The 144,179-nt window shown below is 36.3% G+C and overlaps 2 protein-coding genes and 3 long non-coding RNA genes across 6 annotated transcripts; all 5 read right to left on the reverse strand.

The window, feature by feature from the left end:
- Positions 1–24,774: 24,774 nt before the first annotated feature.
- On the reverse strand, positions 24,775–25,122 carry LOC109147372 (uncharacterized transcriptional regulatory protein TBS1-like). Its single transcript, XM_019295031.1, has one exon. It carries the CDS (start codon positions 25,120–25,122, stop codon positions 24,775–24,777), a length of 348 nt encoding a protein of 115 aa, XP_019150576.1.
- A 29,366-nt stretch (positions 25,123–54,488) lies between these two features.
- Positions 54,489–75,445, reverse strand: LOC109147398. 2 transcript variants are annotated; one of them, XR_002048642.1, is made up of 3 exons: positions 75,419–75,445; positions 75,084–75,331; positions 54,489–54,507 (listed from the first exon to the last, which is right to left on the reverse strand). It is a non-coding gene; the product is annotated as an uncharacterized LOC109147398 (long non-coding RNA). The 2 variants fall into 2 exon arrangements; XR_002048641.1 differs by lacking the exon at positions 54,489–54,507 and adding an exon at positions 74,720–74,963.
- A 12,574-nt stretch (positions 75,446–88,019) lies between these two features.
- Positions 88,020–108,286, reverse strand: LOC109147407. The gene is made up of 3 exons (XR_002048649.1): positions 108,273–108,286; positions 88,308–88,313; positions 88,020–88,097 (listed from the first exon to the last, which is right to left on the reverse strand). It is a non-coding gene; the product is annotated as an uncharacterized LOC109147407 (long non-coding RNA).
- An 8,703-nt stretch (positions 108,287–116,989) lies between these two features.
- LOC109147373 (B3 domain-containing protein REM20-like) lies at positions 116,990–117,655 on the reverse strand. The gene is made up of 2 exons (XM_019295032.1): positions 117,266–117,655; positions 116,990–117,142 (listed from the first exon to the last, which is right to left on the reverse strand). The coding sequence occupies exons 1-2, from the start codon at positions 117,653–117,655 to the stop codon at positions 116,990–116,992; spliced, it is 543 nt and encodes a 180-aa protein (XP_019150577.1).
- Positions 117,656–131,399: 13,744 nt separating this feature from the next.
- LOC109147401 lies at positions 131,400–132,032 on the reverse strand. Its single transcript, XR_002048644.1, has 3 exons — positions 131,972–132,032; positions 131,637–131,887; positions 131,400–131,512 (listed from the first exon to the last, which is right to left on the reverse strand). It is a non-coding gene; the product is annotated as an uncharacterized LOC109147401 (long non-coding RNA).
- Between the last annotated feature and the right edge of the window lie 12,147 nt (positions 132,033–144,179).

Raw genomic sequence — 144,179 nt, forward strand, 5'->3', positions numbered from 1 at the left:
ATTTAAAAAAATCTTTTCTGAGGGTCATTTATACTCCATTAAAAACTTTATTGTTGCAACAAATGACATGAGATACGTTTATTATTTTACTTCCATTTATCATGAAGGGTAATGCAAATGAACTTCCACCTGAGATGCAAATGATTGTGGATTAGGAAGTCCTATTTAAAGTACAAGTGAAGTCTGAGCACCAGAATAATTACCGTGGCCCTTTCACAGTAATGAAACTCAACCATGATGCAACGCTTATCTCAAAGGTCCGCATGTCTTTGATGCGAGAGAATTAGATTATTAATAATATTTAATTATTGACATATTTGAAACTCCAATTTCACTTTTTTTTTTTATAAAAAAATACACATTGAGAATTTCAATCATAATTAATTACACAGGATCAGATATTTTTTCAAAATTACACAACATGTAAGACAACCACATAGAGGTAATATTCCCCATGTTTAATTTAGTAATCACTATATTTCGTTTTCAATTTCCGACTATACAAATAATTGGCTTCTTAAATTTCATTCCAATTATGCAATATATGTTTCTGTGTAATTTTACAGTTTCATTTTAGTTACACAGAAAGTAATAATTATTAAACAAAATAATGATTGCATTATATCTCTAATTTGATTTCAAAATTAAACAAAATACTTTTTACACTTATAGAAATATTCTAAAATTTAGTTCGGTAAATTTAGTTCATTTATCAAACTAAAATGATAGTACCTTGCATTCTATATATGTATTTATTCAACCTCATGTAAAAGGTCAAAAGAATTTTTTTTTATAACCATAAGCTTTTGATTTAATATATATATATATATATATATATATATATATATATATATATATATATATATATATATATATATATATATATATATATATATATAATTAATCCGTGAGACGGGTCGGACCTTATATATTCATATTCAACGTATAATTAATTAAGTAATTAATTGATACCAAGAATGTCATTAACTCCTTCAGATTTGAGACTACCTTTTAAATTTCAAAGAAGACAATTCCCTCTAATCGTCTCTTACGCAATGACGATTAACAAGAGTCAATGTCAATCACTTTCTCACGTACGCCTCTTTTTGAAAAGACCAGTATTTAGTCATGGACAATTATATGTTGCTATTTCAAGAGTCACCAACCCAAAAGGTTTGAAGATTTTGATTTGTGATAAAGAAAACACCCAAAGTAATTCTACAGCAAACATTGTATACAAAGATGTTTTCCAAATTTTGTAACACTTTATTATAATACTTAATCATGATTTCTTTCATACACTTCTACAATGATTTTACATTTTTTTTTTAAAAATTTCTCCCTTAATTCATCATATCATAATCGTGCCGTACATCGCACGGGTAAGACACTAGTTGGTTCCATCTTAGTTGTCTTTTTCTTAAAGGTAGGATCTTTATGATCTTTTGGTTTGATCTTGAAGTGGGTTTGGCTAGTGAGCTTAGTGGAGAGCTTGTTGTGGTGTAAGAGAAGTCTTTTGGTCTTCAAGAGGTAACCCATGCTCTACAAAACCTATTTTGCTTACCTATATATGATTCTTGGATTCTAATTGTGTTTTGCTATGAAATGTGAGTGTTTATGCATTTATCTTGTGATATTGCATATCTAGAGCTTGTGTTTAGGGTTCCTTTGTGCCATTGCTTGGCATGTTCCTTGGTTCAAGTCATTTTGTTGTGTTTGGCGAGATTTGATGTGTTTTGGACTTGAATTTGTGTTTGGAGGAGAAAATCCCCGAAGAGATCTGTTGTGTTACCGGGACGTTCCCGCGGGCGGAACGGCGGGCGGGGCACCACCCGCCGGCCTACCCGCGGGTACAGCCTCGTGGGATATTGTTCCCGCGGGCAGGACCACGGGTGGGGCGCTACCCGTGGGTCCACCCACGGGTACATAGTTGTGGCGATGTTGGGATTTGTTCCCCGTGTTTTGGTTGTCGTGGTGTTTGATCTTTTGAATTTCCGTTGTTCTTTTGTGGAACTATTTGAGCGTCTTCTTGATGTTTCATAGGTCTAGAACTATATGGTAGGTATCCATATAGGATCTTTGGTGTCTTGATTCGTGCTAAGTGTTCAACATTGTGCTTCGTTGAACCAAGAGGTGTCTTGTGTGTTCCTCGGAACTATCTTGAGTTTCCGCGTTGATAAGCATGCTAGTTTGTTGTCTTAATGCTAGCGTGTGTGTTGTTTGTACCATCCGTTTGGTTGATGATAACTTGTGTTATCCATCGTTGTTGTCGTTGGGTTGTGACCCGTTCCTTGATTGAGTGTGTTTCATACCTTCTTTGCAATCCGTTGATTGATTCGTGTGAGTGGTGGTGCGTGTGTGGCTCTACCTGGATTGCACGATTAGTGGTATGGGACGCTAGGCTCTCGTGACATCACCCATCACGAGTTGATATGCCTTCCTTATGCCCTGTTCCAACCTTATGGCTACCCCCAACCTTGTACCTTCAAGCCAACCATTACCTCCAGAATCCCCTGTACAGCCAAGTCCAACCTTATTCCTCCGGGACCGTCGTCCCCCACCAACAGACCACCAACGAACCACCACCAATCACGGCAACACATGCCCGGATAACACAATGTTATCCCCCAATCACGTGAACCGTTCTCGAAGGGACACAACTCCATAATCACGTAACGGCCACCACGAGGACCGCTGCAATACCTTGGTGACTAGCGTCCCATACCACTAATCGTGCAATCCAGGTAGAGTCACACACGCACCACCACTCACACGAATCAATCAACGGATTGCAAAGTAGGTATGAAACACACTCAATCAAGGAACGGGTCACAACCCAACGACAACAACGATGGATAACACAAGTTATCATCAACCAAACGGAAGGTACAAACAGCACACACACTAGCATTAAGACAACAAACTAGCATGCTTATCAACGCGGAAACTCAAGATAGTTCCGAGGAACACACAAGACACCTCTTGGTTCAACGAAGCACAATGTTGAACACTTAGCACGAATCAAGACACCAAAGATCCTATATGGATACCTACCATATAGTTCTAGACCTACGAAACATCAAGAAGACGCTCAAATAGTTCCACAAAAGAACAACGAAAAGTCAAAAGATCAAACACCACGACAACCAAAACACGGGGAACAAATCCAACCATCGCCACAACTATGTACCCGCGGGTGGACCAACGGGTAGCGCCCCACCCGTGGTCCCGCCCGCGGGAACAATATCCCACGAGGCTGTACCCGCGGGTGGTGCCCCGCCCGCCGTTCCGCCCGCGGGAACGTCCCGGTAACACAACAAATCCCTTCGGGGATTTTCTCCTCCAAACACAAATTCAAGTCCAAAACACACCAAATCTCACCAAACACAACAAAATGACTTGAACCAAGGAACATGCCAAGCAATGACACAAATGAACCCTAAACACAAGCTCTAGATATGCAATATCACAAGATAAATGCATAAACACTCACATTTCATAGCAAAACACAAGTAGAATCCAAGAATCATATATAGGTAAGCAAAATAGGTTTTGTAGAGCATGGGTTACCTCTTGAAGACCAAAAGACTTCTCCTACACCACAACAAGCTCTCCACTAAGCTCACTAGCCAAACCCACTTCAAGATCAAACCAAAAGATCATAAAGATCCTACCTTTAAGAAAAAGACAACTAAGATGGAACCAAAAAGACTAGACAAGCTTTGATCTTACCCTTCTAGATGCCCAAATAGGTGAAAGATTGAATCTTGGAAGCAAAACTTGGAATCTTGACAAAGGTCTCACTTGGCTTGAAGAACAAGCTACTCTTCTTTTCTAGAGAGAATGTAGAGATATTTTTCTAGGAATTGTAAGGAATGAAATGAAGAAGTCTTCTAGGTTTAGATTACAACACTAGCTCTTGCTGAAAAGACAAGGATACCCTTACTAACTCTTAGAAAGTGTAAGGAACAAGGGAACTCCTCTCAAAGCACAAGGTACAACACAACTTTTAGATTGACTAGTCAAATACTAGTCCTTAAGTATTAAAAATCAGGATTTTAGGAATCAATTCCTCAAGAGAAATAGAATTAATTACTCAATTAATTCATGGATTGGAGTGTGGATTTTCGGGGTGTCACAAACATCCATTTTCTTTGCCCTAGCATCCTTTTTCGCAAGGCCAACATTCCATTTTTTAGGACTAGCATCCCTTTTTTTCAGGCTAGCAGCTTTCTTAAATCCACCTAAATTAAGAAAACTCTGTGAATACTATATGAAACATATGACAAAATGAAAATTAAAGAGAAAATCAAGAGAAACTAATAACTTACGTTCAGTAATGCATCTTTTTCTCTTGGAACGTGACGTATGGTATACAGTTGACAAATGTTGAATAATAATTATATAGGGATTAGATCAGGTGCGAAGATAACATCCCATGCGGAAGTGCAGATAACACAAAAGGACGCACCTAACATTAAGCATTAAAATGGGACACCTTAAGTGCACAAACCACGCACCTTAAGCACACAAACAAAGCACCATATGAACACAAACCATGCATCTAAAATTTTAAAATGACTCGCCTTACGTTACAACAAATGACGCACTAAAATCATATACACACACCTTATGGAGTAAAACCACACACTTAAATCTTTAGACAGACGCACCTTAAGTTTCAACAATTGACGCACCTTAAGAAGGCAAACAACACATCTTAAGAGAAAAAATCGAAACTGAAAAAAAATTAAACTCAAAATTTCGAAACACCCACTCCTAAAATTTAAATTTTCCCAAGAATAATTTATCTGAATTTCAAAATGATATCGAACCTATTTCTGGTAACATATATTCTTAGGATTGCAATTTTACTCAATAAAAAACAAATTCACGTGATTCTTCTCGCTTCCATTGAGTAAGAATAATTGATTATAGATTAGAACTCCTTCTTCTCGCTTCAATTGAGTAAGAATAATTAATTTGGATTTCTAAATGATACTGAGCCTATTTATCGTAACGGATACTGTAGATTATAGTAATCTCATTCAATAAAGAGTAAATTCACTTGATTCCGGATAAAAGTAAAAGCTAAGTAATAATTATACAATTGAAAAATGTTGAACAATAATTATATAGTGATAAGATCATATGCGAAGATAACTTCCCATAGGGAAGTGCAGATAACACAAAAGGACGCACCTAACATTAAGAATTAAAATGGCTCACCAAAAGTGCACAAACCACGCACCTTAAGCACACAAACAAAGCACCATAAGAACACGAACCATGCGATAAAATTCTAAATCACACACCTTCAGAAGTTTCAACAAATGACACACTTTAATCTTACAAATCACACACCTTCAGAAGTAAAACCACACACCATGCGACTAATGGTGTGCTGCCTTTGCCATGGCTCCTTTCGCTGTGGAAGTCGACTCTCTCTCCCTCGCCAACTTGATCTCTGCGCAGGATACAAGGATTCCTTGGAGAATTGAGCCAGCAGTTTCTTACGTTCGGTCCACTCTTAGTTTATGGGGTTCCAGTATTCGACATATTTACAGGGAAGCCAATCACGTTGCGGATGCTCTTGCAACAGCTGGCCTCGGCTTTAACACTGCAAAATTTTTTCATACTTTACACTCGCTGCCTTCTGCGGCTAAGCTGGCCTTATTGTTTGATGTAAGGGGTTTTTCCACGTGTTACACCACCCCCCTCCCCCAAACAAGCTATAGAAAAGCCTTAACGCATGCAGATAACAAAACAAAACACTAGCACATCGGAAGAAAAGATAACTGGATAATAAAGAATCCAACGGGGGTGTTATGCCACGCTTATCAACACGATAAACGCTACGACCAAAAATCTGCATGGTCAACATCTATCCAAGAGTACATAAGTCTAAAAACAACCAAACCGGCTCACAGGCCATACAACAAGGGAAAGGTACTACTCTATCGGCACTAGACATCGCGCTCGACTAGACATCACCTGTAGAAACACAAAGATAAACATGGGACGACGCCCGGTCAGCGAATAATGCTTGTAACCCACCAATACCGTTAAATATCATACATAGATATGGTATATATACAAAAACCATTTGCGAAACAGAATACATATATTTATAAGTTCAAAACCGAGAGAAGTAGTCAACACAAGACTCAACACTCTCAACGGACAACACGGGAACACATCCCGAGACGACAAGCACAACACGACTCACAAAAGAGTCAAGGCACGATCTATCATCACTCAATAGACCGCAAGCTGACAAGTACAACGCGAAAGAACAAGACACACTCAATCGGCAACACATGCCAAGGCCACACCTGCCTTTGTGATTACACACGTCACAAGAGAAGATCACACAACACTGGCTACAATAGCCCTCGCGACATCACCCATCACGAGTTGGTATGCCTACCTTATGCCCTGTTCCAACCTTATGGCTACCCCCAACCTTGTATCTTCTTTCCAACCATTACCTCCAGGACCCCTGTACTTTTTAGTCCAACCTTTTACCTCCGGGACCGTTGTCCCCAACCAACGACCACCAACGAGACCATAAATTTCCTAGTACACAAGGTACCGTACACACACACGGCGACACACGTCTTCCCAAGAAAATACGTGAACCTGACACACAGGTCACAACTCCATAATCACGTCATGGCCACCACGAGGATCGCTGCAATACCTTGGTGACTAGTGTCCCATACCACTAATCGTGCAATCTAGGTAAAGCCACACACGCATCACACCTCAACAAGAGTCAATCAATGGATCACAACGAATGTATGAAACATACTCAATCAAGGAATGGGTCACAACCCAACAACAACAACGATGAATAACACAAGTTATCATCAACCAATCGGAAGGTACAAACAACACACATGCTAGCATTTAGACACCGAACTAGCATGCTTATCAATGGGGAAACCAAGGATAGTTCCGAGGAACACACAAGACACTTCACGGTCCAACGAAACACAATGTTGAACACTTAGCATGATTCAAGACACCAAATACCTACATGGCTTCCTACCATATAGTTCTAGACATACGAAACATCAAGAAGACACTCAAATAGTTCCACAAAAGAACAACGGGAAGTCAAAAGACCAAAAACCGAGTCAAAAGAATCACGGGGAACAAATCCCATCACAATGCCACTGTGTTCCCCGCGGGTAGACCCACGGGTAGGCTCCCACCCGTGGTTCTGCCCGCGGGGTACACATCCACCGGCTTACGTTCCCTGCGGGTGGGTGGCGGGTGGAGCTCGACCCGTCGTTCTGCCCGCGGGTACATGCACCTGTGCAAAATAATCCCTTCGGGGATTTTTATCTCCAAACTCAAATTCAAGTCCAAAACATGCCAAATCTCACCCAATACAACAAAATGACTTTAATCAAAGGAAATGCCAAGCAATGGCACAAAGGAACCCTAAACACAAGCTCTAGATATGCATTTTCACAAGATCATGCATCAACACTCACATTTCATAGCAAAATCACATGTAGAATCCAATAAGTCACATATAGGTAAGCAAAATAGGTTTTGTAGAGCATGGGTTACCTCTTGTAGACCAAAAGACTTCACTTTACACCACCACAAGCTCCCCACAAGGCTTACTTTCCAAACCCACTTCAAGATCAAACCAAAAGATCATAAAGATCCTACATTTAAGAAAAAGACAACTAGGATGGAACCAAAAAGACAAGATGGACTTAGATCTTACCCTCCTAGATGCCCAAATAGGTGAAAGGTTGAATCTTGGAAGCAAAACTTGGAATCTTGACAAGGGTTTCAACTTAGCTTGGAGAATAAGCTACACTTCTTTCTAGAGAGAAGGTAGAGCTAATTTCTAGGAAATGTAAGGAATGAAATGAAGAAGTCTTCTAGGTTAGGTTACAATACTAACTCTTGGTGAAAAGTCAAGAATTCCCTTACTAACCTTTAGAAAGTGTAAGGAACAAGGGGACTCCCCTCAAAGCTCAAGGTACAACACAACTTTAAGATTGACTAGTCAAATACTAGTCCTTGAGTATTAAAAATCAGGATTTTAGGAATTAATTCCTCAAATGAAATAGGATTAATTACTCAATTAATCCATGGATTGAATGTGGATTTTCGGGGTGTCACACCACGCGTCGGGATATTCGTCGCCAATAAAACCTGTTTTTCGTTGAAAAAAAAAGAAGTAAAACCACACACCTAAAGCTTTAGACAGACGCACCTTAAGTTTAAACAATTGATGAACCTTAAGCACACAAATCACGCACCTTAAGTAGGCAAACAACACATCTTAAGAAGTAAAAATCGAAAAAAAAAATTGAATTGAAAATCGAAACATTCACTCCTAAAATTTAAATTTCGCAAGAATAATTTATCTGAAATTCTAAATGATATCGAACCTATTTATGGTAACGTATATTCTAATGATAGCAATTTTATTCAATAAAAAACAAATTCACGTGATTCTTGTCTAGAACTTATCTATACTATTATTAAAAATAAAATGCTCCTTTGTGTTTTCCGGCCGAAACTCTCGACCCAAACAATTTATAATTAATAATTAATAATTAATAATTTATTAATTAAGGAATAATAATAATAATAATAATAATAATAATAATAATAATAATAATAATAATAATAATAATAATATGGAAAAGGGGATGCAGTGGGAAGGTATCTACACGCCAAAGGAAGCAGAGGCCCTCAGTATTCGCGACGTGTTGAGTTTAATGAAAGGATTATGTCTTGATCATCTTGATGTTGAAACCGATACTCAGCAAGATTATTATTCTTTTAAAAACTACCTCTTTTGTGTTATAAATGTCCTTCAAAACATTAAGATTTAACATTAAATTGGTAGGGCTTCCAAGTCCTTTCTTCGAATAATGGTGACCTGCAAGACGAATTCTTGCCCCAATGAAGAAGGCATAAACTCACAGATGCACTTGTCATTTTCTTGAACAAGGTTCCATTTACATAACCTTCGCCATCCTCCATACAACCATGTTCGCCCATCATTCCATGTCTTTACATATGTGTTCCATTTTTTACCTTTCTTATCACACATGATCACATTTGCAGGGAATTCAATATTGTGATCCCTAATGACTTCAATCGGTATATACTGCAAATGAAATTAAAATTACGTAATTGAGATCGAAACAAGATCGGCATGCCAACAAAATATGTGCACAAACCACGCACCTTAAGCACACAAACAAAGCACCATAAGAACACAAACCATGCACCAAAAATTTTGAAATGACTCGGCTTACGTTTCAACAAATGACACACTAAAATAATACACACACGCCTTATGAAGTAAAACCACACACTTAAAGCTTTAGACAGACGCACCTGAATAAGGCAAACAACACATCTTAAGAAGAAAAAATCGAAATTGAAAAAAAATTAAAACTCCAAATTTCGAAACACCCACTCCTAAAATTTAAATTTCCCAAGAATAATTTATCTTAATTTCTAAATGATATCGAACCTATTTCTGGTAACGTATATTCTAATGATAGCAATTTTACTCAATAAAAAACAAATTCACGTGATTCTTCTCGCTTCCATTGAGTAAGAATAATTGATTATAGATCAGAACTCCTTCTTCTCGCTTTAATTGAGTAAGAATAATTGATTTGGATTTCTAAATGATACTGAACCTATTTATCATAACGGAGACTGTAGATTATAGTAATCTCATTCAATAAAAAGTAAATTCACTTGATTCCAGATAAAAGTAAAAGCTAAGTATAATAATTATACAGTTGAAAAATGTTGAACAATAATTATATAGTGATAATATCATATGCGAAGATAACTTCCCATGGGGAAGTGTAGATAACACAAAAGGGCGCACCTAACATTAAGAATAAAAATTGCGCACCAAAAGTACACAAACCACACACCTTAACCACACAAACAAAGCACTATAAGATCACAAACCATTCGCCTAAAATTTTAAAATGACTCACCTTTAAGTATCAACAAATGACGCACTTTAATCATACAAATCACACACCATAAGAAGTAAAACTACACACCTAGAGCTTTAGACAGATGCACCTTAAGTTTCAACAATTGACGCACCTTAAGGACACAAACCACGCACCTTAAGAAGGTAAACAACACATATTAAGAACTAAAAATCGAAATCGAAAAAAAATTGAACGGAAAATAGAAACACCCACTCTTAAAATTTCAATTTCCCAATGAAATTGCACCGTGACACTTGAAAAAATAAAAGCAATGTGTTTTTACTCGTTAATTAAGTTATGCACCAGTTTCGTTAATTAATTAGACTCGTTTAAGCAAGTGTAAATAATGAAACCAGAAAGCATAAAAGAATGTAAAAACACAAAGGAATTGTTACGCAGTTCGGAGCTCCTTCTCCTACGTCTGCGGGGCAACCCACGTCTGCCCAATCCACTATAGATGTTCACCAAAAGGAGTATTACAAGAGCTAAATACAGATGGCCTCCAGCCTTTACCACTACCACTCTTTATAACACCTATCCAGGATTGACACACGAATACCCGAACAATCTTCACCAGATGCTTCAGTAGTACCACGTATTGATCATGTAGTACAGATTAAATATTCTTAAGAATTAAATAATAAAACACATTAAAATGGGAAGCTTTGTAAATCAGATGTGAGCTCTTGAATTGTTAATCCCAAAGTTGGCAACTTTCCTCTTTGGTGTAGCTTCCTTTTTATAGCTAATATTCAAACCTCATTCCGATCCTTAATATTAGCTCCCTTTTATTCAAATAAATCTCAGCCACATGCTTTTGTTTGAAAGCTTCTTGTGCGCTGTTGCTGACTTTCTTCTCATTTACGAATGCATACCATCCACACATTTAGATATCACATGGTCCAAAATAGAATTAATTCTAACAACTCTAATTAATTCTAATAACAACACTAATTAATTCTAATAACAACACTACTAAATAAAATAGCCAATAAGGTTTAACGTGTAGAATAATTTTACACTTACAATCTCCCCCTTTGGCATTTTATTTGGTAAAACTCAAGTATCAGATACCTTGGACAAAAGATTGAGAATCAATTTAATTTTTATTAATAGCCCTTAGTATAAGTACTGAACATGACAAGATCAAACAAAAAATAGACTTAATTTCTTTTTGGACCATTTGTGAATAGTGTACCTGATTAAACAGAACTTCAAGCCGTGGATTGCACACAGTGGGATCGAATTCACCAAGCTTCCAATATGGGATAAAAACTTCCAATAATATATCACTTTATAATGATCCAAAATATACCACTCCATAATAATCCCAATTATTTCCAAAAATAATCCCAAAGATAACACGAAAACTTTCAAAGGAACCATTAACAAAAAAGTCGAATATACTCCCCCTTACTCCAAAAACTCCCCCTTTTTGCCAAATAAATGACAAAGGAAGGTTAACATCATAATAGTGGATTAGATTTACCGTGCAGACGGGGTGCCCGGAACTGAGCCGTCGTCAGTATCATCAGTTTCATTGGTAGTAGCGCCAGTATCAGCCTTCATATTTACTTGCTGGGTTATACCCATGTATAATTTTTTTCATATCCAATCTTGCATCATATTGATCAGTATCAAATATCATACACCAAGAAGATAAAGCCTTATAAGCAATCCCATCCAAAATATTCCTCATAAATAATCTCATCAAGTAGATAATCCAAGAAGAATCCAAATAAGGTGATGATTATAGAATGAGACCCCAGAGATTATGATGAGCCAAATAAAGCGATAACCCAACGAGATAATCCAAAAACTGATAGAGTCCAGAAAGAGAATCCATATATACCCAAGAAAACCAATATAACCGAAAATACCCAATAAATACCCAAATGGAATTTGTTCATAAGAGATTAAGAAGAACTCCCCCTCAAAATGTACATCATGATTGTTTCCTTTGCCCAAAAAATTCATATTAGCTTGAAGCTGTAATTGGGACTCCATAATAAGTTATTTGCTTTGTTTGAACTTGCAGAAGATTTTAAAAAAATAAATAAAAATGAAAGGCCTAGAGCCATGCACACGCAACTTGCAAACAACTCAGCAAAACACATAAGAAAGAAAAAATTCAGGAATTTTCAATTTTCAATTCGAGTCAAACAGATTAGCAAATAAAACAGTAAGCACATTCATGTAAAGCAAGCCAAAGATTCAAAATAAATCAAATTCAGACATAGACACATATAAACCAAATTTAGGCACAGATTCATACCCGATATCACGGAAAACACACAATAAACAATTTAGGCACAGATAGCGCAGGAAACACATAGATAAACACAAATATGGTCATGTAAATCATATTCAGCCAGAGATTCAACTAAAGCAACATTAGGCACAAATTCATATAAATCACTTTCAGGCAAGAATTCATAACAGTTAGCACTATAAGTACACAAGAAAACACAGATACGGTCATGACCGGACCAGCAAAACACATTCACATATTGTGCAAATATTAAACAAAATGCATCAAATTTTCATTCAAATAACCATAGAGAATTCAAAAGATGCAACACAAGAAACACCAATAAAGTAACCTCAGAAAAAATAGGTTTAAAAGCACTCACAACAACACAAGTAGAACATTTAGTAACACATAGAAAATAGTCAAGAACAACACACAAAGAATCAATTTGCAATTTTTAGTAGTAGGTAATGAAAAGAACTAATTGCGAGAAAAAAATGGAATAGAGGACAAATCAATCATAGAGAGACACACCCACAAAAAAAATGACATAGATGCAATGTAAGAGAATGTAGGAACAGACCCATTAATTCAAAAGATAAATTCCCTTATCCTGAAACAGATTATATCACAGATGCAGAATATTACACTGGCAAAGATGAAGAATTTCAAGATTTTGATGAATGCAAGGATATTGAAGTAGAGGGCACCAAATTAGGTAAAAGAACACATAAAACTCAGCTTTAGATATAGGAAAATTTGCAGGTAATTCACAAGACACATTAGACAAATACACCCAAAAAAACATTCAAGGAATTAACAAAAGGAATTAGAGAGTGATGAACCTGTAAACTTTATCACCAACGATGATGGCAAAATTAATTTTGAAGATGGGTGATCTATTGTGGATGCGTGTTGGAATGTCAATGTCATCTCGATCGTTGTCTGATTCTGACTCTGGTTCAGGTTCTGGTTGATTATATATGGGCGATGAGGTAGATGACTCAGGATCTGGTTCCGGAGTACCAGCGTCAGGGGATTTAGGGCGGTTAGGTTCAGGATCTGTCACTGAGTTAGGTTGAGTAACTTCGATAATCTCATGTGGTTGATCATCGATTACGACATTTGTGGACACCATGGTGGTTTTGATTACCTTATTGTATACTCTGTAGGCTCTGCTATTTGTTGAATAGCCGAGAAAGATTCCTTCGTCGCTTTTTGGTTCAAATTTTGAGACTGGATTCCTATCTTTCAATATAAAACATCATGAGCCGAAAATGTGAAAATATGTAATGTTCGGCTTTTTACCTTTCCATAATTCGTATGGTGTTTGTGTTGTGCCTGGACAAAGGTAGACTCGGTTGATGATGTGACATGCTGTGTTTACAGCCTCTGCCCAGAACTTCTGTGGTAATCCTTTGGCGTTTAATAAAACCCTTCCCATATGCTGAGGAGTCTTTGGAGCTGAATACTCATGAGTGATTCCTGATTGGTTATAGAAGACATCGAACAACTTTTTTTCGAAATCTCTGCCGTGATCACTTCGGATTCGAACAATGGATTCATTTCTTTCCTTTTGGAGTTTTAATCCCAGTGTTTTGAATGCTTCAGGTGCTTCGGATTTTTCCCTGAGAAAGATTACCCACGAAAAGCGTGAAAAGTCATCGACACATACCAGTATGTATTTCTTACCTCCGAAGCTTTCTGTTTGAGTTGGACCAACGAGATCCATGTGGATCAATTCTAGGCACTGACTTGTGTTTATGGTATGTTGAGCTGGATGAGATTATTTGGTTTGCTTCCCATCTTGACAGGCACCGCAGATAGTGTACTCGACTTTCATCTTGGGTAAACCACGAACACCTTCTACTTTTACAAGTTTATCAAGGAGTCTATAACTTAGATGAGCCTTTTTTTTTTTTTTTTTTTTTTTTGATGCCATAGCTCGGCTGCATTCATGCTGGTCCTGCAACAGAAGATATGTTAGTTAGAATATAGCAATTGTCAGTTGGCCTTTTACCTTCCATAACGCATTGATTTGTTTTGCCCATCACACTGCAGCTATTTTTAGTGAAGCATATGTTCCAGTTTTGGTCGCATAATTGACTTATGCTGATAAGATTAGCGTGAAGACCACGGACAAGCAACACTTTGTCCAGTTTTGGTAAACCAGCAACATTCAGAGTGCCTACGCCAGTCACCTGACCTTTGACACCGTCACCAAAGGTAACTTCACCTTTACTAGTATTTACGTTGTTAAGGAATTTGACATTTCCTGTCATGTGACGGGAACATCCGCTGTCAAAGTACCATTTCTCTTCTCTTCCTGCACTTTTAGAGTGAAACGAAACAAACGAAATATAATAAGTCTTTTTAACCCAAATTTGTTTTGTGAACGGTTGTATGTTCTTGTGCCTGAACTTCTCGATCCTTTGATCCTTGTAGAAATAGTAGCATTCAGGTCTGGTATGACCGCGTAACCTGCAATAGTGGCAAACGGGATTATATGGTTTATAATGTATCTTATTTGCGCTTACTGTACCATAGGAGTGTTTCATTGTGCTGGACTCAGGGATGTCTTCTAGATCAGGTCCAGATGCTTTGACAAATACTGTCTTATCTTTAGAGTTACTTCCAGTGAAGCCCAAACCAAATTTTGCAGAAGATTTCCTGCCGGAATCAAGAATCTTATCAAGTGTTGAAGTGGTATCCATCATTTGGATTTGTCGTTTGTAGGTGCTGAGCTCCTGTTTCAATGTCTGTACTTCTTGCTGGAGTTTTTCTTCTCGGTCGGCTGCCTCCTTCAGTAGTACATTGCCAGTTTGTACTTTGTTTTGTAGTTTTTCTTCTCGATCAGCTGCTTCTTTAAGTAAGACATTCCTATCATCTACTTGAGTTTGATATACTTTATTGGCATTGGTTACAATCTCTATCTCACTAGCTAGTTTGCAGTTCATTTTTCGTAAGGCTTCCCATTTGGGATACAACTTATTAAACTCAGCTTCAAAAGAGAAAGTATTTAGTTCCACATCTTCTGCAGTGACATATTCACCACCTTCTGAGTCTTCAATGGGTTCTGAACAGCCAGTGACTCGTGCCGTAAATACAACAAAGTTACCCGAGATTTCTTCGACATCCGATCCAGTTGTATCAACGTCAGGCTCGTCATCACTCCAGGTAATGGCTGACATAGATTTTTTTGCGTCGAAGATAGGTAGCACACTCAGCTTGTACATGTCCAAAGCCCTCGCACTCATAACACTTGATTCCTTTATTGTTGGGTCTTTCTTTGGACTGTCCTGGACGTGAGACAGACTGTTTGAAGTTTGATGCCCCTGTCCTAGGCGCAGTTTTGGACGACGTTGCTCCCCTTTGTGAATTTATGTTGTGTGTGTTTTTGGATACCTGTTTCAAAATTTTGGAAAATTGTTTAGTCAGGAATACAACTGTATCATCACTAGTTTCATCTGAATCGGATACAACATTATTTTCTTCAGCGGCAAATGCAACATTTTTTTGTTTTTTCGTATGATCAGTTAAGATTTCCATTTCATATGTTTTAAGATTTCCCATTAACTGAGTGACCGATTTATTCTCCCAGCCATCATGCTCTTGGATGGCTGTGACTTTCATTCGAAACCTGGGAGGTAGAGATCTCAGTATTTTCTTAACAATCTTTGCTTGCGAGAATGGTTCACCAAGGACCATTGCGCGATTTGCCAGATCCTGTACGCGTGTGTGAAAGTCGATGATTGACTCATCCTCATTCATGCGAAGCTCTTCGAATTCTGACTGGACCAGTTGCAGTTTTGACTGTTTTACCGATGTCGTTCCTTCGTAAGTAGACTCAAGAGCCTCCCAAGCACCTTTAGCTGAAGGAATACCTGCAACAATTGAGAACTGGCTTTCATGCGCAACAATTGAGAACTGGCTTTCATGCATAAGAGAATAAATTGTGTCTAAAGCCTTATCATTGTTTCCAGCGTTGGTTGTTTCAGTTTGAGTCCACTCAGTCTCAGGCTTAGCTATTTCTGTTTCGTCAGTGCTGGAACTGGGTTTGGTGGGATGTGTCCAACCTGCCACCACAGACCGCCACACAGCTTCACCTTGACCTTTTAGATGCGTACGGGTGCGAGCCTTCCAATATGCGTAGTTGTCGCCGGCCAACTGGGGAATGACTTTAGTACGATCCATTCTGTAACACTTAACACCCCGTGAGATCAAACAAATAAGCAATAAACAGATAAATAAAAATAGCCGCTGAAGAAATAAGTTCAAGATGCACGGATTCGCCAGATCGATAGACTAATAGATTAAGTCTACAGGCTCTGATACCAATTAAAATTGCACGGTGACACTTGAAAAAATAAAAGCAATGTGTTTTTACTCGTTAATTAAGTTATGCACCAGTTTCGTTAATTAATTAGACTCGTTTAAGAAAGTGTAAATAATGAAAGCAGAAAGCATAAAAGAATGTAAAAACACAAAGGAATTGTTACGCAGTTCGGAGCTCCTTCTCCTACGTCTGCGGGGCAACCCACGTCTGCCCAATCCACTATAGATGTTCACCAAAAGGAGTATTACAAGAGCTAAATACAGATGGCTCCAGCCTTTACCACTACCACTCTTTATAACACCTATCCAAGATTGACACACGAATACCCGAACAATCTTCACCAGATGCTTCAGCAGTACCACGTACTGATCATGTAGTACAGATTAAATATTCTTAAGAATTAAATAATAAAACACATTAAAATGGGAAGCTTTGTAAATCAGATGTGAGCTCTTGAATTGTTAATCTCAAAGTTGGCAACTTTCCTCTTTGGTGTAGCTTCCTTTTTATAGCTAATATTCAAACCTCATTCTGATCCTTAATTGTGACACCCCAGATTTTCAAGACATTTAAAACTTATAAAATAAAGGTGAAATCTCATTAATTCCCAAAAACGTAACATAAAGAGTACGGGGTGCTATGCCACACCTGAGCTAGAGAACTCAGGTGCACAGGCCAACTAACTAATATCCTTAATAAAGTAAATGCATAACATGGCACGCAGGCCGAAAGGGAAACTATCTACTTCTACGCTCCAAGATCTAGCGCGCTCCAGTGCCTTATTCTTCTGTGCCTGAAAGCCAAATATATCTGTTCAGCGAGAGATGCTGGTAACCCACTCCAACGCGTTGAAATACAATACATATAAATATATACATAGATATACGAAAAGTCATTTCGAAGCATGAAGATATATCCTAAGAGACTCTAGCTTTCAAATCAGGGAACCGACTCGACAAATAGGGGTACACACAATCCACAGTCATAACCAAGTATATACGATTCTCGACATAGGGCACAGTTATAGATAAACACAACCAATAATTAAACATGTATAGTTTACTAACAAGAATCCTATGGTCACGTTTCCATAACAGTCACAACATCAATCCTTCTTATCTCATCATATAGCACACTCTGTTGGCGCCACAGGACCAATCGCATGCCCATACATGAGGGTCAGCGCATATAGCTCTGACACGGCCCCGCAGCACCCTGCCCCGTCTCACAATACGGAGGGGCCGATCGCAACCGACCGATGAACCGCAGCTCTATATAATATTTATATACCTGACCGGTCTTTACCAGCCTGGTTAACAGTTGGGATGGTTCTCAACCCATTCAACTGCCCGTATAGTGGACCTTTGTCCTATATAATATTTATATACCTGACTGGTCTCTACCAGCCTGGTTAACAGTTGGGATGGTTCTCAACCCATTCAACTGCCCATATAGTGGACCTTTGTCCTATATAATATTTATATACCTGACCGGTCTCTACCAGCCTGGTTAACAGCCGGTATGGTTCTCAGCCCATCCGACTGCCCGTATAGCCCGATTGATCTCAACCAAATCGGGGTAACATGAACACATAACACATAGCAAGCACATACAACCCATATTAACACATTGGGAAGGGGGAAACGTATAACGAAACCTATGCGTGATCCTTCACATGCTAAGAATAAGCCTAAGGGGTTCATACCTCTTTCACCTATGTCAACGGGATACCAATTCAACTAACATGCAATATACAAGACTCATACAACCTACGAACGGTACCCGAAATACCAAACTAGACATAGGCACGATAGACGGAGTCCGTTGGGACACCACGGGGGTCGGGGGACATAAAACGGGGAAGCCAAAATCCCAAGGTGGGGTACAAACCAGTGGGTAGCCGGTGGGTGAGGGGTCACCCGCCGGCTGCCCGCCGGCGGCACTGTTCCGGGCAGCCGCCCGCCCGCCGGCTGCCGGCTGCCGGCGAGGCCTCCTTTGGCCGTGGGTAGGTGGCGGGTCCCGTACCCCCACCTACCCCCCACTGACTCTTTTTCACCAAAAACGCCCCGGGAACCTTTGTGGAACCCGACACCATGCTTAGACACTTTCAAATGCAATTGATAACACACGTAGGCAATTAACGGATCAAAATCAAGAAACGTACGGCACATAACCTATCATGCTTTTCTAAATGTAATCAACACCCGATCATGCGAATTCCCACCCAATATACCATGAATAATACCCTACGAATTCCATGATAGAACCTAGGGTTCTAATTATTTTTAATTCAACAAGAACACAATTCATCTTCTAAAATCAAGATTCGGTAGGAATGTCATATAATATCAAGATCATCATATAATCATTAAGAACATCAAGATCACCATATAATCATCAAGAACGTTATATAATCATCAAGAACACCATCAAGAACCTTTCATCATCAAGATCACCCATGGAATCATCTCACCAATAATAATATCACAAATCATCAATACACAATAATATGGGGAAATCCTAAGAGGGGAATCATAGCTATGAAAATAGGTTTTGTTGAGACATGGGTTACCTCTTAGCCTTAATTAATTCCTTGGCTATGAAGGGTCTTTTAAGCTTTCTTGCTTTCTTGATTTCTTCTAAGGGAATTCTTGGAACTCTTTGGGTGGTGAGAGATTATTGTGGTGGGGGTTCTAGGTGTCTCCTTATGTTCCCTATTTATATATTTAAGAGTCTTACTTAGGGCCTAATTACTATAGGTTTGCTAACTCTATTCCTTTTAGGACTAAGGATTGGGTTTAAAGATGAGGGCCCACGGACTATGGTGGGCCTTTATCCTAATTAGTTTCTGTAATTTAATTCTTTCTTTTGGGTTATTGATTAAATGATTTAATTGTCTTTAGGGATCGTAACACGGGGTGTTACATTAATATTAGCTCCCTTTTATTCAAATAAATCTCAGCCACATGCTTTTGTTTGAAAGCTTCCTTTGTGCGTTGTTGCTGACTTTCTTCTCATTTACCAATGCATACCATCCACACATTTAGATATCACATGGTCCAAAATAGAATTAATTCTAACAACTCTAATTAATTCTAATAACAACACTAATTAATTCTAATAACAACACTACTAAATAAAATAGCCAATAAGGTTTAACGTGTAGAATAATTTTACACTTACACCCAAGAATAATTTATCTGAATTTCTAAATGATATCGAACCTATTTATGGTAACGTATGTTCTAATGATAGCAATTTTACTCAATAAAAAACAAATTCCCGTGATTTTTTCGCTTCAGTTGAGTAAGAATAATTGATTATAGATCAAAACTCCTTCTTCTCGCTTCAATTGAGTAAGAATAATTGATTTGGATTTCTAAATGATATTGAGCTTGTTTATAGTAACGGATATTGTAGATTATAGTAATCTCATTCAGTAAAAAGTAAATTCACGTGATTCTGGATAAAAGTAAAAGCAAAGTAATAATTATACAGTTGACAAATGTTGAATAGTAATTATATAGGGATTAGATCAGGTGCGAAGATAACATCCTATGCGGAAGTGCAAATAACACAAAAGGACGCACCTAACGTTAAACATTAAAATGGCGCACCTTAACTGCCTAAACCACGCACTTTAAGCTCACAGACAACGCACCATAAGAACACAAACCATGCACCTAAAATTTTAAAATGACTCACCTTAAGTTTCAACAAATGACGCACATTAATCATATAAATCACACACCTTAAGAAGTAAACCACACACCTAAAGCTGTAGACAGATGCACCTTAAGTTTCAACAACTGACGCACCTTAAGCACACACTCCATGCACCTTAAGAAGGAAAACAACACATCTTAAGAAGTAAAAATCGAACTCGAAAAAAAATTGAACTGAAAATCGAAACAACACATTTAAATTTCCCAAGAATAAGTTATCTAAATTTCTAAATGATATCGAACCTATTTATGGTAACGTATATTCTAATGATAGCAATTTTACTCAATAAAAAAACAAATTCACATGATTCTTGTCTAGAACTTATCTATACTATAATTAAAAATAAAATGTTTCTTTGTGTTTTCCCGCCCAAACTCTTCGACCCAAACAATTAGTAATTAATAATAAATAATTTTTTAATTAAGGAATAATAATAATAATAATAATAATAATAATAATAATAATAATAATAATAATAATAATAACAATAATAATATGGAAAAGGGGATGCACTGGGAAGGTATCTAAACGCCAAAGGAAGCGGAGGCCCTTAGTATTCGCGAAGTGTAGAGTTGAATGAAAGGATTATGTCTTGATCATCTTGATGTTGAAACCAATACTTAGCAAGATTATTATTCTTTTAAAAACTACCTCTTTTTTGTTATAAATGTCTTCAAAACATTCAGATTTATCATTAAATTGGTAGGGCTTCCAAGTCCTTTCTTCGGATAATGGTGACCTGCAAGACGAATTCTTGCCCCAATGAAGAAGGCATAAACTCACAGATGCACTTGTCATTTTCTTGAACAAAGTTCCATTTACATAACCTTCGCCATCCTCCATACAACCATGTTCGCCCATCATTCCATGTCTTTACATATGTGTTCCATTTTTTACCTTTCTTATCACACATGATCACATTTGCAGGCAATTCAATATTGTGATCCATAATGACTTCAATCGGTATATACTGCAAATTAAATTAAAATTACGTAATTGAGATCGAAACAAGATCAAAATGCCAACAAAATAAGTGCACAAACCACGCACATTAAGCACACAACCAAAGCACCATAAGAACACAAATCATGCACCTAAAATTTTAAAATGACTCGCCTTAAGTTTCAACAAATGACGCACTTTAATCATACAAATCACACACCTTATGAAGTAAAACCACAAACTTAAATCTTTAGACAAACGCAACTTAAATTTCAACAACCGATGCACCTTAAACACACAGACCACGCACCTTAAGAATGAAAACAACACATCTTAAGAAGTAAAAATCGAAATAAAAATAAAATTGAATTGAAAATCGAAACATTCACTCCTAAAATTTAAATTTCGAAATAATAATTTATCTGAAATTCTAAATGATATCGAACCTACTTATGGTAACGTATATTCTAGTGATAGCGATGTTGGTCCCGATAGAGTGTAGTGAGAGTCTAGAGGGGGGGGGGGGTGAATAGATTCTTTTCGTGTTTTGCCCTAAAAACCACCTTTCGGTGTTTTGGCGCAGCGGAAATGTCAAATTCGATTATTTGCTTTGCACGAGTTTATGTTGTAAAGAAAACTTTCGGTAACAGTAATGAGGTCAATATGATGCAGAAATGAAAAGCGTAGGTAAAAAGATAGAGAGACGAGAGATTTTATAGTGGTTCGGCTAACGTTGCCTACTCCACTCTTCTTCCACAACTTATGGAAGGATTGCACTATCACTTGTTAGTACAATTACACAAAGACTTCCTTGATCACTAAGCTAGACAGCCTTCGTAGGTTTTTCAACTCCTCGAGTTTACTCCGCCTCTATCAACTTCTTCTCCAGAGTTGAGGTTGGTAGAAAATGATTTCTGATTTCTCCAACTTGATGAAGTCTTGACTGTGTGAGATGATTGCTTCGTACAAATGACAAGACTTCTTTAAGGTGTAAGATGATGATCAAAGAACTTTTTCAAATATCTTAGCACCTTAACACTGGTTCACAAAAGCTTGAGAGAGCTGAGAGTGTTTTAAGAGCTTTTGCATATATTGGTCGAGTGAATGGAACCAGCACCTTCTTAGTTGATGAAGGTGGGTTTATATAGGTGATGAAAATTCATCCGTTGGAGGGAGATGAAATTTTCGAACCTTTTAACCAGTGGATAAGGACCGGGGAGCTTCATGCATTAAATGCTCCATTAATGAGGTTGTACCATGTAGCCGTTGAAGGTATGGAAGGCATTAGGGTTTAGTCCTTTAGCTCCAGGAGATGGTACATCTTCATTTAATGCTCCTTGGTAAACGTGTCCCACAAGTTGAGGTCCTTATTTTCCTAGGATGTTGTCAAATCAGACAGACAAAACATTCTTCTCGTTGTTGAGGAGAAGGAATGCTTGGTGAGATATGACTTTAATAAATCTGTCCTTTCGAGGTAGTTGACAACTCCTTATTGAATCTCGTTGTTGTCTATCATGCCTTGTGTCTTCTTTCGTCTTGGAGACCCTATCAACTAGACATAACTCATTTTCGTGTGTTTGTCTAGCTTAACACGAATTACAGGAGAGTTATGGCAACTCTCGTCTAGGACGAAAGCAGAGATCTAAAAAGCTAATAGTTAGGGGTCTACTTTCTACATTACATTGGTATCATCAAAATCTTAATACAAGGTTCCTAACAATTTCCCCCTTTTTGATGATGCCAAAACCTATACTCTTCTTATAAGGCTGATAAAGATTCCATAAAGAATTTTTCTATTATAAAAGCAGCCATACTTGAGAGTGTACAAGTCTTTTCTAGGATGAAAGCATTACTAAATAAGACAAGGACAGATAACTCAGACAAGTGACACGAGATGTGTGACAATGAGAGTTTCATATTAAGATGGTGAGTATTACAAAAACTTTATAATGAAAGCAGAGCGAAAGAATATCTTACATTTCCAAAAGTTTTGACTTCTGTTGTTCAGCTTCCTTATGTTCGAGGTCATCCCTTTCCTTTTGTTGTTTGAGCATTCTAGTGAAGTCGATTTCCTCATTAATCCTTTTTCTGAAGATCTTTATCGGATTTGTTTTGACAAGATCTTCATGTCTTCCTTTGATGTTCAAACTTGTGTAGTTATTGTAGGCTTCACGAATGTTTCTTCCTTCGACTATTCCAGCTTTCCACCACGAGATCATTTAAAACGAGTTCATTCCTTCTTGATAACTTTTTCCCGACTCAGTGTGCACTTTGAAAGCTGCATTGTGAATGACACCTTGTGGAGAGTCTTTGGTTACATTTGAAAGGTCTTCAATCAGCTTCTTTATTCTTTCTCTTTCCTTTGATTCATCCTCTCTTCTTTTGAGTTCTTCTTCATGTTTCTTCCATAGCTCTCTGTTTTCTCTTTTGATCCTTTCGTTTTGGGTGCTTATGTGATCTTGCCTTGTATGATTGTCCTTTGTCTTGAGCCAGACAGGAACATTGCAACCCTCAAAACGTTTACCACTTCCTTCTTCATAGGGTACAAAGTCCACAAAGTTTCCTATGCCATCCATAGTTACTTTGTTGTTATTCATGAGTCTCTGCCTTAGGTTCGTCTGTTCTCTCTTGGAGAGACCTGTGAAGATGTACTTGGCTTCAGAACCAAAAGATAGGCGAGGCTTGATTGATCTGGATTGATATCGACCATGGTATCTTGGCTTTGAGGAATGGTGACCACGGGACCTGGATGGTGGTTGGGACGGATTTGTGTTTCTTCGGCCAGAGTCTCTTGGTGTCCGAGAAGGAGAATGTCGTGCTTTTGGAGATTCCCTTGGAGACCGATCTTTCGTGTTATCTCTCAGATGATCATCATCATTATCCTTGTCGTCGTTGTTTCACTTTTCCCCCTTTTTGGCATCATCGGCACAGGTGGTAGAAGGAACAATCGAAAGCTTATTCACTGCAACCAAGATGTCCTGGGTACATCCGAGAATCTGAAGAGCATATTCTCCCAGTTGGTAGGAATTATCTTGTGAAGTGTCTATCTTCATGCAGGCCAAGTCAACACGCTCTTTGAGACTGAAATGAGGATGTTTGAGTTCGTGTTGCTGCCGTGCAACTGTGTTGACGGAGGTATGAAGCTCATGAAGCTTCTTTGCAATACGCTCAAGGAACTTGTGATCTGATTGAGTTTGTTGAGGCGGTTGAGGCTGTTCTGGAGGTGAAGGCCGAGATTGAGATTGGGCAGCCATTAGATGATCTACCTTCTTGCATAAGTCTTCTAACACTTTTGTGTCCTTTTGCCGAAGAACTAAATATTGCAGATGAATGTTCTCGGCTGTATGAACAGTTTCTCTCATGTGGTTCATGATAGTCCGTGGGGACTCTGGAGTTGATTCTTCTTCAATGTTAGTTTGCGATGTGTCCATTTGTTCATCTTGAGGTGGTGCTTCCCTTTTGCCACCACTTGCTGAGCTGAGGAGAATAGGTGAGGCTTCCATTTTTCCCTAAGTTGCTTCTTCACGTTTGATTGGAGTCTCGTCCATGGGTAGAATATGCGGTACAATTGCACGAGACATATCTTCGGGATGTTCATTTGAAATCTGTTGAGCTTGGTGTGATGCTTCCTTCGTGTCATCACTGTCAGAGGGCAACTTTCTAAGTGGAGATCTTTGAGGAAAGGTATCATAATCAGGACCGATCAATATTGGATCACTGTCATAAGCCGGATCAGCTCCTTGGACTCCTACATTACCCAAATCATCATCGTTGTCATTGTCATCATCATTATCATCATGCTCATCATCTGCATCTTCGACATCATCATCATCATTATCTTCATCTTCCTCATTCATGTCACTTTCGTCTTCCTCAATTTATCGTCCATGCTCATCTTTTGAGCCACTGACATTGCAGTGTGGATCATTCTGATGGTCTTTCTCTAGAGTGGTTTTGATTTTTGATAGCAACAAAGCATAGCGGAGTTGCTTCAGTTCTTCTTCAACTGCCGGATCCAACGGTGGCTTGTTGAGTTCAATGCAGAGTGGGGCTTTGTCTTTTCCAAGAGTGCGATTGGTCATCTTGTAGGAGAACACTCGTCTTATTTCTTCAAGACGGAGTGCTTTGGAGACATCATCTGTCCCGATCCATTTCAGGGCAAATTGTTCTTCGTCTAGCATGGCTTCAAAGGTTTCAATGAATGCACTTAATGGGGCTGTGCACCACTTTTGCCACTGCAAAACTCGTTGATAATCACTTTCAATGGACTCTCGGAGCACTTGATCTCGTGATGGTGGTGGAACTGTTGCTTTGGGAATTGGTGCTGATACTTTTGGAATAGTTGGAGTAGCTACCGGCACTACAGCTGTCTCGTCTACCAATGCAGGTTCTTGTGTCAGAATTACCTGCTCTGCATTAGTAGGTTCTTGTGGCAGAGACGGAACTTCAATCAACGCATCAGTCACTTCTTTCGTCTTTTCTGGTGAACCAGGTTCTTGTGGAAGACTTAAGCGACTGACCTTCATTTCCACATCAGCAAGTTCTTGTGGATGAGGGACTGGAGAGGAAATATGACCAATATCTGGTACTTGATGATTAGAAAGTCTGTCTGGAGAAACAACTTTCGGTTGATCTTCCCCCTGGAGAGGTGCTTTTTCCGTGCTTTCTTCCCCCTGAGGAGGTGCTTCTCTCGCGTCTATTACTTTCGGTGTAGTATCTTTCTTTGGGAAATGCTTTGATTTGATAGGAGAACGAAAGTGACCCTTTTTGTCAAGTCTTGATAGAGTCAGATTGTCTTCTTCGGAAGAGTCTTTCACAACTATTGTTTCTGGTGGTGGAGATTTTGGAGGTGGGGTTGTACTCTTCTTCTTTTGATGAGATTTTGGAGGTGTTGGCGATGGTTGATCATCATCATTTCTCTTTATCTTATCCCGAGAGGAGCGTTTTTCTTTCTTTTGTCGTTTTGGCTTAGGTTGATCATGTTCGGATGCCTTTGGCGTTCTTGACTTCCGTTTGGCTTTAACCAACTCAACGGGAATCCCCAGTTCCAGTGCTTTCTGCTTGTCATAACCAGATGGTTTCTGCTTCATATGGCAAGCTTTCGGTCCTGGCCAAATGCCTGGTCGCATTAAAACTCCTTTAGTGACAAGAAGATGGCTTACCATAAAACCATACCCTAGTTTCTTGGCGATGTCTCCTGGACTCTTCCTGTGGTAGGTGATGGTATGAACAAGATTGTTGAAAATGATCTTCGACCAGTCAACCTTAAGTTCATTAAGAAAGGCATGCAGCATCTTTAGTTTCTCCTTTGTCACATCATCGGTGCCTGAAGTCTTATGATCAACAACCTTGTTGAAGATGTCAACGGTAAATTCATAATTCAGCCGAAACCACTTCTTCTTTAATGGCCACGTGATTTCTGTCTTCGAAGGAGCTTGGTTGTTCTTGATGGAATCATAGAAATCTTCTGGATCGTAGTGGTAATAAGTAAGATTGGACTTGTAAGAATCATCTCTTTGTGGAAACCCGTACGTGGCTCGAATGTCTTCCGAAGTGAGGACCACTTGATGATTGTGGACTCTGGAAGTGATGGTCAGAGAGTCGAAAGATATGGATGCATTCATGTAGAACTGTGTTACATCGATGGGATACCATATTGTGTAGAGATGTGTACAATCCGGATTCCATGAGCAATCGTATGATATCTTCGCCAAATCTTCGATCTAACACATACTCGAGAAATCCATGGGCATCCCACATGCTGCCTCCCACAATAAATGGCACTCTGGATTCAATAAATCGCATGTCTTCGGTTGGAAAGCTTGGGATTTCCAGGGTAGAAGGGATTTCTGGTTCTTTTTCAGAAGATGTAGCTTGTGTATTTTCTGCCATTGTAGAGTGTCTGAGAGAGTAAGTTTGATAGCTTCGTCTGGGAGGAAATGAAAAAGGTGAGGTATGATGTGTAGAGAGTTCAAGTAGGGTTTTATTTGGTTCCAGGTAACTGAATATGGGTAACCCATATGGGGGAGTGATAAGATCGTGTGCAGATCAATTTTGATCATTCCATATTTAATGTGGAGAGAGAAAAATACTCGAGTATCTGTGGGTGCATTTAATGCACGTCAATTCATGTGTCAGTCATGGTGGGGTAGTGGACCATATTTCTCGGCCACAGGATCCCCATGATGAATTATCTGACGGTTCAGATGAGACATAAGCAGATGAGGCTTATCAAGCACGGTTCGAACCCGAAGGAGGATGAATTTGTCATAATGTAAGATCTGTAAGACAAATAAAGTCAAACAAATCTCTTATCATACTAAGGAAATGCTTTTCCCGAGAGATTTAATACTAAGAAAATGCCAGTCCTCTCCTTTCTAGATAGATGTGAACGAGACAAGTAAAGTTTCGTTCACTTCTTTTAAGAAAAATAGAAACACGGAGATTTTATTATTCAAAATAACGAGAGATAGAAATACATAAGATAAGATACATAATCCGAAGGATTAGTTTTTCTTTCTCTCGATTTTCTTGACCTCAGATGGCTCAGCTTTTGCCTTTTTCAGATCTCCCCACATACGCTTGTACCATTTTCCGGTACGTGGATAGTTAGAGCCCGAAGATGATTCAGGTTCTTCCCCCTTAGCCTTTGCCTCATTTTCGAACTCTTTCTTCAGATAAGTCATGTAGTCCGAATCGTGGTACTTGCTGAGATCCTTAGGGGATTTTGGGAGGGATGAAATAGATTCTCTCTGAGGCTCTTCAACAATGAACCCAGCCATATCATCATACAGAGATGATTCTTCAGTATCAGACGAGATTTCCAACGGTGCGTGAAGGCTATTGCCTGGGTACATGTCTCCTTGCTCTTCTCTTATTTGCCTGGCGAGTTCACGGAGCTTACTGGAATCTCCCCTTGTGAAGGGCTTTTTAGGAGCCATTTGTGAGGATGAGAATGGTAGAGAAAAGCAAGATATAGTCCCCTTTTATAGGCAGATTCAGAAGAGATAACGTTGTGAAACTGCTTTCAGCATTCAATGCTGCAATCAATGACCATGTATTTCTTCAACCGACCATTAATGGTGTAGAAGACTTTGAATGGACATTTTCAAGAATGTCATAATTTTAAGGTCAGAGATATGATTTCAAGATGTGTGAATTAGTAATAAACTTATGTATGATGCTCTAAGACATAATTCCATCTTTGACCTGAGAGAGATAATCTGACATAAAAGTAACAAGGTCAAGAGAGTAATTTAGTAAAGGCACAATTAAACTGGAAACTTCATTAAAGAGATTCATGCAGATGTACTTCAAACCATACAAAGAAGACAAACAATATTCAGATAAAGCGGTAAGGCGTGTGAAGTTCCAGACGGGAAAACTCATCAGTCACATCGGGCAGATTAGCCCTGTTTGAATATTCGTCTAGTTCCTCAAGTGTGAGGGTAGGCGTGTTTGGGTTGTTGGGTGACTGAGAGTGAGCCAAAGTGAAGTCTTCGTAGGTTTCATCACTTTGTGGAACTTCAGGAATGGGGTACCAACGAAAGTTAGGTGGATTTGTTGAGTGCTTGTTAGCGCTCTTCAACATCATTATCCTTTCGTTGGCAAGTCGTTTTGCTTGTTCCAAGTAATATGCCTTCTTCGCCAGAGATTCATTGACAATATTGTCCAGTGCCTCCTTTTCCTTAAGATTTGCTGTGTTGGGCATGGAGTATGTCACATTGACCCTTTCACCGTCTTCCTCCAGCTTGATAATGGTAGCATCGGGCAAACTTGCTTTCTGGAGATGATGGTTTAAACGAATGGCCCTTCTTTCGGCTTCATCTTATGGAGTGGCCGAGTTTGGCATAGTGAACGTGACGTGGACCTTATCACCATCTTCTACTATCTTTGTTATTGTAGCACTTGTCAATTTGCCTGCTTCTTGAAGATGATGGATAGCTCGAATCTCGGCTTCATCCATTTTCTCTTTACCCTTATCCATACCTGCAAGTTTTTTTTTTTTTATTTTTTTTTTAGGGGCTGAGTGTGAGTGAAACTTATGTGGAGAGAAATCAATTTATAGACATAATGTTGGCGTGTAGAACTTGTTAAAATATTTTAGATACTGATTCACGTTTCGTGTTAGTCACGCTATCAGAAATATATGGAAAGATAACGTTGTTTATTAGAGAAGCGCATCATTTTGAAGATAACAACACCACAACTTATCACTGTGTCCTAATAGTGTCGTTTAGGCCTTCCTTTTCTTGCTGCTTGCGGTGGATTTGAGAGGAGATGGTATCTTAGGAGGAGTGCTCGAGGGTGAGTAGTCAAGACTATCACTTCGTTCCAGCACGCTGTCTTCCTTGACATACCCTATAGGATTGCCAACAGAGTGGAATGACTCCCTTGACTCATTTTCCGTTGGGTCACGGAGAATGCTCTGTATGTATTGTGAATGTTCAAGAAATTTGTTTAACTCTTGCTTGGTCACAAGTGGGTCATTGAAGATTTCGCTTTTCTCCTCTTGTGCCTCAGTGATTGTTCTCTCGCTTCCCGTACTCATATCTGCACACACAAAGACAAACACTAGAATTTTTGTTAGTTATGAAGGCTTAATTACGTTATGTACCTCATTTTATAGAGATCTTTGCGTGTGAGGATGGATCGAATCTTTTGAATATCGAGAATGAGAATCTTTGCAGATTTGATTCTCGCTGCTTTATGTCATTTCAATCATTCCTATTTCATGCCTTAGAGAGGAGAATCTTGCTTCACTTAAAGGTTTCGTGAGTATGTCCGCAAGCTGATCATCAGTGTTAACATACTCAAGAGATATGTCTTTCCTCTTGACATGATCACGAATAAAATGATATTTGATATCAATATGCTTAGTTCGTGAGTGTAAGACGGGATTATGTGTAATGGCAATTGCACTCGTGTTATCGCATTTGATGCTCACTTCTCGTGCATTAATACCATAATCTTTCAATTGATGTATCATCCATAAGATTTGAGCACAGCAGCTCCCAGCCGCTATGTATTCGGCTTCAGCCGTACTAGTAGCAATAGAATGTTGTTTCTTGCTAAACCATGACACGAGTCTTCCCCCTAGGAACTGGCACGTTCCTGAGGTGCTTTTTCTATCAATTCGGCATCCTACAAAGTCGGCATCTGAATAGCCAATAAGATCGAAAGATCCTTCTTTCGGGTACCAAAGTCCAACACTTTGTGTCCCTTTAAGGTATCTTAAGATCTTTTTAGTGGCACTTAAGTGACTTTCTTTTGGTTTCGCTTGAAATCGTGCACATACACCAACAGCAAACGAAATGTCAGGTCTGCTTGCTGTTAGATATAGAAGTGAACCGATAATGCCACGAAAGTTTTTCTGATCCACATCTTTCCCTTCGTTGTCAATATCCATTCTAAGAGATGTGCTCATTGGAATCTTGACAGATGATTTTCCATCAATGCCAAGTTTTCGAATTAGATCCTTAGTGTATTTGGCTTGGCTGATAAAAATTCCATCTGAGCATTGCTTTACTTGCAAACCTAGAAAGTAGTTGAGTTCTCCCATCATGCTCATTTCAAACTTGTCTTGCATGAGAGTTGAGAACTTTTCACATAACGCAGGATTTGTGCTTCCGAAAATAATGTCATCAACATAGATTTGTACTAGAAGAATGTGATCATTGTCTTTGATACGAAAGAGTGTTTTGTCTACAACTCCTTTCGTAAACCCACAATTGATAAGAAAGTGTGAGAGAGTATCATACCAAACGCGTGGAGCTTGTTTTAAACCATAAAGGGCCTTTTTGAGATGATAGACCTTTTCATGCTCATTATTAATTGTGAAACCAGGCGGTTGCTCAACATACACTTCTTCTTTATGGAGTCCATTTAAGAAGGCACTATTTATGTCCATTTGATAGACTTTGAAGTTCTTGTAAGCTGCAAAGGCCAGAAATATTCATATGGCTTCAAGTGTCGCCACAGGGGCAAAGGTTTCATCAAAATCGATTCCTTCTTCTTGGAAATACCCCTTAGCAACAAGACGAGCTTTGTTCCTAACAATGAGCCCATCTTCACTCATTTTGTTCCTGAAGACCCATTTTGTTCCTATGACATTCTGATGGGTTGGTCTCGACACAAGTTCCCATACTTCATTTCGTTCAAACTGATGGAGTTCTTCCTGCATTGCTATTACCCAGTCGGGGTCATTTAAGGCTTCTTCTATGGATTTAGGTTCCATTTGAGATAGAAAACATGTCATCATGTTTTCGTGCAAAGAGGCTCTTGTTCTCACACCTTCTTGTATATTTCCAATTACTTGATCTGGTGGGTGATCTCTTAACCACCTAAGATCAGGTTCAAATGAATTTTGTTGATTTTGAACATCCATTTCAGGAATGTATGGTAGATCAATATAGATCATTGGTTCAGATGTTGTGGTACTGACAGGATCATTTTGTTGAGGTGTGACCTTTTCTTGAGTTGTAGGTTCGGGTTCTGAAACCTTTAGCTGATATTTCGTGTAGGACGATAGTATATCTTCTTCGTCTGAAATTTCTTCATCAACACATTGCTGAGGATTTTGACTCGAATTATTTGACGTTTTGATGTCGGATGGATTTTTCTCAGATTGCTCATCAAATTTAACATGAATGGATTCCTCAATTACCATCGTTCGTTTATTTAGAACTCTAAATGCTTTGCTTACTGAGGAGTATCCCAAGAACAATCCTTCATCAGCACTTTCGTCAAAGGTCCTTAAATGATTCTTTCCGTTGTTGTGTATGAAACACCTGCAACCAAAGACATGAAATTAACCTATACTAGGTATTTTACCTTTCCATAGTTCATATGGTGTTTTGTTGTGAGATTTGTTGATCAGGGATCTGTTTTGTGTGTAGCATGTCGTATTTATAGCTTCGGCCCAAAATCTCTTTGGTAGCCCTGAATACGAGATCATTGTATGTGCAGCTTCTTTCAAGGTTCGGTTTCTCCTTTCGGCCACTCCGTTTTGCTGAGGAGTTCGTGCTGCCGAGAGTTGATGAAAGATTCCATTTTGCGCACAAAAATCTTTTATGACCTTATTGACAACTTCAGTTCCCTGGTCTGATCTTATTCGAATGATTTTGACCTCCTTTTCTGTTTGAAGTTGTCTTAAGAGATTTGGAAGAACTGTTTCTGTCTCATTCTTCTTCTTCTTCAAGAAAGTCACCCAAGTATATCTTGTGTAGTCATCTACTATAACGAGAGTATACTTTCTTCCACTCAAACTTGCTGGATCAACTGGTCCAAAGAGATCCATATGTAGAAGACTTAGAGATCGACAGTTTGCCTCCACATCTTTCGACTTAAAGGATGACTTGAATTGTTTTCCCTTTTGACATGCCTCACATATTTTATCTTTCGTGTATGATGCTTCGGGCAGACCTCTCACGAGATTTCTTTCGGCGAGCTTGCTGATTGTCTTTAGGTTTAGATGGCTAAGTTTATTGTGCCATTCTTGATTAAGATCTGCATTACTTTTGGCCACAAAACAAACGTTAGCGTTAGAAGAAATCAAAGATATTACGTACATGTTCTTCTTTCGTTGACCAGTTAAAGCTGTCTTGCCATCCTTCGTGTTCACGATTTTACACTCGTTCTTGGAAAATTCAACTTTATATCCTTTGTCACAGAATTGACTCGTGCTTAGAAGATTGAACTTCAGTCCTTCAACATAAGACACATCTTGTATTGTTATTCCCTTTTTGATAATATCTCCCTTTCCACGAGTTTTGCCACTGTTTTCTCCTCCAAAGATGACTTTAGGTCCATCTACTTCTATGAAGTTGCTCAGCATTGTTTTATCACCAGTCATATATCTTGAGCATCCACTATCAACATACCATATGACTTGTTTTCCCTGCATCAAAGATTATATGTTTTTAGGTACCCCTTGAATTTCGGGTCCTTGAGGGTTAGCTGTCAACTTTGGAACCCACATCAACCTAGAGTGTCCACGACTCATCCTTGGTCCTCTATACCTATTAGATGTGCGATAATCATAATGTATGCTGGCAAAGACTTTAGCATTATATCTTTTACGAAGATATTCCTGAGGAGGATTTTCATAATGCTTGAGATGATTGGTTTGTTTACGCAGATGAATCCTTTTGTAGTTCTGCTTTAGACAGAGGTTCTGGGTAATCATACCAATCTTCTTCCGATGGCCCAGTCCATCCTTTGCCATACCCAGATCTTATGAAGGATCTTTCGGGTTGTCTGATTCGTCCAATTTTCGGGTTTCCTTGATCTGGATTCTCTCGTGTTGTTTTAGGACGATATTGCCTCTCGTCAACATTCGACCCTTTCCTTGATTGAATATTCTTAGCAGGCTGACCTTTCTTATGGTGTAGATTCTGTCTATTTCCATTTGGTCCACTCCTTTTGACATATTTTTGTCTAGGATTGCCTTTGTAAGATTTTTCATTTCGAGGATCCACAATTCGTTGGACAGCCTTTCCTTTCGGTAAGCTTGTTGATTGTGGTATGACATCGTTGTTACCTTTTGTCATTGGCTCAGACATCTGGGTTGGACCTTGAACAAATGCAGCTTGAAAGCCTTCGTGTGAATACGCATTCGTGGATTTGTTTAAGCAGGTTTGTGAAGAGGAGCTGGGGTCAAAACCAATTCCTGTTTTTTCCCCGGGCAGTCTGGAGTCATTCATCATTCGATCCATTAGATTGGATGAGTTATTGAATTTGTCCAAGACTTCAAGCAGTTCTTGCTCTCTCTTTTCTCTTGCTGTGCACTGCTCCTTCAGAGCGAGAACATTTTTCTCAAGTTGCTCCTTAGCAATGGCTAGCATAATGTTCTCAATTCGAACTTGCCTTAGCGCATTGTAGCTAATCATGAGCCGAGAGTTCTCCTCCTTAAGTTTGGAGTATGTTCTATTGATCACTTTGAACCTCCTCATCATTTCGGTAACTGATTCATTGGAGGTTTGACTCCCTACAGAACTTGACTCAGCTGAATAACAAGAAGATGAATGAGAGTTTACCTTATCTTCGTCAACCATAAGACATAGATCTTCTGATTCCTGGCTGAACAGGCATAGTAGTCCTTTTTCTTCTTCAGTACTTTCATCGTCTGAACTCGAGCTTGAGGAGCTACTTTCGGCCACAACTGTGTCAGAGGTTTTGTTCACTACCATTGCCTTCCATCTTCTCTCGTTTCTGGAGCCTGATGATTCTGGCTTGTCATTTCTTTTGTATCTTTCTCCAGTCTCCTTGGATGGGCTTTTGGTAGTGTTGCTATCTTGATGCTTGCTCACTATTGGATGAGGACAATTGGCCTTGAAATGCCCTGGTTTTCGACAATTGTAGCACAACAATTACGAGTCCGAGATTTCTGCCTTTGAGGTTTGGAGAGAACTTTCGTGTTGCTTTCGGTGACCCGAACGGTGAGAATCTTGGAAGTTGTTTTTCCTCATGAACCTTTTCATTTTCCTGACAAATAGTGCATATTGTTCATCAAATAAAAAATCACAAGAGTTAGATTTTGACCTATTAGATGATGTTGTCTGTTGGCTGGCCACGAGAGCTACATTTCTGGTTTCTGATTCTTCGACATCCTTCGGTTCATGCTCAAACTCGTTTGCCTTAGGATCACTGAAAATTTTTGCTGTGCTCGTTGTTTTCATGTCTCGGTTGTCTCTCATTGCGATGACTTTCATTTCCCAAGATTTTGGCAGACCACGAAGTATTTTCAGATTCTTTTCCTTTTCAGATAGTTCCTTCCCTAGATCTGTCAGATCTCCCATGAGTCTGGTGAATCTTAGCTCCATGTCCATGATTGTCTCATTTGGAAGCATTTTGAAGCCTTCAAAATTTTTCAAGGCTACAGTCAATTTGTTGTCTTTCTCCTGTTCATCCCCTTCTCCTAGTTCCATCAGAACTTTCCATATTTCCATGGCATTCTTGCACTTTCGGACTCTTGGGAACAAAGAGTCGTCAAGAGAGTTGTAGAGGATATTTCGTGCTACGTTGTCCAGGTTTGCTCTTGTTCTTTCTTCTGAGGTGTATGAATCTTTTGGCTTCGGTATCATTTGCTCAGCACCGGCCCCTTGAGCTGCCGCTTGTGTGTTCGCCATCATAACTGTAATTGGTCAGTTGTTATGACGTCCTACATTTCGTCATGTATGGAGCAGAGGAGTGCCTGCATTCTTGTCTTCCAGTCATCAAATTTAGCAAGACTGAAAACAAGCTGCTTAGAGCGGTTAGCATGATCCTTTTCCATTTTGCAAAAGTTCGTGCAGAGCTAAAAGATATGCAGTTTTTCAGAATTTTGATAGGGGATCTACCAGGCAGTAAATGCAAAGCCTTTACCGTTCAAGGTATTTGGCTCTGATACCACTTGTTGGTCCCAATAGAGTGTAGTGAGAGTCTAGAGGGGGGGGGGGGGGGGGGTGAATAGACTCTTTTCGTGTTTTGCCCTAAAAACCACCTTTCGGTGTTTTGGCGCAGCGGAAATGTCAAATTCGATTATTTGCTTTGCACGAGTTTATGTTGTAAAGAAAACTTTCGGTAATAGTAATGAGGTCAATATGATGCAGAAATGAAAAGCGTAGGTAAAAAGAAGGGTGGAGTAGGCAACATTAGCCGAACCACTATAAAATCTCTCGGGGGTGAATAGACTCTTTTCGTGTTTTGCCCTAAAAACCACCTTTCGGTGTTTTGGCGCAGCGGAAATGTCAAATTCGATTATTTGCTTTGCACGAGTTTATGTTGTAAAGAAAACTTTCGGTAACAGTAATGAGGTCAATATGATGCAGAAATGAAAAGCGTAGGTAAAAAGATAGAGAGACGAGAGATTTTATAGTGGTTCGGCTAATGTTGCCTACTCCACCCTTCTTCCACAACTTATGGAAGGATTGCACTATCACTCGTTAGTACAATTACACAAAGACTTCCTTGATCACTAAGCCGGACAGCCTTCGTAGGTTTTTCAACTCCTCGAGTTTACTCTGCCTCTATCAACTTCTTCTCCAGAGTTGAGGTTGGTAGAAAATGATTTCTGATTTCTCCAACTTGATGAAGTCTTGACTGTGTGAGATGATTGCTTCGTACAAACGACAAGACTTCTTTAAGGTGTAAGATGATGATCAAAAAACTTTTTCAAATATCTTAGCACCTTAACACTGGTTCACAAAAGCTTGAGAGAGCTGAGAGCGTTTTAAGAGCTTTTGCATATATTGATCGAGTGAATGGAACCAACACCTTCTTAGTTGATGAAGGTGGGTTTATATAGGTGATGAAAATTCATCCGTTGGAGGGAGATGAAATTTTCGAACCTTTTAACCAGTGGATAAGGACCGGGGAGCTTCATGCATTAAATGCTCCATTAATGAGGTTGTACCATGTAGCCGTTGAAGGTATGGAAGGCATTAGGGTTTAGTCCTTTAGCTCCAGGAGATGGTACATCTTCATTTAATGCTCCTTGGTAAACGTGTCCCACAAGTTGAGGTCCTTATTTTCCTAGGATGTTGTCAAATCAGACAGACAAAACATTCTTCTCGTTGTTGAGGAGAAGGAATGCTTGGTGAGATATGACTTTAATAAATCTGTCCTTTCGAGGTAGTTGACAACTCCTTATTGAATCTCGTTGTTGTCTATCATGCAAGTGTCTTCTTTCGTCTTGGAAAACCCTATCAACTAGACATAACTCATTTTCGTGTGTTTGTCTAGCTTAACACGAATTACAGGAGAGTTATGGCAACTCTCGTCTAGGACGAAAGCAGCGATCTAAAAAGCTAATAGTTAGGGGTCTACTTTCTACATTACATTGGTATCATCAAAATCTTAATACAAGGTTCCTAACAAGCGATTTTACTCAATAAAAAACAAATTCACGTGATTTTCTCTCTTCAATTGAGTAAGAATAATAGATTATAGATCAGAACTCCTCGCTTCAACTGAGTAAGAATAATTGATTTGGATTTCTAAATGATAGTGCGCCTGTTTATAGTAACGGATACGGTAGATTATAGTAATCTCATTCAATAAAAAGTAAATTCACGTGATTCTGGATAAAAATAAAAGCTAAGTAATAATTATACAGTTGACAAATGTTGAATTGTAATTATAAAGGGATTAGATTAGGTGCGAAGATAACATCCTATGCGGAAGTGCAAATAACACAAAAGGACGCACCTAACTTTAAACATTAAAATGGGGCACCTTAAGTGCCTAAACCACGCACCTTAAGCACACAAACAACGCACCATAAGAACACAAACCATGCACCTAAAATTTTTCAAATGACTCACCTTAAGTTAAAACAAATGACGCACATTAATCATACAACTCACACACCTTAAGAAGTAAACCACACACCTAAAGCTGTAGACAGACGCACCTTAAGTTTCAACAACTGACGCACCTTAAGCACACAAACCATGCACCTTAAGAAGGAAAAAACCACATCTTAAGAAGTAAAAATCGAACTCGAAAAAAAATTGAACTGAAAATCGAAACACCCACTCCTAAAATTTAAATTACCCAAGAATATTTTATCTGAATTTCTAAATGATATCGAACCTATTTATGGTAATGTATATTCTAATGATAGCAATTTTACTCAATAAAAAAACAAATTCACGTGATTCTTGTCTATAACTTATCTATACTATTATAAAAAATAAAATGCTCCTTTGTGTTTTCCCGCCCAAACTCTTCGACCCAAACAATTCATAATTAATAATTAATGATTTATTAATTAAGGAATAATAATAATAATAATAATAATAATAATAATAATAATAATAATATGGAAAAGGGGATGCATTGGGAAGGTATCTACACGCCAAAGGAAGCGGAGGCCCTCAGTATACGCGAAGTGTTGAGTTGAATGAAAGGATTATGTCTTGATCATCTTGATGTTGAAACCAATATTCAGCAAGATTATTATTCTTTTAAAAACTACCTCTTTTGTGTTATAAATGTCTTTAAAACATTAAGATTTAGCATTAACTTGGTAGGGCTTCCAAGTCCTTTCTTCGAATAATAGTGACTTGCAAGACCATGTTCGCAAGACCAAATTCTTGCCCCCAATGAAGAAGGCATAAACTCATAGATGCACTTGGGGAATTGTCATTTTCTTGAACAAGGTTCCATTTACCTAACCTTCGCCATCCTCCATACAACCATGTTCGCCCATCATTCCATGTGTTTACATATGTGTTCCATTTTTTACTTTTCTTATCACACATGATCACATTTGCAGGCAATTCAATATTGTGATCCCTAATGACTTCAATCCGTATATACTGCAAATGAAATTAAAATTTCATAATTGAGATCGAAACAAGATCGAAATGCCAATAAAATAAGTGCACAAACCACGCACCTTATGCACACAAACAAAGCACCATAAGAACACAAACAATTCACCTAAAATTTTATAATGACTCGCCATACGTTTCAACAAATGACACACTAAAATAATAAACACACGCCTTATGAAGTAAAACCACACACTTAAAGCTTCAGACAGACGCACCTTAAGATTCAACAACCGACGCACCTTTAGAAGGAAAACAACACATCTTAAGAAGAAAAAATCGAAACTGAAAAAAAATTTAACTCAAAATTTCGAAACACCCACTCTTAAAATTTAAATTTCCCGAGAATAATTTTATCTGAATTTCTAAATGATATCGAACGTATTTCTGGTAACATATGTTCTAATTATAGCAATTTTATTCAATAAAAAACAAATTCACATGATTCTTCTCGCTTCAATTGAGTAAGAATAATTGATTATAGATCAGAATTCCTTCTTCTCGCTTCAATTGAGTAAGAATAATTGATTTTGATTTCTAAATGTTACCGAGCCAATTTATCGCAACGGATATTGTAGATTATAGTAATGTCATTCAATAAAAAGTAAATTCACTTGATTCTGGATAAAAGTAAAAGCAAAGTAATAATTATACAGTTGACAAATGTTGAACAATAATTATATAGTGATTAGATCATATGCGAAGATAACTTCCCTTGGGGAAGTGCAGATAACACAAAAGGACGCACCTAAAATTAATAATAAAAATTGCGCACCAAAAAATACACAGACCACGCACCTTAACCACACAAACAAAGCACCATAAGAACACAAACCATTCGCCTAAAATTTTAAAATGACTCACCTTTAAGTATGAACAATTGACGCACTTTAATCATACAAATCACACACCATAAGAAGTAAAACTACACACCTAGAGCTTTAGACAGACGCACCTTAAGTTTCAACGACTGACGCACCTTAAGGACACAAACCACGCAACTAAAGAAGGTAAACAACACATCTTAAAAAGTAAAAATCGAAATCGAAAAAAAATTGAACTGAAAATAGAAACACCCACTCTTAAAATTTCAATTTCCCAAGAATAATTTATTACCTGAATTTCTAAATGAAATCGAACCTGGTAACGTATGTTCTAATGATAGCAATTTTACTCAATAAAAAAATTTCCAGTGATTTTCTCGCTTCAATTGAGTAAGAATAATTGATTATAGATCAGAACTCCATCTTGTCGCTTCAATTGAGTAAGAATAATTGATTTGGATTTCTAAATGATATTGAGCCTGTTTATAGTAACGGATACTGTGGATTATAGTAATCTCATTCAGTAAAAAGTAAATTCACATGATTCTGGATAAAAGTAAAAGCAAAGTAATAATTATACAGTTAACAAATGTTGAATAGTAATTATATAGGGATTAGATCAGGTGCGAAGATAACTTCCTATGCGGAAGTGCAAAAAACACAAAAGGACGCACCTAATGTTAAACATTAAAATGGCGCACCTTAACTGCCTAAACCACGCACTTTAAGCTCACAGAGAGCGCACCATAAGAACACAAACCATTCACCTAAAATTTTTAAATGACTCACTTTAAGTTTCAACAAATGACGCACATTAATCATATAAATCACACGCCTTAAGAAGTAAACCACACACCTAAAGCTGTAGACAGACGCACCTTAAGTTTCAACAACTGACGCACCTTAAGCACACACTCCATGCACCTTAAGAAGGAAAACAACACATCTTAAGAAGTAAAAATCGAACTCGAAAAAAAATTGAACTGAAAATCGAAACACCCACACCTAAAATTTAAATTTCCCAAGAATAAGTTATCTGAATTTCTAAATGATATCGAACCTATTTATAGTAACATATATTCTAATGATAGCAATTTTACTCAATAAAAAAACAAATTCACATGATTCTTGTCTAGAACTTATCTATACTATAATTAAAAATAAAATGCTCCTTTGTGTTTTCCCGCCCAAACTCTTCGACCCAAACAATTAGTAATTAATAATAAATAATTTTTTAATTATGGAATAATAATAATAATAACAATAATAATAATAATAATAATAATAATATGGAAAAGGGGATGCATTGGGAAGGTATCTACACGCCAATGGAAGCGGAGGCCCTCAGTATTCGCGAAGTGTTGAGTTGAATGAAAGGATTATGTCTTGATCAACTTGATGTTGAAACCAATATTCAGCAAGATTATTATTCTTTTAAAAACTACCTCTTTTGTGTTATAAATGTCTTCAAAACATTAAGATTTAGCATTAACTTGGTAGGGCTTCCAAGTCCTTTCTTCGAATAATGGTGACCTGCAAGACGAATTCTTGCCAAAAATGAAGAAGGCATAAACTCACAGATGCACTTGTCATTTTCTTGAACAAGGTTCCATTTACATAACCTTCGCCATCCTCCATACAACCATGTTCGCCCATCATTCCATGTCTTTACATATGTGTTCCATTTTTTACTTTTCTTATCACACATGATCACATTTGCAGGCAATTCAATATTGTGATCCATAATGACTTCAATCGGTATATACTGCAAATTAAATTAAAATTACGTAATTGAGATCGAAATAAGATCAAAATGCCAAAAAAATAAGTGCACAAACCACGCACATTAAGCACACAAACAAAGCACCATAAGAACACAATTCATGCACCTAAAATTTTAAAATGACTAGCCTTAAGTTTCAACAAATGACGCACTTTAATCATATAAATCACACACCTTATGAAGTAAAACTACACACTAAAATCTTTAGACAAACGCAACTTAAATTTCAACAACCGATGCACCTTAAGCACACAAACCACGCACCTTAAGAATGCAAACAACACATCTTAAGAAGTAAAAATCGAAATAAAAATAAAATTGAATTGAAAATCGAAACATTCACACCTAAAATTTAAATTTCGAAAGAATAATTTATCTGAAATTCTAAATGATATCGAACCTACTTACACTACTGGAAATTATTGAATTTCCGACCACCTGAAAGTAATCTTAAATGAATTCGAAAGCAAAAAGTGGTCGGAAATAGCAATCAAGGTTTTTCCGGATGCCAAAAGTGGTCGTAACAAGGCTTTTGACTTGATTTAAGATCACTTTCAGGTGGTCGGAGATTTCAAAATTTCTAGTAGTGTTATGGTAACGTATATTCTAATGATAGCGATTTTACTCAATAAAAAACAAATTCACATGATTCTTGTCTAGAACTTATCTATACTATAATTAAAAATAAAATGCTCCTTTGTGTTTTCCCCCCAAACTCTTCGACTCAAACAATTAGTAATTAATAATAAATAATTTTTTAATTAAGGAATAATAATAATAATAACAATTACAATAATAATAACAACAATAATAATAATAATAATAATAATAATAATAATAATAATAATAATAATAATAATAATAATAATAATAATAATAATATGGAAAAGGGGATGCATTGGGAAGGTATCTAAACGCCAAAGGAAGCGGAGGCCCTCAGAATTCGCGAATTGTTGAGTTGAATGAAAGGATTATGTCTTGATCATCTTGATGTTGAAACCAATACTCAGCAAGATTATTATTCTTTTAAAAATTACCTCTTTTTTGTTATAAATGTCTTCAAAACATTCATATTTATCATTAAATTGGTAGGGCTTCCAAGTCCTTTCTTCGAATAATGGTGACCTGCAAGACGAATTCTTGCCCCAATGAAGAAGGCATAAACTCACAGATGCACTTGTCATTTTCTTGAACAAGGTTCCATTTGCATAACCTTCGCCATCCTCCATACAACCATGTTCGCCCATCATTCCATGTCTTTACATATGTGTTCCACTTTTTACCTTTCTTATCACACATGATCACATTTGCAGGCAATTCAATATTGTGATCCATAATGACTTCAATCGGTATATACTGCAAATTAAATTAAAATTACGTAATTGAGATCGAAATAAGATCAAAATGCTAAAAAAATAAGTGCACAAACCACGCACATTAAGCACACAAACAAAACACCATAAGAACACAAATCATGCACCTAAAATTTTAAAATGACTCGCCTTAAGTTTCAACAAATGACGCAATTTAATCATACAAATCACACACCTTATGAAGTAAAACCACACACTTATATCTTTAGACAAACGCAACTTAAATTTCAACAACCGATTCACCTTAAGCACACAAACCACGCACCTTAAGAATGCAAACAACACATCTTAAGAAATAAAAATCAAAATAAAAATAAAATTGAATTGAAAATCGAAACAATCACTCCCAAAATTTAAATTTCGAAAGAATAATTTATCTGAAATTCTAAATGATATCGAACCTACTTATGGTAACGTATATTCTAATGATAGCGATTTTACTCAATAAAAAACAAATTCACGTGATTTTCTCTCTTCAATTGCGTAAGAATAATTGAATATAGATCAGAACTCCTTCTTCTCGCTTCAACTGAGTAAGAATAATTGATTTGGATTTCTAATTCATAGTGCGCCTGTTTGTAGTAACGGATACGGTAGATTATAGTAATCTCATTCAATAAAAAGTAAATTCACGTGATTCTGGATAAAAGTAAAAGCTAAGTAATAATTATACAGTTGACAAATGTTGAATTGTAATTATAAAGGGGTTAGATTAGGTGCGAAGATAACTTCCTATGCGGAAGTGCAAATAATACAAAAGGACGCACCTAACGTTAAACATTAAAATGGCGCACTTTAACTGCCTAAACCACGCACCTTAAGCACACAAACAACGCACCATAAGAACACAAACCATGCACCTAAAATTTTTCAAATGACCCACCTTAAGTTAAAACAAATGACGCACATTAATCATACAAATCACACACCTTAAGAAGTAAACCACACACCCAAAGCTGTAGACAGACGCACCTTAAGTTTCAACAACTGACGCACCTTAAGCACACAAACCATGCACCTTAAGAAGGAAAAAACCACATGTTAAGAAGTAAAAATCGAACTCGAAAAAAAATTGAACTGAAAATCGAAACACCCACTCCTAAAATTTAAATTACCCAAGAATAATTTATCTGAATTTCTAAATGATATGGAACCTAATTATGGTAACGTATATTCTAATGATTATAATTTTACTCAATAAAAAAACAAATTCACGTGATTCTTTTCTAGAACTTATCTATACTATTATTAAAAATAAAATGCCCCTTTGTGTTTTCCCGCCCAAACTCTTCGACCCAAACAATTACTAATTAATAACTAATAATTTATTAATTAAGGAATAATAATAATAATAATAATAATAATAAAAACAACAACAACAACAACAACAACAACAACAACAACAATAATAATAATAATAATAATAATAATAATAATAATATGGAAAAGGGGATGCATTGGGAAAGTATCTACACGCCAATGGAAGCAGAGGCCCTCAGTATTCGCGAAGTGTTGAGTTGAATGAAAGGATTATGTCTTGATCATCTTGATGTTGAAACCAATATTCAACAAGATTATTATTCTTTTAAAAACTACCTCTTTTGTGTTATAAATGTCTTCAAAACATTAAGATTTAGCATTAACTTGGTAGGGCTTCCAAGTCCTTTCTTCGAATAATGGTGACCTGCAAGACGAATTCTTGCCCCAATGAAGAAGGTATAAACTCACAGATGCACTTGTCATTTTCTTGAACAAGGTTCCATTTACATAACCTTCGCCATCCTCCATACAACCATGTTCGCCCATCATTCCATTTCTTTACATATGTGTTCCACTGTTTACCTTTCTTATCACACATGATCACATTTGCAGGCAATTCAATATATATTGTGATCCATAATGACTTCAATCGGTATATACTGCAAATTAAATTAAAATTACGTAATTGAGATCGAAATAAGATCAAAATGCCAACTAAATAAGTGCACAAACCACGCACATTAAGCACACAAACAAAGCACCATAAGAACACAAATCATGCACCTAAAATTTTAAAATGACTTGCCTTAAGTTTCATCAAATGACGCACTTTAATCATACAAATCACACACCTTATGAAGTAAAACCACACACATATATCTTTAGACAAACGCAACTTAAATTTCAATAACCGATTCACCTTAAGCACACAAACCACGAACCTTAAGAATGCAAACAACACATCTTAAGAAGTAAAAATCAAAATAAAAATAAAATTAAATTGAAAATCGAAACATTCACTCCCAAAATTTAAATTTCGAAAGAATAATTTATCTGAAATTCTAAATGATATCGAACCTACTTATGGTAACGTATATTCTAATGATAGCGATTTTACTCAATAAAAAACAAATTCACGTGATTTTCCCTCTTCAATTGCGTACGAATAATTGAATATAGATCAGAACTCCTTCTTCTCGCTTCAACTGAGTAAGAATAATTGATTTGGATTTCTAATTCATAGTGCGCCTGTTTATAGTAACGGATACGGTAGATTATAGTAATCTCATTCAATAAAAAGTAAATTCACGTGATTCTGGATAAAAGTAAAAGCTAAGTAATAATTATACAGTTGACAAATGTTGAATTGTAATTATAAAGGGGTTAGATTAGGTGCGAAGATAACTTCCTATGCGGAAGTGCAAATAATACAAAAGGACGCACCTAACGTTAAACATTAAAATGGCGCACCTTAACTGCCTAAACCACGCACCTTAAGCACACAAACAACGCACCATAAGAACACAAACCATGCACCTAAAATTTTTCAAATGACTCACCAAGTTAAAACAAATGGCGCACATTAATCATACAAATCACACACCTTAAGAAGTAAACCACACACCTAAAGCTGTACACAGACACACCTTAAGTTTCAACAACTGACGGACCTTAAGCACACAAACCATGCACCTTAAGAAGGAAAAAACCACATGTTAAGAAGTAAAAATCGAACTCGAAAAAAAATTGAACTGAAAACCGAAACACCCACTCCTAAAATTTAAATTACCCAAGAAAAATTTATCTGAATTTCTAAATGATATGGAACCTAATTATGGTAACGTATATTCTAATGATAGCAATTTTACTCAATAAAAAAACAAATTCACGTGATTCTTGTCTAGAACTTATCTATACTATTATTAAAAATAAAATGCCCCTTTGTGTTTTCGGGCCCAAACTCTTCGACCCAAACAATTACTAATTAATAATTAATAAATTATTAATTAAGGAATAATAATAATAATAATAATAATAACAATAATAATAATATTAATAATAATAATAATAATAATAATAATAATAATAATAATAATAATAGTAATAATAATAATATGGAAAAGGGGATGCATTGGGAAGGTATCTACACGCCAATGGAAGCGGAGGCCCTCAGTATTCGCGAAGTGTTGAGTTGAATGAAAGGATTATGTCTTGATCATCTTGATGTTGAAACCAATATTCAGCAAGATTATTATTCTTTTAAAAACTACCTCTTTTGTGTTATAAATGTCTTCAAAACATTAAGATTTAGCATTAACTTGGTAGGGCTTCCAAGTCCTTTCTTCGAATAATGGTGACCTGCAAGACGAATTCTTGCCCCAATGAAGAAGGTATAAACTCACAGATGAACTTGTCATTTTCTTGAACAAGGTTTCATTTACATAACCTTCGCCATTCTCCATACAACCATGTTCGCCCATCATTCCATGTCTTTACATATGTGTTCCACTTTTTACCTTTCTTATCACACATGATCACATTTGCAGGCAATTCAATATTGTGATCCATAATGACTTCAATCGGTATATACTGCAAATTAAATTAAAATTACGTAATTGAGATCGAAATAAGATCAAAATGCCAACAAAATAAGTGCACAAACCACGCACATTAAGCACACAAACAAAGCACCATAAGAACACAAATCATGCACCTAAAATTTTAAAATGACTCGCCTTAAGTTTCAACAAATGACGCAATTTAATCATACAAATCACACACCTTATGAAGTAAAACCACACACTTATATCTTTAGACAAACGCAACTTAAATTTCAACAACCGATTCACCTTAAGCACACAAACCACGCACCTTAAGAATGCAAACAACACATCTTAAGAAATAAAAATAAAAATAAAATTGAATTGAAAATCGAAACAATCACTCCCAAAATTTAAATTTCGAAAGAATAATTTATCTGAAATTCTAAATGATATCGAACCTACTTATGGTAACGTATATTCTAATGATAGCGATTTTACTCAATAAAAAACAAATTCACGTGATTTTCTCTCTTCAATTGCGTAAGAATAATTGAATATAGATCAGAACTCCTTCTTCTCGCTTCAACTGAGTAAGAATAATTGATTTGGATTTCTAATTCATAGTGCGCCTGTTTGTAGTAACGGATACGGTAGATTATAGTAATCTCATTCAATAAAAAGTAAATTCACGTGATTCTGGATAAAAGTAAAAGCTAAGTAATAATTATACAGTTGACAAATGTTGAATTGTAATTATAAAGGGGTTAGATTAGGTGCGAAGATAACTTCCTATGCGGAAGTGCAAATAATACAAAAGGACGCACCTAACGTTAAACATTAAAATGGCGCACTTTAACTGCCTAAACCACGCACCTTAAGCACACAAACAACGCACCATAAGAACACAAACCATGCACCTAAAATTTTTCAAATGACCTACATTAAGTTAAAACAAATGACGCACATTAATCATACAAATCACACACCTTAAGAAGTAAACCACACACCCAAAGCTGTAGACAGACGCACCTTAAGTTTCAACAACTGACGCACCTTAAGCACACAAACCATGCACCTTAAGAAGGAAAAAACCACATGTTAAGAAGTAAAAATCGAACTCGAAAAAAAATTGAACTGAAAATCGAAACACCCACTCCTAAAATTTAAATTACCCAAGAATAATTTATCTGAATTTCTAAATGATATGGAACCTAATTATGGTAACGTATATTCTAATGATAATAATTTTACTCAATAAAAAAACAAATTCACGTGATTCTTTTCTAGAACTTATCTATACTATTATTAAAAATAAAATGCCCCTTTGTGTTTTCGGGCCCAAACTCTTCGACCCAAACAATTACTAATTAATAATTAATAAATTATTAATTAAGGAATAATAATAATAATAATAATAATAACAACAACAACAATAATAATAATAATAATAATAATAATAATAATATGGAAAAGGGGATGCATTGGGAAGGTATCTACACGCCAATGGAAGCGGAGGCCCTCAGTATTCGCGAAGTGTTGAGTTGAATGAAAGGATTATGTCTTGATCAACTTGATGTTGAAACCAATATTCAGCAAGATTATTATTCTTTTAAAAACTACCTCTTTTGTGTTATAAATGTCTTCAAAACATTAAGATTTAGCATTAACTTGGTAGGGCTTCCAAGTCCTTTCTTCGAATAATGGTGACCTGCAAGACGAATTCTTGCCAAAAATGAAGAAGGCATAAACTCACAGATGCACTTGTCATTTTCTTGAACAAGGTTCCATTTACATAACCTTCGCCATCCTCCATACAACCATGTTCGCCCATCATTCCATGTCTTTACATATGTGTTCCATTTTTTACCTTTCTTATCACACATGATCACATTTGCAGGCAATTCAATATTGTGATCCCTAATGACTTCAATCCGTATATACTGCAAATTAAATTAAAATTACACAATTGAGATCGAAACAAGATCGAAATGCCAATAAAATAAGTGCACAAACCACGCACCTTATGCACACAAACAAAGCACCATAAGAACATAAACCATTCACCTAAAATTTTAGAATGACTCGCCGTACGTTTCAACAAATGACACACTAAAATAATACACACACGCCTTATGAAGTAAAACCACACACTTAAAGCTTCATACAGACGCACCTTAAGTTTCAACAACTGACGCACCTTAAGAAGGCAAACAACACATCTTAAGAAGAAAAAATCGAAACTGAAAAAAAAAAAATTAACTCAAAATTTCGAAACACCCACTCCTAAAATTTAAATTTCCCGAGAATAATTTATCTGAATTTCTAAATGATATCGAACGTATTTCTGGTAACATATGTTCTAATGATAGCAATTTTATTCAATAAAAAACAAATTCACGTGATTCTTCTCGCTTCAATTGAGTAAGAATAATTGATTATAGATCAGAATTCCTTCTTCTCGCTTCAATTGAGTAAGAATAATTGATTTTGATTTGTAAATGTTACCGAGCCAATTTATCGCAATTGTAGATTATAGTAATCTCATTCAATAAAAAGTAAATTCGCTTGATTCTGGATAAAAGTAAAAGCAAAGTAATAATTATACAGTTGACAAATGTTGAACAATAATTATATAGTGATTAGATCATATGTGAAGATAACTTCCCATGGGGAAGTGCAGATAACACAAAAGGACGCACCTAACATTAAGAATAAAAATTGCGCACCAAAAGTACACAAACTACGCACCTTAAGCACACAAACAATGCACCATAATAACACAAACCATTCGCCTAAAATTTTAAAATGACTCACCTTTAAGTATGAACAAATGACGCACTTTAATCATACAAATCACACACCATAAGAAGTAAAACTACACACCTAGAGCTTTAGACAGACGCACCTTAAGGACACAAACCACGCACCTTAAGAAGGTAAACAACACATCTTAAAAAGTAAAAATCGAAATCGAAAAAAAATTGAACTGAAAATAGAAACACCCACTCTTAAAATTTCAATTTCCCAAGAATAATTTATCTGAATTTCTAAATGATATCGAACCTATTTATGGTAACGTATGTTCTAATGATAGCAATTTTTCTCAATAAAAAACAAATTCCCGTGATTTTCTCGCTTCAGTTGAGTAAGAATAATTGATTATAGATCAGAACTCCATCTTCTCGCATAATTTGAGTAAGAATAATTTATTTAGATTTCTAAATGATATTGAGCCTGTTTATAGTAACGGATACTGTAGATTATAGTAATCTCATTCAGTAAAAAGTAAATTCACGTGATTCTGGATAAAAGTAAAAGCAAAGTAATAATTATACAGTTGACAAATGTTGAATAGTAATTATATAGGGATTAGATCAGGTGCGAAGATAACTTCCTATGCGGAAGTGCAAATAATACAAAAGGACGCACCTAACGTTAAACATTAATATGGCGCACCTTAACTGCCTAAACCACGCACTTTAAGCTCACAGACAACGCACCATAAGAACACAAACCGTGCACCTAAAATTTTAAAATGACCCACCTTAAGTTTCAACAAATGACGCACATTAATCATATAAATCACACACCTTAAGAAGTAAACCACACACCTAAAGCTGTAGACAGAACCAGCTTAAGTTTCAACAACTGACGCACCTTAAGAAGGAAAACAACACATCTTAAGAAGTAAAAATCGAACTCGAAAAAAAATTGAACTGAAAATCGAAACACCCACACCTAAAATTTAAATTTCCCAAGAATAAGTTATCTGAATTTCTAAATGATATCGAACCTATATATGGTAACGTATATTCTAATGATAGCAATTTTACTCAATAAAAAAACAAATTCACATGATTCTTGTCTAGAACTTATCTATACTATAATTAAAAATAAAATGCTCATTTGTGTTTTCCCGCCCAAACTCTTCGACCCAAACAATTAGTAATTAATAATAAATAATTTTTTAATTAACGAATAATAATAATAATAATAATAATAATAATAATAATAATAATAATAATAATAATAATAATAATAATAATAATAATAATAATAATAATAATAATAATAATAATAATAATAATAATATGGAAAAGGGAATGCATTGGGAAGGTATCTAAACGCCAAAGGAAGCGGAGGCCCTCAGTATTCGCGAAAAGTGTTGAGTTGAATGAAAGGATTATGTCTTGATCATCTTGACGTTGAAACCAATACTCAGCAAGATTATAATTCTTTTAAAAACTACCTCTTTTTTGTTATAAATGTCTTCAAAACATTCAGATTTATCATTAAATTGGTAGGGCTTCCAAGTCCTTTCTTCGAATAATGGTGACCTGCAAGACGAATTCTTGCCCCAATGAAGAAGGCATAAACTCACAGATGCACTTGTCATTTTCTTGAACAAGGTTCCATTTACATAACCTTCGCCATCCTCCATACAACCATGTTCGCCCATCATTCCATGTCTTTACATATGTGTTCCATTTTTTACCTTTCTTATCACACATGATCACATTTGCGGGCAATTCAATATTGTGATCCATAATGACTTCAATCGGTATATACTGCAAATTAAATTAAAATTACGTAATTGAGATCGAAACAAGATCAAAATGCCAACAAAATAAGTGCACAAACCACGCACATTAAGCACACAAACAAAGCACCATAAGAACACAAATCATGCACCTAAAATTTTTAAATGACTCGCTTAAGTTTCAACAAATGACGCACTTTAATCATACAAATCACACACCTTATGAAGTAAAACCACACACTTAAATCTTTAGACAAACGCAACTTAAATTTCAACAACCGATGCACCTTAAGCACACAAACCACGCACCTTAAGAATGCAAACAACACATCTTAAGAAGTAAAAATCAAAATAAAAATAAAATAAAATTGAAAATCGAAACATTCACTCCTAAAATTTAAATTTCGAAAGAATAATTTATCTGAAATTCTAAATAATACACACACGCCATATGAAGTAAAACCACACACTTAAAGCTTCAGACAGACGCACCTTAAGATTCAACAACTGACACACCTTAAGAAGGCAAACAACACATCTTAAGAATAAAAAAATCGAAACTGAAAAAAAATTTAACTCAAAATTTAGAAACACCCACTCCTAAAATTTAAATTTCCCGAGAATAATTTATCTGAATTTCTAAATGATATCGAACGTATTTCTGGTAACATTTGTTCTAATGATAGCAATTTTATTCAATAAAAAACAAATTCACGTTATTCTTCTCGCTTCAATTGAGTAAGAATAATTGATTATAGATCAGAATTCCTTCTTCTCGCTTCAATTGAGTAAGAATAATTGATTTTGATTTCTAAATGTTACCGAGCCAATTTATCGCTACAGATATTGTATATTATAGTAATCTCATTCAATAAAAAGTAAATTCAGTTGATTCTGGATAAAAGTAAAAGCAAAGTAATAATTATACAGTTGACAAATGTTGAACAATAATTATATAGTGATTAGATCATATGTGAAGATAACTTCCCATGGGGAAGTGCAGATAACACAAAAGGACGCACCTAACATTAAGAATAAAAATTGCGCACCAAAAGTACACAAACTACGCACCTTAAGCACACAAACAATGCACCATAATAACACAAACCATTCGCCTAAAATTTTAAAATGACTCACCTTTAAGTATGAACAAATGACGCACTTTAATCATACAAATCACACACCATAAGAAGTAAAACTACACACCTAGAGCTTTAGACAGACGCACCTTAAGGACACAAACCACGCACCTTAAGAAGGTAAACAACACATCTTAAAAAGTAAAAATCGAAATCGAAAAAAAATTGAACTGAAAATAGAAACACCCACTCTTAAAATTTCAATTTCCCAAGAATAATTTATCTGAATTTCTAAATGATATCGAACCTATTTATGGTAACGTATGTTCTAATGATAGCAATTTTTCTCAATAAAAAACAAATTCCCGTGATTTTCTCGCTTCAGTTGAGTAAGAATAATTGATTATAGATCAGAACTCCATCTTCTCGCATAATTTGAGTAAGAATAATTTATTTAGATTTCTAAATGATATTGAGCCTGTTTATAGTAACGGATACTGTAGATCATATGTGAAGATAACTTCCCAAGCGGAAGTGCAGATAACACAAAAGGATGCACCTAACGTTAAGAATTAAAATGGCGCACCATCAGTGCACAAACCACGCATCTTAAACACACAAATAAAGCATCGTAAGAACACAAACCATGCGCCTAAAATTTTAAAATGACTCACCTTAAGTTTCAACAAATGACGCACTTTAATCATACAAATCACACACCTTCAGAAGTAAAACCACACACCTAAAGCTTTAGACAGACGCACCTTAAGTTTCAACAACTAATGCACCTTAAGCACACAAACCACGCACCTTAAGAAGGCAAACAACACATCTTAAGAAGTAAAAATTGAAATAAAAATAAAATTGAATTGAAAATTGAAACATTCACTCCTAAAATTTAAATTTCCCAAGAATAATTTATCTGAAATTCTAAATGATATCGAACCTATTTATGGTAACATATATTCTAATGATAGCGATTTTACTCAATAAAAAACAAATTCACGTGATTTTCTCGCTTCAATTGAGTAAGAATAATTGATTATAGATCAGAACTCCTTCTTCTCGCTTCAACTGAGTAAGAATAATTGATTTGGATTTCTAAATGATAGTGCGCCTATTTATAGTAACGGATACGGTAGATTATAGTAATCTCATTCAATAAAAAGTAAATTCACGTGATTCTGGATAAAAGTAAAAGCAAAGTAATAATTATACAGTTGACAAATGTTGAATTGTAATTATAAAGGGATTAGATTAGGTGCGAAGATAACTTCCTATGCGGAAGTGCAAATAACACAAAAGGACGCACTTAACGTTAAACATTAAAATGGCGCACCTTAAGTGCCTAAACCACGCACCTTAAGCACACAAACAACGCACCATAATAACACAAACCATGCACCTAAAATTTTTCAAATGACTCACCTTAAGTTAAAACAAATGACGCACATTAATCATACAAATCACACACCTTAAGAAGTAAACCATACACCTAAAGCTGTAGACAGACGCACCTTAAGTTTCAACAACTGACGAACCTTAAGCACCCAAACCATGCACCTTAAGAAGGAAAACAACACATCTTAAGAAGAAAAAATCGTACTCGAAAAAAAATCGAACTGAAAATCGAGACACCCACTCTTAAAATTTAAATTTCCCAAGAATAATTTATCTGAATTTCTAAATGATATCGAACCTATTTATGGTAACGTATATTCTAATGATAGCAATTTTACTGAATAAAAAAAAAATTCACGTGATTCTTGTCTACAACTTATCTATACTAATATTAAAAATAAAATGCTCCTTTGTGTTTTCCCGCCCAAACTCTTCGACCCAAACAATTAATAATTACTAATAAATAATTTATTAATTACGGAATAATAATAATAATAATAATAATAATAATAATAATAATAATAACAACAATAATAATAATAATAATAATAATAATAATACTAATAATAATAATAATAATAATAATAATAATAATAATAATAATAATAATAATAATAATAATAATAATAATAATAATAATAATAATATGGAAAAGGGGATGCATTGGGAAGGTATCTACACGCCAAAGGAAGCGGAGGCCCTCAGTATTCGCGAAGTGTTGAGTTGAATTAAAGGATTATGTCTTGATCATCTTGATGTTCAAACCAATACTCAGCAAGATTATTATTCTTTTAAAAACTACATCTTTTGTGTTATAAATGTCTTCAAAACATTAAGATTTAGCATTAAATTGGTGGGGCTTCCAAGTCCTTTCTTCGAATAATGGTGACCTGCAAGACGAATTCTTACCCCAATGAAGAAGGCTTAAACTCAAAGATGCAATTGTCATTTTCTTGAACAAGGTTCCATTTACATAACCATCGCCATCCTCCATAAAACCATGTTCGCCCATCATTCCATGTCTTTACATATGTGTTCCATTTTTTACCTTTCTTATCACACATGATCACATTTGCCGGCAATTCAATATTGTGATCCCTAATGACTTCAATCGGTATATACTGCAAATTAAATTCAAATTACGTAATTGAGATCGAAAGAAGATCGACATGCCAACAAAATAAGTGCACAAACCACGCACCTTAAGCACACAAACAAAGCACCATAAGAACACAAACCATGCACCTAAAATTTTAAAATGACTCGCCTTACGTTTCAACAATAAAACGCACTAAAATCATACACACACACCTTATGAAGTAAAACCACACACTTAAAGCTTTAGACAAACGCAACTTAAGTTTCAACAACCGATGCACCTTAAGCACACAAACCACGCACCTTAAGAAGAAAAAATCAAAACGGAAAAAAATTAAACTCAAAATTTCGCAACACCCACTCCAAAAATTTAAATTTCCCAAGAATAATTTATCTGAATTTCTAAATGATATTGAACCTATTTCTGGTAACGTATATTCTAATGATAGAAATTTTAATCAATAAAAAACAAATTCACGTCATTCTTCTCGCTTCAATTGAGTAAGAATAATTGATTATAGTTCAGAATTCCTTCTTCTCGCTTCAATTGAGTAAGAACAATTGATTTGGATTTCTAAATTTTAATGAGCCAATTTATCGTAACGGATATTGTAGATTATAGTAATCTCATTCAATAAAAAGTAAATTCACTGGATTCTAGATAAAAGTAAAAGCTAAGTAATAATTATACAGTTGACAAATGTTGAACAATAATTATATAGTGATTAGATCATATGCAAAGAAAACCACCCAAGCGGAAGTGCAGATAACACAAAAGGACGCACGTAACATTACGAATTAAAATGGCGCACCATAAGGCACAAACCACGCATATTAAGCACACAAGCAAAGCACCATAAGAACACAAACCATGTGCCTAAAATTTTAAAATGACTCACCTTTTAAGTTTCAACAAATGACGCACCTTAATCATACAATTCACACACCTTCAGAAGTAAAACCACACACCTAAAGCTTTAGACAGACGTACCTTAAGTTTCAACAACTGATGCACCTTAAGCACATAAACCAGGCACCTTAAGAAGGAAAACAACACATCTTCAGAAGAAAAAGTCGAAACAGAAAAATAATTAAACTCAAAATTTCGAAACACCCACTCCTAAAATTTAAATTTCCCAAGAATAATTTATCTGAATTTCTAAATGATATCGAACCTATTTCTGGTAACGTATATTCTGATAGCAATTTTACTCCATAAAAAACAAATTCACGCGATAATTCTCGCTTCAATTGAGTAAGTATAATTGATTATTGATCATAATTCCTTCTTCTCGCTTCAATTGAGTAAGAATAATTGATTTTGATTTCTAAATGTTACCGAGCCTATTTATCGTAACGGATATTGTAGATTATAGTAATCTCATTCAATAAAAAGTAAATTCACTTGATTCTGGATAAAAGTAAAAGCAAAGTAATAATTATACAGTTGACAAATGTTGAACAATAATTATATAGTGATTAGATCATATGTGAAGATAACTTCCCAAGCGGAAGTGCAGATAACACAAAAGGACGCACCTAACGTTAAGAACTAAAATGGCGCACCATAAGTGCACAAACCACACATCTTAAACACACAAAAAAAGAACCATAAGAACACAAACCAATCGCCTAAAATTTTAAAATGACTCACCTTAAGTGTCAACAAATGACGCACTTTAATCATACAAATCACACACCTTCAGAAGTAAAACCACACACATAAAGCTTTAGATAAACGCACCTTAAGTTTCAACAACTTATTTTGGCATCTTTAATTTTGCCTTATAAAATTGTAGAGAATGAGTTTCAAATCTGAGACCTTGGGGGTTTATTCATCAATCTTTCATCCATCTCACTTATACAGATTATTAGTCATTGTAGCACTCTCTTTGATGTACTTCTTTATTTTCACAGATGCTTGATCTCCAAGATAACTTAATGAAATTGCACCGTGACACTTGAAAAATAAAAGCTATGTGTTTTTACTTGTTAATTTAGTTATGCACCAGTTTCGTTAATTAATTAGACTTGTTTAAGCAAGTGTAAATAATAACTGCAGAAAGCATAAAGTAAATTAAAAACACAAAGAAATTGTTACGCAGTTCGGAGCTCCTTCTCCTACATCTGCGGGGTAACCCACGTCTGCCCAATCCACTATAGATGTTCACCAAAAGAAGTATTACAAGAGGTAAATGAAGACGGCCTCCAGCCTTTACCACTACCACTCTTTCTAACACCTATCCAGGACTGACACACGAATACCCGAACAATCTTCACAAGATGCTTCAGCAGTACCACGTACTGATCATGTAGTACAAATTAAATATTCTTAAGAATTAAATAATAAACCACATTAAAATGAATAGCTTTGTAAATCAGAATATCTCTCGTAGATTATATTATCAAAGTTGGCAGTGTCTTCATTCGAGCAACACTCTTTTATAGCACTTCATGAGCTCCCTTTGAGATCCCTAAATGTATCCCTTTTTTCTAGCTCTTCCTTGTTCGAATTAGCCACAGCCACACATTTTATTTCTTTGAAATCTTCACCCGTAGACTTTATTCACCAAGGGACACCATCCACTTATTTTGTAATCACATGGTCCAAAAGTGAAATAATTCTAACAACAATAATTTAATTAAAACTAATTTAATTTAATCTCCCCCTTTGGCATTTTATTTGGGAAAACTTGAGTATCAAATACTTTGGGCAAGAATCAATTTAATTTTATTTATAGCCCTTAGTATAGGTACTTAACAAGGCACAAAGATATAAAATCAAAAAATAACAACTTAAGTTCTTTTTGGACCATTTGTGAATAAAGTACCTGATTAGAAATCTTCAAATCTCGGATCAACCACAGAAGTATTGAATTCATAGCATACCACATCATAAATTAACTTGTTCATGTGAGAGTAGCATAACCCGAAACATCCATTCAACTTGTTAGGCGCACCAAACACAACTACTACTCCCCCTAACTAATATAGTTCTATTATTTCCATAATGAATAACATAAAGACTTCCAAAAAATTATAACCACTGCCAAATAATTCCATAAGCATCCAATACTTAAAAAAAAATCCAAAACTGTCTAAAATACTCCAAAGTTACCATAATACTCCCCCTTTCCAAAATGTTCCAAAACTCCCCCTTTTGCCAAATAAATGACAAAGGAAGGTGAACATCATAATAGTGGATTGAATTTACCGTGCAGACGGGGTGCCCGAGTCGGAATCATCATCTTGATCTTCAGAGTCTGAGCCAGAGGAAGCGCCACCAGTATCAGCCAAAATTTGAGAGTGAATGGCCTCCATTCGAGCAACCTCTTTGAGCTGGGCATCACGTAGATTTGCAAGTTCGGAAATAGTGGCTTGTTGAGAATCAACGGACTGTTGAAGCTGAGCAATTGAGGCCTCAAGAGTGATAATAATTTGTCGACGATCAACCAATGTTTGAGGCTCTTTGGAAATTGGCCTGGAAGCAGGACGAGAGCCAGACGCTGTGTCAGCAGACGAAACTGGAGCGGAAACTAGTGGAGGCGACGGTGGAACGTCAGGAATGGAATTGAGAGATGCTCGATCATCAAAGTGGCCCCTTTGCGTGAGCCGGTCATCATACTGATAAAAATTATCATGAGCAGTAATAACCTCCTCTTTGTACGACCGAAACCCATGCTTTTGAAGCACGCCATAAATTAAACTTGGATATGGAAGATGGACTTTAGCTTCTTTTTTATGCAAAAAAGACATCAAATGAGAGAAAATAATCACCCCGAGATTGAAAGGGAGACGATTTCTAATTTTGTAGAGTAGCCCAGCTAGTTGTTTCGAGACACCGTGACGACGCACTGCCGGGATCCAGTTTGCCGAGGCAAGCCGAAGAAGCATGGAGTAGACAGTAGTAAGCTTCAAATGAAATAGGATTAATTACTCAATTAATCCATTGATTGAATGTGGATTTTCGGGGTGTCACATCCTCTCCCCCTTCAAAGAAGCTTCGTCCCCGAAGCTTGGGTACGACGAATTAGAAACAAACGGTGATAGGAAACAACATTGTGACAAGAGGTTCAAGAATTGATCCTTTGGTCAAACTCAAAAGGTTCTACAAGGATTTTAAACCAAAAGAAAGGCATAACAATTCAAGAATTGTCAAGAACAAAACAAAGGAGTAGATTGAGCATCACAAACTCTATTCTCAACACCCACATCTACTTCTACCCAACACTAAGAGCAAGACAACCAACACGAAACACTACTACCACAACAAAGCTAACTAAGCCACAAGGCTACAAACAAAACAAGCACAAAAGCAACACAAGCAACCAAACAACGGCGTCAACGCCCAAAGAAAAGCAACTACAAGGAAGAAGGCAAATAAGGAAACCACGACTACTAGAAAGACACGTTCTCCGACTCCTCGGACTCTTTGTCGTCTTCTCCTCTACGACTCGAGCTACCTTCAATCTGATCCAACCGATGATGCACAGCAACAAACTGAGTCCTCATGAAGCAAAGCCCTCCTCTAACATGCGGTTCTGCTGACGAAGCAAAGCAACAACACGCTCTTCATGCGACGTGGGGTCGTGCTCCCTCTTGGTGCGAGCTTCCCTTCTTCGTCGGTTCTCTTCACTCTCCGAGTCGCTTTCTTCAGCTTCAACAGCTTCTGGCGCACCCATCTCTTCTTCATGATCGGCTTCATCCTTGGCTTCTTCGTCACCTCCCAAGCTCTGAACAGTGAGGCTCAACTTTCCGGCATCGATTCCAAGCTCAGCTGCTAACTCCGCCCATTCATCAGGTGCTTTCCTCGCCACTTCTTCAAGCGTGATGTACTCGCCATCATCCAACTGAAATAGGTGACAACTCCGAAGGTTGGTGGCATCCAACACTAGCTTTCCCACAGCTTTAGGAAGACAACCATCCACACGGATGCCCTTCCTAACAAAAATCCAGCTCAACACCATCCCATAAGGAAAACTCTTCCGATTGTGATCCCGGCAGAACACCATGTGTTGCAAAATCAAAGCAGGCAAGTTGAACTTAACCATGTTCTTCAGACAAAAAGCAAAAGTGCACTCCAGCTTACCCAACAACTTGCTCTTGTTATTGTTCAGCAACAGACAGTCCGACACCAACATCACCAAGATCCTTTGCTCCGCAGACAACCACTTCTTCTCCGGCCTAGAGGCTTGAGTGAAACCACTCGTACGGCCTAACAAGTAGCTCAAGTTGTCACGGTACCCCATGGTATCCGTACTAATCCAAGAATGACCACTGTACTGAGCCCACTCCGGTAGCAGACAAACTCAACAACTGAGCCAACCTCTTCTCAGAAAGCACAACCTATAAACCTCTCACCTTAGAGGTGATTTCAAGCCTTTCACCTTCCTTCGTCACAACCATGTGACGGTAAAACTCTTTCACCAAACTCGGGTATGTCTCAGCCCTTATGGCGAGAAACCCATCCAACAAACCTTGATACCTAAGCAAATCCAACAAGGAACTAGAAAAAGATTCCGGATCAAAAGCTTTACCTTCAAGCACGAGGTAGTGGGTATCCACCCATTCCACTTTCCTAGCCAAACTTGACCTTCTAGGCATGGAAGGAGATGATCCAAAGCTCAATAAACAAAGCCCACAACTTCTTCTTCACACCCACGCTACCTCTCTCTCTCGAGCTCTCTCTCTCTCTCTCTCTCTCGCTGCTCTCGGCGACGCGGCAACAGCAGATCGGCGACGGCGATGGCGGCTCCGGCTGTGGCGTCGGCGGTGTGGCGGTGGTCCGGCGGTGGTGGGGCGACGGGTTGGTGGTGGTGAAGCTACGGGTTGGGGATGGGGTTTAGGGTGTTCACGAGTAGGAAGGAAGGAAAAAGAAGGAGAGAAAATTTTGGGAATTTAGGGATTTGGGAGAAATTGGGGAAAAGATGATTAAATTTGGGGATTTTGAACAAAGTGAGAATTTATGATTTAGATGGAATTAAAATTGGATAAATTCTAAGAAAAACAATTAGCTCAAGTGGTTTAGAAGTTGTGTTGGAAAGAAATAGGCTTGGCTTTAAAACTCAAAGGCTACAATTTAACTTTAGGCTTGATTTTTAGAATGCACAAGAAAGAATTTTTGCAAGAATTTTGCTATTTCCAAATTCAAAGAATACTTGGAAAATTTAGGAAGTTCACAATGAATTGTTGTAAGAACAACCAAGTGTAGGGATTGTAGAATTGGTCTAAGCATAAGATATCCCAAAGATAAATGGCTACTTCACAACAAGATTTAGATGCCAACTAAAGAAGTCACTTAGTAAGAAGAGAGTCTACACTAAACATCCAACGAATTACTAACAAGAAAAGCATGCCAAGGATTGCCAAGCAAAAGACAAGTACGAAACACAAGGTAACACTCAAGGCAACAAAGAACACCACACTCTTGGGAAAACAAGGATAGACTCGAAGACAAGGGTTACCTGCTAACTCTCCTTCCACCAAACCCTCCGACTCCGCCTGCGAACGCGCCATCACCAAGACTCTTCCGGGTGGCCTTGCTTCAACTGCTCCACGGCCTGAACCAGCTCCCGATGCTCCTCCGACTCCTGGGGGTGGCAGTAACGCTCTCTGACCAGCTAACAGAGGACACTCCGCGATCTTGTGGCCACGATCTCCGCAACGAAAACACCTGAATGCAGAACCGTTGCAACCTTGACCCACATGCATCTTCCCACAACGCTGACAAAGGGATGCCTTGGCTTGGTTCCCGTGCTCCGTCCTGGTTGGTCCTTGAGAAGAAGATGACACATCCCTGGCCGGGAAACTCGGTTTTGACTTCTTGAAGGTAGAAGAACTTTCGCCCTCAGATCTCTTCCTAGCTTGCTCAAACGAACCCCTCTGAAGCTGCTGCACGCGATAAAGATCAGCGGCACACACGTAAGCGTCCTTAAGAGTACTTGGCCTACTCACAGTCAAAGCTTTTCGCGCCTCATAATTCAGACCAGCCACGAATTTCTCGACTTTAGCGAGCTCTGAAGGCACAAGAATTCTCGCAAAATGTGCTAGCTCCAAGAACCTCTTGTGGTACCCAACCACAGACATGGAGCCTTGCTGCAGGTGAAGGAACTCTTCGAACATGACCGCGCGCACATGTGCAGGATAGAACCTTTCATGCATCCGGTCCTTGAGAGCTGTCCAACCGAACTCTGGTTCTTCAAGAAGAGCCGGGCCTTCGTGGACCCACCACAAGTCCGCTTCTTGGCAGAAGTATAACGTTGCCAGTTCTACTCTCCTTTCTTCGGGGCAGCCCACCACGGTGAAGATCTTATCAAACACCCGTAGCCACTCTTTTAGGACTACAGGGTCTTCCTCGCCAGCGAAGGTTGGCGGCCGATGACCCGACACTAAACGTCCTACGTCACGGTGCCCAGCAGGAGGAGGAGGCGGCACAACATGATTGTTGTTCAACAGAGCTTCTCTGAGCGTCTGCATGGTCTGAGTCAGCTGATGATGGTTATGAGCTAGCTGCTCGTTGGTCGGGGTCTCCGGGGTGCGTGCGCGAGGACGAGGAGGCATCGCACTTCTACAACAACAATACGATAAGAGAAGCAACAAACAAGGAACAGAAAACAACACACAGCTCACCGTGCAACCTAGCGTCCTAAACCTAGCACTTAGCTTCTTAAGGTCGCTTAGAGATCTCAAAACACACTTAACCACTTAAAAAGTCTAGACTTAACTCTTCCTAGGCTCAAAACCTAGGCTCTGATACCAACTGTAACACCCCCCCAAACACGACCTATATAAAAAGGCCTTAACACTTGCAGATCAACCACAAAACTAGCACAGCGGAAGATAAAATGAAAACTGGATAAAAGAAATCCGAACGGGGTGTTATGCCACGTCTACCAAACACGGTAAACGCTACGGCGAACAATCTGCAAGTGTATACATCTATCCCAAAAAGTAACAGTCTAACACTACAACGGCACACAGGCCACAAAACAAAGATAAATGTACTAGACTACCGGCTTCTAAACATCGCGCTCGTCTAGACATCACCTGAAAGATACAAAGATAAACATTGGGACGACGCCCGATCAGCGATAATGCTGGTAACCCACCAATACCTATTAAGTATCATACTGATGTTATCACATCTTTGCTTGTTATTATAGTTATTTTGAATCATCTCAGTATTTAAGTTCTTTAATTTTGCTTATTTAATACATATTTTCCTTGCTATTATCATTTAATTATGGTTCACACTTGTTTTGAATGTTTTACGGTGTTTGTTAGTGTTTTTGAACCATTTTAGGTCAAAGATATGAGCAAGGGAAGTTCAAGGATGAGTTTTGAGCAATTTTGGACGAGTTCGGGGCCCAGTGGACTCGACGCGTCAAAATTTTCCAGTAGCTAACTAATTCGCGCATAGGAAGTCTCGACGCGTGGAGAAAATTCTCGACGCGTCGAGAGAATAGGCGTCTATTTCTGGGATAAAAACAGACGCCTAAAGTGGCGCAGCTGGGCAAAATTTAATACAAGCGCGAGATTTCTTTTCCTAATATCAATTGCACGGATTTCAAGGCTCATATCTCCATATTAAAAGTTAGCAATTCAAGGAATCTTCCAAATTCTAAATATCATTAAAGACGGCAATTTCTTTATTTAAATATAGGAATTAGAATTTGAGTCCAATTTGGTACAAGATTCCTATTTCATCTCAACTTTGTACCCACTATAAAATCCCTCCTTCCTCAACCCTAACCAGAGACCGAGAGATTTTGAGAGTTCTTTGTAGACAAGAAAGAGAGAAATCGAGAGGCTCAAGTCGTCTTTGGAAGCAAGGAGGAAGCCAGGGAGATTTGGGAGAATCGCTTGGTTAATTCTTGTACTCTTCTGATGATTTGTAATCCTTTATTTATATTTGCTATGTATAATTTAGCCATGCTCGGCTAAATTCCTTAGGGATTTTTGGGTGAATTTGTTTATGAACCTATGTGCCTAGTTCGTTAATTTCTTAATATATTTATGTTTGGTTTTATGATTTGTGTTGCAATCTTGTTTTAATCTGTTGTTGTTGGTAGTTAAAGGCCTAAATTACTAGCTTCACAGTTATGTTTGTGTCACCAATGGGAGTTGGGGCATAAATTAGGGCACACACGATTGCACCTAATGGTTGGTCCTTGGGAAAGGGGAACTTATTAGGGGAAGTTTATTCTAGATTGTTGCCAATCGGGAGATGGTAGTAATTAGGAATAATTGAATGCTGATCTTTGATATTATTGGGTGTTTAAGCCATGGGAGTGGAAATTCACTAGGAATAGAGATTACGGGAGTAATTCGATTCCACTTTGCATTCCCATACAAATCTTAATTCCAAACCAAATATTACAAACGTTAATTGGCACTAGGTGATTAAACATTGTGATCTCAAGAATCCTATTTTGCTCTATTGTCTACAAAACCTTGCTACTTATTTTATTCTGCTTGTTATTTTATGCAATCAATCAACCTTCAAGTTTTGTTCGGACTAGTTTCATATGAGTAACCTAGTAGCTAGTGATTAGTACACCACCTCTCTGTGGTTCGACAACCCGAATACTCCGGGTATTATTTGTTTGCCCCAAATTACAGCAATCACATACATAGGTAGGATATATACGAAAATCATTTTGAAACGGAATACGTATATATAAGTGTAAAACCAGGAGTAAACACCAACTCAAGACTCAACACTCATCAACAAACACTACGGGAACACATCCCAAGACCACAACGGATAACGACACCACAAGAATAAAGACACGACAACCAGCAACACAAGCCTAGGCAACACATGCCTTTGTGACTACACACGTCACAAGAGAGAACACACAACCACGGCTACACAAGCCCTCGTGACATCACCCGCCACGAGTTGATATGCCTTCCTTATGCCCAGTTCCAACGTTATGGCTACCCCTAACCTTATATCTAGTTCCAACCTTTACCTCCAGGACCCCGGTACTTCTTAGTCCAACCTTATCCTCCTGGGAATCGTCATTCCTCCACCAACAAGCCTCCAACAAGCCTCCAACAAGACCACCAATTCATAGTACCCGCGGCACTATCACGCACATGGCACACATGCCTAGATAACACCTGTTATCCCCCAAAAACGTGAACCTTACACAAAGGCCACAGCTCCATAATCACGCCACGACCACCACGAGGACCGCTGCAATACCTTGGTGACTAGTGTCCCATACCACTAATCTTGCAATCCAGGTAAAGCCACACACGCACCACAACTCAACAAGAGTCAAACAACGGATCACAATGAAGGTATGAAACATACTCGATCAACGAACGGGTCACAGCCCAACAACAACAACGATGAATAACGCAAGTTATCATCAACCAAACGGAAGGTACGAACCACACACACGCTAGTATTAAGACAACAAACTAGCATGCTTATCAACGGAGAAACTCAAGATAGTTCCGAGGAACACACAAGACACCTCACGGTCCAATGAAACACAATGTTGAACACTTAGCACGATTCAAGACACCAAAGTCCTACATGGATTCCTACCATATAGTTCTAGACATACGAAACATCAAGAAGACACTCAAAAAGTTCCACAAAAGAACATTGGGAAGTCAAAAGACCAAATACCGAGACAAACGAATCACGGGGACCCTAAACACAAGTCAAAATCCCTTCGCAACAACAACCATGTACCCGCTGGTGGACCCACGGGTAGTGCCCCACCCGTGGTTCCGCCCGCGGGAACACTTTCCCACGAGGCTTTGTACCCGCGGGTAGGCCGGCGGTTGGTGCCCCGCCCGCCGTTCCGCCCGCGGGAACACTCCAGCTCCACAACAAATCCCCTCAGGATTTTCTTCTCCAAACACAAATTCAAGTCCAAATCATGCCATATCTCACCCAACACAACAAAATGACTTGAACCATGGAAAATGCCAAGCAATGACACAAAGGAACCCTAAACACAAGCTCTAGATATGCAATATCACAAGACAAATGCATAAACTCTCACATTTCATAGCAAAGCACAAGTAGAATCCAAGAAATCACATATAGGTAAGCAAAATAGGTTTTAGTAGAGCATGGGTTACCTCTTGTAGAACAAAAGACTTCACTTTACCCTCATCAAGCTTCTTACAAGGCTTACTTTCCAAACCACTTCAAGATCAAACCAAAAGATCATAAAGATCCTATCTTTAAGAAAAATACAACTAAGATGGAACCAAAAAGACAAGATAAACTTAGATCTTACCCTCCTAGATGCCCAAATAGGTGAAAGGTTGAATCTTGGAAGCAGAACTTGAAATCTTTTCAAGGGTCTCAACTTAGCTTGAAGAATAAGCTACACCTCTTTTCTAGAGAGAAGATAGAGAAATTTTCTAGGAATTGTAAGGAATGAAATGAAGAAGTCTTCTAGGTTAGGTTAAAATACTAACTCTTGGTGAAAAGTCAAGAATACCCTTACTAAGCTTTAGAAAGTGTACGGAACAAGGGAACTCTCCTCAAAGCACAAGGTACAACACAACTTAAAGGTTGACTAGTCAAATACTAGTCCTTGAGTATTAAAAATCAGGATTTTAGGAATTAATTCCTCAAATGAAATAGGATTAATTACTCAATTAATACATGGATTGAATGTGGATTTTCGGGGTGTCACAAATTTTTCGAGAAGTAGACAAAGCATGTTCAAGAGGAGAGAGAGACAAGAGAGATACCACATGGTTTGATGGAGATAGAGAGACTGTCGCTGGTAGTGGCTCCGGTACGGCAGACGCGGCTGATGTCTCGGCTGGAATAGGGAATGGAGCGACGGAGATGTGGCTGGCGAGTGCAAGCAGCTGTCGTTTTTCCTTGTCCATGAGTCCTTCTAGAAGAGAAGATTGTTGCTTGATGGTGGAAAGAACTCGATCGGTGACTTCGGTTGAAAACGGAGATTCGGCATCTATAATTTGATGAAATAACGTGAGCCTTTCAGAAGGTGAAACAAGGATGAGAAAAGGATTTTCCATTTGAGGAGTGTTTCAAGAATTAACAATGGTGGAATCAGATGGAGTGAGATAGATGGAGAGGATGAAGATCTCGGCTTTAGGCGTAGTGGAGGCAAGGGAAGAGACAAAACATTAAATGTGAGATGATGGCTTCTAAAAAGCCGTGTAGTGAAAGGATGGGTAGAAGACTTAGGTTATTATGTAGGCTATTGAGTAGGAGTAGGATAGAGAATAGGTGTTAGGCTTGAATTAGTCTTCTAGATGCAACATGAGATACCTGAAATTGATAGAAAAACAAATCTCATTAGAAATACACGTATAGGTAATTAAGTTCGAAAAGAGAAGTGAAAAAGATTTGTCCCTGAAAAAAAATGCGTACGTAACAAAAAAAAAAATAAACTGTTAGATCAAAGAAAACAAAAAAAAAAAAAAAAAACAAACAAAAATAAACAAAAATAAACAAATACCTGCTAGAGGGAATTAGACATTAATCTTACAAACTCTGAGAGCTGGGCGAAGTAATTCAAACCTGGATTTGTCTAATGGCTTTGTGAATAAATCTGCAAGATTTTTGTCAGTAGAAATATAGTCTAACGTAATTTCTTTGTCTTCGACTAGTTCACGGATGAAATGATGACGTATGTTAATGTGCTTTGTCCGGGAATGTTGGACCGGGTTTTTAGATATGTTGATCGCACTAGTGTTGTCACAGAAGAGGGTCATATTTTTCTGATCAAACCCGTAGTTTGAAAGCATTTGACGCATCCAAAGCAGTTGAGTACAACAACTACCTGCAGCTATGTACTCAGCTTCTGCAGTGCTGAGCGATATTGAATTCTACTTTTTACTCAACCAGGCAACTAGATTTTTCCCAATAAAGAAGCATGCTCCTGACGTGCTTTTTCTATCATCGGCATTACCAGCCGAGTCAGCATCACTAAAACCTGTAAGACTAAGGTTAGTTTCAGCGGAATACCAAATACCATAGTTGATTGTACCTTTAACGTATTTTATAATACGTTTGACTGCCTTCAAGTGCGATTCCTTTGGATCTGTTTGATAGCGTGCACACATTCCAACACTTACCATGATGTCAGGTCTACTAGCAGTTAGGTACAGTAGACTGCCAATCATACTCCTGTACAATGTGGAGTCAACGGAAGTTCCTTGATTGTCTTTAGATAATTTTGTAGTTTTGAGACGGGTGTCCGGGCATCTTTCGCAGATTCAAGACCGAATTTCGATATGAGATTTTTCGCATATTTCGCTTTAGAGATAAATATCCCTTCTTTTGACTGATTGATTTGTAATCCTAGAAAGTAAGTCAGCTCTCCGATCATACTCATTTCAAACTCTTGTTGCATAACTTTGACCAGTTTGTCCGTTTCACCTGTCTGTGTGGACCCAAACACAATATCATCAACATAAACTTGTGCAATGGTTATGTTTTTACCTGATCTTTTTATGAACAAGGTTTTGTCTGATCCCCCTCATTTGTAATTATTCTGAAGTAAATATTGGGCAAGTCTTTCGTACCAGGCTCTTGGGGCTTGTTTTAGCCCGTATAGAGCTTTTTGAAGCTTGTATACATATTCTGGATGTTGCGGGTCTTCAAACCCTTTTGGTTGCTCAACATATATATCTTTAGTGAGATAGCCATTTAGAAAGGCTGTTTTAACATCCATCTGAAAGAGCTTGATTTTTAGAGCACAGGCAATGGAGAGACGCAATCGGATTGATTCCAGGCGGGCTACTGGAGCAAACGTTTCGTCGTAATCGATTCCCTCGATTTGGGAATACCCTTGAGCTACTTAGTCTTGCTTTATTTCGAGCGATATTGCCGGCTGCGTCAGTTTTGTTACGAAAAATCCAGTTGGTACCTACAATATTGAAGTTATTCGGTTTAGGAATTAGAGTCCATACCTTGTTCCTTTCGAATTGCCCCAATTCTTCTTGCATGGCCTTGATCCAGTGTTCATCGGTTAAGGCTTCTTTGATATTCTTTGGTTCAATCTGCAACGTATAGAAAGAGTATCCAGCTAGTTCAAGATAGTCGCGCTTTGGTTTACCTCTAGTTTTCACACCTGAACTGGGATCTCCAATCACATTTTGGATCGGATGATTTTTTTGAATCCGAGTTGGAATATCAATATCATCATGATCATTTTCTGATTCTGTCTCAGGTTCAGATTCAGGTTGATTATATATGGGCGATGAGGTAGGTGACTCATGGTCTGGTTCTGGAGTACTAGCGTCAGGAGTTTTAGGTCGGTCAGTTTCAGGTTCTGTCACTGGGTCAGATTGGATAACTTCAGTAATCTCACTGGGTTGATCATCAATGACGACATTTGTGGATTCCATGATGGTTTTGGTCACTTTATTATATACTCGATAGGCTCTGCTGTTGGTGGAATATCCGAGAAAAATTCCTTCATCGCTTTTTGGTTCAAATTTAGAAATAGGATTCCTATCCTTCAAAATAAAACAACTTGAGCCGAAAATGTGAAAATAAGTGATGTTTGGTTTCTTACCTTTCCATAGTTCGTACGGAGTTTGTGTTGTGCCTGGACGTAGGTAAACTCTGTTGATGATGTTACATGCGGTGTTTACAGCCTCAGCCCAGAACTTTGGTGGTAATCCTTTGGCGTTGAGCAACACTCTTCCCATTTCCTGAATGGTGCGATTTTTCCTTTCCACAACTCCGTTTTGTTGAGGTGTTTTTGGGCTGAATACTCATGTGTAATCCCTAAAGCTGTAGACAGACGCACCTTAAGTTTCAACAACTGACACACCTTAAGCACGCAAACCATGCACCTTAAGAAGGCAAACAACACATCTTAAGAAATAAAAATCGAACTCGAAAAAAAATTGAATTGAAAATCGAAACACCCACTCCTAAAATTTAAATTTCCCAAGAATAATTTATCTGAATTTCTAAATGATGTCGAACATATTTATGGTAACGTATATTCTAATGATTGCAATTTTACTAAATAAAAAAAAAATCACGTGATTCTTGTCTAGAACTTATCTATACTATTATTAAAAACAAAATGCTCCTTTGTGTTTTTCCGCCCAAACTCTTCGACCCAAACAATTAATAATTAATAATTAATAATTTATTAATTAAGGAATAATAATAATAATAATAATAATAATAATAATAATAATAATAATAATATTATTATTATTATTATTATTATTATTATTATTATTATTATTATTATTATTATTATTATTATTATTATTATTATTATTATTATTATTATTATTATTATTATTATTATTATTATTATTATTATTATTATCATCATCATTATCATCATTATCATTATTATCATTATTATCATTAATATTGAAAAGGGGATGCAGTGGGAAGGTATCTACACGCGAAAGGAAGCGGAGGCCCCCAGTATTCGCGAAGTGTTGAGTTGAATAAAAGGATTATGTCTTGATCAACTTGATGTTGAAACCGATACTCAGCAAGACTATTAATTATTCTTTTAAAAAACTACCTCTTTTGTGTTATAAATATCTTCAAAACATTAAGATTTAACATTAAATTGGTAGTGCTTCCAAGTCCTTTCTTCGAATAATGGTGACTTGCAAGACGAATTCTTGCCCCAATGAATAAGGCATAAACTCACAGATGAACTTGTCATTTTCTTGAACAAGGTTCCATTTACATAACCTTCACCATCCTCCATACAACCATGTTCGCCCATCATTCCATGTCTTTACATATGTGTTCCATTTTCTACCTTTCTTATCACACAGGATCACATTTGCAGGCAATTCAATATTTGATCTCTAATGACTTCAATCAGAATATACTGCAAATTAAATTAAAATTACGTAATTGAGATCGAAACAAGATCGACATGCCAACAAACATAGCTTCCACTCATGCATTAACTTAAGAATAAATATAATGCAATGTGTAGAATAATTACCAGATCGCCGGATCTTTTTGACCTGATTTTGGTCACGAAATAAGGATTTTAAGGTTGAGCGAAACGTCCTGAGCTGAAAAGCTCGACTCCAAAATGATCATGAACATCCTTCTTTTTTATCACTGACATTTTTTATCTTTTCACTAGCATCCCTTTTCTTTGCCCTAGTATCGTTTTTCGAAAAACCAACATTCCATTTTTTAGGACTAGCATCCCTTTTTTTCAGGCTAGCAGCTTTCTTAAATCCACCTAAATTAAGAAAACTCTGTGAATACTATATGAAACATATGACAAAATGAAAATTAAAGAGAAAATCAGGAGAAACTAATAACTTACGTTCAGTAATGCATCTTTTTCTCTTGGAACGCGACGTATGATATACAGTTGACAAATGTTGAATAATAATTATATAGGGATTAGATCAGGTGCGAAGATAACATCCCATGCGGAAGTGCAGATAACACAAAAGGATGCACCTAACATTAAACATTAAAATGGGACACCTTAAGTGCACAAACCACGCACCTTAAGCACACAAACAAAGCACCATATGAACACAAACCATGCACCTAAAATTTTAAAATGACTCGCCTTACGTTACAACAAATGACGCACTAAAATCATACACACACACCTTATGGAGTAAAACCACACACTTAAAGCTTTAGACAGACGCACCTTAAGAAGGCAAACAACACATCTTAAGAAGAAAAAATCGAAACTGAAAAAAAATTAAACTCAAAATTTCAAAACACCCACTCCTAAAATTTAAATTTTCCCAAGAATAATTTATCTGAATTTCTAAATGATATCGAACCTATTTCTGGTAATGTATATTCTTAGGATAGCAATTTTACGGAATAAAAAACAAATTCACGTTATTCGATCTTCTCGCATACATTGAGTAAGAATAATTGATTATTGATTAGAACTCCTTCTTCTCGCTTCAATAGAGTAAGAATAATTGATTTGGATTTCTAAATGATACTGAGCCTATTTATCGTAACGGATATTGTAGATTATAGTAATCTCAATTAATAAAAAGTAAATTCACTTGATTTCGGATAAAAGTAAAAGCTAAGTAATAATTATACAGTTGAAAAATGTTGAACAATAATTATATAGTGATAAGATTATATGCGAAGATAACTTCGCATGGGGAAGTGCATATAACACAAAAGGACGCACCTAACATTAAGAATCAAAATGGCTCACCAAAAGTGCACAAACCACGCACCTTAAGCACACAAACAAAGCACCATAAGAACACAAACCATTCGCCTAAAATTTTAAAATGACTCACCTTTAAGTATCAACAAATGACGCACGTTAATCATACAAATCACACACCATAAGAAGTAAAACCACACACCTAGAGCTTTAGATAGACACGCCTTAAGTTTCAACAACTGACGCACCTTAAGGACACAAACCACGCACCTTAAGAAGGTAAACAACACTTCTTAAGAAGTAAAAATCGAAATCCAAAAAAAAAAATTGAACTGAAAATCGAAACCCCTACTCTTAAAATTTCAATTTCCAAAGAATAATTTATCTGAATTTCTAAATGATATCGAACCTATTTATGGTAACATATGTTCTAATGATAGCAATTTTACTCAATAAAAAACAAATTCACGTGATTTTCTCGCTTCAGTTGAGTAAGAATAATAATTGATTATAGATCAGAACTCCTTCTTCTCGCTTCAATTGTGTAATAATAATTGATTTGGATTTCTAAATGATATTGAGCCTATTTATTCTTCCACATAGTGAGCCTATTTATCGTAATGGATACAGTAGATTATAGTAATCTCATTCAATAAAAAGTAAATTCATGTGATTCTGGATAAAAGCAAAAGCTATGTTATAATTATACAGTTGACAAATGTTGAGTAATAATTATATAGGGATTAGATCAGGTGCGAAGATAACTTCCCATGCGGAAGTGCAGATAACACAAAAGGACGCACCTATCATTAAGCATTAAAATGGTGCACCTTAAATGCAGAAACCACGCACCTTAAGCACACAAACAATGCACCATAAGAACACAAACCATGAACCTAAAATATAAGAATGACTCAGCTTAAGTTTCAACAAATGACACACTTTAATCATACAAATCACACACGCACCTTAAATTTCAACAATTGAAGCACCTTAAGCACACAGACCACGCACCTTAAGAAGGCAAACAACACATCTTATGAAGTAAAAATTGAAATCGAAAAATATTGAACTGAGAATCGAAACACCCACTCCAAAAATTTAAATTTCCTAAGAATAATTTATCAGAATTTCTAAATGATATCGAACCTATTTATGGTAACGTATATTCTAATGATAGCAATTTTACTCAATAAAAAACAAATTCACGTGATTCTTCTCGATTCAATGAGTAAGAATAATTGATTATAGATCAGAACTCCTTCTTCTCGCTTCAATTGAGTAAGAATAATTGATTTGGATTTCAAAATGATATTGAGCCTATTTATTCTTCCACATAGTGAGCCTATTTATCGTAATGGATACAGTAGATTATAGTAATCTCATTCAATAAAAAGTAAATTCATGTGATTCTGGATAAAAGCAAAAGCTACGTTATAATTACACAGTTGACAAATGTTGAGTAATAATTATATAGGGATTCGATCAGGTGCGAAGATAACTTCCCATGCGGAAGTGCAGATAACACAAAAGGACGCACCTATCATTAAGCATTAAAATGGTGCACCTTAAATGCACAAACCACGCCCCTTAAGCACACAAACAAAGCACCATATGAACACAAACCATGAACCTAAAATATAAAAATGACTGAGCTTAAGTTTCAACAAATGACACACTTTAATCAAACAAATCACACACGCACCTTAAATTTCAACAATTGAAGCACCTTAAGCACACAGACCATGCACCTTAAGAAGGCAAGCAACACATCTTATGAAGTAAAAATTGAAATCGAAAAAAGTTGAACTGAAAATCGAAACACCCACTCCAAAAATTTAAATTTCCTAAGAATAATTTATCAGAATTTCTAAATGATATCGAACCTATTTATGGTAACGTATATTCTAATGATAGCAATTTTACTCAATATAAAACAAATTCACGTGATTCATCTCGATTCAATGAGTAAGAATAATTGATTATAGATCAGAACTCCTTCTTCTCGCTTCAATTGAGTAAGAATAATTGATTTGGATTTCAAAATGATATTGAGCCTATTATCGTAACGGATACTATAGATTATAGTAATCTCATTCAATAAAAAGTAAATTCAAATGATACTGGATAAAAGTAAAAGCTAAGTAATAATGATATAGTTGACAAATGTTAAATAATAATTATATAGGGATTAGATCAGGTGCAAGGATAACTTCCACTACGGAATTGCAGATAACACAAAAGGACGCACCTAACATTAAGCATTAAAATGGCGCACCTTAAGTGCACAAACCACACACCTTGAACACACAAACAAAGCCTTATAAGAACACAAACCATGCACCTAAAATTTTAAAATGACTCACCTTAAGTTTCAACATATGACGCACTTTAATCATACAAATCACATACCGTAAAGAAGTAAAACCACACATCTAAAGCTGTAGACATGCGCGCCTTATGTTTCAACAACTGACGCACCTTAATCACACAAACCATGCACCTTAAGAAGGCAAACAACACATCTTAAGAAGTAAAAATCGAACTCGAAAAAAAATTGAACTGAAAATCGAAACACCCACTTCTAAAATTTAAATTTCCCAAGAATAATTTATCTGAATTTCCAAATTATATCGAACCTATTTATGGTAACGTACGTTCTAATGATACCAATTTTACTCAATAAAAAAACAAATTCACGTGATTCTTGTCTAGAACTTATCTTTGCTATTATTAAAAATAAAATGCTCCACTGTGTTTTCCCGCCCAAACTCTTCGACCCAAACAATTAATAATTAATAATTTATAATTTATTAATAAAGGAATAATAATAATAATAATAATAATAATAATAATGATAATATTATTATTATTGAAAAGGGGATGCAGTGGGAGGGTATCTACATGCCAAAGGAAGCGGAGGCCCTCAGTATTTGCGAAGTGTTGAGTTGAATGAAAGGATTATGTCTTGATCAACTTGATGTTGAAACCGATACTCAGCAAGACTATTAATTATTCTTTTAAAAAACTACCTCTTTTGTGTTATAAATGTCTTCAAACATTAAGATTTAACATTAAATTGGTAGTGCTTCCAAGTCGTTTCTTCGAATAATGGTGACCTGCAAGACGAATTCTTGCCCCAATGAAGAAGGCATAAACTCACAGATGCACTTGTCATTTTCTTGAACAAGGTTCCATTTACATAACCTTCGCCATCCTCCATACAACCATGTTCGCCCATCATTCCATGTCTTTACATATGTGTTCCATTTTTTACCTTTCTTATCACACAGGATCACATTTGCAGGCAATTCAATATTGTGATCTCTAATGACTTCAATCGGAATATACTGCAAATTAAATTAAAATTACGTAATTGAGATCGAAACAAGATCGACATGCCAACAAACATAGCTTCCACTCATGCATTAACTTAAGAATAAATATAATGCAATGTGTTGAATAATTACCAGATCGCCGGATCTTTTTGACCTGATTTTGGTCACGAAATAAGGATTTTTAGGTTGAGCGAAACGTCCTGAGCTGAAAAGCTCGACTCCAAAATGATCATGAACATCCTTCTTTTTTATCACTGACATTTTTTATCTTTTCACTAGCATCCCTTTTCTTTGCCCTAGCATCCTTTTTCGCAAGACCAACATTCCATTTTTCGGACTAGCATCCCTTTTTTTCAGGCTAGCAGCTTTCTTAAATCCACCTAAATTAAGAAAACTCTGTGAATACTATATGAAACATATGACAAAATGAAAATTAAAGAGAAAATCAAGAGAAACTAATAACTTACGTTCAGTAATGCATCTTTTTCTCTTGGAACGTGACGTATGATATACAGTTAACAAATGTTGAATAATAATTATATAGGGATTAGATCAGGTGCGAAGATAACATCCCATGCGGAAGTGCAGATAACACAAAAGGATGCACCTAACATTAAACATTAAACATTAAAATGGGACACCTTAAGTGCACAAACCACGCACCTTAAGCACACAAACAAAGCACCATATGAACACAAACCATGCACCTAAAATTTTAAAATGACTCGCCTTACGTTACAACAAATGACGCACTGAAATCATACACACACACCTTATGGAGTAAAACCACACACTTAAAGCTTTAGACAGACGCACCTCAAGTTTAAAAAACTGACGCACCTTAAGAAGGCAAACAACACATTTTAAGAAGAAAAAATCGAAACTGAAAAAAAATTAAACTCAAAATTTCAAAACACCCACTCCTAAAATTTAAATTTTCCCAAGAATAATTTATCTGAATTTCTAAATGATATCGAACCTATTTCTGGTAATGTATATTCTTAGGATAGCAATTTTACTCAATAAAAAACAAATTCACGTTATTCGATCTTCTCGCATACAATGAGTAAGAATAATTGATTATAGATTAGAACTCCTTCTTCTCGCTTCAATTGAGTAAGAATAATTGATTTGGATTTCTAAATGATACTGAGCCTATTTATCGTAACGGATATTGTAGATTATAGTAATCTCATTCAATAAAAAGTAAATTCACTTGATTTCGGATAAAAGTAAAAGCTAAGTAATAATTATACAGTTGAAAAATGTTGAAAAATAATTATATAGTGATAAGATCATATGCGAAGATAACTTCCCATGGGGAAGTGCAGATAACACAAAAGGACGCACCTAACATTAAGAATCAAAATGGCTCACCAAAAGTGCACAAACCACGCACCTTAAGCACACAAACAAAGCACCATAAGAACACAAACCATTCGCTTAAAATTTTAAAATGACTCACCTTTAAGTATCAACAAATGACGCACGTTAATCATACAAATCACACACCATAAAAAGTAAAACCACACACCTAGAGCTTTAGACAGACACGCCTTAAGTTTCAACAACTGACGCACCTTAAGGATACAAACCACGCACCTTAAGAAGGTAAACAACACTTCTTAAGAAGTAAAAATCGAAATCGAAAAAAAATTGAACTGAAAATCGAAACGCCTACTCTTAAAATTTCAATTTCCAAAGAATAATTTATCTGAATTTCTAAATGATATCGAACCTATTTATGGTAACATATGTTCTAATGATAGCAATTTTACTCAATAAAAAACAAATTCACGTGATTTTCTCGCTTCAGTTGAGTAAGAATAATTAATTATAGATCAGAACTCCTTCTTCTCGCTTCAATTGAGTAATAATAATTGATTTGGATTTCTAAATGATATTGAGCCTATTTATTCTTCCACATAGTGAGCCTATTTATCGTAATGGATACAGTAGATTATAGTAATCTCATTCAATAAAAAGTAAATTCATGTGATTCTGGATAAAAGCAAAAGCTATGTTATAATTATACAGTTGACAAATGTTGAGTAATAATTATATAGGGATTAGATCATGTGCGAAGATAACTTCCCATGCGGAAGTGCAAATAACACAAAAGGACGCACCTATCATTAAGCATTAAAATGGTGCACCTTAAATGCACAAACCACGCCCCTTAAGCACACAAACAAAGCACCATAAGAACACAAACCATGAACCTAAAATATAACCATGAACACAAACAAAGCCTAAGTCTGACAGCATCTTGAGTGACTCCATTTATCTTGAAAGCAAATCAAGTAAGGGAACTGAAACTTTCAAACTCTCAACAATCTCCAAAAACTTTTTCCACCTACTTTCTTTTGTTGTTTCAAGATTTTGAGGAAAAGCCAATGGGGGTACATACCTTCTCACAGGTTTCTCTACTTCCTTTTGAACTTGTGGATTATTTTGCACAGCAATTGGCTCATCTTCTATACCACCAAGTATCTCTTCAATCTTCTCCTCAACTGTCTTTTTAGGAATTGATTCTTTGATTGGAAGAGGTGGCTCTTCAAGTACTTTGCCACTCCTTGTAACAATTGCATTTACATGCTCCCTTGGATTTTCAGGCATAGCTGGCAACTTCCCTGTGACTTTAGTACTTGATATAAAAGGTTGATTTGCTAATTGCCTTTCAACCATATTTTGGCAAGCATCCATTTTATCCATCCTTTCTGTAATCTCTAACTGACCTTTAATCAATTTTTCCAACAATACTTCCGTATTCGATTGTGGTGGGGCCTCTGAAACGGGAAATTTAGATTGAACTTGAGTACCTTGAAAACCCAGAGGACCTCTATTAACAAAGTGTTGAGGGTTGGCAGCACCCATTGGGTTGCTCCATGAAAAGCCGGGATGGTTCCTTGAATTATTAGGGTGATAGGTCCCTTGAGGTTGGAAAGACTGTTGATGAGGCCTATTATATCCCAACATATTAACTTGCTCCATAGAGGTTTGGGAATTTAACTCGTCGATACAATCCCCTGACTTGTGTCCACCACTACAAAGTTCACACATCAAAACTCGTCCAAGAGTAGGAGGGTTAGAAACATGACTTACATTGTGATTTTGGATGGTGATTTGGGCAAGTTTTTGAACCATGGAGACCACATTATCCAACTTTGTTGACAAATCGGCTAATTGCCCCGCATCATGAATTCCTCCTACAAGCTTTTGTGGAGACCTCTCCGTGTACCAAGTAGATCCATTCATAGCAATTTTCTCCAATAGTTCCTCGGCTTGTGTTGGCTCTAGAATCGTGAACGAACCACCCGAAGAAGCATCCACCAAAATCCTAGAATTATCAAGCAATCCTTCATAGAAAGACATCATCAAATCCCAACTTTGAAATCCATGGCGTGGACATTGCCTCTTCAATTCCTTAAATCTCTCCCAAGACTCAGTGAGGGACTCAGTTGCCAGTTGCTTAAAGTTTTGAATTGCCCTTCTCATCCTTTGAGTTTTGGAGATAGGATAGAACTTCTTCAAAAATTCTCCATGTAATTTGTCCCAAGTGTCAAAATGGTTATCTGGATGAGAGGATAACCAATCTACAGCCCTGTCCTTCAGTGTAAAGGGAAAAAGCCTAAGTCTGACAGCATCTTGAGTGACTCCATTTATCTTGAAAGTGCCACAAAGTCTAGGAACTTGGTGGCGTGAGCATTGGGATCTTCCGTGGGCATCCCTCCAAATCGATCTGCCGCAGCCATGCTAAGTATGGCCGGATTGATCGCAAAGTTATTGGCCTCCACATTTGGAATATTGATGCTACCATGCTCCTCAACATCCGGAGCAAGGTAGTCAGACATTGATCTCTCTTCAGCTTGGTTTTCTTGTACCTGTGCCATCCTAGTTTGTTTCCTAAGAAACTTGGCTCTTTTCTCAATCTCAAGATTCAAAGGTAATAATCCTTCTTTCCCAAGAGATCGTGTATGCATAAAAAGCCAAGTTCTTAGATTCAAAGCAAAATCACACTCAAGAACAAGGAACTTGTTATGGATTAGCAAATAAAATAAATAAATAAAAAAAATGGACTAGACTCCTAAAGTAAGACTTTCACTAATGTCAGTACGTAACGCCACCTCCCCGGCAACGGCGCAAATTTGATTCCTGTAATTTGGGGCAAACAAATAATACCCGGGGTATTCGGGTTGTCGAACCACAGAGAGGTGGGGTACTAATCACTAGCTACTAGGTTACTCATATGAAACTAGTTCGAACAAATCTTGAAGGTTGATTGATTGCATAAAATAACAAGCAGAATAAAATAAGTAGCAAGGTTTTGTAGACAATAGAGCAAAATAGGATTCTTGGGGTCACAATGTTTAATCACCTAGTGCCAATTAACGTTTGTAATATTTGGTTTGGAATTAAGATTTGTATGGGAATGCAAAGTGGAATCGAATTACTCCCGTAATCTCTATTCCTAGTGAATTTCCACTCCCATGGCTTAAACACCCAATAAGATCAAAGATCAGCATTCAATTATTCCTAATTACTACCATCTCCCGATGAGCAATAATCTAGAATAAACTTCCCCTAATAAGTTCCCCTTTCCCAAGGACCAACCATTAGGTGCAATCGTGTGTGCCCTAATTTATGCCCCAACTCCCATTGGTGACACAAACATGACTGTGAAGCTAGTAATTTAGGCCTTTAACTACCAACAACAACAGATTAAAACAAGATTGCAACACAAATCATAAAACCAAACATAAATATATTAAGAAATTAACGAACTAGGCACATAGGTTCATAAACAAATTCACCCAAAAATCCTTAAAGAATTTAGCCGAGCATGGCTAAATTATACATAGCAAATATGAACAAAGGATTACAAATCATCAAAAGAGTACAAGAATTAACCAAGCGATTCTCCCAAATCTCCTTGGCTTCCTCCTTGCTTCCAAAGACAACTTGAGCCTCTTGATTTCTCTCTTTCTTGTCTACAAAGAACTCTAAAAATCTCTTGGTGTCTTATTAGGGTTGAGGAAGGGGGGATTTTATAGTGGGCACAAAGTTGAGATGAAATAGGAATCTTGTACAAAATTGGACTCAAATGATTTAATTTAGAAATTGTCGCCATTTTAATTAGGAAACATGTTACCAAATTATTTTAAAGAATGAAATCTTGTAGCTTTGAGACTTGCGCCACCTTAGGAATATAAATGTTGTATTAGGTTGCATGGAAGTCAACGCCCCATTCTTTAATTCAGCGCCTTTAATTTATTCGTACAGTTTGAATCTTCGTAATTAGCGTGCGTCCTTCTCGACGCGTCCAGCCTCTTTGGCACAGTTTTGTGATGCTACTGGAAATTTTTGACGCGTCGAGTTCACTGGGCCCCGAACTCGTCCAAAATTGCTCCAAACTCATCCTTGAACTCCCCTTGCTCATATCTTTGACCTAAAATGATTCAAAAACACTAACAAACACCGTAAAACATTCAAAACAAGTGTGAACCATAATTAAATGATATGAGCAAGGAAAACATGTATTAAATAAGTAAAATTAAAGAACTTAATTACCGAGATGATTCAAAATAACTATAAAAACAAGCAAAGATGTGATAACATCAATAATTTATCTGAATTTCTAAATGATATCGAACCTATTTATGGTAACATATGTTCTAATGATAGCAATTTTACTAAATAAAAAACAAATTCACGTGATTTTCTCGCTTCAGTTGAGTAAGAATAATTGATTATAGATCAGAACTCCTTCATCTCGCTTCAATTGAGTAATAATAATTGATTTGGATTTCTAAATGATATTGAGCCTATTTATTCTTCCACATAGTGAGCCTATTTATCGTAATGGATACAGTAGATTATAGTAATCTCATTCAATAAAAAGTAAATTCATGTGATTCTGAATAAAAGCAAAAGCAATGTTATAATTATACAGTTGACAAATGTTGAGTAATAATTATATAGGGATTAGATCAGGTGCGAAGATAACTTCCCATGCGGAAGTGCAGATAACACAAACGGACGCACCTATCATTAAGCATTAAAATGGTGCACCTTAAATGCACAAACCACGCCCCTTAAGCACACAAACAAAGCACCATAAGAACACAAACCATGAACCTAAAATATAAAAATGACTCACCTTAAGTTTCAACAAATGACACACTTTAATCATACAAATCACACACGCACCTTAAATTTCAACAATTGAAGCACCTTAAGCACACAGACCACGCACCTTAAGAAGGCAAACAACACATCTTATGAAGTAAAAATTGAAATCGAAAAAAAGTAAACTGAAAATCGAAACACCCACTCCAAAAATTTAAATTTCCTAAGAATAATTTATCAGAATTTCTAAATGATATCGAACCTATTTATGGTAACGTATATTATAATGATAGCAATTTTACTCAATAAAAAACAAATTCACGTGATTCATCTCGATTCAATGAGTAAGAATAATTGATTATAGATCAGAACTCCTTCTTCTCGCTTCAATTGAGTAAGAATAATTGATTTGGATTTCAAAATGATATTGAGCCTATTATCGTAACGGATACTATAGATTATAGTAATCTCATTCAATAAAAAGTAAATTCAAATGATACTGGATAAAAGTAAAAGCTAAGTAATAATGATATAGTTGACAAATGTTAAATAATAATTATATAGGGATTAGATCAGGTGCAAGGATAACTTCCACTACGGAATTGCAGATAACACAAAAGGACGCACCTAACATTAAGCATTAAAATGGCGCACCTTAAGTGCACAAACCACACACCTTGAACACACAAACAAAGCCTTATAAGAACACAAACCATGCACCTAAAATTTTAAAATGACTCACCTTAAGTTTCAACATATGACGCACTTTAATCATACAAATCACATACCTTAACAAGTAAAACCACACATCTAAAGCTGTAGACAGGCGCGCCTTATGTTTCAACAACTGACGCACCTTAATCAAACAAACCATGCACCTTAAGAAGGCAAACAACATATCTTAAGAAGTAAAAATCGAACTCGAAAAAAAATTGAACTGAAAATCGAAACACCCACTTCTAAAATTTAAATTTCCCAAGAATAATTTATCTGAATTTCTAAATGATATCGAACCTATTTATGGTAACGTACGTTCTAATGATAGCAATTTTACTCAATAAAAAAACAAATTCACGTGATTCTTGTCTAGAACTTATCTATACTATTATTAAAAATAAAATGCTCATTTGTGTTTTCCCGCCCAAACTCTTTGACCCAAACAATTAATAATTTATAATTTATAATTTACTAATAAAGGAATAATAATAATAATAATAATGATAATATTATTATTATTGAAAAGGGGATGCAGTGGGAGGGTATCTACACGCCAAAGGAAGCGGAGGCCCTCAGTATTCGCGAAGTGTTGAGTTGAATGAAAGGATTATGTCTTGATCAACTTGATGTTGAAACAGATACTCAGCAAGACTATTAATTATTCTTTTAAAAAACTACCTCTTTTGTGTTATAAATGTCTTCAAAATATTAAGATTTAACATTAAATTGGTAGTGCTTCCAAGTCCTTTCTTCGAATAATGGTGACCTGCAAGACGAATTCTTGCCCCAATGAAGAAGGCATAAACTCACAGATGCACTTGTCATTTTCTTGAACAAGGTTCCATTTACATAACCTTCGCCATCCTCCATACAACCATGTTCGCCCATCATTCCATGTCTTTACATATGTGTTCCATTTTTTACCTTTCTTATCACACATGATCACATTTGCATGCAATTCAATATTGTGATCTCTAATGACTTCAATCGGAATATACTACAAATTAAATTAAAATTACGTAATTGAGATCAAAACAAGATCGACATGCCAACAAAATAAGTGCACAAACCACGCACCATAAGCACACACACAAAACACCATAAGAACATAAACCATGCACCTAAAATTTTAAAATGACTCGCCTTACGTTTCAACAAATCACACACTATAATAATACACACACGCCTTATGAAGTAAAACCACACACTTAAAGCTTTAGACAGACGCACCGTAAGTTTAAAAAACTGACGGACCTTAAGAAGGCAAACAACACAACTTAAGAAGAAAAAATCGAAACTGAAAAAAAAATTAAACTCAAAATTTCGAAACACCCACTCCTAAAATTTAAATTTTCCAAGAATAATTTATCTGAATTTCTAAATGATATCAAACCTATTTCTGGTAACGTATGTTCTATTCATAGGAATTTTACTCAATAAAAAACAAATTCACGTGATTCTTCTCGCTTCAATTAAGTAAAAATAATTGATTATAGATCAGAATTCCTTCTTCTCGCTTCAATTGAGTAAAAATAATTGATTTTGATTTCTAAATGTTACTGAGCCTATTTATCGAAACGGATATTGTAGATTATAGTAATCTCATTCAATAAAATGTAAATTCACTTGATTCTGGATAAAAGTAAAAGCAACGTAATAATTATGCAGTTGACAAATGTTGAACAATAATTATATAGTGATTAGATCATATGCGAAGATAACTTCCCAAGTGGAAGTGCAAATAACACAAAAGGACGCACCTAACGTTAAGAATTAAAATGGCGCACCATAAGTGCACAAACCACGCATCTTAAACACACAAATAAATCACCATAAGAACAAAAACTATGCGCCTAAAATTTTAAAATGACTCACCTTAAGTTTCAACAAATGACGCACTTTAATCATACAAATCACACACCTTCAGAAGTAAAACCACACACCTAAAGCTTTAGACAGACGCATCTTAAGTTTCAACAATTGATGAACCTTAAGCACACAAATCACGCACCGTAAGAAGGCAAACAACACATCTTAAGAAGTAAAAATCGAATTAAAAAAAAATTGAATTGAAAATCGAAACATTCACTCCTAAAATTTAAATTTAGCAACAATAATTAATCTGAAATTCTAAATGATATCGAACCTATTTATGGTAACGTATATTCTAATAATAGTGATTTTATTCAATAAAAAACAAATTCACGTGATTTTCTCACTTCAATTGAGTAAGAATAATTGATTATAGATCAGAACTCCTTCTTCTCGCTTCAACTGAGTAAGAATAATTGATTTGTATTTCTAAATGATATTGAGCCTGATTATAGTAACGGATACTGTAGATTATAGTAATCTCATTCTATAAAAAGGAAATTCACGTGATTCTGGATAAAAGAGAAAGCTAAGTAATAATTATACAGTTGACAAATGCTGAATAGTAATTATATAGGGATTAGATCAGGTGCGAAGATAACTTCCCATGCGGAATTGCAGATAACACAAAAGGACGCGCACCTAACATTAAGCATTTAAATGGCGCACCTTAAGTGCACAAACCATACAGCTTGAACACACAAACAAAGCATCATAAGAAAACAAATCATGCACCTAAAATTTTAAAATGACTCACCTTAAGTTTCAACAAATGACGCACATTAATCATACAAATCACACACCTTAAGAAGTAAACCACACACCTAAAGCTGGAGACAGACACACCTTAAATTTCAACAACTGACGCACCTTAATCACACAAACCATGCACCTTAAGAAGGCAAACAACACATCTTAAGAAGTAAAAAATCGAACTCCAAAAAAAATTGAATTGAAAATCGAATCACCCACTCCTAAAATTTAAATTTCCCAAGAATAATTTATCTAAATTTCTAAATGTTACCGAACCTATTTATGGTAACGTATATTCTAATGATAGCAATTTTTTACTCAATAAAAAACAAATTAACGTGATTCTTGTCTAGAACTTATCTATACTATTATTAAAAATAAAATGCTCCTTTGTGTTTTCCCACCCAAACTCTTCGACCCAAATAATTAATAATTTATTAATTAAGGAATAATAATAATGATAATAATAATAATAATAATAATAATTATAATAATAATAATAATAATAATAATAATACTAATAATAATAATAATAATAATAATAATAATAATAATAATAATAATAATAATAATAATAATAATATGGAAAAGGGGATGTAGTGGGAAGGTATCTACATGCCAAAGGAAGCGGAGGCCCTCAGTATTCGCGAAGTGTTGAGTTTAATGAAAGGATTATGTCTTGATCATCTTGATGTTGAAACCGATAATCAGCAAGATTATTATTCTTTTAAACACTACCTCTTTTGTGTTATAAATGTTTCCAAAACATTAAGATTTAACATTAAATTCGTAGGGCTTGTCATTTTCTTGAACAAAGGTATAAACTCACAGATGCACTTGTCATTTTCTTGAACAAGGTTCCATTTACATAACCTTCGCCATCCTCCATATAACTATGTTCACCCATCATTCCATGTCTTTACATATGTGTTCCATTTTTTACCTTTCTTATCACACATGATCACATTTGCAGGCAATTCAATATTGTGATCCCTAATGACTTCAATCGGTATATACTGCAAATTAAATTAAAATTACGTAATTGAGATCGAAACAAGATCGACATGCCAACAAAATAAGTTCACAAACCACGCACCTTAAGCACACAAACAAAGCACCATAAGAACACAAACCATGCACCTAATATTTTAAAATGACTCACCTTACGTTTCAACAAATGACACACTAAAATAATACACACGCGCCTTATGAAGTAAAACCACACACTAGCTTTAGACAGACGCATCCTAAGTTTCAACAACTGACACACCTTAAGAAGGCAAACAACACATCTTAAGAAGAAAAAATCGAAACTGACAAAAATTTAAAACTCAAAATTTCGAAACACCCTCTCCTAAAATTTAAATTTCCCAAGAATAATTTATCTGAATTTCTAAATGATATCGAACCTATTTTTGGTAACGTGTATTCTAATGATAGAAATTTCACTCAATAAAAAACAAATTCACGTGATTCTTCTCGCTTCCACTGAGTAAGAATAATTGATTATAGATCAGAAATCCTTCTTCTCGCTTCAATTGAGTAAGAATAATTGATTTGGATTTCTAAATGATACTGTGCCTATTTATCGTAACGGATACTGTAGATTACAGTAATCTCATTCAATAAAAAGTAAATTCACTTGATTCCGGATAAAAGTAAAAGCTAAGTAATAATTATACAGTTGAAAAATGTAGAACAATAATTATATAGTGATAATATCATATGCGAAGATAACTTCCCATGGGGAAGTGCAGTTAACACAAAAGGACGCACCTAACATTAAGAATTAAAATTGCGCAACAAAAGTGCACAAACCACGCACCTTAAGCACATAAACAAAGCACCATAAGAACACAAACCATTCGCCTAAAATTTTAAAATGACTCACCTTTAAGTATCAACAAATGACGCACTTTAATCATACAAATCACACACCATAAGAAGTAAATCCACACACCTAGAGCTTTAGAAAGACGCACCTTAAGTTTCAACAACTGATGCACGTTAAGGACACAAACCACGCACCATAAGAAGGTAAACAACACATCTTAAGAATTAAAAATCGTAATCGAAAAAAATTGAACTAAAAATAGAAAACAGCCACTCTTAAAATTTCAATTTCCCAATAATAATTTATTTGAATTTCTAAATGATATCGAACCTATTTATGGTAACGTATGTTCTAATGATAGCAATTTTACTCAATAAAAAGACAAATTCACGTGATTTTCTCGCTTCAATTGAGTAAGAATAATTGATTATAGATCAGAATCCATCTTCTCGCTTCAATTGATTAAGATTAATTTATTTGGATTTCTATATGATATTGATCCTATTTATCATAATGGATACAGTAGATTATAATAATCTCATTCCATAAAAAGTAAATTCATGTGATTCTGGACAAAAGCAAAAGCAAAGTTATAATTATACAGTTGACAAATGTTGAATAATAATTATATAGGGATTAGATCACGGGCGAAGATAACTTCCCATGCGGAAGATCATGGGCGAAGATAACACAAAAGGACGCACCTAACATTAAATATTAAAATGGTGCACCTTAAATGCATAAATCACGCACCTTAAGCACACAAACAAAACACCATAAGAACACAAATCATGAACCTAAAATATTAAAATGACTCACCTTAAGTTTCATACAACTCACACACCTTATGAAGTAAAACTACACACCTAAAGCTTTGGACAGACGCACCTTAAGTTTCAACAATTGACGCACCTTAAGCATACAAACCATGCACCTTAAGAAGTCAAACAACACATCTTACGAAGTAAAAATTGAAATCGAAAAAAATTGAACTGAAAATAGAAACACCCACTCCAAAAATTTAAATTTCCTTAGAATAATTTATCAGAATTTCTAAATGATATCGAACCTATTTATGATAACGTATATTCTAATGATAGCAATTTTTTACTCAATAAAAAACAAATTAACGTGATTCTTGTCTAGAACTTATGTATACTATTATTAAAAATAAAATGCTCCTTTGTGTTTTCCCGCCCAAACTCTTCGACCTAAACAATTAATAATTTATTAATTAAGGAATAATAATAATAATAATAATAATAGTAATAATAATAATAATAATAATAATAATAATAATAATAATAATAATAATAATAATAATAATAATAATAATAATAATAATAATAATAATAATAATAGTAATATGGAAAAGGGAATGCAGTGGGAGGGTATCTACACGCCAAAGGAAGTGGAGGCCCTCAGTATTCGGGAAGTGTTTAGTTGAATGAAAGGATTATGTCTTGGTCATCTTGATGTTGAAACCGATACTCAGCAAGATTATTATTCTTTTAAAAACTACCTCTTTTGTGTTATAAATGTCTTCAAAACATTAAGATTTAACATTAAATTGGTAGGGCTTCCAAGTCCTTTCTTCGAATAATGGTGACCTGCAAGACGAATTCTTGCCCCAATGAAGAAGGCATAAACTCACAGATGCACATGTCATTTTGTTGAACAAGGTTCCATTTACATAACCTTCGCCATCCTCCATACAACCATGTTTGCCCATCATTCCATGTCTTTATATATGTGTTCCCTTTTTTACCTTTCTTATCACACATGATCACATTTGCAGGCAATTCAATATTGTGATCCCTAATCACTTCAATCGGTATATACTGCAAATTAAATTAAAATTACGTAATTGAGATCGAAACAAGATCGACATGCCAACAAAATAAATGCACAAACCACGCACCTTGAGCACACAAACAAAGCACCATAAGAACACAAACCATGCACGTAATATTTTAAAATTACTCGCCTTACGTTTCAACAAAAATGCACTAAAATCATTCACACACACCTTATGTAGTAAAACCACACACCTAAAACTTTAGACAGACGTACCTTAAGTTTCTACAATTGACGCACCTTAAGAAGGCAAACAACACATCTTAAGATGAAAAAATTGAAACTGAAAAAAATTAAACTCAAAATTCGAAACACCCACTCTTAAAAATTAAATTTCCCAAGAATAATTTATCTGAATTTCTAAATGATATCGAACCTATTTCTGGTAACGTATATTCTAATGAGAGCAATTTTACTCAATAAAAAAACAAATTCACGCGATAATTCTCGCTTCAATTGAGTTAGTATAATTGATTTTAGATCAGAATTCCTTCTTCTCGCTTCAATTGAGTAAGAATAATTGATTTTGATTTCTAAATGTTACCGAGCCAATTTATCATAACGGATATTGTAGATTATAGTAATCTCATTCAATAAAAAGTAAATTCACTTGATTTTGGATAAAAGTAAAAGCAAAGTAATAATTATACAGTTGACAAATGTTGAACAATAATTATATAGTGATTAGATCTGTTAGTGTTTTAATTGCTCAAAAACCCCAACATATAATTGGCAATATTATTATGGCAAACTAAGATAGGGTTAGCTTGGGTCTGTTTGTTCTACAGAAGACTGATTGATCAGATTCAACAACAAAAGGACTGACACTGAAGATCTATTTTACGAAGATGTTTCGTCATTGCAGAACTCGGTTTAAAAAGTCTGTTTTGGGAGAAGATCAGTGTATCTGCTTTGGAAAGGTATGGACCGGATCTTTAAGATTACATTCTTCTTATATCGTCCTACCATCTACAATCAGAGATATGTATGGAGAGTGTTCTTATATTGGAACTATAAGTACTCTTATTCGATCGAGAATTAGGGTTACGCTTTTGAGATGAAAGAAACACTCAGACATATACTTAGAGATTACATCTCTGATTTTCATGACTCTTCTCAAGACAATTTTTCTTGTTTATTATGATGAAGTACTTGAGAATAAATATCGTTGCTTAAACGAAAAGGACACTAAGATCACACAGTTGTGGGAACAACGTCGGACTGCGTCATTGAAGTGGACTGCATCAGAGTTAGCTCTCCAAGTGAAGGGATTTCATTGGACTTCTGTATGCACGGCTCTCCACCTTCAACAATCCACTAAGTCAGTGTAAACTGGGTACTTACCTTGTGTGCGGCACTTGGGTGAGATTACTATTCTCTACCTTTGTACATTTGATGAACTGTTTGTGGATTGGACGCCGATGTGATCGTCCCCCAGTTGTAGACACACACTGTATCGAACTGGGTAAACATCTTGTGTATTGTTCCTTTCACTGTCTTCCTCAGTTTTATCTTTCCGCAAGTTAATTAGTGTTTCAGCTATCTAACTAATATCCTCGCTGAATCCGTCAGACTAATCCGTCAGTCTTTTAATTAATATCATTAATCTGAGAGATTGCAAAATTTCATGTGGTATCAGAGCTTTTAATGGTCTACATAGTGACTTGATCCGTACGGGAAGTTGTTTTTGCATTGCTCTCTTTGTTTTGGAAATATCTCTGGTTGTCGGTTGGCAGTCTGCCTGCTTGTGTGATTTTGGCTGGTTGTTTTTATTCAGGATGGATGCAAGTATGAAACCACCAGAATTGGATGGTCACAACTATTCATTAAGGAAGGCTCGTATGGAGATCTATCTCTAGGCACAAGGTACCAGGGTTTATCGTACTGTTCTTTCTGGGTGGAGCCATCCAACTATTTAGAACCCTGATGGAACCACTACGGCAAAACCTATGGAGACGTGGACAGAAAATGAGATGGCGGCCTCTGACCTGAACAACAAAGCACTGAACTCTATTGTAGGATCGTTTCATGAATCGGTGTTTACCTTATTCACTGGAGTAAAGGAAGCAAAACGAGTATGGGAAATTCTTGAAACTAGGTATGAGGGTACAAGTGATGTGAAGCAATCAAAGCTTCAAATGGTTCTGTCTGAGTTTGAAGCACTTAGAATGAACGAAGAGGAAACAATCTCAGTCTTTCACAGTCGTGTTCAGAATCTAATGAACAGAGCCTCAATACTCGGCGAACCATTCACTGATGAAAGAGTAGTCAAAAGATCCTTCGATCTTTGCCAAAGCGATTCCGAATGAAAGTAACCGCAATTCAGGAACACACATGCTGGGAAAAGAAGAGTGTTGGTGAGCTTATGGGAAGCTTACACACATATGAACTTGAAGTGCTGGCTAATGATGACCTTGCTGCCAACAGAAAAGGCAAATCAGTGGCTTTTGTTGCTGATACTGATCTGGAGTCAGACACTGATGATATAGATGATGAAGCCTTGGCTCTTCTGACCAAGAACTTTAAGAAGATCTTGAAAGGATTTAATAGAAGGAGTCAAGGACAATCTAACAAGACTCAATATAAAGGCAGTAATTCCTCATATCAGAAAACAGGCACACCCTCTTTCACACAGAACAATCAGGCTCAAACTGGTCGACCAAGACAACCCCGAAGCAGTTCGACTGACACAGGCAGGTCCCTCAACCGGTTAGTACAGTGTCGAGCGTGTGAAGGATTTGGACACATACAGGCTGAATGTGCAACGTATCTCAAAAGGAAGAAGGTGATGTCTGTGGCTACTCTAAGTGATGATGAGGAAGAAGCATCTAATGGTTAGTCAGATGAAAACGTGGGAAATGAATCTGATGAAGAGTCTTATATTTCGACAGATGACTTTGAAGAGAGGCAAACCCAACTAGAGATGGAATTTGCTAAACTTGTTGCAAGCTGGGAGCAACTGGTGAAAGTTAATAAAAATCTGAATGATGAGCTAAAACAACGAGATGATATTCTGAAGAAACTGAACACAGAACTTGTTACAAAAGAAGATCTTATAACTCAGATAAGATCTCGAGAAGGAAAACTGATAAAAGAGTTGGAGGATCTGAAGAAGAACATAAAGATGATGGACACTACATCAACTCTAGACAAAATTCTGGACTCTGTACGAAATCCAAATGACAAAAAGGGTCTAGGTTATAACCGAGGAGAATCTTCGAAAAATATTCCTGTGTTCGTCAAAGAAGCTACATCAACTGACACATCAGCTCGCAGGTATGAAACAGGACAGTCATCCAAGTATGTCCATATAAAGGAAAAAGGGAAGACACATGCAGAAACTGACTTTGGCAGAGTGGCGTCTCAATCTCAGTACTCAAAGTTCAAAGCTAAATTTGCTAAAATCAGACAATATATACCCATTTGTCACTACTGCATATCAAAAGGTCACACTCGACCTGAGTGTTACTTCTTTTACAGAGACCAAAGGAAGGAAAAATATCAGAACAAAACTATTACACCTTTCACAAGACAAGTCTGGGTCAGGAAGTCAGAAGTAATATGTTATCCCACTATAGTTCTGGCTGCATCTACAACTGAAGCAAGATGATATTTCGACAGTGGGTGTTCCAGACATATGACAGGCAATGTCAAGTGTCTTATGGCTGTTCAACCGAGCAGTGGATCAGTTACATATGGAGACGGACAAAAAGGGAAAATAGTTGGCAAAGGTACTCTAAATGTTCCAGGCTTACCTCATCTAGAAGAAGTTGTATTAGTCAGTGGTCTGAAGGCGAATCTTATTAGCATCAGTCAGTTGTGCGATCAAACCTGGAATGTGTGCTTCAATCGTAACTGTTGCAGAGTCAGGAATAAAGCAGATCAACTGGTAATGGAAGGAACACGTTCTTCTGACAACTGCTATGTGCTGACTAATGAAAATACGTGTCACCTATCAAAATCAGATGAATCAAAACTCTGGCATAGACGATTGGGTCACATAAACTACAGAGACATGGACAAAATGATCAAATTGGATGCTGTGAGAGGGATGCCTAAGATCAAAATAGAACAAGAAGGGGTTTCTGGTGCATGTGCCCTAGGGAAACAAATAAGAACTCCTCACAAAGTAGTAAAAGTTATTACTATAGAGAGATGTCTAGAACTGGTTTATATAGACCTTATGGGACCAACACAGACTGAAAGCATTGGTGGAAAGAAATACATATTTGTGTGTGTAGATGACTTCTCTCGGTTCAGCTAGGTATATTTCCTAAGAGAAAAATCTGAAGCCTTCAATGCCTTTAGAACCTTGTGCATAAGGGTTCAAAGAGAAAAGAATGAGCCTATAATAAAAATTAAGAGACTAAGAAGTGATCATGGTAAAGAGTTTGAAAACTCTTTATATTCAGATTTATGCTCTGAGAATGGTATAGCCCATGAATTCTCAGCCCCCAGAACAGCTCAACAGAATGGTGTGGTGGAAAGAAAGAATCGAACCTTGCAGGAAATGGCTAGAGTTATGTTACATGCATCCCATCTACCACAACGTTTCTGGGCTGAGGCAGTTCACACTGCATGTCATACAGTGAATAGAGTTTATCTGAGACCAGGTAAGTCCAAAACGCCATATGAGATCTGGAAGGAGAAGAAGTCGAACTTGAAGTATTTTCATGTGTCTGGGACAAAGTGTTACGTGCTGATCGATATGGAACAAAGGGGGAAGTTTGAACCTAAGAGTGATGAGGGCATCTTCCTGGGGTACTCTCCAAACAGTCGAGCCTATCGAGTCTATAACAAGAGAACTCAATCTATAATGGAATCAGTAAATGTTGTTATAGATGACTACCCTGACGAATCTGCAGAAGCATCAGTGACTGAACCAGAGACAGAATCTCCTCTGAGTGAGTTAGACACAGCAGAGGACACCAAATCTAAAACTCAAGATTCAGATGATGAAGATCAACACGGTTCAGGACAAGAGACGTCTATTGTCAATAATGTGGGGAAGAACAAGCCCACCAGAACTCAGAAAAATCACCTTTCCGACAACATTATTGGCGATCCAACGGATGGGATAAATACCAGAAGCCGAATGAGAAACAATCTGATTGAAATATCCGGATCAGCCTGCTATACCTCAAAAATAGAACCAAAGAATGTAAAAGAAGCGTTACAAGATGATCTGTGGATCAAGGCAATACAGGAGGAACTGCACAAGTTTGACCGGAATCATGTCTGGGATTTGGTTCCAAGACCTGATCGTGTCAACGTCATCGGAACAAAGTGGATCTTCAAAAATAAAACTGATGAAGCTAGAAATATTGCAAGGAACAAAGCTCGATTAGTTGCTCAAGGATATACTCAGATAGAGGGAATTGACTATGATGAGACGTTTGCTCCTGTGGCATGGCTAGAGTCAATCAGAATTTTGTTGGCGGTGGCATGTATTATGGGATTCACATTGTTTTATATGGATGTTAAGACAGCGTTTTTGAATGGGTATCTGCATGTGGATATTTATGTGGCTCAACCGAAAGGATTTGAAGATCCAGATCATCCATCTCATGTCTACAATCTCAGAAAAGCCCTCTATGGTCTCAAGCAAGCCCCAAGGGCATGGTACGAACATCTGACACAGAATCAGTTACATCATCGGTATAGGCGAGGAAATGTTGACAAAACTCTATTCGTAAAAACCACTGGGAGTCATGTTACCATTGCTCAGATCTATGTGGATGACATTGTCTTTGGCTCTACTTTACAGAAGTATACTGATGATCTTGTAAAGGTGATGAAGGAAGAATTTGAAATGTCTATGGTTGGCCAACTGACATATTTCCTAGGGCTACAAGTCAAACAAAGCTCAGAAGGGTACTTTATCTCACAAGAAAAATATGCTAAGAATTTGGTCAAGAAATTTGATCTGGATTCATGTAAACCATCAAGGACACCTATTTCTACCTCCACGAAAGTATCAAAAGATGATACTGGTGCATCAGTGGATAACACAGTCTACCGAAGTCTGATAGGGAGTCTGCTGTATCTAACTGCTAGTCGGCCAGACATAATGTTCAGTGTTGGAATATGTGCAAGGTATCAATCTGATCCAAAAGAATCACACCTGATAGCTGCTAAACGGATTTTGAAATATATAAAAGGAACAATTCAATACGGGCTTTAGTACTCCAAAGACAGTGAACTGAGTCTGATTGCATACTGTGATGCTGACTGGGCAGGAAATATTGATGACCGAAAAAGAACTTCTGGAGGATGCTTCTTTGTTGGTAAGAACTTGGTATCATGGTTGAGTAAAAAATAGAATTCAATTTCCTTAAGTACTGCGGAGGCAGAATACATAGCCGCTGGTGGATGCTGTACTCAATTAGTGTGGATGAAACAGATGCTTTTAGACTATGGTCTTACTCAAGGAATTATGACACTCTACTGTGATAATGTTAGTGCAATCAATATCTCGAAGAATCCAGTTCAACATTCCAGAACGAAGCATATTGATATAAGGCATCACTACATCAGAGACTTGGTAGAGTCTAAGGAGATTGAGTTGGAATACATTCAAACAGATAAGTAATTGGCTGACATTCTGACTAAGCCCCTAGATGCAAATCGGTTTGAGATTCTCAGGTCTGCTCTGGGAATCTGCAAGATTGATTAATAAGGCAGTAAGCTATACAGAAGGAGAGTATATGGTATTATGTTTACGGGTCAATTTCTAGCTTTGATTTCCTTTTAAAACTCTCTTCTGTTTTGTTAAGAGAATATCTTAACCTAAATTGCCATAAAGTAATTAGCCTTTTTTCAAAATTCAAATCCTCCTCGCATTCGTTTCTTGCCTAAAAAGGAGGTATACAGTTGTATCAATCACATCGGCTCTGCATGTAATCTGACAAGTTGCATTTATTAGGGTACTTCGCCCTTGGGTCTATATTTGGTTACCGGGTCAAGCATGTAAGGAAGAAGAAGTTCAAAATATCTCTGCTCACCGATTAGGTTCTCTCTGCTCTTCTACCTAGGGTTTCATCCTCCGCTATCTCAAAGTTCATACCAATGGCGGATGCTGTACGTAACATCATCATCAAGCTTGGGAGAAAGATCCATTCACCAGACACAGCCACCAACCATGTAAAAACACTGCTCCAGTTAGCTATGAAGAAGAAGTTGAAGCTTGATCCCCTTCTACGCGATGAAATCATGGTCACCGTGCTATCCGATTATCCAGAGTTTTACGCTAATGATTACACTAGTGAGCTCTTGTTGCTGGCCTCCGAAGCGAGTGATGAGGTTAGTCCAGCATCTATTCCAGAGCCCTCAGATGGAAATCGTGTTGGGGCGTTCCTTCCCTACTTTGCACAAAGGGCTCTTAAGTCAGAAGAGATCTCTCGTCATCGAGCAGCTGCACAACCCCTATACCTACAGGCTGCCGAGGATGAAACCAGACACCGGCTTGAGATTCTCCGTAACAGGTCAAATACTTCTGATTCCCCTATTGAAATCTCTCCTGATAAGCCTGATGATTTAGTCTCTGCTGCTATTCCGTCTGCTGTGCCTACTATTGTAACACCCCCCCCCCCCCCCCAAACAAGGCCCGAATAAAAGTTTAACACCCCCCAAACAAAACCTATATAAAAGCCTTAACACATGCAGATTAAACAACAAAACTAGCACAGCGGAAGATAAAACGAAACTGGATAAAAGAAATCCAACGGGGTGTCACGCCACGTCTACTAAACACGGTAAACGCTACGGCAAACAATCTGCAAGTGTATACATCTATCCCAAAACATCAGTCTAACTACATTGGCGCACAGGCCACAAAAGCAAGGATAAAGGTGCTAAGCTACCAGGCTCTAGACATCGCGCTCGTCTAAACATCACCTGAAAGATACAAAGATAAACATTGGGACGACGCCCGGTCAGCGAATAATGCTGGTAACCCACCAATACCGTTAAGTATCACATATAGATAGATATAAGTCATAAAAACCATTTTCGAAACGGAATACATATATATAAGTCAAAACCAAGATCAACTGTCAACACAAGACTCATCACTCTCAAGGATAACACGGGAATACATCCAAAACCACAAAGGTTAACCACACGCAAGGATAAAGACTCACCCAACGACAACACATGCCAAAACAACACAAGCCTCCGTGACTACACACGTCACGAGAGAAGATCACACAACGCCGGCTTTACAAGCCCTCGCAACATCACCCATCACGAGTTGGTATGCCTTCCATATGCCCTATTCCAACCTTATGGCTACCCCCAACCTTGTACCTTCTTTCCAACCATTACCTCCAGGACCCCTGTACTTCTTAGTCCAACCTTATTCCCCCGGGACCGTCGTCCCCCACCAACGACCACCAACGAAAACCACCAATCACGGTAACACATGCCCGGATAACACATGTTATCCCCCAAAAACGTGGACCCATCACTTTGGCCACAACTCCACAATCACGTCACGGCCACCACGAGGACCGCTGCAATACCTTGGTGACTAGTGTCCCATACCACTAATCGTGCAATCCAGGTAGAGCCACACACGCACCACAACTCAACAAGAGTCAAACAACGGATCACAACGAAGGTATGAAACATACTCAATCAAGGAACGGGTCACAGCCCAACGACAACAACGATGGATAACACAAGTTATCATCAACCAAACGGAAGGTACAAACAACACACACGCTAGCATTAAGACAACAAACTAGCATGCTTATCAACGGGGAAATTGAAGATAGTTCCGAGGAACACACAAGACACCTCTTGGTCCAATGAAACACAATATTGAACACTTAGCACGATTCAAGACACCAAAGTCCTACATGGATACCTACCATATAGTTCTAGACATACGAAACATCAAGAAGACGCTCAAATTGTTCCACAAAAGAACAACGGGAAGCCAAAAGACCAAATACCGAGCCAAACAAATCACGGGGAATAAATCCCGAATGAACACCACCGTGTTCCCCGCGGGTGGACCCACGGGTAGTGCCCCACCCGTTGTCCCGCCTGCGGGAACACATCCCCACAGGCCTATGTACCCGCGGGTAGGCCGGCTGGTGGTGCCCCGCCCGCGGGAACATCCCTGTTCCACAACAAATCCCTTCGGGGATTTCCTTCTCCAAACACAAATTCAAGTCCAAAACATGCCAAATCTCACCAAATACAACAAAATGACTTGAATCATGGAAAATGCCAAGCAATGGCACAAAAGAACCCTAAACACAGGCTCTAGATATGCAATATCACAAGACAAATGCATAAACCCTCACATTTCATAACAAAACACAAGTAGAATCCAAGGAATCACATATAGGTAAGCAAAATAGGTTTTGTAGAGCATGGGTTACCTCTTGAAGACCAAAAGACTTCACTTTACACCACAACAAGCTCTCCACAAGGCTTACTTTCCAAACCCACTTCAAGATTAAACCAAAAGATCATAAAGATCCTACCTTTAAGAAAAAGACAACTAAGATGGAACCAAAAACACAAGATGAACTTAGATCTTACCCTCCTAGATGCCCAAATAGGTGAAAGGTTGAATCTTGGAAGCAAATCTTGGAATCTTGACAAGGGTCTCAACTTGGCTTGGAGAGTAAGCTACACTTCTTTTCTAGAGAGAAGGTAGAACTAATTTCTAAGAATTGTAGGGAATGAAATGAAGAAGTCTTCTAGGTTAGGTTACAATACTAACTCTTGGTGAAAAGACAAGAATACCCGCGTCCGCCACTACATTTGCTTTTCCTTCGTGATACTGAATATCCAATTCATAGTCCTTGATGAGTTCCAACCACCGTTGTTGTCGCATGTTGAGATCCTTTTGGGTGAAGATATATTTGAAACTCTTGTGATCCGTGTAGATCCTGCAACGCACCCCATATAGGTAATGTCTCTAAATCTTCAAAGCAAACACTACGGCGGCCAATTCCAAATCATGTGTAGGGTAGTTCTCTTCGTGAACCTTAAGCTGTCGCGAGGCGTAAGCAATTACTCTTCCATTTTGCATCAAAACACAACCTAGTGCTTTCTTAGACGCGTCACTGTATACCTCAAACCCTTCCGTCCCTGATGGCAAAATTAAAATTGGTGCAGACATGAGCCTCTCTTTCAACTCTCGGAATGCTAATTCACAAGCTTGGTTCCACACGAAAGGTACTTCCTTTCTTAATAACTTAGTCAACGGTTGAGCCACCTTGGCGAAATCCAACACAAACCTTCTATAATAACCCGCCAAACCAAGAAAACTCCTTACTTCTGTCACGGATGTAGGTACAGTCCAATCCTTCACTGCCCGTATCTTATCTGGATCCACAGAAATCCCCCTACTATCAATCACGTGGCCTAGAAACATCACACTGTCTTTCCAAAACTCGCACTTAGAGAACTTGGCCTACAGTTGCTTCTCCCGCAAGATTTGAAGTACCTTCCGAAGGTGCCCAACATGTTCTTCCTTATCTTTCGAATAAACCAAGATATCATCGATGAATACGATCACAAAATCATCGAGGTGGGGTTTGAACACTCTGTTCATCAAGTCCATAAAAACTGCAGGGGCGTTAGTCAACCCAAACGGCATAACTGTAAACTCGTAGTGACCGTACCGAGTCCGAAACGCGGTCTTAGGAATGTCCTTGTCTGCTACCTTAATCTGATGGTACCCCGACCTCAAGTCAACTTTGGAACACACCCTTGCGCCGCGGAGTTGGTCAAACAAGTCATCGATTCTTGGGAGAAGGTATTTGTTCTTGATGGTGACTTGATTCAGTTCCCGGTAGTCGATACACAATCTCATGCTTCCGTCTTTCTTCTTTACAAACAAAACCGGAGCTCCCCATGGCGATGTACTTGGCCGGATGTAACCCTTGTCAAGGAGTTTTTCCAATTGGGTCTTCAGCTCTTGCATTTCTGGCGTAGCCAAATGATACGGGGCTTTAGAGATGGGTGCAGTGGCTGGCATAAGATCCACTGAGAACTCCACTTCTCTAGTAGGAGGCATACCCGGTATTTCCTCGGGAAATACATCAAGGAATTCACGGACTACGGGTATAGTATGGGCTACTTCCCCTTTTGCCTTCAAGTTCTCGACCGACCACAAGTATAAATTATTGCCTTTATCCATATACCTCTTCATCTTTACCATAGACACTAGCTTAATCCCGGGTTCTTCCGTCTTTCCCCGATAAGATATCCTTTTCCCACTGGGTCCTCGAAGTCTTCTAGGTTAGGTTACAATACTAACTCTTGGTGAAAAGTCAAGAATACCCTTACTAAGCTTTAGAAAGTGTAAGGAACAAGGGAACTCCCCTCAAAGCTCAAGGTACAAAACAACTTAAAGATTGACTAGTCAAATACTATTCCATGAGTATTAAAAATCAGGATTTTAGGAATTAATTCCTCAAATGAAATAGGATTAATTACTCAATTAATCCATGGATTGAATGTGGATTTTTGGGGTGTCACAGAAACCAAGAATCATCATATAAGTAAGAAAATAGGTTTTGTAAAGCATGGGTTACCTTTGTAGCCTAACAACTTCCTCTTTTCACCTTTAAAAGCCTTTCCTATAGCTCCTCTTCCACACCAACTTCTTACACATAACAAAACACAACAAAGATCCTAACTTTAGAAAAAGACACCTAAAAGGAGGTTAAAAACACCAAAAAGCTAAGGATCTTACCCTTCCCTATGCTCAAGATGAAGAAAGTAGGAATCTTGGGAGAAAAACTTGCAAGGCTTGGATGCTCAAATTCTAGCTTGGAGATGAAGTTAAACCATTTTAGAGAGAGGCTAGAGCTTTTGTGTCTTTAGGTTAAAGGGTGAATGAAATGAAATGGTCTTGCTAGGTTAGCTTGAATCACAATCCTTAGGTAGAAAGACATTCCTACCCTTACTAATGTAGGAAAGACAAGGGAACAAGGACACAATTCAAGAAGCACAAGGTACAACCCTTTGACTTAAGTGACTAGTTAAAATCTAGTCCTTCGACTATTAAATTTCAGGATTTTTAGAAATAGATTAGCAAGGAGACTTGGATTGATTCTTCAATTAATCCTTGATTAGTGTTTGGATTTACGGGGTGTCACAGAGACCACTTTGAAAAGAAGGATTTAAAAATTGAGCATGTTCCCACTGAGAATCAAATTGCCGACATTCTCACAAAACCGTTGTGTGAATCTCGTTTTGCAACTCTTAGGCATGAAATGGGAATGATCGAAATGAGCTAAGAATTTATAAATTCTTATTTTTGAAATATGTTCGCACAGTGTGTGAAAATTTATTGCTTATGTGACCTACGTGTTTTGGCAATTTATTTTAAGGAATTTATATTTTGTGCAAATTGTGTTATATTTGTGTACGTGTGTTATGTAATAGGTTGCGCACATGTTTTCGTAAAATGTGTTTATGTGCTTAAATGTGTTAATTGTATATTACGAAATTTGCGTACATGTTTTCGTAATTTAATGAAATTTGTGTTACACATGCTTACATATTTGTCACGTTTTTAGCTTAATTAATTTGTGTAATTTAATTGCTATCTTATTTTCTAAGTATGCTTTAATGAGCTTAATTAATTTAAGTTATGTGTTTAAGAATATGCAATTAAGAGGGAATTAATTTTGGTTAGGTTATTATTTAGAAGAGCATATTAAAGGGAAACTTCGCTGGGTTGTTATGAGCATATAAATAAATGAAATTTATTTTGGGAATTTTTTTTATGAACCTGCTTTTCGCCCAAACCTTTCTCATAAAATTGAATCCTCAGAAGTCAAAAAGGAAGTGAGGTTCTAGTCTGTAGAAAAGTTATGCTCATTAATTTGTTTTGGAAATTGGAAGACCTTTTCAGTCTGTTAGGCATATATCTGACAATCAGAAAAATTATCAGCTTTATTGAAATTTGAAATCGATGTGATAATATTTACCTGGAATATATTCATTGCTCTAACAGATTTTTTTTGAGATTTTTTTTCTAATTTACTCCAGGTTGGTGGTTATTTGAAGCACAATTTTTGGTGCCATGTACCCACAAATGGAGTATTTAAATCTGAGCTGACAAATTTAAATCATGTGGAAGGTCGAATTTATCCTCAAAGAGATCAATAGTCTCTCTCCATCCACTAAGGGGCAAGGTTGTAAATTCATAAGGACTTTGTCCTCAATCCTAACGGGTAGAAGGAGTGACATCTGAGCGGGAAGAATCTTCGGTGGATGGACCAAGTTTCAAAGAGAAAGAAAAGAAATGATTATCTCCCTGTCGAGAAGTTTCAATGAACACATGTTCTCTATATTCAGTATCAGTGTAATAAGTGTTCATTCTATTCGAATATGGTAATATATATATATGTGTTGATTAAGTGCGATAATCTCTCTATCATTATGAAACTTTATTTGTCTCGTAATGCTCATCTATGGATGTCTCACAACGAATGAGTCTTTATCTGATTCAAAACAGTCTTTTTATTATCTGGAAATTCACGAGACTGTTAAAAGGATATCTCAAGGAGAAACTTTCATGAAAGATTTGACTAGTTCCTAGGGAAATTGCCCTTGGACGAAAGAACCTCTGTGATGCGTAGTATATTTGCAAACAAATAATTCTCAGAGTACGAGTTATCGATCCACAGGGAAGTGGTTGTATCAAGCACTAGTTACTAACTTATTCATTAGAGCTAATCCTACCAATTACTTAGATGATTGATTGGCATAAAATAAATAAAATAAAACAGAGGTTCAGGATTTTGAAAAAAATTAGAGAGAAGTTGAGATTCATGGGATTCAAGTATTTAATCACCTAGTGCCAATTATCGTTTGCAATATTTAGTTTGGAATTAAGATTTGTGTGGGAATGCAAAGTGGAATCGAATTACTCCCGTAATCTCTATTCCTAGTGAATTTCCACTCCCATGGCTTAAACACCCAATAAGATTAAAGATCAGCATTCAATTATTCCTAATTACTATCATCTCCCGATTGGCAACAATCTAGAATAAACTTCCCCTAATAAGTTCCCCTTTCCCAAGGACCAACCATTAGGTGCAATCGTGTGTGTCCTAATTTATGCCCCAACTCCCATTGGTGACACAAACATGGCTATGAAGCTAGTAACTATGGCCATTAATTACAAGCATCAAACAATATTATCACGATTGCAACACAAGTATTAAACCCAAATAATAATATTTTAAAGAAACTGAGAGCTCAGGCACATAGGTTCATAAACACTTTTACCCAAGAATCTCTAAAGAATTTAGCCAAGCATGACTAAATTATACATAGCAAATATAAATAAAGAATTACAAATCATCAAAAGAGTACAAGAATTAACCAGACGATTTTCCCAAATCTCCCTAGTCTTCTTCTTGCTTTCCAAGACAACTTGTGGCTCTTGATTTCTCTCCTTCTTGTCTCCAAGAATCTCTTAATTCTCGCGGTCCCCCTTCATTAGGGTTGAGGAAGGAGGGATTTTATAGTGGGTACAAAGTTGAGATGAAATAGGAATCTTGTACCAAATTGGACTCAAATTCTAATTCCTATATTTAAATAAAGAAATTGTCGTCTTTAATGATATTTAGAATTTGGAAGATTCCTTGAATTGCTAACTTTTAATATGGAGATATGAGCCTTGAAATCCGCGCAATTGATATTAGGAAAAGAGATCTCGCGCTTGTATTGAATTTTGCCCAGCTGCGCCACTTTAGGCGTCTGTTTTTTTATCCGCGCCACTTTAGGCGTCTGTTTTTATCCCAGAAACAGACGCATATTCGACGCGTCGAGACTTCCTGTGCACGAATTAATTAGCTACTGGAAAATTTCGACGTGTCGAGCCCTTGGCTCGACGCGTCGAGTCCACTGGGCCCCGAACTCATCCAAAATTGCTCCAAACTCATCCTTGAACTCCCATTGGTCATATCTTTGACCTAAAATGGTTCAAAAACACTAACAAACACCGTAAAATATTCAAAACAATTGCGAACCATAATTAAATGATAATAGCAAGGAAAACATGTATTAAATAAGCAAAATTAAAGAACTTAGTTACTGGATGATTCAAAATAACCATAAAAACAAGCACAGATGTGATAACATCACCCCCTCACACTTAAGCTTTTGCTTGTCCTCAAGCAAAACTAAGGAATAAAATCATAAGTCAAAACATACAAATTACTCATGCTCTCTCTTGCACAACCTTTCAAACCACCAACCCACTTGCTACAAAACTACAAGCTTCAAGAATCAAATTAGTTTGGCACATAAGAGACCCATTTCCAAGCCAATAACCAAGTACCAAGAATTTAAAGTATGTGAGGATCAAGTGTGTACAAGTACTCAGTTGAGATTATGCAAGACACGGCTCATGAATGAGATCCCATAGGCTTGCCCTTCATACTCCCCTAGATCAAATCTAAGAATTCATGCTAAGATCAAATAGGACTTTATTAAGCTTGTAATGGGGCTACGGGTGATAGCTAACAAAGAAGTGGTATGGAAAGATTAATCAAAAAGAGAGAATGTCACAATTTATCTAAACTTTTCAAAATTTGGAAGAGATGAGATAATCATAATTCCAAGGAGCAAATTTCTTTTAAGAACTTAGCGACTCTTTGGTAAAGTGGGGATCCAAACTCAAAAACTTTCAATCTTTTTTTTTTTTTTTTTTTCATTTTTTTCTTTGTCTTTGGACTTCTTTTGGATATAGCAAGATAATTTTAATCCAAACTTTCATGACCTCCACACTTGAACATTTGTAACACTAGCTGTTTCTTTTTTTGTAGCACAACTCCATAAAACTCTTCTTACGGAAAAGATGAAGATAAAAGTTTCATTCTCTCAAGGGTGGATGGGAAATATTTGGCCAAGGGCTAAGGGTTATAATAATGGGGTAAATCAAAGAAAAACAATCACAAAGAGGGGATAAGTGCTTAGCACTTATTTGAACAAACAAAAGGCACAATGGAGAAACGAAGGATAAAAAAAAATAAAATAAAATAAAAAAAAAAAAAATATATATATATATATATATATATATATATATATATATATATATATATATATATATATATATATATGTATATATATATATATATAGGGACAGGTTTAAAGGCTATGTCTAAACAAAAATGGCCTAAATCACTTCAAAACATGCAAAACTTAGACATCACTTAGGGAGTAATGAGGCAAGTTCTAACAAAACACCCATGACCGGAATCTCACATAAGCCTTCACTAGCAATGCAAAACACAAGATCAAGAACTAATCCAATTATTAAGTGGTTAACAAAGCTATTGGCAAGGGAATAGATCAAATATGTGTTACACCTCAAATCATCCATCACAAATTGAGATGCAACAAGCACCACTAAAACAAACCACAAACCAACAAGAGAGAATAATTGTAACTGCATGCTAAGACAAGTAACTTATTCACCAAAAATAGCATATGAGTCATCCAAGCAAAAGCAAAAATTTTAAAAATTTAGAAATATCCCCAAATTAATGATTCCTCCCCCTCACACTTAAAACTTTGCATCGTCCCTGATGCAAAATAAAAGAAAAGGAGAATAAGAGAAAAGAGAAAACTAAGAAGCAATAAAATAATCACGAACTAGAAAATAATAAAACTAAATAAGTCGAAATTAGAAAGCAATAAATAAATAAGGAAAGTAATAAAAGATAACATGGGGTGCCTCCCATGAAGCGCTAAATTTAACGTCGTTAGCTCGACGTTACCTCTCTAGCCATCAGGTGATTGGAGAAGAAAAATCCCCTTCTTTCCATCAACTTTCTCTTCCAAGTATTTCTTCAAGTGGTGTCCATTTATAAACTCTCTTAAGCTCGAACCCTTCACGTCATCATGTAAGGAACCACATTTGCCCGAATCAAGAATTATGCCTCCATTCTCTTTTCCTTCTTTTTCAACACTCTTTTGTTCAACAAGTAATGAGAGTCTCGGATCATTCACATGAACCAGCAAGTATTGGGAGTCATTGGATATATAGATAGGCAAATGTGTGCCATTATCCTTAAGAACTCCAATGCCTCCCAAATTCAAAATTTCTCTGAAGTTCTCTCCAAGGGAAGTGTTCTCCATTTCAATGCATTTATCAAGTATTTCTTCATCTTCCTTTCTAAGATCCTCATCATCCTTTTTATTTCTCTCAACTTCATGACCTTCATTTGGCAAGAGCAACTCTTCTAGAACCTCTCCATTAAATGAATCTTGAAGTGGCTCTTGAATTGTCAAATCTTGCTGTCGAGCCATCATGTGATCGAGTCGAGCATCCATGCGATCAAGTTGAGCATTCATGTGATCTTGTAACTCCAGATATTTTGAGCACAATTGCATTAACTTGGTCTCTTTGGACTTCATCTCAATTATTTGGTCAAGTGATTGACAATCTTGTTGAAACTCTTGGTACGGCAACTCTTGAGCTCGCCCTTGATACTTGTAATTAGGATCCATGATAAAGCAATTTTCCGCCTCATGAGATCCACCACATATCATGCACCGTGAGGGTTGTGGAGTAGGTGGTGTGCATATTTGATAAGTAGCTTGACTCTTGTTGGCACAAAATCCTTGAGTAGATTGTTGAGGGATATGGTTGGTGGGGTTGAGCATGTAACAATTTTCCACAAAGTGATTCCCACCACAAAATGAGCACCATTGGGGTTGTGATGTTTGATATGAATTTTCTTGATAATATCCTTGACTAGAGTTGGCAAAATTTGAGAAAGGGAATTGTTGTTCCATTCCTCCATATTCTCGATTCATATTCCAACTCATCTCATAACCTTGAGAAGGAGGGTAAAACGGTGGCATGGTTCCTTGGAATGCATATCTATCCATAAACTAAATCACACTCAAAACAATGAACTTGTTATGGGTTAGCAAAATAAAATAAAATAAAAAAAATAAAAAATGGACTAGTCTCCTAGAATAAAGATTTCACTAATCTTAATACTAGAAGCACCACCTCCCCGGCAACGGCGCCAGTTTGATGCGTAGTATATTTGCAAACAAATAATTCTCGGAGTACGAGTTATCGATCCACAGGGAAGTGGTTGTATCAAGCACTAGTTACTAACTTATTCATTAGAGCTAATCCTAACAATTACTTGGATGATTGATTGGCATAAAATAAATAAAATAAAACAGAGGTTCAGGATTTTGAAAACAATTAGAGAGAAGTTGAGATTCATGGGATTCAAGTATTTAATCACCTAGTACTAATTATCGTTTGCAATATTTAGTTTGGAATTAAGATTTGTGTGGGAATGCAAAGTGGAATCGAATTACTCCCGTAATCTCTATTCCTAGTGAATTTCCACTCCCATGGCTTAAACACCCAATAAGATTAAAGATCAGCATTCAATTAATCGTAATTACTACCATCTCCCGATTGGCAACAATCTAGAATAAACTTCTCCTAATAAGTTCCCCTTTCCCAAGGACCAACCATTAGGTGCAATTGTGTGTGCCCTAATTTATGCCCCAACTCCCATTGGTGACACAAACATGGCTATGAAGCTAGTAACTATGGCCATTAATTACAAGCATCAAACAATATTATCACGATTGCAACACAAGTATTAAACCCAAATAATAATATTTTAAAGAAACTGAGAGCTCAGGCACATAGGTTCATAAACAATTTTACCCAAGAATCTCTAAAGAATTTAGCCAAGCATGACTAAATTATACATAGCAAATATAAATAAAGAATTACAAATCATCAAAAGAGTACAAGAATTAACCAGACGATTTTCCCAAATCTCCCTAGTCTTCTTCTTGCTTTCCAAGACAACTTGTGGCTCTTGATTTTTCTCCTTCTTGTCTCCAAGAATCTCTGAATTCTCGCGGTCCCCCCCTATTAGGGTTGAGGAAGGAGGGATTTTATAGTGGGTACAAAGTTGAGATGAAATAGGAATCTTGTACCAAATTGGACTCAAATTCTAATTCCTATATTTAAATAAGGAAATTGTCGTCCTTAATGATATTTAGAATTTGGAAGATTCCTTGAATTGCTAACTTTTAATATGGAGATATGAGCCTTGAAATCCGCGCAATTGATATTAGGAAAAGAGATCTCGCGCTTGTATTGAATTTTGCCCAGCTGCGCCACTTTAGGCGTCTGTTTTTTTATCCGCGCCACTTTAGGCGTCTGTTTTTATCCCAGAAACAGACGCATATTCGACGCGTCGAGAATTTTCTCGACACGTCGAGACTTCCTGTGCGCGAATTAATTAGCTACTGGAAAATTTCGACGTGTCGAGCCCTTGGCTCGACGCGTCGAGTCCACTGGGCCCCGAACTCATCCAAAATTTCTCCAAACTCATCCTTGAACTCCCCTTGGTCATATCTTTGACCTAAAATGGTTCAAAAACACTAACAAACACCGTAAAATATTCAAAAAAAGTGCAAACCATAATTAAATGATAATAGCAAGGAAAACATGTATTAAATAAGCAAAATTAAAGAACTTAGTTACTGGATGATTCAAAATAACCATAAAAACAAGCACAGATGTGATAACATCACTCTGCTATAAGGCTAATAAAGTGACATTGAAAATGTCAATTTGAGTCAACAAAGGCAATTAATATGACACGGAAATCTTTGAGTAATTGAAAAGATATAGAACGGTCATTCAATCTCCTGTAACACCTGTGATCTTCATATTTTGCTATAAAAGGAGAAGTTATCTCAAATGAAAATCATCCCATCTCATTCTAAAACGGTCAATCACCATGCCTCCAAGAAAGCCTTTCACCAGAGATGCTGCCAAGTGACAAAAAGAAACTGCACGTAAGATACGTGAAGAACAGGGTGATCTTTACCCAGGTAACAATATAGGAGCACCATTAGAGGTTTCATCTGATGGTGAACCGTTCCCACACAACGAAGGGTTCCTGGTTGATGATTCAAATTAAATAACTCATCTCTAGTTGTAAATCCAAATGCGGGACCTTCTCCAGTCATCAAGAAGAAAGGAAAGTCAAAAGTGTTTCCATCAGAGGAAGATTGGAATAACCCGTATTTTGACAGAGACTATCTCATGTTTCTCAATACCTATGATGGAGAAACTGAGCCAGATGATGAAACTGAAGAAGAACCAGAACCCAACTCTTCGACTGACTCCACCCTCTCAAATCTTACGGACTGGTTTACCCGACAGATCTTCAAGGAATTCAAGAAAAAGGGGGAAACCAGCTTCAGCTCGAAAGGAAAGGGAAAGAAGTAAGTTTCAGCTGATGTCTAGAAGTCTGATGGAGCAGTCTTAGTAAAGATCATTATGTGATCTTTCATGTTATCTATAAATGTTAAGTGGGTTGTCTTGTAATATGGATGTTTCGTGTTTCTATCTATTAAATAAACGTTTTCGTATTGCTGGAATCAGTACTATAATTCTCACTGAAACTTCATCTGGATCTTGAACACGAGAAGTTTAATCAACACTCTCCACGAAACATTATTTGGTTTGTGGGAACTCATAAATTCTTATTCGATTAAATCAATTATGGATTCTTTCCATAACTTACATATTGGAAAGGTCTACAATCCAACCGTACGATGAGAAAGTGGAGGAGGATCGTGTGACCGAGAAAATAGGTCCACTACCCCATGATAATGCATGCCGCGTCAGTTGAGAGGACATGCATTAAATGTCCATACCCCCATACTCGAGTATCTTCTCTCTCCACATTAAATGCGGAATGATTCTCCTTGATTTGCTATTTGCCTTATCAGAATAATTTCTACAGTGTTTTAACTCTTTTGTGAATAGTAATAAAAAATACCAGGGTCATATACAGTTTTCTACCCACGCCTCCTTCATTCAAATTCCGGGTAACCCATATTGCTTACCCGATCCTGAACCAACCCACTCACTATTTAACCTAAAACCCCACTCACCATCCCTTTCCTTCTCAGATACGTTTTCTCATCTTCGTCATCTTCCCTAAGCAAACAAAACTCTCTCAAATTTTCTCTGCCTTCCATTAACATCAAAATGGAAAAGAAACCACGATCAAAATCTTCCACCAAGAAGGCCAAGGGTACTACCACGGAAGAGTTGCTTCCTTACCCCATTACTGATGAGAAGTTTATTCAAGCACGGATGCAGTTCATTGCTTGCGGCTTCATGTGGAATGCCCATGGGTTTTGTCAATATGTTATTGATAAAAAGTTTGGTGAAAAGGCCATCACCTTGCTCAAAGATAGAGGACTCTACAACTTCGTCACCCACACCTACAAGTTCTTCTTCGCTCGTGATGTGGCTCAATTCTACCTTAATGCTAAGATTTCCTCCGATGCTATAACCATCCACTATGTGGTGAATGACAAGGAAATCTCTGTGACAAGTGTAGATATTCAAATGGGCATTTGATTTTCCAAAAAGAGATGATTCCTATCACTCAGATTTCTCTCAGCATACCTTCGATCATCAAGCCTTCTATGACAGCATTCGAAATGCCCAATCTTCTGCAGAAATCGAATGGCCATTGAAGAAGAAATGTTTCAAACTTGATTATGAATTCAATGTGGACATCTTCAACAAAATTGTGGAGCACAAGACATCTGGGACGGATGATGTCTCAAGGGACAAATTGAAAATGCTCCATGCATTTCTGAATAGGTTCAAGATTGACTGGTCGAAAGTTGTCTTCGACTTTCTTAGGATAAATGTGGCCATTGGCAAAACAAAGCACGGAGACTTATCGCGAAAGATCAATTTTGGCTTTATGATCGGACGCCTTCTAAACTACAAGAAAGTTACTCTTAAAGAAGGAACCCCACCTGGCCCGAAAGTGTATCATATGAATTCCAAGCCGCTTGGTTGTGACAAACAAAGAGCAGTGGAGATGCGCGTGATTGTTTCTAGTCCAATCAAACCCGAAAAGAAGTCCAAAAGGAAGAAGATCTCCGATACTGACCAACCCACGAAGAAGAGGCAAAAACGAGAGAAAAGGGAGAAGTTAACCACTAATGAAGTCTCGGTACCAGTTCCATCCTCAACCAATCTCTCTGCTCCACCTGACTTGGAAGAAAGTGGGCAACCAAGAGAACTAGCATTGGTTACTGCAGCTTCTGATCCAACCCCGGCTGCTCTTCAAGATGTATCGAAAGATAAAACAGGGAAGAAAGCTCTCGCCAAGCGAAAAGCAATACAGACACCTTCACCGAAAGCTCAACATATTAGAAGTTCTTCATCTGAAGCAACTCAAATTGAAAAATCATCAGAAGACGAAAGTTCAGATCTGAGTCGAGTTGCTCAAACAAATGAAAGATACAGGCCAACGAACGAAAAAGCACAACAAGTACTACTCCGACTTGCTCTATGACCCACTGTCTCCAGAACTTTGAAGTCGAAAGAAAAATCAGATTCTCTACCGCATGATGCCTAGGGGGAAGGCAAAACGAGACGCTCATCTCAAGTCCAGAATCTTTCCGTCTGTGTTATATATATATATATATATATATATATATATATATATATATATATGTATATATATATATATATATATATATATATATATATATACATATGTATATACATATACATATGTATATACATATACATATGTATATACATATACATATATATATATATATATATATATATATATATATATATATATACCAGAAATTTAAATTCTATTATTCCTCTCCATTCAAAATATTCATTATCCTGCCAAAATGCTTGGACCCTAATGTTTTGCGATCTTCCATCCGTTTGAAAAAAAAAAAAAAAAAAAAAAAAAAAAGACTTCATTAAAAAAAATTTCAGCTGCCTCCTCGACGTCAGCATTGTCGACGCAGCTCCTTCTTCTTCAGCCGATTAGCAACCAGTAGGGATTGTCACAATCACCAACAACGACACAACCGGAATTTATAATCCTCGGATTATTATTCCAACCAAAAGGAAACGGAGTGTAGTACAAGGATTTTTGCTTAGAGCATAATCCCAAAACCGGAGACGAAAGAGGAGTGTTTAGAAGGCTCGTGTTTGGCGTATTTGCCACCTCCCAAAAGAGAACACAGCAGCAAGAATGTGCATCAAGACTTTTTTATCTCAATTTGGGATTTGATTTGCACTCCCCCTACGCGCGAAAGAGAGCCTTTGAGCTATACAATTCAATAAGTTTTAAAAGTGTTCTTGTATAAATAGTGGGGCAAATCCTCTTCTCAAACCAATATGGGACAAAAGCTTCACTTTTTTCTTTCATTTTTTCAACTTAATGGGTCTACTTTGAGAATCAATATCTCATTCACCTATTATCCATTTTGAGTGCACAATATATCAATCTCTTCGTCTCACTACGAAAAACCCGAATCCACTTTGACACGATCCAAATTGAAAGTGGACCCCATTGATAATTGTACCAAAAAATAGGTACTTAAAATGCCATTTTAATACTATTTTTGCAAGAGGATTAACATGGATATTAAATTTATTGAAGATCAAGTCCCGAGTTTGCTGACATCCTTGGATAAGGATTAGAGTTCACGATTGAGTTAAAAGATGAAGATGACATCTTTGAGGGGGATATTTTCAAATTTTTATATGTACAAATAATCTCTGTATAGACTCAATTTTCTTTTAATATATAATAACTCTCATTTATATTTATTTGGTTACCAATCTACTGCCATAATGCAGTAGATATTATCCTTCCGATCACAATACTTTTTTTTATTATTATTTTAATTTATATCTACTGCTTAACTAAATGCATTTCTTTTATTTGGATAGTATTCATCTCTAATGTTTGGCAGTTTTTTTATCTAAGTTTTTTTTTTTTTTGGATTTCTTTTTTTTGGACAATTGCAGGTATTGCAGCTGTACGTACTAATGTTCATGGAGAAAGGATTTTTTTGGCAGTTTTTGAAGTGAAACTTCTGTAATAAAGTGTAAAGAATATGTCTGTATTTTCTATTTTACAGGTATTTTGTAACTTTTATTTTGTTCCAAAGTTATTATATACCAATGGTTCTGTTATACCAATCTCTTATGTCAATTAGGAACTAGGTATTTTTACATAGATTCTAAAAAAGATTATTTATATAACAACAATTAATATATATCAGTTAGGAACTAGGAAGGGGTTGGTTGTCGGACTGCTGAAACGAAAAACGCAAAGACGAAAGTCGTAGCCTGAAGCTTCTGGAAATGGATGGATGGATTGAGGAGTGAAGAAAGAGATGGGAAAGGGGTTGGTTGTCGTACTTATTATTATACACAGCTTAATTTTAAGGCACTGTTGGTATTAATATACTTTTTTAGATTTTTATATATAATACATTTTTCCTTATTACAAAATTAGTTAAATAAATAATTTGTGACACAGGAAAGTTATATATAAAATTGGTTTTAAATATGATGTTTTCTTACTATGTTTGATCAATAAGTTGCTTATCCTTTTCATGTCAAAAAACCTTTTAAACATAACATAATAAGAAAACTAATATTTTTAATTTAAATATTACACTATATGGCTTTATTTGCATTTCAAATTTAACTATATACATATATATATATATATATATATATATATATATATATATATATATATATATATATAGTGAAAGGTTCCCGTGCGGATGTGCAGTGGATTAATGTGCGTGAGATTTGTACTCAATGTGCGTGAGTGTTCTGCTTAATGTGTCTGAGATTTTGTACTTAATGTGCGTGAATGTGTAAAATGCAGCAGAAAATATTGATGCCAGCTTCTTCCCCATCCCCAGTAGCCATTGCCCCCTCCCTGATGATGATGATGCGGAGGCGGGCTATGGTGGTTAAGAATTATGGGAATAATACAACAGAAATCTACCCTTAGCTGCTGTGCAAATTTTAATGTGCATGCGTCATCTATATAAACATTCAACTGCACTGAAGGTAGCTGATAATCCAGAATTCATAGCCAAATTGAAGGAAGAAGTAACAAGAAGCTTGGGCGTTAATGTGCGTGAGTTTCTGTTCTGCTTCCTTCTGAGCTCGTAATTCTGAAATACTCACACACAACATTAAGCACGAATCTCACGCATCGCACATTAAACACAATACTCAGGCACATTAAGTACAAAACTCACACATATTAACATGACGCACATTAAGTACAAATCTCAGGAACATCGAGTACAAATCTCACGCACATTAAGTATAAAACTCATGCACATTAATCCATTGCACAACCGCACGGGAAGCCACAAATGCACCTGATCCCTTCCCTCTATATATATATATATATATATATATATATATATATATATATATATATATATATATATATATATAACCATAACATAAATATAAAAATATTTTAAATTGTAGCCGTGCACCGCACGGGTAAAATACTAGTTATTAAAATAAAAGAGATTTGATCCCCACCCATGTGAATGGAGCAAACCATTTGGTCAGTCCCCTACTACTTAGTGTGCTGACAGTAGGGACAGGGGATTAGTCTTCTGGCTATCGGGTGGATGGATTCCTTTGGGCAACAAAAAAATAAAAGAGATTTTATCACGCGCGCACACACACACAAACACACATAGCATTAGTATGTGTAGACAATATTGATGCACACACTTCTATAAAATTTTCAAACTCCCACCAGTGTACTCAAGTTCTCCATAATATATACTCTTAATCTCATATAACTTATACCCTAAATTCACTACCATTTCTAGTAAAGTCCAATAACAGATTGTATCAACATCAACATCTTCAAATACATTCATTTTTCCATTTAAATATTCTACAACTAGAACCAATATTCCTCCATGACGAAAGTAAATACTGTTTTTTTCAAAGGTTCAGTTCCTGAAATATTATAACTCTAACTTGAGTTTGATAAATATAACTATTCTAAATCAAGCATATAAAAAACGCAAAGAAAATAAAAAATTAGATTTAAAACTAATCTCTCTCCTGCAACAGATACAGTATAACAATTCAGATTATATTTCATAAATGATAAAAAAACAAATAAAATCACAAAGAGACATCATACATATAGCTTAATAGATTTAAGAATCCATGTTTTCAAAGCTGACAGGATCGCAACTAGCATATGACAAATTTGGATTTAGAGTAAGAGATTACAGTTCGCAAATCGCCATATTGCATCTAATCAGAATTTTCAGAGTTTGGTTCAAGAATTGGGATAAAAGTAACTGGAGAATTTTACTTCTATAATTCGTTCATGTGATGTCAAAACGTAATTTGAAGTTAAAGAGTTAAATGGTGGAGACATACCTTGAGTTGTTTCTTCAATTGTATCATTCGTGCTCCTTCTTCTTGAATCCATGAATTTAGGGTTCATGTTCTTACACTGTAATTTCGAAACCAGAGAAATACGAAGAGCGGAAGTGGGGCCATCTGTGAATCAGTGAACGCCTTTTCCTTTTTTATTCTTTAGTGCTTCACAAGGATAACAAATACTATATAATTTTAACTAGCCATAAACAAGTGTTGTGTGTAGCTTAGCGGTGGAGAGCTCATCTTTTAAACTAGAGATTCAAGGTTCAAGTTTTCTACATCTTTTTGGTCCTAATTACAAAACTTAACGGAAAAAGTTAACGGTGTTAAGTATTTTTCTTAATTGTTCTAAATCTTAAAATACAAGGATTAAATTGAACAAAATTAAGGTACATGGACTAAATTGAACAAAATTAAGGTACAGGGACTAAATTGAACAAAATGCTACAGTACAGGGACCTAGCAGGTACTTTGACCGAATAACTTCCTTTATCTTCCACGAGATCCTCGCCATCCTAGAGGAAACAATATGAGTAAGAGTGAGACAATCAACTTCAACAAAAGAAGGGAGCATAACCATTGTATCACACCATTGAAGAGTATAATGCAAAGCTAAGTCTTCGGCCTCAAGAGCCAAGGAAGTCGACACACGAAAACAAAGCCCAGCAACAATCTATCCACGAGAGTCACTGAGGCACGCCCCGGCCCCCGCGCCACTGGTAGGGAACAGTGCATCCGTATTGAGCTTTAACCTCCCCGATGGCGGCGCAAGCCATTTGACCAAAATTGTTGCCCTCCGAGGCGGTGCAACAAACCTGGCAATCAAACCTTCAGAAAGAAGAACGGAGTCTGATGCACCTACGCAGCGAACAGACCAAGAGAAGGAAGATCCATCATAGCCAAATAGCCAACTGTGGAGCCAGGAGCAGAAACAAGCCACCGGGCATGACACACAGCCCGAACAGAGCTAGCATTTCGCAATGATATACCAAAAATACGCTGAAGTGATTCTAGACTCCCTGGATGCGGCTGCAATGCAGGAGACAGTGCTCTAAGCCTTCCCCAAATCTCCTAATACTTCAAACTGGAACAAATTATGGTCACACTGCAACTATACATTGATAGTATTGTTACATCAAATTGTACTCAAATTTATATTATGAGACTTACAAAATATCAGTGAAGAGCACCAACCGACTGACAATATAAATGAATATATTTGAGCAAAACCATCTTAGCATGTAACTAATAAAATGTTGACACCTTATTTTAATCCATATAAATTAATCCCAACAAAATTCTAATTCGATAGAAAATAATGTATGAAACTAAAGCAAAGACGACATTAACATAAGTTTCATAAATTAAAATCCAAATTTTCCGAATAGAAATTACTGAAACTAAACTCCAACTAGAAATGTCAGAAAGCCCCCAACAGAACATGGATAGTAACGAACCCTGGCCTGGTGTGTTATATATGTCTTCAAAACATTAAGATTAAACATTAATTTGGTAGTGCTTCCAAGTCCTTTCTTCGAATAATGGTGACCTGCAAGACGAATTCTTGCCCCAATGATGAAGGCATAAACTCACAGATGCACTGGTCATTTTCTTGAACAAGGTTCCATTTACATAACCTTCACCATCCTCCATACAACCATGTTCGCCCATCACTCCATTTCTTTACGTATGCGTTCCATTTTTTACCTTTCTCATCACACAGGATCACATTTGCAGGCAATTCAATATTGTGATTATCCCTTATGGCTTCAATCGGTATATACTGCAAATTAAATTAAAAATTATGTAATTGAGATCGAAACAAGATCGACATGCCAACAAACTTAGCTTTCACTCATGCATTAACTTAAGAATAAATATAATGCAGTGTACGTGTAGAAGAATTACCAGATCACTGGGTCTTCTTGGCCTGATTTTGGTCACAAAATAAGGATTTTTAGGTTGAACGAAACGTCCTGAGCTGAAAAGCTCAACTCCAAAATGATCAGGAACATCCCTCTTTTTTATCACACTGACATTTTTTTTCTTTTTACCATGGTTGCAGTAGGCGCTGGGCGCTAATCGGGCGCCCGGGCAGCACCTAGCGCCTAAGCGGCCTAGTTGGCGCCTAGGCGGAATCTAGGCGGCGCTAGGTGGTCGCGAAAAAAACAGTAGCAGACTTGCAATTTGACAATTTTAATAAGGTTGTTTTCAACATTCAATCAAATAACACATCCAAATAAATGACATAATGACAATTCATAAGTCATAACATCAAAAGAATATTTAAAAAAACAAAAAAAATCAAATGAAATACCCAAATACTTCAATCATCCAAAGATTGAAAGTATCAAACTAGTCTACGAGTGTATATATGTCATATTATATGTATATGTCATATAAATGGAAAAAATTAGCAAGGTCGAGTCGGTCGGGTTAACTCGACTAACTCGACAGAAATTGACGAGTTAACTCGACGTAATCGGACGAGTTAGGCGCTAGGCGGGCGCCAAGGCGGCCGGTCTCCTAGGCGGGAGTCTAGGGCGGAAATCGCCACGGCCTATGGGCGCCTAGCGCCTAGGCGGGATTTTTACAACCCTGCTTTTTACTAACATCCCTTTTCTTTGCCCTAGCATCCTTTTTCCCAAGATCAACATTCCCTTTTTTAGGACTAACATCCCTTTTTTTCTCTTTAGCAGCTCTCTTAGATCCACCTAAATTAAGAAAACTCTGTAAATAGTATATGAAATATATGACAAAATGAAAATTAAAGAGAAAATCAAGAGAAACTAACTTACTTTCAGTAATGCTTCTTTTTCTCTTGGAACGTGACGTATGATATTAAAAGCCAACATCATTGTTCTCTTCTTCTACATCTATCTCATCCTCGTCTTTCCTAACTTGAGTGACTATATTGACATCAAACTCTACCAAAAAAGCATTATCTTGAAAATTAACATCATTGCCGTTATTATTTTTCAACCCCTTCACTCGAGCTTCTTCACCTTCAATTATTATCTTTTCACAGCCGGATGAGTCAAGTACGAAGAAGTCAAACACAGTAGGATGGTCATAGATAAAAACCAATGTATCTCCATTGATGAAAGAGTTATCCTTTACGAATTTCGCCCAACCATGCTTGAAAAAACAACAATCTCCTGTATAAGTTATCTCTATGTTCCAAACTTTCTTCATACGATTCCTGAGTACAACCTTGCGCTGATATCTCTTCCGTGGTTCCATGTATGATTTGGGAATTTCCTTTTACAAGAAACATGTTAAATTTGTTAAGTTGATGAAAAAACACATTTGTTTTCAAAATTAGGAATGTAAGGTTTAGGTTTAGGCAACAATGAAACACATAAAGGCTCAGTTTCGCAGAGCTTATTTAGGAGCGTATAGCTTATTTTAAGCTACTAATAAGCTATAAATTCTGTTTGATAATGTTCTCAAAATAAGCTCCTAGCTTAAAATTACAATCTTAGTCAGAAGCAAAATATTGTCTATCATTAATTATTAAAATAAAAGAGATTTTATCGTTCACACACACAAACATACATACATACATACATACATACATACATACATATCTATATATATATATATATATATATATATATATATATATATATATATATATATATATAGCATTAGTATATATGTGTAGGCCTCATTGATACACACACTTCTATTCTGAATAAGAAAACAAGCAACAATGAAAACAACAACCCAAAATCCATTTCGATAAAATATTCTTTCTTATTGGTTTGGGTAAGAATAGTTTTTGTGAGGATTTCTAAATGGTAAGTGATATACAGAGTATCTAACATGTACGATATGAGAATTTGAAATCAATGTTGTCAAATATATTAGAAGACCAGTGCGCAGTAGATGAGCGGCACCTAAGTTTCTTAACCATTAAAATAAAATAAAATAAAATAAAATAAAAGGTACAACATAGTCCTACTGGAAAAATAAATTACACTAAGAGCATCCACACTTGTGCATATTGTGGGGAGATTTCAGCATTAATTCTTCCCTACATGAGATAATAACTAGTGTGGAGGGGAAATAATTGAAAAAGAATTGTCCTGCAAATGTGAGGATATTGTCAGGAAAAAAAAAAAAAAAAAAAAAAAAAAAAAAAGAAGAAGTAAGGCTGTGCGCTTTGGCAAAAGCCGGGCGCGTGCAGAGGCGCGTCAGGTGCGCCAGTCGGCGCGCCTGACGCGTCTGATTACTTTTTTTTTTTTTTTTTTCTCTCCCCTCCCACATTCTCTTTCCTAATCACTCTTACATTATCCCCCTTCTCCCCAACCAATGTGGATGCTCTAAAGACCAAAAGAAAAAGTAGAAAAGTAAAAGCCTAGGTAGTAGGTGTGTAAGATTATAAGCCAATAAAGCCTTAAAAGATCAGAAGTTGAAAACTTAGCGGTGGCTTAGACTGTGGTGTCGAAGGCAGAAAAAGGAGTCCAAGCGTAAAACCATTGGTGAGCAGCAAATGTTTTGAGCAAAATAAAATATTCAAAAAAAAAAAAAAAAAGCCGGCCGATTAGTCGATCAGTTGCCTAAAATGGTAGATTTTGCCTAAGTCGCTACTTTAGCAAAATTTCACAATAGAGTTTTCTGTTATCCAACTAAAAATTTATCTAAGATTTAAATAATAAGATTTATCCAACAAAACACACAAAAGGCTATATTCTAGCTTAAACATCTTTAGATTCATTTGCACAAACACATACACAAAGGCTAAAAAAATAAATAGGGTTGTTTTTACAAACCAATTTTTGTGAGCAGGTTTGTTGGCAGAAAATCTTCAAAAAGCTAAAACTCTTCTTTTGCTCGCTTGCCATTTCCTCTGGATCACAACTTCTCGCTTCAATTAAAAATAACTTATTAGAATTTCTAAATGACATTATGCTTATTTATTGTAACTAATACCGTAAATTTTAGGAATCTCATTCAATTAATCGTAACGGAATTGTTGATTATAGTAATTTCATTTAATTAATCGTAACAAATAATGAATATTATAGTAATCTCATACAGTTGACAAATTTGAAAATTAATATGGAGTTATTTTTTGATTTTTTATTGGCTTAATTTTTTTTAGAATTACAATATAAATTAAGCAAACCACTATTTCAAGCGACACCCAAATTACTTGTCATAAAATTATATATAAAAAAAAAATACTTGACATTTAATACATAAAAAATTTAAATAGCTTATTACACTTTACTTTTTCATATTGTCAAAAGTGATAATGAGAATGTACATTATATTCCTAATATCGAAGGGCTTCAAATGCATTAAATATGATTACATAAAAATTAATTATATTAATACATGTACATTAAATGTAAATATAATAATTACTTTTATGTTACCCTTTAAAACATGGCAAATTGGCAAAACATTTGGCACCGAGCTTAGTCAACTAGTACTACCAAACTAATTATTACATTTACGTCACACTTATAAAGGTGAAAACAAATTCTGCACTCTTTTGGTCAAATCCGTTACACATCATTTTTTTTAGTGCAATTTACCTCTCATGTGTAGTTTGTCGACAATTATACATGAATGCGGTTTACCTAGTTTAAACACTCGGGTTGTAGTTGTGAATTTTCATCGATACCTAAAAAAAAAAAAAAAAAAACAAACACATTCAACATTGAGCCCATGAATAACATCCTGCAATTGCATAAAATTAATTCACTCGGCTTTATAATTGGTAATTTCTAATTGTGTTCAAGAATGCGATAGTTTTTTCACTTTATTTATGAATGATGGATTTTCAGCAATCAACAAAGAAACCTCACACATATGCACTCAATATACATAAGACATGAAAGATGGGTATATATATATATATATATATATATATATATACATATATATATACAGAGAGAGAGAGAGCATACCTATGCTTTTAAGTGCAAGTGAAGAACAAAAAGAAGTAAATCTCTATATTGAAATTCCAAAAGTGAATCAACTAGCAAATTTATACTACAAGTTCAACTAAAAACAACAAAGTAACGCATACAAAACAAGAAAAAGCAAACCAAAAATAATCTCATAAGTGAAAAAGAGAACTTACAACACTGATTAAGCAAAGAATTTGACAAGCTCGACAACACTTGAGTTCGGCTAAAGGTTATATAGGAGGTTGATGGCTACATGACATTTTTCTTCACGGGCAGTCCTCTACCATCCATTTGGGTTCTTTATTGAGATTATCAGTTATTTCTATTTTGTGACCCTGTTATTAGCTTTAATATATATTTATTTGCCTTTAAAAAAATTTAACAATTAAGTTATTATGCTATAGTATTTATATATTATATTTAGTTCTGTTATGGATTATGAATTTTAATGTATATTTATATTAGAATTCTGAATTATTTATTAATATAAGAAATAATTAGTACACGGCTGGAAATTATGAAATTTTCGACTACCTGAAAGTGATCTTAAATCAAGTCGAAAGCCAAAAGTGGTCGGAAATAGCAACAAAGGTTTTTCCGGATGCCAAAAGTAGTCGGAACAAGACTTTCGACTTGATTTAAGAGCACTTGTGGTGGGAAATTCCATAATTTCCAGCAGTGGAATACAGGTTGGGTGGAACGTAACGGATGCAAATTTTTAAATTGTACACTTCGAGATGAATTGTGAAATTACGAGAATGAAATATACCGTGGGTAATAAATACAATCAATTAATCTTAGACTATTTCGGATCAAGGTCATCTCTAGCTAGATTACGTGTAATAAAGCTCTATTATTATTAAAAAAAAAAAAAAAAAAAAAAAAAAAAAAAAAAAAACCTTTGTCTTTTCTACACAGATAAATCTAAGTCTTTTATTATACTTTGCTTTGAGATATTGTCAAATGTGATATTGAGAACCTTTTCATTGTAAAAGGATTCGGACGCATTAATTAAGTTGCGACCAAATTGAAAATCATTTGTTATTTAGCATCAAGCCACAAACTAATATCAAACAACAATAGACATTTACTTTACATTATACTTAGTTATTTTTAATTGTATTTATGAACACTACATTTTCTCACTATATTTATGAATGTCAATAAAAGAAAGAATTATAAACAAATGCCTGGTTTAATACAAACCACAGACATTTGCTAAATCTTGCTTGTATAGAATTATTTTTTTCGATATTAGTAAGTGGTGAATTTTAAAATTTGTACTTGTCACAAATTAAAATTAAGTGTATATATATACATAAATACATACACCATCCATATAAAATTTTCTCCGCCCAATATTTTAAATATGAACTTTAATATGAGATGAATGAAATTTACCTTTAAAATTTTTGAACAATTAAGATATTATGTTATAATATTTATATGAAGACAAAGAGAAATACGAGAGATCAACTCAGACCAAAAGATGGAAGGGTCTAACTCTCGGACAATCATCAAATAAGAAGGAAGGACGAAAGATATGGTCTATCTTTCAAAGTAACCTCTCCGAGACAACAAGTCTAAGTCAGACAATCTTTATCAAATGAAACAACAAGAATGTTGTCGACGTCTCAACTGAGCAATCATTCTAGACAAAAGGTGTTCTAGGAATGATATTCACAAAAGCCGAGGACCATTAAATGATTGGTACTCTCTTGTCAGTGAAAAGGACGAAAAGCTATGTAGCTTTTTATCACCAACGGCTACACAGTACAGTGGTATTAAATTCTCTACGCCCATTGGTTATTACCTGCTAGTTATAGGTTCGAAATTTCATCTCCCTCCAACGAATGAATTTCACCTCACCTATAAATACCTCTCTTCACCATTGAAGAAGGTGCTGGTTGTTCAACTGTTGCTATCTTACGAAAAGCTCTTCAAACACTCTAATCTCAAATGCTTTTCATAACCAGCATGTTGTGTTTGTGAAGTTTTCAAAAAGGCTCATCCATCATCTACACTTCACAAACTTGAAGAAGTCTTGCATTTTTTGTCACGTGAAGACTCATCCAGACAACAAGACAAGACTTCAACTTGTTGGAGAAACTCAACATATTCTTTCCAACACTCAACTCTAAGGAAGAAGTTGATAGAGGCGAAGTAAACTCGAGGAGTTGAAAAACCTACCAAGTAGCTGTCCGGCTTAGTGATCAAGGAAGCTAGCTTGAAGTAGTTTGTACTAGGAGGTGTAGTGCAAACCCTTTCAGAAGTTGTGAAGGAAGAGTGGAGTAGGCTTCGTTAACAGCCGAACCACTACAAAAATTTCTCTCTCCATATCTCTTTATTTATTGCTCTTTATCTTTCGTGCATTGCATATCCTACTGATCCAAACATTAAGAGTTCATAACGGAACTGTGCAAAGTGAACTTAAAACGAAACATTTTATTCCGCTGTGCATCACTCCGAAAGGAGTCACATTGAAAAATCGATTAGAGTCTATTCACCCCCACCCCCCCTCAAGACTCTCTTTCGACCCTACCGGGACCAACAAGTGGTATCAGATGGTAACGATAATAGAAGACGGTCCTATCGTAGTCATGATGGTAAATACACAAGCAGCTGCTCAAGAAACATATCCTGAAGTCATGATTCCGAAACCTAAGTCTCAGCTCACTTTAGACGAAAAGACGAGAGCAGATCTCGACAATGTAGCACAAGATATCCTCTATAAATCTCTAGATGACTCATTGTTTCCGAGAGTACGAAAATGCAAGACGGCAAAGGAGATTTGGGATACTCTCATGAGTCTAGGCGAATAAGACGAACAGGAAAAGGACAACAAGCTCACTGTTGCCATGAAGAAGTTCGAAGACTTCAAAATGCTATCAAACGAAACCATCACCGACATGGAATTCAAATTTATGAAACTTATGGGAGAAATTTAAGATCTAGGAAAGGAACCAACCGAGAAGGAGAAGAACCTAAAGATACTTCGAGGACTTCCAAAGTCATGGGAAATGAAGGTGACAGCAATGAGAGATCACCGAGACATGAAGACTACTAACACGAACAAAATATTTAGTGATCGCAACGCCTATGAGTTCGAGCATGAGCCCAAAGAGTCTGAGGAATCAGAAACAAGGAATATCGCTCTAGTTGCAAGTCAACTACCTTTAACCTCAAACAGGTCAATCTCTAACCCTAATGAATTTTTCTATGATGAACAATTTGCCTGGTTTGTGCGTAAGATGAAAAGGTTCATGAGGAAGAAGAACTTTCAAGATCACCAAAGATCACCAAATTCCTCCAACCGAAGGTCATATGAAAGATCACCTCAGTCGTCGAAACAAGAAACGGTGGATGCACAAGTGCTATGCTACAATTGTTGAAAGCCACGACACTTTAAAGCAAATTGTCCTCATCCCATGATCCGCAAATACTAGGACCAGGAACCTAGCACAAGCTCATTGAAAGATGCTGTTGAATCCAGCAAAAGAGGTGGAAAACAAGAATCAACCAATTCTCGACACAAAAGAAGAAGGAAAGCTATGGTTGTAAGTGAACCAACTGAAGAGATCCAACGAGAAACCAGCATTTCAAGCTCAAGTTCACAAAGTGAAAGTTCGGGAGACGAGAAGGGACTTTTATGCCTCTTCAGTCAGGAGAAAGATGTAGATGATCTATTCCTAATGGCCAATGATGATGAGGTAAACTCTCGAACCTCCTCATCTACCCAAATAGAAACCAGCTCTGAAAGTGAAGGAAATCTAAATGAAACTATCTTTGAGATGATGATGGATTTCAAGGTAATCAAAAACACATACTCCAAATTAAAAAAAAAAAAAAGAGAGAGAACTCTCGGCTATTGATCAGCTACGATGAGCTAAGGCGTGTTAGAATCGATAACATTAAGCTAGCCATCGCGAAAGATCAGCTTGAGAAGCAGGTTCTTCTACTTAAGGAGTAGTGTACAGAAAGAGAGTTACGGGAGCAACATCTGCGTGAGGTTCTTGATTCATTCAATAACTCATCCAATCTAATGGATCGATTAGTGAACGGATCAAAACCGCCAGGGGAAAGAATCGGAATTGGTTACGACCCCAGCTCCTCATCACATATCTTGTTGAACAAATCTACTGAAAATTACTCACATGAAAATTTTAAGTCTGTATTTGTTCAAGGCCCTACCCAAATGTCTGAGCCTATGACAAAGATTAACAATGGTAGTGAATCAAAACCAACAAGCCAACCGAAAGGAAAGGCTGTACATCGAGTTGTGGAACCTCCGAATGGAAGATTCTTGAAAGGCAATCCTAGACACAATGCAAATGTCAAAAGGAATGAACCGAAAGATAATAGACCTAGTCTATACTATCAAAAAGGTCAGCCTACAAGGAATGACCAAACGAGGGTAAATCTGAATGTAAATCAGAGGCAAAATCGTTCTACACATCAACGAAAGAATCCTTTAAATGATCATACTCCTCGTTTAACTGAGTGAGGATATGAACAACCAGGTCTTGCTCACTGATTGGATGTTGAGCAAGTGCAAGCGATTCAGCAATGGTGAACATTTCATCGACATACTCTTCTACCGGGCGGCCATTTTGGGGATTGGAAGCCAGTTTAGTTTTGAGAGACACAATACGAGATGGTGAGGAACTGGCATATGTGGACGTTAACCGGTCCCATGCGATTGCCGATGATGCCGCCGATGATAACAATGGTTGAATCGTGTCGGAGCAGCTCCCTAAAATAGCATTTAAGATGGTTTGATCTTGTCTAAACCAGGTGGTGTACGCGGCGTTGATTTCCTTCGGAGCCATGTCAGAGAACTGTGTAGGAGCCTGGGTTGTGCCATCAATATAATATAGCCAAGTAGACCCAAGCCAATGAGAGAAGCCTGAACTTGTCGTCTCCAGACTTGGAAGTTGGATGACGTTAATTTGATGGGAAGGTTAGTGGGAGCATTGAGTTGAATAACATGGGTGTCTGAGGAAGAAGCCATGTGAAAGGGCGAGGCGGGAAAAAATGATTTATCCTCGCTAGAGTATAGCTCTTGATACCATATAGAGATATAATGAAGACTGCATTTCATGAATAGAGAAAGAAGGCTTAAATAGCCAAGCATACAACTGAAACACCAAAGTCTGTGAACAGTTATTAGACCTATTCTAATCCTACAAACTAGGAAAAACTAGTCCATAAAGCAAACTAAATTATATTAAAATATATTATGCCTTCTTACTATAGTCACTAGTACAGAAACAGTCATTCGCGTCCAAAGTAAAGCATAATTCACGTCCAAAGTAGCTGGGACGTAGATGTCGGGGACGCTGATTGTATATACAATCAGCGTCCAAAGTACAAAATGATAAATCGCGTCCAAAGTTGAAGAACTTTGGACGCGATTTATCTGATTACAATGTTGACTACTATCTTTGCGCGTCCAAAGTTGACCAACTTTGGACACGCAAAGTCAGTATCTCTCATCCAAAGTTCTTCGACTTTGGATGTGATTTATCATTTTCTTTTAATAAAATGATAATTCGTGTCCAAAGTTGAAGAACTTTGGACGCGAATTATAGTTTTTTTTTTTTTTAATTTGTTAATAAATCCAGTTTTTTTCCTGTACAAAAAATATTATTCTCATCCTGTACATGCAGTCACAGTCACTACCACTTCAAAGCTTTCAACTAAAGTTCAATACATTCATCAATACATTCAATTCACAACACTTCAAAGTTTTCAACACATTTAAACTACACTTGAACACATATGTAATAAGCTAGATAAGTACCAACAATACATCATTACAATTAACTAATATAATTAAATCATAGTTCAAAAATTTATATACATTCTTGAGTAAAATATTTAGACCAAACCTCACGAATCTCATCAATTTGCTCTTCTGAATAAGGCTTTCTATTAAATAATAATGCCATACATAAAATTTAAAATAATCAAATAATTAGTTTTAACATTAATAAAGTGTAATTTAAAACTATTTACTTTTAATAAATTTTACATACCATATCTAAATAATCAGAATCCCAACATTGAGTGCATATTTCATACATGAATCTCATCACATAATACCCGCACTCCACACCACCCGGTTGTTGAGGACACTACCAAATATGAGTTTTTATGTATATATATATTATTATGTTAAACAATAAAAATATTAATATGAAATATGAAAGATATATATACCTCAATGTGAGTCCAATCAACGTTGTTTTTAGGTCTTCTCCCTCCTAAAGTTTCAACCGATCAAAATGCCCTATAATATACAATCATAAATAATTTATAAACAATAATGGTTAACAATCAACGTTGTTTTTAGGTCTTCTCCCTCCTAAAGTTCAGAACTACGAAACTTTTTTAGATTTCTACAATCATAACAAGGACACGCTATATAATTTTCACCAATTTTACTTGCATATTCCTCGGTAATTTTAACAAACGCTTGAACCCCATGAACGTATTCAAGTGTATTGCGTTTTTTATACATCCAACTCCGATCCATATCTCCTATATATTGTCACACAACATTTAAGAAATGATAAATGAGTTAGTTTCTTAAGTTATAACTTAAAGGTTCAAATTAAAGCTTTAACTAAATAATTTTAAATTAACTAATTCATAAGATAATGGTTGGTCAAATATGATTCCAATACAAAATAAGAGAAGTACTTTAGTAATTACAAGTTCATATCATATTTTAGTCAACAACCTATGCTTAGATGCATTAATTTTCTATTGTAATATATGGTACTACGAAGTTCACGTACCATAGTTTTATCTTAAATTTGGAAGCAAATGAAGTTGATAATCTACGAAACCTCAAGAAGTATGAATAAAATATGAAACTAAACAATACTCTATAGCCCTATCTACCACACATGTACCACCAATCACAGTTTATTTTGCACAAATTTGTTAACAATATAATGCCTAACATATACAATAATACACAACAATTTGTCAACAATACCTAACATATACAATAATACACAACAAATTTGTCAACAATGCCTAACATATACAATACTACACAACAAATTTGTCAACAATGCCTAACATATATAATAATACACAATAAATTTTAAAATAAATAAACAACAATAACAAATAACAAAAAAATAATTAAAATAATTACTGATTTTCAAAAAAAAAATGTCAAACTACGTACGCACCTGCGGTCAGCCGGCGGCCGGCGTTCGTAGCAGCGGCGGTGGTTGGCGTGCGAGGCAGCAGCGGCGAGCGCCGATGAACGGAGGCGTCAGCGGCTAGTTTTTGCCAAATAAATTGCCAAAGGGGCAGATTGTAAGTGTACAAAGTTAGTACACATTAAAACCTTATGTTGGCTAATTTATTTTTAATAATTAGAACTAAGTTAGGCTAACCTCTTGGACCATTTCTTATCATATGATATTTATTTTGAATGGCTCAAATTAAAAGGTTATGTGTGAAGTGGAAGTCAACAGAATATTTATTTGCTTGGAGCTAATCACAAGGGAAGGTCAAAATTATAAGTGATTTGTGATTCTTTTGAGCTATTAATGTGGATCAAGGTGGGAAGGGAATGTTGCTATAAAAGGAAGACTGCTCAACATGGAAACTTACGGTTTTTTCATATGCTAAATTGAGAGGAACGAACTTCTATATAGTGCAACACTTATAATCAGTTTACTACACATATTTTATGAGGGATTTCATCTGAGCTATACAGTTTGTACCTGGGTCAGCAGAAGTATCTGTTGAATAATCCTTTATGCGCTATAACTTAAATGCGGAAGCACAATTAACAATGATCGCATGTAAATCAAATCAATCAACTAAACAATGTTCATGATCATATACTTTTAATTAAATAGGAACGATAGGACTTACTTGGTTCCATTGAAGATGTAATCTCTAAATTGAATGAATCAAGAATATAATGCTTCACCTCTCTGATCCGTATACCTTATTCACCTCCTGATGATACGGAGACTAGAAGACTTAGAGATTTGAAACCGTTAAGATCCCTAGAGTTTTCCTGGGTATTTATAGATGTGATGAGAAACCCTCTTTCAAGAGGAATGGGGAACCTCCTTTAGGAATAGAAATCCCTTTAGGAATGTGACCTCCTTTAGGAATAGAAATCCCTTTAGGATTGTGAAACCCATAACCTTATCCATTATACATCTTTTAAGCCTTATAAGCTTAAATTTTAACAGAATGAGAGGGAGAGAATTTCACCCAGTAATTTCGCCTTTACACATCACTAATCATCAACGTGAGTACCTTATGGAATTACAACATTTATTATATAAATCATTGTTAGGAAATAATTATTTCTAACAGTCACGGCATGCACGTGCAATCCTGAGTAGATGTTAGAAAGGTGTTGTGGTAGTAACAACTATTAGTCTTATGTACGTACCTCTTGTAAAACTATTTGGTGAACATCTATAGTGGATTGGGCAAACGTGGGTTGTCCCGCAGACGTAGGAGACGCGCTCCGAACTGAGTAAACAATTATTGTGTTCTTGATTTATTTTCTGCATTTACTTTTTGTTATTTATTATTTATAAATAACCTAATTAATGGATATGATTGGTGCTTAAAATAAAATCAAGTAGAATTTTAGTAACGTCTTGCATTCAAGATTCACGACACAATTTCACTTATAATGAAAGTACATGTTATCATTGTAATACGATATCACCATCACCAGATCTATATGATTCAAGTGGTTTTTTAGTCCCACCAACAATTAACAAACCAATTCAAGGTGAGTGTATAATAGTGTATTGTCATTGATAATTATTCCCTATATAAGAAGTAATAAATGTTTAAGTTTCGCCTTTACTGAAAAACATTTCTGAATCTATCCATACTTCTTCGCCCCCCCCCCCCCCCCCCACACCCCTCAACATAATTTCTTGCTCCGTCCCTGCTCATCCTATATTTTTTGTTCTCTTAATTCTTTCCATGTAAAGGTCAAACAGACTCTTTTGTATGATCTTCGGGGATTCGCCACCCATCAGGCTGTTTGCCATTAATAATTTTTTTTTTTTTTTTTGCTTAAAAAAAAGAACTGAATTTAAAAAATGAGTGTTCATCAACATGTATGAGTTATCAACCTCTTAAGTGTTCTATAGGACTGGGATGTGAGGATCTTAGAATTAGGGATATAACCTTTTGCGGGAAAAATAGAAAGCCAAGAATGAAAACTAGAAAACTATAAGTTAAATTAGGTCAAAAGATTAATGTCCGATCTTAATGCATGCGTTAAAATGAGGTTGTAATGTCTCTCAAGTTCTTAACTCATGTGTAACCCTTCATAGCAAATTGTTGTTTTCTTCTAGTTTACATTGTAACTCTAAGACAAGTTAAGTCTATAATAAATCAAATAAATTATTCACTCAACATTTGTGAACTCTCTAATTGTTACTTAGTATTTATTTTGATAAGTTCGAGACTAGAATCAGATTTACTTTTTAATGAGTTAAATTTTTGTGATCAATTATGAATATCCGCTACAATAAATAGGTTGGATACCCTTTAGAAATTCAGATGAATGCTTGGATAATTTAAATTTGAACTAGAGGTTGATAACTCATACATGTTGATGAACACTCATTTTTCAAATTCAGTTCTTTTTTTAAGTAAAAATAAAATAAAATTATTAATGGCAAATAGCCTGATGGGTGGTGAAACCCGGAAGATCATACAAAAAGCCAGTTCGACCTTTACAGGCAAAGAATTAAGGGAACAAAAAATAGAGGACGAGCTAACACTGAGACCCACCGCCGCAAGTGCATTGGCAACCTAATTAGCCTTCCGATAAACATGCCTTATCGAAGAACCCCACGACAAGAGGCGAGAGGAAATGAAGAGAATATCTTCCTTTTATCTTTCACGAGATCCTAGCCATAGTAGAGTAAACAATATGAGCAAGAGTGAGAGAATCAACTTCAACAAAAGAAGGGAACATAACCATTGTATCACACCATTGAAGAGTATAATGCAAAGCTAAGGCTTCGACCTCAAGAGCGGAGGAAGTCGACAACGAAAACAAAGCCCAGCAACAATCTATCCACGAGAGTCTCTGAGGCAAGCCTTGCCCGCCGTGCCACTCGTAGGGATCAATGCATCCGTATTGAGCTTTAACCTTCCCGATGGCAGTGCAACAAACCTGGCGATCAAACCTTCAGAAAGAAGAACGGAGTCTGATGCACCTAGGCAGCGAACAGACCGAGAGAAGGAAGATCCATCATGCAAAACAGCCAACTGTAGAGCCAGGAGCAGAAAGAAGCCACCGGGCGTGACACACAGCCTGAACAGAGCTAGCATTTCGCAAAGACAAACCAAAAATCCAGACTCATTGAACGCGGCTGCAATATAATGCAGGAGACAGTGCTCTAAGCCTTCCCCAAATCTCCTAATACTTAAATTTTGGTCCATAAAATTCCACCAATATAATTCAAAACTAGAACAAATTGTGGTCACAATGCAACTATACATTGATAGTATTGTTACATCAAATTATACTCTATTTAATATTATAAGACACTTACAAAATATCTGTGAAGCGCACCAACAGACCGACAATATAAATGAATATATTTGAGCAAAACCGTCTTAGCATGTAACTAATAAAATGTTGACACATTATTTTAATCTATATAAATTAATCCCAACAACATTCTAATACGATAGAAAACAATGTATGAAACCAAAGCAAAGAGGACATTAACAAAAGTTTCAAAAACTAAAATCCAAATTTTTCGAATAGAAATTACGGAAACTAAACTCCAAAGAGAAATGTCAGAAAGCCTCCAACAAAACATGGATAGTAACCCTGGCCAGGTGTGTTGTATATATCTTCAAAACATTAATTTGGTAGTGCATCCAAGTCCTTTCTTCGAATAATGGTGACCTGCAAGACGAATTCTTGCCCCGATGATGAAGGCATAAACTCACAGATGCACTGGTCATTTTCTTGAACAAGGTTCCATTTACATAACCTTCGCCATCCTCCATACAACCGTGTTCGCCCATCACTCCATGTCTTTACATATGCGTTCCATTTTTTACCTTTCTCATCACACAGGATCACATTTGTAGGCAATTCAATATTGTGATCCCTAATGACTTCAATCGGTATATACTGCAAATTAAATTAAAATTACGTAATTGAGATCGAAACAAGATCGACATACCAACAAACTTAGCTTTCACTCATGCATTAACTTAAGAATAAATATAATTCAGTGTACGTGTAGAATAATTACCAGATCGCTGGGTCTTCTTGGCCTGATTTTGGTCACAAAATAAGGATTTTTAGGTTGAGCGAAACGTCCTGAGCTGAAAAGCTCGACTCCAAAATAATCAGGAACATCCCTCTTTTTTGTCACACTGACATTTTTTTTCTTTTTACTAACATCCCTTTTCTTTGCCCTAGCATCCTTTTTCCCAAGACCAACATTCCCTTTTTTAGGACTAGCATCCCTTTTTTTCTCTCTAGCAGCTCTCTTAGATCCACCTAAATTAAGAAAACTCTGTAAATAGTATATGAAATATATGACAAAATGAAAATTAAAGAGACAATCAAGAGAAACTAACTTACCTTCAGTAATGCTTCTTTTTCTCTTGGAACGTGACGTATGATATTGAAAGCCAACATCATTGTTCTCTTCTTCTACATCCATCTCATCCCCGTCTTTCTTAACTTGAGTGACTATGTTGACATCAAACTCTACCAAAAAAGCATTATCTTGAAAATTAACATCATTGCCATTATTATTTTTCAACCCCTTCACTCGAGCTTCTTCACCTTCAATTATTATCTTTTCACAGCCGGATGAGTCAAGTACGAAGAAGTCAAACACAGCAGGATGGTCATAGATAAAAACCAATGTATCTCCATTGATGAAAGAGTTATCCTCTACGAATTTCGCCCAACCATGCTTGAAAAAACAACAATCTCCAGTATCAGTTATCTCTATGTTCCAAACTTTTTTCATACGATTCCTTAGTACAACCTTGCGTGGATATCTCTTCTCTGGTTCCATGTATGATTTGGGAATTTCCTTTTAGAAGAAACATGTTAAATTTGTTAAGTTGATGAAAAAACACAATTGTTTTCAAAATTAGGAATGTAAGGTTTAGGTTTAGGCAACAATGAAACACATAAAAGGCTAGCACAATTTCAAGCAAACTCATAAATAAATAGTGCATTAATTTGTCTTAAAATTACAATCTTAGTCAGAAGCAAAATATTGTCTATCATTAATTATTAAAATAAAAGAGATTTTATTGTTCACACACACAAACATACATACATACATACATACATACATACATACATACATACATACATACATACATACATACATACATATATATATATATATATATATATATATATATATATATATAGCATTAGTATATATGCGTAGGCCTCATTGATGCACACACTTCTATTCTGAATAGGAAAACAAGCAACAATGAAAACAACCCAAAATCCATTTCTATAAAATATTCTTTCTTATTGGTTTGGGTAAGAATAGTTTTTGTGAGGATTTCTAAATGGTAAGTAATATACAGAGTATCTATTATCATAATGCATGTCTTAATTTATCTTAAGATTATAATTAAAACAAGTACGATATGAGAATTTCAAATCAATGTTGTCAAATATATTAGAAGACTATTTCGCAGTTGATGAGCGGCACCTAAGTTTCTTAACCATTAAAAAAAAAAAAGTAATAATAAAAAGATACAGCATAGTCCTACGAAAAAAATAAATTACACTAAAGACCAAAAGAGAAAGTAGAAAAGTAAAAGCCTAGGTAGTAGGTGTGCAAGATTAAAAGCCAAAGCCTTAAAAGATCAGAAGTTGAAAACATAGCGGTGGCTTAGACTGTGGTGTCGAAGGCAGAAAAAGGAGTCCAAGCGGAAAACCATTGGTGAGCTGCAAATGTTTTGAGCAAAATAAAATATTAAAAAAAAAAAAAAAGAAGCCGGCCGATTAGTCGATCAGTTGCCTGAAATGGTAGACTTTGCCTAAGTCGCTACTTTAGCAAAATTTTAAAATAGAGTTTTCTGTTATCCAACAAAAAATTTATCTAAGATTTAAACAATAAGATTTATCCAACTAAACACACAAAAGGCTATATTCTAGCTTAAACATCTTTAGATTCATTTGCACAAACACATACACAAAGGCTAAAAAAAATAAATAGGGTTGTTTCTACCAACCAATTTTTGTGAGCAGGTTTGTTGGCAGAAAATCTTCAAAAAGCTAAAACTCTTCTTTTGCTCGCTTGCCATTTCCAACTCTGGATCACAACTTCTCGCTTCAATTAAGAATAACTTATTAGAATTTCTAAATGACATTATGCTTATTTATTGTAACTAATACCGTAAATTTTAGGAATCTCATTCAATTAATCGTAACAGAATTGTAGATTATAGTAATCTTATTTAATTAATCGTAACGAATAATGAAGATTATAGTAATCTCATACATTTGACAAATTTGAATATTAATATGGAGTTATTTTTTTATTTTTCATTGGCTTAATTTGTTTTAGAATTACAATATAAACTAAGCAAACCATAATCTAGGACTATTTCAAAAATAAAAAAATAAAAAAATCTCAAAGTACTCTCATTCAAGCAGCACCCAAATTACTTGTCATAAAATTATATCAAAAATAAATACTTGACATTTAATACATAACAAAATTTAAATAGCTTATTACACTTTACTTTTTCATATTGTCAAAAGTTATAATGAGAATGTACATTATATTCCTAATATCGAAGGACTTCAAATGCATTAAATATGATTAGTCAACAACTACTACCAAACTAATTATTGACAATACATTTGCATAAAAAATTGACAATAAATTTGGCACCGAGCTTAGTCAACTACTACTACCAAACTAATTATTACATTTACGTCACACTTATAAAGGTGAAAACAAATTCCTCATTCTTTTGGTCAAATCCATCACACATCGTTTTTCTAGTGCAATTTACCTCTCATGTGTAGTTTGTCGACAATTATACATGAGTGCGGTTTACCTAGTTTAAACACTCGGGTCGTAGTTGTGAATTTTCATTGCTACCCAAAAAAAACACACACACACACTGTCACGCCCCACTTTTAGGACATGACACGGCCGTATCGTTACGTGAAGACCTGTAACAATACGAAGCCTAACCATACATACCTCTCAGAATCTTCATAATAACTCTTGAATATACAATAATTCCACAACCCAAAATTACAAAATATAATCGACTTGTTCTTCCCAAAAACTCATCAAATCCACTATTAGATATTTATAATTAAGAGTAGTATGTCCAAAATGCATCACAAGCACCAAAACCAAGCACAATGGTCTACCAAAAATACAAAGGGTCAAAGGGAAAGTCTAAATAAACAAAAATCCATGATAAGCTCCAAAACTAGGACTAAGTCTCCAAGTTTCAAAAGTCACCTTCGAGACCCCACCACTTGTGCTCGTGCTATTCACATGTCCTTAACTACTCTGAAACATGAGAAAAATACAAATAATGAGCTAATGCCCAGTAAGTGATACTCCTCTCAACCCCGGATCAAGTAGCCCCAATATAATACAAAAAGCTTTAGATTAACAACTAGATGAAAAACTCAATCCTTAAATTATATCAAAATCATAACATACTTCCATCATACTATACACAAATTCCCAAAACGAAAAACTTTAGCTACATGGGCATCAATATTATTTCATAATACAATACTTTCAAAAGCACCAATCATTCCTTTACGTATAACTCATTGGCAACCTACAACCACCATTATATTATGTGGCACATGCCATTATCGGTATAATGGTCCAAAAAGACTCGACGATTCGGAATGAGTCAAGCTCGATGATTCAGAATGAGCCGGATAGAACGTTCCAACAAATAATTCGAAAGACTCGACGATTCGGAATGAGTCAAGCTCGACGATTTGGAATGAGCAATTAGGAACGTTCCAAGCCAAACAAAACAAACAACAAAATGTAGGTTGCCTCATGAGTTTGATCAAATAATCAAAATAGTTCTTATAATCAAATAGCCCGATGTAGCAAAAATCATTTGCTTAAAATCACATAACAAAGTTCATATTTCCAAAATAGGTAATAAGTTTATCAAACTAAGAAATATGCAAAGTATAAACCATTCTCAAAATAATAATTTTCTTAGTACATAACTCTTTAAACATCATAGAATAGTTTATTAAACCAAAGTAATTTCAAAAGTATTGAAATGGCTTAGTGGAAAGAACTTAAAGTTAATAAATAGGAGGTTAAGAATTCAAGTCTCACTTTAAACAAACAAACCATTTTTATAAGGCATATGATATAAAACAAACACACACAATATGCTAGCTGTTGGAGTCAAACCCACGCCCTACTACCTGCATAACAACCACAATACCACTCTACCGTCTCTATGCATGGTAATTGTATCAGTCAGAATTAATTTAGCTTAAAATACATTCCGAAATCACAATTCCAACAAACCCAAATACAATTTCAATCCAGAATTCAGCTTAACATTTCAGACCCAAAACATAATCATAGTCCAAAATATTTTTAACTCATACTAACCTTAAAATGGGGATTCAAAGTAGTGGAGATTATTTCATAATATTTAGGGGTTTTCCAAAATAAGGAGAGAAAAGTTAATCCCTTATCTAAAAACATCCAAATCTTAGCTATTAAGCTCGCCCAAATACTCCTTGTCAAAATCCCTAATATTTTCAAACATTAATCTTAGGGCTCAAGTGATAAACCCAACTCAAAGAGTGAAATATAGAGGTCAAACTTACCTAGAATACTCCAATAGCTTTGAGATCTAAGCTTGAAGAAGATGGAGATCAAAGCTCCAAGGTTTTTCTTTCCCCTATCTCTCTCTAGTTAGCTCCCCTTATCTTCTTTCAAATGAAATGTTTATCCAAGACCAAAGTGGTTCCTTAACCTTTAAGGGTAAAGAGGGGTAATTTAGTAAATTCATCCAATATCAATTTTAATAACCTTTGACTTGTTGACTATTTTAATAACATAGGTATATTTTTTTATTTCCAAGATAGTGGGTATTACACACACATTCAACATTAAGCCCATGAATAATATCCTGCAATTGCATAAAATTAATTCACTCCGCTTTATAATTGGTAATTTTTAATTGTGTTCATGAATGGGATAGTTTTTTCACTTTATTTAGGAATGATGGATTTTCAGCAATCAACAAAGAAACCTCACACATATGCACTCAATATACATAAGACATGAAAGATGGGTGTGTGTATATGTATATATATATATATATATATATATAGAGAGAGAGAGAGAGAGAGAGAGAGCATACCTATGCTTTTAAGTGCAAGTGAAGAACAAAAAGAAGTAAATCTCTATAATGAAATTCCAAAAGTGAATCAACTAGCAAATTTATATTACAAGTTCAACTAAAAACAACATAGCAACACATACAAAACAAGAAAAAGCAAACCGAAAATAATCTCATAAGTGAAAAAGAGAACTTACAACACTGATTAAGCAAAGAATTTGACAAGCTCGACAATACTTGAGTTCGGCTAATGGTTATATAGGAGGTTGATGGCTACATGACATTTTTCTTCACGGGCAGTCCTCTTCCATCCATTTGGGTTCTTTATTGAGATTAGCAGTTATTTCTATTTTTTTAGCTTTGATATATATTTATTTGCCTTAAAAAAAATTAACAATTAAGTTATTATGCTATAGTATTTATATATTATATTTAGTTATGTCATGGATTTTGAATTTTAATGTATATTTATATTATAATTTTAAATTATTTATTAATATAAGAAATAATTAGTACACGGCTAGAAATTATGGAGTTTTCGACTACCGGAAAATGATCTTAAATCAAGTCGAAAGCAAAAAGTGGTCGGAAATTGTAACATAGGTTTTTCCGGATACCAAAAGTGCTCGGAACAAGGCTTTCGACTTGATTTAAGATCACTTGTGGTGGGAAATTCCATAATTTCCAGCAGTGGTATACATGTTTGTGTAACAGATGAAAATTTTTAAATTGTGCACTTCGAGATGAATTATGAAATTACAAGAATGAAATATACCGTGGGTAATAAATACAATCAATTAATCTTAGACTATTACGGATCACGGTCATCTCTAACTAGATTACATATAATAAAGCTCTATTATTATTATATAAAGAAATACCTTTGCCTTTTCTACACAGATAAATCTAAGTCTTTTATTATACTTTGCTTTGAGATATTGTCAAATGTGATATTGAGAACCTTTTCATAAGGATTCGGACGCATTAATTAAGCTGCGACCAAATTGAAAATCATTTGTTATTTAGCATCAAGCCACAAACTAATATCAAACAACAATAGACATTTACTTTACATTAAACTTAGTTATTTTTAATTGTATTTATGAACACTACATTTTCTCACTATGTTTATGAATGTCAATAAAAGTAAGAATTATAAACAAATGCCTGGTTTAATACAAACTAACCACAGACATTTGCTAAATCTTGCTTGTGTAGAATTATTTTTTCGATATTAGTAAGTGGTGAATTTTAAAATTTGTAATTGTCACAAATTAAAATTAAGTGTATATATATACATAAATACATACACCATCCATATGAAATTTGCTCCGCCCAATATTTTAAATATGAACTTTAATATGAGATGAATGAAATCCACCTTTAAAATTTTTGAACAATTAAGATATTATGTTATAATATTTATATTATATTGTGTACAAACGCGATTAAGTGTGGTTGCACATATTTAATTCGCGTTCGCACACACTTAATCTAATCTAGACCATTAAAAAATATTAGATGGATGCACACTGTTAAGAACAAGTGTAATTAGATTTTGATGATACCAAACTTGTTAGGATTGTAGACCCCTATTTCATTTTGTTTTAGAACTTTCGTTGCAAACGAAAGTCATTGTATCTCAACATATGATTTGCACGAATCATAGTTGAGACTAGCATGATAGGTCTGCTTGAAGACATGAAGACAAAGAGAAAGACGAGAGATCAACTCAGACCAAAAGATGGAAGGGTCTAACTCTCGAACAATCATCAATTAAGAAGGAAGGACGAAAGATATGGTCTATCGGAGCGCGCTAGTGGACCTGAAGCTTAGTTAGTTAGTTTCCTTATCGGCCTGCATGCCATGATGATGTATTGACACTGTTTTGAGGATATTTAGATAGTATAGCCTGTGCATCTGAGTTCTCCAGCTCAGATGTGGCATAGCACCCCAAACACTTATGTCTAGTTATGCTATGTTTTGAGGTTTAATGATAGTATTGCCTTTATTTCATAAGCATTCAAAGTTTTAAATTGTAGGTGTGTTACAGGTTGAGGTGTGTTACAGGTTGTCCACCCGTGGCCCCACTCGCGGGGAACATGTATGTTGGTTGGCGGGGATTTGTTCCCCGTGATTCTTTTGACTCGGTATTGATGTTTTGACCTTCCGATGTATTTTGATTGGGCTATTTGTGAGTCTTCTTGATATTTCGTATGTCTAGAACGGTATGTTAGGAGTCCATGTAGGATTTGGTGTCGTGAATCGTGCTAAGTGTCCGAATTTGTGATTGGTTGGACTATGATGAGTTTTTTATGTTCTATGTAACTAATTTTGGTTTACGCGTTTGATAAGCATGCTAGTTTGATGTTGAAATGCTAGTATGTGCGGTTTGTTCTTTCCTATTGCGATTGGCAACTTGTGTTGACCATCGTTTGGTGTCGGATTGTGATCCTTTGTTGTTGAGTATGGTTTCATATCATTGTTGTGATCAATTGATTGATTTCTATGATGCGAACGCATGTAATCGTTGTACCCTTTTATTGATGCTTGATTAAGGTTATTGTGGAACCTTAGTCCTCTTGGTCATAATGATGACTTGTGTGACTATGACTTATATGTTGGTGGTTGTTACCTGAATAAAGGCTCATTATGTTGGTGATTGTGTGATATGAATCGTACCCTCGTGTACTGATATGTTGGTGGAAATGTTGGTGGTTGTTAGAGGGGGAACGACGGTTCCCGGAGGCATAAGGTTGGACTCAGAAGTACAAGGGTTACCCGGAGGTAAAGGTTGGAACCGAAATAAGGCCGGGGGTAGCCACAAGGTTGGAACAGGGCATAAGGTTGGAACTATGAAACTTGTGACACGTAGTTGTCAGTGTGGCATGTAGTTGCCAATGTGTGTATGTGTATTCTTTGATAATGAGCTTGTCTTGATGTATTCTACTTTGTGATCAGTAGAATACATCTCGAGTTGTATTGGTTACAGTTGGTATTCTTGTCTTGACGTTGTCGTAAGGATGTTGATTTCCTTTTCTTGAGAGTGTGAATGACTCTTTGAAGTTGACTTCTCTCTATGGCTTTTGAATGATATATACTGTATTCCGTTTCGAAAATGGTTTGACTTATACTTATCTATATATGTTATTTAACGTGTATTGATGGGTTACCAGGAATGTTCACTGACCGGGTGTTATCCCCATGTTATGTTTTCCTTGTTCTACAGGTTTTGAGTAGAGACCAAGAGCGCTAGACTGGAGCTTAGATAGTTTTATCCTTTGTCTAGTCGTTGAGTTTTGAGAGGCCAGTGTGCCTTGACTATGTAGACTTTGTTGAATGCTTTAGTTTCACGCCTGTGCATCTTTTAGTATTTAAGAAGTGGCATAATGCCCCTGTATAGACATGCTTCCGCTTTTGTTTAATGGTTTATTAGATTGCTTTTCTCTTGCAATTAAGTTTTTAAAATATGGTAAAATCGGGGGTGTTACATACACATTCATCCAAAATAATGGATAAAATGGTAAGCTTGCAGAAACCCGCTGGAGATAAAGACGGACTGGGCTACGATCCATCATGTTCTCAAACCCCAGTGAAGCTGACTAATTCTATTACTACTTTAATTAATAAAGTTCCAGTGGTAAAATTTGTGAAAAGTCAGCATAGCACAATGAGACAAGGAGTTGGTAATCAAATACATGCCCAAAAAGTTGTTGCAAGGCCGAATCAACATAATATCTCGGCAAGACAACAAAATTTTAAAAGGCAAAAATTTATATCTCAAATGAGAGCCAACGAGTCTAGTGCAATAAAACCTCATAGGAATATGGAAAGAATTCCGAGAATTGGGGCTGGGAGATTATATCCCTCAGAACAAGATTGGTCGCTTAAAGACAAACCATGGACTAAGTCCATATTTGCTCTTTTACATAGGATCAAGCAACTATCTGCTTCCCAACCCGCACCAAAGCATTATTCGCAAGTGCACTATGATTATAGAGTTTTAATGGTTACAAATCACCTACTCTTCGATCAGTGGGATCTAGGTGGATTTGGATGCAAAAAATTACTAACACAAAAGGACCCAAACAAGTCTGGGTACCAAAAAGCAATTAATCTTTTTTGCAGGAAATTTGGTATTTCGATAGCGGAAGCTCTCGCCATATGACCGGCAATGAAGCTACTCTAGTTGAGTTCAAAAGTGTCGAAGGACCAAAAGTATTTTTCGGAGGAAACGATCGATATGGAATGACAAAAGGAACGGGTATGATTGTGAAAAATGGCTTACGAATTGAAGATGTATCTTATGTCGAAGGATTAAAATTCAATTTGTTCAGCACAAGTCAATTTTGCGACAAAGGATATCTTATAGAATTTTTCAAAGGCAAATGTCAAGTCAAGGATGAATCTACGAATGAAGTCGTACTAGCCGGATCAAGAAAGAAGAATTTGTACGTTGTAGATTGGAGTACAACAAAGGACTTCGAATGCTTGATGGCAAACAATTTGAGTGAAGCTAGTTGGGATTGGCACAGAAGGCTAAATCATTTAAATTTCAAAACCATCAACAAGCTTGCAAGAAATAAGCTAGTCGAAGGACTACCCAATATTGTGTTCAAGAAAGATCGAATTTGTGATGCATGCCAGAAAGGAAAACAACTCAAAGCATCTTTCAAAACCAAAGCTCAAGAGTCAACATCGAGACCCCTAAGTCTACTACACATGGATTTATTTGGTCCAGTAGACCAGTAAGTATAAGTGGTATGAAATATACTTTGGTTGTTGTTGATGATTTTTCGAGGTACACATGGACAATATTCATCAAGAAAAAGGATGAAGTCACATAAAAGTTGCCAGAGTTATTGAAGCTACTACAAGTCGAAAAAAGACATGAAGATTGCAACAATACGAACCGATCGAGGAACAGAATTTGTGAACAGAGTGATTCAATCGTACTGCAATTCACAAGGAATCCTACATCAATTATCTGCCAGACGAACGCCGCAACAAAATGGCGTAGCTGAAAGAAGAAATCGAACACTCAAGGAAGCCGCACGAGTCATGATATCAGCTGCCGGACTACCAAAGAGATTTTGGGCGAAGCAATCAATACGGCGTGCTACAGTCAAAATTGCAATCTAATCCACAAGTCCTATAACAAAACACCATATGAATTATGGAAAGGGAGAAAACCCAATCTCACCTATTTTCATACATTTGGTTGTAAATCTTTAGTACTTGTTAATGGAAAGTCTCATTTAAAGACTTTTGACGAGTGAGCGGACGAAGGAACATTCTTGAGATATTCATCTACTAGCAAGGCGTACAGAATATTCAACAAATCAACCATGGTGGTAGAAGAGTCAATTCACGTTGTGTTTGACGAATGATATTTTCGAAGATAATGTGATGCAGGAAATAGAATAACCAAGTGATGTATCACTCACACCCGAAGTATCACTCACCCACAACCGAAATTGCACCCCGAATTCCAACGAAAGAAATCCCAGTAGATGAACCCGAAGGTGCACCTGTCAACAATTCACAACAAGTGGAATTTCAACAAGAAGGAAACTCTGAGAATCTAATGAATTTTAAATCAAATCGAAAGTGGCTAAGAAATCACCCACATGATTTAGTCATTGGAAATCCGAGAGACGGAGTAAGAACACGATCATCTACAAGGGACCAACAAGATGCACCAACAAGGGATGCAATGTTCTCATGTTTCCTATCGCAACTAGAACCGAAAGAAATTGACGAAGCTTTAGCCGATCCAAGCTGGATACATGCCATGCAAGAGTAATTAGATCAATTCAAGCGCAATGACGTATGGAAACTTTTTCCAATACCAACACACCAAAATGTAATTGGCACTAAATGGGTCTTTAGGAACAAAGCAAACGAAGACAGCGTCATTGTTAGGAATAAAGCAAGATTAGTCGCAAAGGGATACTCACAAGAAGAAGCCATAGATTTTGATGAGACATTCACCCCCGTCGCACGACTCGAAGCAATCCGAATATTCCTAGCATATGCAGCGCACAAGAATTTCATCATATATCAAATGCACGTAAAGAGCACATTTCTTAATGACTTACTTGAAGAAGAAGTTTACGTCGAACAACCACCCGGATTTGAGGTAAAAGGCACTGGTGATCAAGTCTACAAACTCAAGAAGGCGTTGTATGGGTTGAAACAAGCCCCGCGAGTTTGGTATGATACCCTATCAACATTCCTAATTGGTTGTGGATTCACCAAGGGCCTAGTCGATAAAACCCTCTTCAGAATTCAAGAAAATAGTCATATTTTATTAGTGCAAATTTATGTTGATGACATTATTTTTGGAAGCACTAATATATCTTTGTGTGAGAAATTCTCTAATCTTATGCAGAACAAATTCGAAATGAACATGATGGGAGAATTGAACTACTTTTTGGGACTTCAAGTCAAACAGCTGAAAGAAGGAATTTCCGTGAATCAAGCCAAATATACAAAAGATCTTATAAAGAAATTTGGGCTAGATGGAAAATCCTCAATCAAAATTCTCATGAGTACATCTCAAAAATTGGATAAAGATGACGAAGGCAAAGATGTTGATCAAACGATGTATCGAGGAATTATTGAATCATTACTATACATAACCGCAAGCAGACCGGACATATCCTACTCGGTTGGCGTATGTGCGAGTTTCCAATGAAAGCCTAGAGAAAGTCATCTGATTGCAACCAAGAAGATAATTCGATATCTCAAAGGAATAATTAATGTGGGATTATGGTATCCCAAAGAAGGAGATTTTACTCTAACTGGTTATTCAGATGCAGATTTTGCAGGTTGTGAAATAGAACCAAAAAGTACCTCAGGGACATGCCAGTACTTAGGGGGGAGATTGGTCTCTTGGTTCAGCAAAAAGCAAAACTCCATAGCTACGAGCACTGCCGAAGCCGAATATATTGCAGTTGGGAGTTGTTGTGCACAAATCTTGTGGATGAAGCAACAATTATTGGACTATGGGATTAAGTGCGAAAATGTTAGCATTTTACGCGATAACACTAGTGCAATCGCCATAACCCAAAATCTGGTGCTTCATTCACAAACAAAGCATATCGATGTTCGACACCATTTTATTCGAGACTGTAACACCCCCGATTTTTACTACATTTTAAAACTTAAATTCACAGGAAAACATCTAATCATCAAGACACAAAGCAAGCGGAAGCTATATAAAATCGGTAAGCGTTATGCCACACCTATCTCAAACATAGGTGCACAGGCGCGAAAACTATCAAGTCAACAAAACATAAAGCATCTAGGCACACAGGCCGCTAAACTAGGCTCACAGGACAACAAAAGATAACGTCTAATCATGGAAACTACTCTATCTAGCGTCCACATCTAGCGCACTCGGCATCTACTCAAAACCTGTAGAGTCAAGGGAT

This window comes from Ipomoea nil, unplaced genomic scaffold (genome assembly GCF_001879475.1).
Source record: "Ipomoea nil cultivar Tokyo-kokei standard unplaced genomic scaffold, Asagao_1.1 scaffold1993, whole genome shotgun sequence".
Classification (NCBI taxonomy): domain Eukaryota; kingdom Viridiplantae; phylum Streptophyta; class Magnoliopsida; order Solanales; family Convolvulaceae; genus Ipomoea; species Ipomoea nil.

Coding starts and splice junctions, on each gene's coding strand:
- LOC109147372 (XM_019295031.1), bottom strand. CDS start 25,122: ATGAATGAGGAAGATGAAGATAATGATGATGATGATGTCGAAGATGCA.
- LOC109147373 (XM_019295032.1), bottom strand. CDS start 117,655: ATGGAACCACGGAAGAGATATCAGCGCAAGGTTGTACTCAGGAATCGT. Junction 117,143..117,265: donor TAGAAGAAGAGAACAATGAT/GTTGGCTTTTAA, acceptor TACTATTTACAG/AGTTTTCTTAATTTAGGTGG.